This window comes from Vulpes lagopus, chromosome 18, assembly GCF_018345385.1.
Source record: "Vulpes lagopus strain Blue_001 chromosome 18, ASM1834538v1, whole genome shotgun sequence".
Taxonomy (NCBI): Eukaryota; Metazoa; Chordata; class Mammalia; order Carnivora; family Canidae; genus Vulpes; species Vulpes lagopus.
Window position 1 is genome coordinate 18476219 of NC_054841.1, and position 106790 is coordinate 18583008.

Consider the following 106790-nt stretch of genomic DNA (forward strand, 5'->3'; position numbering starts at 1 on the left):
CAGGCAGAGGGAGAAGCAGGCTCCATGGAGGGAGCCCGACGTGGGACTCGATCTCAGGTCTCCAGGATCACACCCGAGGCTGCAGGCAGCACTAAACCACTGCACCACCAGGGCTGCCCTTCAATTATTTTTTTAAAGGAAAATAATTTGTCTCCTTGAGTAAATATTAAGTGCATGCTGTTTGCTCTGCCTGGAGTCCTCTCCTCATCAACTCTTTAGACTCAACTCGTGTTGGCTCCTGTGGGAAGACTTTCTACACACTCCTTTATTGTATTAATTATGTCCTCCTTTCTATTTCCCAAAGCAGGTAGTGCATTCATGTAGTGTTACATACATATTTTCTTCCAGAAGTACTTCTTTGCATGTCTGTCTCATTTGAAATTCTGAGTTCCTTGGTGGTTGGGAGAATGCCTTGTTTACCTTCACATCCCACAGTACCTAGATTGGAGTAGGCGCTCAAAAAGCTTGCTGAGTAAATGAAGTTAAATTTGAGCAACATATTCCATATATACTGTTATTAATTCAAGAAATACATCCTGAGTCTCTAACAGTGTCAGGCCATGTTCCAGATACTGCAGATGAGCAACACAAGTCCTTGCCCTCAGAACATTACAGATGATATTCAGGTCATAAGGGCTATAAGGATAAGTAGAGCAGGATGAGGGGAGAGAGGATGATGGGAGTGGTGGGACTTGATATTTTAGTAGAGTGGTCTGGGTAAATCTGAGGAGGTGACTTCTGAAAAATTTGAAATTTGGAGTAAGGGCACATGCCTTTTAGTACCCTGGGGTTTGAAATATCAAATGCGCAGTCTTGTGGGAGTAGTGAGCCTGCATGTTCTAGAAGCAGAAAGGAGGCTAGTGTGGCTGGAATGGAGTGAAGGGATAGAGTACAAGGAGACACAGTTAAAGAAGGGGAGGAGTGTTGGGGAGGGGTCACAATAGGCTCTTCGAGATCCTTGACGAAAAGATTTTGATTTTTGCTCTGAGATGGGAAGGAATTGGAGTAAGCTTTACAGAAGGGGAGAGAGATGTTTTGCCTTGAATTTTAACAGAATTCCTCTGGCTTCTTGAGAACAAGCTCTCTGAGAGCAGGGTGGAATCAGAGAACAAGTAGGATCTGTTCACTGCCATATTCCAGGAAAAAGATGATGAGGGCTCAAATGAAGGTATTTTTAAAAATTTATGTATTTATTCATGAGAGACACAAACTGAGAGAGAGGGTCAGAGACACAAGCAGAGGGAGAAGCAGGCTGCCTGTAGGGAGCCAGAAGTGGGACCAGATCCTGGATCCTGCATCCTGGGATAACGACCTGAGCCAAAGGCAGGCACTCAACCATTGAGCCACCTAAGCATCCCTCAAATGAGGGTATTTTAAAGGTATTTGTTATTGAATTACATGTTGAGTATGAGGATAGGAAAAGAGAAGTTGAGGATGACTTCAAGGTTTGGCTGGAGCCTCCAGAAGGATGGAATTGACGTTGATTGAGGTGGGGAAGACTGAAAGGGACAAATCGAGGGGCAAGTTCCAGAGTTTGGCTTTGGACATGTCAAGTGTGACATATTGTGCCCACTCTCTTTTATTTATATAGACATATATAAAATGCTTTCACTATTTTTCAGAGTCTGAAGGTTAAAATTCAACCTGAAGTTAAAGTCAGCTTTATTTGTTGAACAGCAGGCACTATGCAGAAAGCTTCATGGGTGCTGTCATTCAAATCTTTCAATCGGTTCTACTGGCTTAATTACTAATATTTTCATTGCTCTTTTATGGATTAAAGATTAAATGGCATGTCCAAAGTCACTCAGCCAAGGATTAATCTGTCAATATAATGCAGATCCGGGATGCCAAGGGATGTCAGGCTGCAGAGCTCTTGCTGTTTATTAATCGCTGGATTCTAAAGGTGGGGATCACTTTCTGAGCATATATGCCATAGACATGGGCTGCATGACAACACAGGACCCTGGGATGTGTGACCCCCCCCCCAAAAAAAATCAGAAAAGGGCCCACCGCCATCCCAGGTGTTACACGTGACACAATGGAAGCTGTGAAGAAAGAACAGCATTAGTGTACCTTTGGAGGCTGATGCTTGCAAGTTCTCAAATACCTGAAGATTTTTTTTTTAATTTTTTATTTATTTATGATAGTCACAGAGAGAGAGAGAGAGGCAGAGACACAGGCGGAGGGAGAAGCAGGCTCCATGCACCGGGAGCCTGATGTGGGATTCGATCCCGGGTCTCCAGGATCGCGCCCTGGGCCAAAGGCAGGCGCCAAACCGCTGCGCCACCCAGGGATCCCCTGAAGATTTTTTTAAAAAGATTTTATTTATTCATGAGAAACACAGAGAGAGAGAGGGGGAGAGGGAGAAGCGCGCTCCCTGCGGGGAGCCCGATGCAGGACTCGATCCCAGGGCCCCGGGACCACGACCTGGGCCAAAGGAGGATGCTCAACCACCGAGCCACCAGGCATCCCTCAAGTACCTGAAGATTCCATCTTAAAAAGCCATCAGAAGCTGCTGATGTTTAGAAATAGCAGGGATTAAAAACTGCAGTGGATCAGGGAAGAGCCAACCCTCGGGCGATGCTTGTTGGGAAACACCACAGGGAGAGGGGCCAGGCAAGGGACCAGGATCCCTGCCAAAGGGTAGCCTTGTGTGACCTTCCCTAGGTGGGCCTCCAGAGGGGCCAGGATGCGGAGCACAAAGGCCGGGGGCCCCCGGGGCCGCGGCATCCGCCCCCTGCGCCCTCCTCCCCCGCCCCCTCCGCTTCCACGCGGGGAGACGCGGGACGGCGCCTGCGCATGCGCCGGGCAAGGTCCGCGCTCCGCGACGTCAGGGGGCTCGCGCCCGCGTGAGGCCCCGCCCCCCGGGCGGCAGCGGCGACCTGGGCGGGGGGCCCCGGGCCCCGCCCCCAGCCGAGCCGAGCGGGGCCGAGCCGCGCCGAGCGGCCCCGAGCGCGGCCGAGCCGAGCCGAGCCGAGCGGCCCGGAGTCGGTTGGTGCAGCTGCGTCCCCGCCGCCCAGCAGTCCGCGGCTCCGGCGCCGCCGCCGCCGCCGCCTCCGCCTCCGCGGGGCCCGCGCCGCCCGCCGGGAGGGAGGGAGGGAGGCCCGGCCGCGGGCGCCGCCGCCGCCGCCGCTGCCAGGTGAGCGCCCGCCGCGGCCCGCCGGCCCCGCGCGCCCCCGCCGTGTCAGTCCCCGTGTGCGTGCGTGTGTGCCCCCCGCCCGCCCGGCCCCGCCGCGCCAGCCCCCCGCTCCCCGCCCGGTCCCGGCCCCGGCCCGCCCGCCCCTCCCGCGCGCCGCCCGGTCTTTCTGTCAGCGGCCAGCGCCCCCCTGCGCGCAGGCCCCGCCCCTTCCCCCTGAAGCCCCGCCCCCGCCCCATCTGTCAGCGCCCCCCCCCCCCCCGGTGCCCCGGGGCTCGCCGCGGACCCTGCGGGCGGGGAGGGCGCGGGGAGCCCCGGCGGGGCGGGGCGGGGCGGGGGTGCGGGGCGGGGATGCCCGCGGCGCCCGTCCTGGGCCCCGCTCCCGGGCCGCGTGCGGAGCGCCCGCCAGCCCCGCGGGGAGGCAGCTGAGCCGGGACTGCAGCCTCGCTCGGGGGCGCGGCAGAGCGCTGGCCGCGGCCCCCGGAGGCCGACGGCGGCGAGGAGCGGAGCTTGGGGTTTCCGTCCCGAGGAGCCCGTCGGAAGTGCTCGTGCCGCGGGTGGGATGGGGAGCTCGAGTCCCCCCGAGGCGCGCGGTTTGCATTTCTGAGCAGTGATTGCCCTGGGCTGGTGCCCCGGGAGAGGCTGCTGCGGGGCGGGGAGGGGAGGGGGGGGGGGGGGAGGGGGGGGAGGGGAGGGGACGAGGACGGACCGCAGCCTCCGTTCTGTTTTTATCTGTGTCATGTGGGCACCTAGTATTTATGCACGAGACCCCCGCACCTGCGGCTTGCGGAGAGGCGTCGGTCGCCCGGAGGGAAGCTCTTGTAGGTTGTCTCGACGTTCTTTATTTGTAGCAAACTCAGCATCGCGGTATTTCAAAACTAAGAGGAAAAATGCGTCCCCAAACACTTGGTGTCCTGCCGGATAGTTCTCAACCGCGGGGAAAGAGCCAAAAGCGCACTTCATTAGCTGGAACAACTTATTCGGGCCTAATTCGTTTCTAAGAGACATAGAGTGGAAAAATCCAGAAGCGGCAAAGGAGTATCAAAAGAGCCTTAGGAAATTAATGAAAGGGCCCTTCTATTGCTGCCCTGGAAAGATGGTATCAAAGTTGCTGTAGAGGACACAGCTACTATGTAATGATAAACATATTAACCAAGTTGGTTTTGTGACCTTGATACGTTGAGCAGCGCTTGATTTGCACGGTGCTTAATAGGCAAACACGGCATGGGAGTGGGGTAACTTTGGGAGAAAATGTTCCCCGCGTTTTGTTTTGTTTTCATATTTAAGATTTTCAACTAGGGCAGTCTCCTGGTAGGAGTGTTCTGTTTAGTTTAGACATAACATTTCTTAAAAAAAAAAAAAAATCACAAAACTAATTCATGTTTAAAGCAGAAAGCTAGAAAAACAAAGAAAGGCTTGAGGGGAAAAAAAAAAACCACCCATAATTCCACAAATGATAGGGAACCACAATTAGGTATTTATCCTTTTAATCTCTTGTTCTTATGCATAAGTATTTTTTTTTTCTTACAGAAATGCTACCATACTAGGAGATTGTTTTGTTATATACTTTTTTTTCCAACTTATAAGTAGATTATGTAGAATCTTCTAGATTATGTATGCCTCGGACATAAAGGCATGAGAGGAGGATGATGGAAGTAGGGATTCAGTGGTGATTATACATAATTCTTTGCTTAATCTGATTTGCAACTTGAAATGGCTCTGTAGCCCGAGGTATTGTCTCCTCTTCTATAGATATATAGTTACCCTATTTATTAATCATAAAACTTGTGTATGAGTAAGAACTTATGTTATCTTTGTGATACTTTAAAAAAATAAATTGGATCCTCTGCTTAGAGCGATATAATAGCTTCTCGTCTTAAAGTAAAATCTGAATTCCTTGCCACGGCTGACTAGGCTGCCTCCCTGTCCTCACTTCCAGTTTTGCCAAACAGATCTCTTTGCTATTCTTTAAAAAACTTTTAAACATATGCTAGCCTCCATGCCTTTGCATTTGCTGTTCCCTCTGCCTAGAGCTCTGTTCCCTGGATATGGTGGTTCTTGCCTCAGATGTAACCTTATCAGGTTTTTCTTGACCCCTTTGTGTAAAATACACCCACTCCCTTCTCCTCCTTAACTTTTTCTTCATAGCACTTACTCCTACTGATGAGTACATATATTTGTTGATTTATGTCTCTTCTCCCTCATTAACACAGAAGTGTGGCTTTTTTCACTGATGTGTCCTCAGGGCTCAGAAAAATCACCTGACACATTATAGGTGCTTAGTATTTGTTGAATGAATGAGTGAATGAATGCTCATTATCCGTCCCTTCCTGTGACCTTCCTGTAGCCTCCTAGGCTTTTTAGATAGGGCTGTCATGAAGTGAGATAACAACCCTGTAAAAGTCAAGATAGTCCTCTCCTTTACCTATCTGAGAAGAATTTTACAAGTGAGGCTTATAATCTTAAAAAGAATTGTAGTCTCGGGCAGCCCCGATGGCTCAGCGGTTTAGGGCCGCCTTCAGCCCAGGGCCTGATCCTGGAGATCCAGGATCAAGTCCCACGTCGGGCTCCCTGCATGGAGCCTGTTTCTCCCTCTGCTTGTGTCTCTGCCTCTCTGTCTCTGTCTTTCTCTCTGTGTCTCTAATAAGTAAATAAAATCTTAAAAAAAAAAAGAATTGTAGTCTTGATTTAACTTGAACAATTGAGGGAAGAAACATTTTTGGCAAATGTTACTGGCTTTCTTTTTTATGCCTTATCCCTTGTGTCACATTGGAAATCTTTGAAAAGTATAAAGTATCCCAGTTATGTTTACAGCTGTGATTTCAATTTGGTAGTTCTTAGTGATAGTATAAGCCTCAAGAGCATAGTGAGTTTTTTGTGTCAACAGATACCCAGAGATATAATTACAGCCTTAATGTGTTTTCATTTGAGGAGTAGCTGTTATATTTACTTATTTTCCTGGCAATTCTATCCTTTTCAACTCTTTGCTTATCAGTTTTTGGATGGCCTCACAGGTATGCTTAAGTTTTTTTTTTTTTTTTTAACATTTTAAAATAAATCCTTGATCTCTTGAGCATTTTACATCTCTCATGTGACTCTTGAACCATTTGAAAGTACCAGTTTCATCTTTCAGGATGAAATGATATCTGTAGTGAAACGTATAATTGCATTTTCATTTTAAGGATGGGAAAAATTGTATCTTGGGGTAGAATTTTTACAGAAAGGCTATAATGTGAGTGTAAGCTTTTTTAAAAAGCTTGAATTTCGGGGATCCCTGGGTGGCGCAGCGGTTTGGCGCCTGCCTTTGGCCCAGGGCGCGATCCTGGAGACCCGGGATCGAATCCCACGTCGGGCTCCCGGTGCATGGAGCCTGCTTCTCCCTCTGCCTGTGTCTCTGCCTCTCTCTCTCTCTGTGACTATCATAAATAAATAAAAAATTAAAAAAAAAAAGCTTGAATTTCAAGTAGACTACTTTTTAATGAGTTTTTGAAAAAAAAAATCCTTGTTTTTTGCTCATAAGGAAAAGACTTCTTTGTACACAATCCAAATAGAGACCTTCAAAACCATTTTTTCTTATGTCTCAAATATACAAGAACTTGGGGGGGAAATTGTAAATGAAAATTTTCTTTTTTTTTTTTAAGATTTTTATTTTTTGACAGAACAGGCGTAAGCAGGGGGAGCCGCAGGCAGAGGGAGAGGGAGAGGGAGAAGCAGTGTCCTTGCAGAGCAGGGAATCCGATGCAGGGCTCAATCCCAGGACCCTGGGATCATGACCTGAGCTGAAGGCAGATGCTTAACTGACTGAGCCACCCAGGTGCCCTGAAAATTTTCTTTTAAAGGCCTAAAGGGAATGCATTAAGATTTTATTTTTATTTGTTCCATAGGCATTTATTGAGCATGTAATTGGGGCAGTTCTATGTGTTTTTGCATAGGCTACATGGCCATGATGACCATGTACACTTTCAGATTATCAGCCTGATTTCTTATTAATTCTTCTCTTTTGTCACTTGGCTACCTCCTTTCTGTCATCATATTCTCTCCCTACATGATTTCATCTATTTTCAGGACTTTAATACCCTTTGGATGCTAACTCCTTCCCTTGATTAGACCTCCTTCTCCACCACTCTCTGGTTCTAGTTTTGCATTTTTACCCACTGCCTTCCTGCTGTCTCTTCTTGCTGCCCCACCATGATCTCAAACTTCATACATCCTCTCAAACTTCCGGATTTATATTTCTCATTCCTGACTCCTATCTTCCCTCTCTCCCAGCTTTCTCTACCCTCTGCCTTCCCTGTGTCCTTATTGTCCTCTCACTGCTTAAGCCAAACACCTGAAAATTGTCTTTCAGTCCATCAGCAGCATGTTGGCCAAGGCTCCAGAATACCTCAAACCCTCCCTTCCCTCTGTCCTCCTAATCCAGCTGTGAGAACAGCCTGCCTATACCTGGCCTCCCAGCTTCCGCTGTTGCCTCCTTTTAACCACTGTCCCCATTGTGGCCAGAATGGATGCTACTAAAAAGCCAACCAGATCACGTCACCCCCTTGCAGTGGCTTCCTACTGCACTTGGGACCCACACCACACTTCTTAATCTGAGGTGCTCGGCCTCTGTCTCTCTGTCCAGCCTCTGCTCCTTGCTCAACTGTTCTTCTGTCAGGTAGGAACTGACAATGTGCCAGTTCTCCTCCTCTTCTGTACAGGCTCTTCCCTTTGCCTGGCACCCGCCCCTTCTCATAGAAAGATCCTTCTCAAGCATTTGCTCTCAGCTAAAATGTCCCTTTTCAGAGGGTCTTTTCCCAATCACCCCTCCCACAGTTGCCTCCTCCCTGTTGTCCCCTCCTAGTGCGTGTGCGTTTCCTGCCTAGTGTTTCACCACAATTCCAAGTATCTCGTTTATGCGTCGCCTTTATCATCTACTCTCCCAGGAGACTGCAAGACTGGTGAAGGCCGAGACCGCCTTGGCCTGTTTACGGTACGGTCCTGGCACCCAGTGCTCTGCCTTAAATCCAGTGGGTGCAGGTCCTTAAGACCTTTTGAATAATAGTTTTTGTAACAACTAACCTTTTTTGAGACTTACTCTGTGCCAGGTCCATTGCTAAGTGTGATCACACATGATCTTTAAATCTCTGGGAGAACTAACTAAGGTGGCAGTGATTATTACATTATCATTTCTGCTTTCTAGTTGAAAAACATGAGCTAAGAGGAATAAATTTTAAAGCTATACAGCTAAGAAAGTGATGGAGCTAGGATTTGAATCTATAATGATCTGACTGTAGAAACTTCCTCCTACTCATTATTGCCTTCTCATGTGAATGTAAGGGTATATGAATGTGAAATAGGCCATAATAGTAATGTGATGGTTCCAAGCATATACTGGGGTATAAGAATTGGATTAGGGTGCTGTATTTCTTGGGAAGTTTCTGTTAAAAACCGACTATGCCAAAGCATGTAGATAGATTAGTTTGAGTTCTGTTTTAATTTTACCTTTGTGGACTTCTAGCTGTAAGCCTTTGGGCAAATTACTTAACATGTCTAAGTCTGTTTTTTTCAGCTGTAAATGGAGAAAAATAATAGTTCTTATCTCACAGGGTCATTGTGAGTAGCATAATTATACACATAAAACAATGAATGTTAACTGTTAATATAAGGAGGGAAAAAATGCTCAGGAAAGGACTTGTAGCCCCATCAACAAATGAGAGTTTGAGTAAAAGTGAAAGACTATAACCAACAATATTGTTTCATTTACTCTGCTTTTGAATTCATAAAATGATCGGGGAATTAAGTATTTGGCTTATGATTTATAATTATTCTGTTGATATTTGGCAACTTTATGTTTGGATTCAAACTTGTTAAATGCTTGAGGTAAGATAGTTTTCTTGTTTTTAAACTCCTTTCCATCTTAAGAAAAAGTCTCAGGGTAGAGAGATCTTTTGAGAGGCTGGCCATTTTTGAGAGTCTGGCTAGTTTTTTGTCGTTCATCAGAAAGATACTCACTAGGGGTGCCCGGGTGTGGCTCAGTTGATTAAGCGTCTGACTCTTGGTTTCAGCTTGGGTCATGATCTCAGAGTTGTGAGGTTGAGCCCCACGTTGGGCTCTGCACTCAGTGGGGAGTCCGCTTAAGGTTCTCTCTTCTCCCTTTCCTTCTGTCCCTCCCTCCCCTTTCTAAAATAAATAAATAAAATCTTAAAAAGAAATATCAGGGCACAGCTGAATTTTCTGGTGGAATGGCTTTAGGATCAGGTGCTATTTTGGTGGCTTCCAACAACTCTATGAGGTAGAGGGTGAGGTTTGTCTGCTAAGACTAAGTGGGAAGAGGTCAGAGGGAAATCAAGGAGATTTGACATATAATCAAGGTCAGGAAGAGTGAACTTGGGGCAGTGTCTGTTATTTCCTGATGCTATACAGGGCTCTGTTGAGGTAGGAGACTATGGGTGGGCTAGGGTATCAGTAGCATTCAGCTGCCTGGTTTTAGGAGCACAGAAAGCATATGGTTGGATTGCCAGGGTTGTGGTTTGCTGGCAGGACAGTGGAGCAGAGGATCTGAGGGTATTGGTCAGGGAGTGATTAACATGACAGGTAAGAGTTTTCAGTCTGGATGAGGGGTAGAAAAGGACCAGAAGTGTTGGTGAAGTCACAGAGTGGGTGTATTGGAGTGATGGAGTAAGAAGAGGCTATGGTTAAACAGGGATATTGGAGTAGAAGATTTCAGAACTGGAGCAGTTAATTACTGGACATGATGGGCTCCTGGATTTTGCTACAGACGTGAATGGTTAAGATGAAGTGAACTCAGTGAAGATGAGTAAAGTCAAGGAGGACAACCAACTGAGAGGCTGGAGAGCTGTTTGGGTCATCCATGTGTCCGAAAACCCATCATGGAGATGGCAGGACATTTAGGGTGGAGAGAAAGAAGGTGTGCCAAGTCTGCCTTTACCAGCAAGAGAAGAGGTGTTGGTGGCCAGCCTGCAGGAGCCTCAGAAGATCAGGGGATTTTGCCCGAGGGCAGTAGAAGAACAATGACCTGGCAACTTCATTGGTTGCAAGGTCTCTCTGGAAGGAGTTGGCCTTGGCCCAGATTCATTATGCTTCGGAAGGAATCCCAATTCAAGTGGGCAGCACGCAGGGCATGTTGGATATGTTTCTAAACTTGGTCATGAAAATCATCTGAGAGTGTGTGTTTTTTAACAATACAGATTTCTGGGCCCCATTCTGGGCCCACTGGATTAGAATTTATAGGAGAGAGGACTGAGAATGTATATTTTAAACTCTCCCTCCACCACACACATACCTGCTAACTCTTTATGATAAGACAGGTTTGGGAAATACAGCTGTAGTGTTTAAGATTGTGCGATCTGGAAGCTGACTGCCTGAGTGTAAAGGAGGTGAGGCTGGTAGGAGTGAGCCTTAGCCCACGACTCCTAATAGCTTCGCTTTCCAGGTCCGTCTGATAGCAGAAACAGTGAATTAAGGGCCCCACCACTGGAGGCAAGCATACCGACCATAGCAAGAAGAGACAGCTGGAGATGACAGAGATGGAAAACTGTACAAAATAATTCAAAGTATAGCAGTTTGGGGGACATTCACTGTAGAAGAAGCAGTCCTGTTTGCCTCAGGGGTCCTCGAATACATTAATTAATCATAATTGTCCTGTTCAACAGGAATAGGTCAGGTTGTGGTGTGGTTAGTTCTGAAGGCTGAGAAGGAGGTAATGCAGCTCAGAAAGTTTTCTGCCTTAAGCTGTCATGATATAGTGCTTTAGTTAACCTTAAAATCAACTTATGTGACACATTTCTGTCTCTGAAGATATGAGACTAAAACATTTACTCAAGGACAAGCTCAAGACAAGTGGTGATTATCCCCTGTATACACGATTAGATACTTAATATCATGGTGGTGGCATTCATTCTGTTTTTTCCACCAAGAAAGTACTCTTCCTTCTTGTGACAAGGAAGAGGAATCCTGCAAAAGAATAGCTGCTGGGAGGGAACTTGGAGTTAGCCATTCTTGGCTGACCATTTAGAATCCCCTGTTGGTAGTAAAGGAGGTTTGAGTTTGAGTTGCAGTGTTTAGAATATTTAAACTTTACTTCCAGGCTGGTTTATCATAGCCAAACACTAAAGCTGCAGGGAAAGAATGTTGTCAGCCCTGCTAGGAGTGGTTGCTATGGACCTTGAGCCTAAAACTTGATTTGCTCTATCATGTGTTCCATTTCTTATTTCCTTTTAGAACGGCTGGTACTGAGAAGCCTGGCTTTCACACTGCTGAACTGGGCGCCAAACATGGCATAGCATCTTGGTTATATTCCTGTCACTTAGTACATCCTTCCACTTACTGCCTCATCTCCTTGGTGAACTACAGGGAGCTTCTTGAATGCCCATTTTGAGATCTAGAAAATGTGGCAATGGAAATTTTAGTAATGCCAATTTAACCAAAACTTTCCATTTGCAAGTTGAGATTTTTAAAAAGTAATTCCATTTAGAAAAAGAATAGAAATTGAAAATATTTTTCCCTTTAGAAACACATTTAAAGCTGAGAAACATTAAGCAGAGGCCAATGAGTTTTTTAACACCACACTTACCTGCCCTACAGAGCTTAGAAACCCCTGAATTCTGTTGTATTATACCGTATTATGAAGGTTCTGCTGTATTATGGTGTTCTTTTTGTTTTTTTTTAATAAGATTTTATTTATTTATTCATGAGACACACACACACACACACAGAGAGAGAGAGAGAGAGAGAGAGAGAAAGAGAGAGGCAGAGACACAGGCAGAGGGAGAAGCAGGTGCCCTGCAACGAGCCCAGTGTGGGACTCGATCCCGGGACTCCAGGATCAGGCCCTGGACTGAAGGCAGCGCTAAACTGCTGAGCCACCCAGGCTGCCCTGTGGTGTTCTTTATAATATTTCAATCACTAAATGTACTCCGTTTGTGAAGTGTTTATGTGCCTACTGTGAACTAGGCACCATGGGGTTAAAAAAGGTCTCTGTTCTCAAACGTTTTTTAAAAGACCAGATGCATTTAAATCTGTAACCTCAAGCAGACTATGCTGCCTGCTGCAAAGGAGGTATAAACAAAATGTAAGATCACAGACGAAAGAGAGGTTATTTCTGGTGGTAAGTGGAAGTGGTGAGAAGGGATGGGAGGGTGCTTTCAGGGAGTGTTGTCTTCAGACAGGATCTTGAAGGTTGGGTTGAATCTAGAACTGCTACATTTGATACTCTGTTTACTAAGGCATCGTTTATTTTAGCAAGACTATGAAGATACTTTGGTGACTTATGAATTAACTTTCAGTCATCCAGAATGCCTCACTCCTTCATTATTTTGGATTAACTTGTCTTTGTAATTAAGTACAAAGTATGAAGGGATGTATAGTGGAGAAGGGCTTTTATGGAAGCCCTTAAAAACAATCTTAGCGGCAGCCCAGGTGGCTCAGCAGTTTAGCGCCGCCTTCAGCCCAGGGCGTGATCCTGGAGACCCGGGATCGAGTCCCATGTCAGGCCCCCTGTATGGAGCCTGCTTCTCCATCTGCCTGTGTCTCTGCCTCTCTCTCTGTGTTTCTCATGAATTAATAAATAAAATCTTAAAAAAAAAAAAACAATCTTAGGATCATAGTGGATGTCTCAAATTCCAAAAGAATTGGAAATACAGCGCTGTAGTAGTGAATACAAAGCCAGGGTGATAATGGAAGGTATATGCTTAAGTATATGGTTTAGGATTTAGAGGAAGAAGGAACTCTAAGTGATGTTGGTGAGGACTTTATAGGAAAGGAATAGACTGCCACATTAGGAGACTTCTGAATACTCACAGTCTCATTTCTGAGTGTCTTTCTCAGGGATGGTTGGCAATGAGGGCAGGAGAGCCCCATGGGCTGGGGGTGTAATAAACAGAAGGAGGCCGGTGCCTCCTCATTCTCCCTTGTTCTAGCATAGCTAAGCACAGAGGGTTTTGCAGAATGGCTCTACCCAGTCCAGGCCTCTGTGTCTTTTTTTTCTGGGCTTGGCCTGCCTCAAAGTTACATATTTCTGCCACAGAGTGAATGCTTTTTGGCTGACGTGTGTCTGTCTGGGTGAATCCTCATTCCTTTGGCAAACCCATTTCTTGCCATGGTAGGTTAGCTACAACTGGACCATTGTGCCACCCTTGCAAATGGTCATTGTTGGGTCTGAGACCTTACAGTCAGTTTTTCCTTTCCCACATCAGACTGAATTTTCACTCTTCTTGCCTGGTCAGTTCAACAGTTAATTTTCCAGGAAGCTGAAAACATACCATTTGCTACCTTTTGTAAGGTTTCAGGAAGCTGAAAATATACCATTTGTGCTGAAATGGGGCCCTGGCTCAGAATTCTGATCTTTTTGGAAATCAGTATAAACAGTTTTGAAAAAATCAGTATACACTGATTTGAAAAAAAAAAAAAAAAGTATTTTCCTTGTTTATTCCTGATAATTCCAGCAGCTTTTTCTTTTTTTAAAATATTATTTATTTATTTATTCATGAGAGACAGAGAGAGAGAGAGAGGGAGGCAGAGACACAGGTAGAGGGAGAAGCAGGCTCCATGCAGGGAGCCTGACATGGGACTCGATCCCGGGTCTCCAGGATCATGCACTGGGCCGAAGGCAGTGCTAAACCACTGAGCCACCCAGGCTGCCCACCAGTAGCATTTTAAAAGCTATTTTTGGCAATGCTGTACACTCCATTTTACCATGCAGGTGACTAAAACAACTCTAAGAAAATAAATTCTGTCACTCACCAATAATGTACTTATTTTGTGCCTACTATGTATCAGGTTCTATGGTAGATAGCAGTGGGGAGCAGTCAGACATGGTCTTTCTCTGGCCTCCTGCTGCTTACAGTCTGGGAGAATCCATGGCTGGGAAGCCACAATAGAGATATAGGTACTAGAGGCTTGGAGGCAGAAAGGCTTGGTGTATAGTTCTGCTTTTGCCCTTTACCAATTACATGACTTTAGGCTTTTGACTCTATTTTCAGTCAACTGTAATAAAAAAAAATCTTTTAACAGGGTTTATAAGAGTTTTATCATAAATGACACTACATAGAAAAGAGCTTTGAGAAGGTCAAGTTACTATATATATAGCAAATATAGGTGGGGTAATCAGCTCCTGCTTTGTCTAGTAGGAATGGCTAACAGAGGGTTTCCACTGCTCTGTGGCTTCAGAGAATGCCATGTACTTCAGAGAATCTGCAAATACAACACTGGGACTTTTGCTAATATTTCATTAATTTTTATGATTTTATTTTTTTTAAAGATTTTTTTTATTTATTAATGAAAGACATACAGAGAGAGAGAGGCAGAGACACAGGCAGAGGGAGAAGCAGGCTCCATGCAGGGAGCCCGACTTGTGGGACTTGATCACGGGTCCCAGGATCACACCCTGGGCTGAAGGCGGCTCTAAACTGCTGAGCCACCTGGGCTGCCTTATGCTTTTAAATAATAAGAAAACAAGCTGGTTTTTTGGTGCCTGGTGTTAATATAGGCTACTTAGTCATCCCTAACAAGCTGTAGATTTAATACCTACTGGCATCATTTCAGGAAACAGTGCTTCTAGATGTTTACTATCTAACCAGAAATGTATTACTCCAGCAATGGATGTGTGATTATGCTAACCAGTCTAATACCATGGACTTACACAGTCGGAAGACAGAGGTTTCTCTGAACAATAATTATAATAAAATAAAAGTATCCTTTGTGAATTGTAAAAGATATCTCTAGTTTTTACAGATTTAGGTATCTCAAGAGTTTTGAACTGCACGCTTCCTTTTCGTCTGACCTCCTATTGTTTAGGGGCCGTCTTCCCGCATACCGCTGAAGAACTAAGACTTTTCATTGCAGGGATTTTCTGTAGTAACCAAGACAAGATCTTAGTCTTTTGGAACCTCAATTTAGTTGTAAAATGTGCCTTTTCTCTGCCATGTCGACTTCACAGGGTTGTTGGGACATTCAGGCAGAGGATTGGAATGGATGTGCCTGTGTCTGTGATGGTTCTCATTTAGTCATAAGTATGGTGGTCAGTTAATTCTGGCAAATGAATACCATGGAAGGGCCATGTTTTGATTTATAGTACAGCCTTATTCAAGTTTCCCGATTCTTTCTCATTAAAATTCAGTGCCGTCTACATCTTTCAGTTTCATTCTCACTTAATAGCATTTCACTTTATGCCTGGCTAGCCATTCACCAACATTTACTGAGCAGGCAATGTGTCAGGCATTGCATAGCATGCTGGGGATGTAGAGGCAAGAGGGCCAGACCCGCTTGCCTATTTGACAGGGGAATGAGCCCAAGACTACAGCATTAATTCTTGCCTGAATTTCCAGCCTGCTGGCCTTCCCTACAGATTTCAGACTTGCCAGTTCCTACAGTTGTATGAACCAGTTCTTTAAATCTCTAAATTTGTGTGTGTGTGTGTATGCTTAACATATATACACACATGAATCCTACTGGGTCTGTTTCTCTGGAGAACCCAGGCTGATACAGTACTTAACAAATGCTCTCATTATTGATGCAGAAAGAACAAGTGTGGTAAACAAAATGCTTTCTGTAGTTTTAGCTATGTTGAGTTTGAGGTGCCCATGGAATCCACGTGCAGATACCTGCAGGCCAATGTAGTGAAGTCTAGGAGAACTCACATGAGTGGTCTGGACTGCAGATATATAAGTTTGGAAATTACCAGTTTGTAGCTGGCAGTCGAAGCTATGTTTGTGGATGATTTCAAACATAAGTATGTTAAGGTAAGAGGAGGTATCAAGATGGAATCCCAGGAGACACTGACATGTAGAGGAGAGGAAGAGGAGCCAGTAAAGGAAGCCAAGAAAGAATAGACAGAGAGGAGGATAACCAGGAGAGAATGGGGTTGTTGAAATCAAGGCAGGGGAGAATTTTTCTTTTATTTCCTTCCTTCCTTCCTTCCTTCCTTCCTTCCTTCCATCCATCCATCCATCCATCCATCCATCCATCCATCCACCCATCCATCCGTGAGAGACACAGAGGCAGAGAGAGGCAGAGGGAGAAGGAGGCTCCCCACCGAGCAGGGAGCCCGAGGCAGGACTCAATCCCAGGATCCTGGGATCACGACCTGAGCCAAAGGCAGATGCTCAATCACCGAGCCACCCAGGTGCCCCAAGAAAGGGGAGAATTTCAAGGAGGGAGTGCAGCACTGTTAAGTGCCTCAAGATGAGGAGAAATGTTGCTATATGTCTGTTGAACTTAGCTCCTAGGAGGTATCGTCAGAAGTGATTGTTTCAGTGTCATGATATTATCACAGTGGGTGGAACAGAGGATTCATGGAGGTGAAGTGGAGATGCATGTCTGCTGCTCCTCTTTCTTCAGAGGTCACTTCTGAAGTGTGAGGCTAAGAAGGGATGGTGGGAAGGGATGATTTTAGGATGAGAGGGGCCCTCGCATGTTTAGAGGCTGAAGAGATGGAACTAGAAGAGATGAAGAAAGCAGAGGTTCAAGGGAGAGAAAGGACAAGTGGTTACTCAAATGCTCCTCCAAGGGTAGATGGTCAGTAAAGTTGCCAGAGGGGGAACGCCTCTTTCACTTTGTATGGAAAGAGGAAAAGCTACTTGGGGATATAGATATGTCTACAGCAGGTAGGAGACTAGAAGTTTTGCCCTCATCAAATCTTCCGTGTTTGCAGAGTGGACCTTTGGCAACAGCTGAGCCAGGATGAGCTGGTGCAGTAAGATCTCTGCAGATGGCAGTGAAGGTATAAAGTTGTTCTGTGGGGCTCAAAGTAGAGGCTGGAGATTGCTCCCATTGTCTGTTGAGTGAAAGCTTTGCCCCGGAGTCTGGTGTTTGTCCAGTCCTCCAGAGTCTGCTTTTAACTAGTTCTGCCAGCCTGCCTGTCTTGTCTGCATCATTCTGGCACCCTTGTACTTTAGCCAGGAGCATTTCTGCTCTAGCACCAGCATTTGGCTTGGGGAGACTGGGTGCTATAGGGAAGATGCCATTGGATTTGGAGTCAGGGGTCCTATGGTCCAGGCTCGACCCCTCCACTTACTAGTTATGGGGCCTCAGACACAGCTTAACTCTCCAGGTCTGTTTCTTCATTTGTAAACTATTCATTATAACAACAGTAAGTGATGATGGTGATGGTTGTGTCAGAGGAGAAAACATATTTTAAAGTACTGTGAAGAGGGTAAGTAGTATATAAATGGAGCTGGTGTCATGAGGCCATGAGTAACCCTAGCTCCAGGCTTTTGTATAAATGTTCTTTACCACTAGAGCCCTCCCCCTTCCATCCAACTATCTAAATTCAGCCTCTATTACATAGAGACACGCTAGCTCCTGTAACAGATAAACCCTGCTGGAATCTCAGTGGCTTAAAACAGTCGACATTTTCATGCCCATTTGAAGTCCAGTCAACTTGGGGGTGGCGGGGGCCCAGACTGATGGATGATCTGCTATCTTCAAACCAGAGTTTCCAAGGTTGCCTTGGATGTCCATGTCCAGCCAGCAGAGTGGGAGAAGAGAAAATGTGGATGACTGTCTGAGAGGCTTTTATGCACCAGACTTAGGATGGGAGCTGGTGATCAAGGCCAAAGGAGAGAGGGCTGAGAGAAGCATTTACTGGGTGGGAGGTGAATTTGGAGTGTGTATGTTTTCGTGTGTGCGGACTGGTGGCGGGGGCTCTGCAAAGCATGAGGCAGGCCCTGGGTAGTGCTAGGGCAGAACAGACAGGCAGCTCCTCCTGCCTTGATGGACAGAGTGTAGGAAGGGCTAGGACTGGTTCCTGGGAAAGGCCAGCACTGCAAAGGTGGAAGAGAAGTCCCCAGGTCAGGGGACATAGGCAGGACAACTGGGGTGTTTATATACCTTCGGAGACGAGCTTCCTAACAGTTGGGGAGGCAGATACTCTACCTTTTTCAAGATGAGAAGATTGATGAGGTGACGCCTTGACAGAAGTCACACAACTAATAGGCATCAGAGAAAGGAGCTGGGACTTGAGTCTCTGACATCAAAGGAGAGCCAGAAAGCACCCCAACCTCACCCCAGAGCTGGAAAAGCTGGACTCTGCGGTTGGTTGGAGGTGAAACCCTGGGCATGGGGTAGAGGAGGACCTCTGTGGTGGCTGCTTCTGTTATGAGTGACTCACCTTTTGGCTGCTTCAGTTGGAGGAGGGCAGACGAGGCAGGAGCATTCCAGGCAGAAGGAGCAGCCTGAGTGAAGATCCTGAGGTTGAACTGTGCTTACAGACGGGGTTTGGGGACTGGAAGGAGGCCGGGTTGGTCCATGGTGAGCAGCAGGGGAATGTGCATGCGAAGGTGCCAGAGAGGGAAATGGGCCCCACATCACACAAGAATGTCAGGCCACGGCAAGGAGTTAAGGCTTTATTCTAAGGGCAGTGGGAAGCCATTGTACATTTTGAGCAAGAGGGCAGAATGGTCCAATTTAGAGTTTAAAAAAGACTACTGTGGCTGTTGTGGAGAATGAGTGGCGGGGAGGCCATGGTACATATTGAATGTAGTGGATGAGGGAAGAGGAGGAATTTAGTGGAAGTGAGTCTGGAGCTCCAAGCAGAGGTTCACGCTGGTAAAGAAAATTGGATCCTGTATTTCCTGTTAGCTCACTCCCTGTTCTTAGCCAAGCTTCCTGCAAGTAGCCTTATCCAGTGTCTGCTTCCTTCCCTCATCCACTCAACCTCTGTGCTCTGGCTCTGTCACTGCCACTTCCCTGAAATGTCTTGGGCAAAGGGCACGGCCCTTTATGGTTAGCCAAGTCTTAGCCTTTAGGTCTTGTCTGACTTGATTTGCATCCAGTCACACCATGAGCTATTCCTGCCTTGGAATGTCCTTCTCCTTAGCCCCTTGTCTCTCTGGTTCCTCATCCTGTGGCCCCTTTGCTGTCGCCCGACTCCTCAGCCCAGCCCTGTTGTGCTAGCATTCCCCAGGCTCTGACCTTGGTCTTCCTGGGTTTCCTCTATGCTGCTCTGAATAGAGAGAGCTCTGCCCCTTTTCATTGCACCAATGCCTCCTTGCTTTTCCAGCTTCATCTCACGCGTCCCCTTCTCCAGGAAGCCTTCCCTGACCTCTCAGTCTGGGTTAGGTGCCACTTCTCCTTTTCTGTTTCTTCTGGAGCATAAAGTCGATGTGATAGCACTTAGCACCCTGCTTATTTGTATCCCCAGTCTAATTGTGCTTCAAAAGGGTAGGATTACAACTAAAGGCCCTGTGATCTAGGACAAAGATTGCTTTCTGCAGTTTAGGTGAAAGCCACACTTTATAATGAAGGCATCTACAACCTGATAGTATGTCCTTTAGTAGAGCAGTCATTTCTCACTAGGTCTGAGGGCTGTGAATTCTGGAATAATATATTCTGTGAACAGAAGGAATTAACTCAGAAGAATTAGTCATTGTCTCTATCTTCTGAAAGGGAAAGAAATCTGAGAATTTAAGAATATGAATTGCTTCAGAAGAGCTTCCAAAGACCTGCACTGTCTGGAAATTTGGTTTCCCACACCCTCGCTCCTGCTTCCAAAAACTTGTGATATGTGCCTCGTAGTTTGTGATTCCACAGTTCTGGGTTCAGAATGTGGTGATGAGCACTAAAGTTCCCCAGGCTGAATTGTGGTACCCTTCAAAGGTGGCAACCAGCATGAATGAAAGACCAGCTCCTGCCTTGATCCCCTCCCTCCTGCCAACCAGCTGACCATGTGAGTGAGAAAGAAGAGATGGATAGAGACAGCAGTGTATACTCAGGCATGCAAGGCCCAGCCCTGTGGTTTCAGCAAGGTGGTTAAGACCATGAAACTCTTGTCTCAAAAACAAAAACAAAAACAAAAACAAAAAACAAAAAAAACTCTTGTCTCCTCCAAAGGACCTCTTCTTCTCTCCTGAGTTCTTTCTTTTTGTCTTTTTCTCCGTTCCAAACCTACCTTATCCTTTTTTTTTTTCTTTTTGCAGGTGGAACAAAGAAGATAAATGTTGAATCACTTTTTTTCCAGTGGCTTGATTTTTAGAATCTTGCTTGATTTTTTTCAATGTTCAGTTTTCTGAGCCTGACTTGAGCAAAAAGCAGAGATGCCTTTGACTGTGACCCTTGGTTTGATTACTCAAAAATATGCTACAGGTTGTACTTGTGCCTTGTTGATGTAGTGTGGAGCAGATTTGTTTGTAAGAAAAAACACTGTGGGGTTGTTATTTGGTTTTAAACTGTAGACATCTCTCAAATGAGACTGCCAAAGTATATTGAATAGTGGACTGAATTTGAGCCCCCAGCTTACTCTCACAAGGGTTTCTCATTATTAGGATGAGCAATGCTTACGCATGAGCCACGCTATATTGATTCTGGGTGTGTTTACTTCTGGTGTCCAAACAAGACATTAGGATTGCATACTCAGAGAGGTTTTCCAGTATGCCCACTGGTGAGATGCCAACTCCCCTTCTCATGTGGGGGTCTTATCTTCTCTGTTAGCCTAAGAACATTCCTCCTCACAGGAAACTATAATCTGTTTTATGACCTTTGACTCATTGGATTTACTTAGTTTTTTCCACTGTATACAACATATACAATCCTTCAAGTACATGAAGACTGGTATCATCACTTTCATCCCCCAGGCCTTTCCCCTCTAGACTGTAGATCACTAGTTTCTTGGAATGGTCTTTATTCCACATGATGTGATTCTAGTAGATCATTTCAAGGTTTTATTAGCTCAGTCTCTTGTTGAATTTACTCTTAGCTGAAACCCACCTGAATAGAAGTTCTGAAATGTCTATTTAATGGATTCTTTTTATCTTAGTGATCTTAATGGGTAAAGCATTTTGCTACATTTAGTAATATTGTAATATGTTTTCCTCTAAAAGAAAACAGGCTTTTATGTCTGGGATGTAAGTACAATACCAGTAAGGCCACAGAGGTTGATTTCTAGCTACAGAAGAGGTAAGCAACTTCACTTGGGTTTAATAGAAGTGAGCATTGGCTGAGTCCTCATAGCATGCCAGCCACTGCACCAGGGACTGCTACATATATCATTCATTTAGTTTAACACAGCAACCCTGGTTGATAAAGATCACTAATACTAGATGCTGTTACAGACCTCATGTTAATGTTGAAGAAACTGAGGCTTAGAAAAGTTGAGACTCGTCCAATTTTCCCATGTTTCATTGTGACCCAGATCTTGAGCTTAAATACTCTATTTAATACACTACTAAACTGCTTCTCTAGCACCTTTTTGCTGGGTAAAGCTCTGTGTACAGCACCTTTCTCTTGTGTCTCATATTTAGCTCTCTGGTTTTCTTAAAGTGTAAATTTTGAAAATAAAGAATTGAATTGTTCTTTGCAGCTCACTAGGGCCTTCAGAAGAGTGTTCTACCTCAGTAGAATTGAGGTCCTTAGTTGTCTGTAGGTCTCCAGACCCAGTAAAAAGAGATTAAACCTCTAAGAGTTCTTTGGTCTTAGGTGGTCTCTGGTACCCCTCTAGACCCCATATGACCATCTTAAACCAATCAAACTCTAGTGCCATCATGGTGGGCTAGGACTAAACCTTTGATTTGCAACTGGCAAGCACAGACCAAATGGGAGAAAGTATGGCTGTTGTAGTTCAACTGGCAGGCAGATACCTGTATTCAGTCCTGGCTCTGCCTCATACACCCTCTCTGGGCCTGTGTCCTCATTTCCTGGGACTTGGGAGAGAGAAAGGCATGAGGATGGGGCGGGAGCTGGTTCCTTTGTGTTCTTTATCCACTCTTTCAGAGGTTAAAATAGCTCTTTTGGTATTGGAGATTCAGTTCTTTTCTGGTGCCCTATTTCCCAACTCCACACTTGAAACAGTGGCACAGTTGGAAGGATGGGACTTTGGGAGGCTACTCTTTCCCCCAGCCCTCAAGAGATTGGTGACTTGGACACCGTTATTAACTTGGGATCAGATTGGGATCATTAACTGTTTGGACTGAGGAATTGAAATATGAGTCTACCTAGAACTTCTTCCCCAATTCATAGGGCCCCAATGGTTCAGGGATTGATGGTTTGTGTCTGTGGTCTGTAGGTATGTGTAGCAGAAGGTGGAGAAAAAAGTATTAGGTAAGCATCTCTTGAACATCACCATGTGCTAGGGACTTTCTCATGTTACAAACACCTTTTGGGGTAAGTAGTATTATTTCTGTGTTATAGATGTGGAAAATTTGAACCCAAATCTCTTGACCCTAAGTCAGCTCAGGCCTGGTGATCCCTGTGGTGACAGATGGTAGCCAGATATCCTTCACATCTGACTGCCTGCTGCCCACTCCAGAAAGCCACAGTTCATAGCATTGCTGGGAGAACACGGGAGGACTGTAAAAGAAGTGCTGTATATATTTTTTTTCTTCACATCTGTGAACTTGAAGAGAAGGGGAAAAAGGAGGAAAAAAAACTCAACTTGGCATGAATCATGCTAAGTGAGATCAAATAAGGTGAAAAGCAAAATAGAATCCAGAAATTTAGTTTTGCTTTTACTCAAAGTTCACAGGCGGCTGCTGTACAAAGTCCTTTTTACTTGTCACAACTTTGAGTATTTTTCATAACATGAACCTCATTATCTTTTATTTGTTTATGAACTTAAATAGCTTTATAAAACACAAAGGATGTGTCACCTTTGTTATTTCATTTCTTGCTAATGCATAAATTATTACTACTATTTTTAAAGATTTATTTATTTCAGGGTACCTGGGTGGATCAGTTGGTTAAGTGTCTGCCTTTGGCTCAGGTCATGGTCCCAGAATCCTGGAATCAAGCCCCACATTGGGCTCTTTGCTCAGCGAGAAGCTGGCTTTTCCCTCTACTCCCCACGTGTTCTCTCTGTCCCTATCGCTCTCTCTCTCTCAAATCCTTTATTTCAGTGAGAGGTAGACAGACAGACAGCACGTGTGCAGTGAGGAGAGGCAGAAGGAGAGGGAGAGAAACTCAAGCAGACTCTCTCCTGAGCGCAGAGCCCAGATCAGACCTGAGCTGAAACCACCAAGAGTCACTTAACCGACTGTACCAGCCACCCAGGCACCCCTCATGTATAAATTATTACACTTAATAAGTTAAAATTCTTTCAATTCCTGATACATTCAGTGTGGTTTTTTTTTTTTTTTTTGAATAGTCAACAGTGAAGTGGAAATTTTAAGTAAAAGAGGAATCCTAACACCCTAGAAAATAAACTTTAAAATTTTCTTTTTTTCCCTAGTTTTTGTTGCATCCATGCAAAAGGTTTATATGGCTGAAATTATACAAGTTTACATTGTTTTCTTGTCATTATGAGTGTGTTTACAAGTTTACATTGTTTTCTTGTCATTATGAGTGTGTTTCTATGTTGTATAATTTTCATAATTATTTATAATAGTTTATCAGTTTACCTTAAACATTCTTCTACTTGTTGTATATTATTATGTACCCTGTTTCATGTCATGGAATAGATTGGCAATTTTGTTGAATATTGTTTTAATATTTTTCTTTAAAAACATTGTTCATTTGCATCTTCATGCACTAGTTTCCCACCCTTCCCTCTTTTGTTCTTTCTGGCAGTGGAAAAGGAATTGTTATTATTATTTTTTTTAGAAAATTTCTCAGAAGTGAGATGAGCAACTCCGAAGGTATATCAAAGAACATTAAACATGGTAGTTTTAGGGATTACTGAGAGAATCAAGATTACAATTAAAATGAGTCATTAAGCAGAGTTGTCACTTAAAATGTTAATGTGGGTTTTTATTAAAGCCGAGGTTTTAAAGATTATTACTAAAGGAGAAATTAAGTATCATTGATGTTTACATATAAAATTTAGCTGAAACCCTAAGATGTAATTAGGCTTTTTAAAAAAAATTGTTCTTGGCTAAACTGAATGCAGCATAATTCTGAACAGATCTTGTGTTTGATTAATGATGTTGGTCCCAGTTATCCTGCAGCTCTGGAATATTAGTGTTGGCCTGGCAGTCCCCTGGGCTCTTCCCTGGGAGTGGTCATCCCCTCCCTGGCCCGCTCTGCTCAGTTACTTTTGTGTGTGCACTCCTTCACAGAGCTGGAGCCCTTTGGCCAGAAGGGCGTCCTTGTATGGTGCCATTGCCCTTCCACTTGCCTTTCATGAGCCATAGTTCTGCCTTCTCAAGCAACAGTCACGTTTCTTCTATTGGTCTGAAAGCTTGAGAAAATCAGGGATTGGTTCTGGTTTTTGCTCTCTGTGTCCTTAGCTCTTGGCATAGTTCCTGGCACATAGCAGATGCTCAAAAACACATTTGCAGAATGAAATGTCTCAAGACAGTCTTTCAAATGTATGAATATAACAGTGATATCCCCACCTAATCACCTCTGCTTCAGGTTTAATATCCTCCAGTTCAGCCATTCCCCATGATAGAATTTCTAGAGCCTTTCCCCTTGTCCGTTGCTCACCATTGTCTGTGACCACAGTTTGCTGTCAGTTATTCTGTTAGAATATGTGGCCAGATTGGCAGGCAGTCCTCCAGAAGTAGTCTGATTTGCAGTAATACATTCAAGTGAGCATTACTCCCCCCCGCCCCCCCCCTCCAAAAATCCCTAGTTGTTTGTATCTTTTCATGTGATCTGCTGTCAAGCCTGGTTTCTTCTGAGAGGTGCTTGTGCAGTTGAGTGTTTCCTTTTAGATTAGTGTCAGTTGGGATTTGATGAGGGCTCTTCAATGTCCTCATGTGAGTCATCAGTAAAAATGAGGAACAGGGGTGGCCACGGAAGTGCTCTGTGGAAACCTCCCTTCAAATTGACAGTAATCCCCTAATCCAAGGCTTTTCAAACTGTGGTGTGCATACAGATTATATGGGAATTTGGTTAAAATGCAGATTCTGATTCAATAGGTCCTTGTGCAACCTGAGAGTCCATCATTCTAATAAGTTCCAAGGTGATGCTAATGCTGTGAGTCTATCAAGTCATACTTGAGTAGCAAGGCAAGGTTTTTGGAGTTGTTCATGAAAACAAATCCCTTACTGTGTAGATCACTGTGTTGTACCCATCAGAGCCTTAACTGATACTCTCTGATTGCAGTTACTTGAGCTCATACCCAGAGAGGTTCATCTCCTATCCTACCTCACTAGGTAAGGAAAATAAGAGTAGTGCTATTTTGCCAGCTTCCAGGTGGTTGTATGCCTCTCCCTGCATGTTTAATTGGACTCTTACTTCCAGCGTATCCAACATATTTAGTATCTTTTCAAGTTTCTTGTTATCTGGACATTTGATAAAGTGATCATGTATACTGAACACATTTTTAAAATTATTTATCTGGCATACTTTCGTATACCAGAAAGTTACCCAAAGAGAAACTAAATAGATACAGTTTTTAAAATGTTGGTGAGAAAGTATAGTGTTACTGATAAAATTCTTTTATAAGAAGTATTATGGAGCATCCAATTTTTGTTAACTCTATTGGAATTTGGAGAAAATGGATGCATTGTTGAAATTACATTCCTGAACTGAAAGATACTCATGCAGCTGGCAGCCCTTCAGTAATAGATTAGCAAGTGAGTTCTGTAGAACTCGGGTTGAGGAGGTCATGAGCATCTGATCCCCCTTTTCTCCAAGGTTTTAATCTCCAAGCTTAGGGGATGGGTGCTTTTCTTTCGCCTTTTACACAAAGCAGAAAACACTATGTCCAAGACTTTTTGGGGGGCATAAAGAGATGATTATTATGTCAAAATTTGGATGACAACGGCATTTACACTTATTTTGTAGAGCTCAATGTGATCTGCTCAGTAGGGTGTGTCTCTGTGTTAGAGATTCCCTATCTCTTTGTGAGATAGGCTCATATTTCCTCAAAGCTGTAGGATGAATGGAAAGAAGTATTCTGCTAATGTTCTTGAAAGAAAAGTTTTGCTTTGAATCATTCCACAGGTTAAGGTGGTGTGTAGAAACTGACTAGCGTTTCTAAGCAGTCCTAAGCAGACTTTTGGGATATCAGAGGATATGAGAGTACCTTTCAAAGTGCATTTGACCCAGTGCCCTAATCATGGCAATTTAGAGCTTGATTGTTGCAATTATCACAATGCACATACACACACTCTTACATTGTACCTGTATAGACCATCTTTTCTTTTTGTTTTGTACATAGTAGGTGTGGCCTCCACCCTGAAAAGTATTCTGTTCACTGAATATCCAAAAAATGCCCCTCTCCCTGCACTCTCAAAGCCCTTAAGCCCCAAGTTCATCATTTGAGCATACGGAGAACAGGTTAGGAGTGACATGTTGCTGTTGTAGTTTACCCATGAATTTCCTCCCTTTCCACAACGATGTGTTTTTTTCTTTAATGATTTTATTTATTCACGAGAGAGAGAAAGAGGCAGAGACACAGGCAGAGGGAGAAGCAGGCTCCCTGCAAGGAGCCCGATGTGGGACTCGATCCCAGGACCCTGGGATCATGACCTGAGCCAAAGGCAGACGCTCAACCACTGAGCCACCCAGGTGCCCCACAATGATAGTTTTCTATGATAAACCAGATTTCTTCCATCTGCTCATTTGCAGGCACATTGCAGCAGCAATCATGCCTTCTCTTTAACATTTTTTTTCATTACAGTATTTTTCAAGTATGTATTATAAACCTCTATGAACTCATTACATAATCTTGACAATATCAACATCTTTATAATCTAGTTTCATTTATTCCCCATCCTTCTTCATCCTCTTCCCTACCCACCACCGTACACCCACCTCTCTCTTCTGGTCTTTTAGAGCAAATTCCAGATATCTTATCATTTTACCTGTGATACTTCAGTATGTAAGTTAACAGAGAAATAATTTTTTACAACCTTTACATTGAAGTATAACATACATAGGGAAACACGAACGTAAGTATAGAGGCTGGCAAATTTTCACAAGCTGAATGGATCTGTATAACCAGCACCTGGACCAAGAAGCAGAACATTACCAGTACTAAGCAGTGGACTTTTCTGTGAATTTAATGTTAATCTCCAGTTTGTCCTTTGCTAAATATTCTGAACCTATTCTGGTGCATAATTGAAGCTTTTATGGTATGTCCATAATTTAATTAGGCAAATGTAATTAGGTTTTCATTTCAAATATATGAAACAGGTTCCTTTGCTTCTCTTTTTTTTCTTTCAAATGGGTCATCTTGAAACCCTCTTGTTCAAATGTTACCTTTGCCCGGAATGTGTTTGGACTTATTACTAGTTTTTAGTTTATATGTGTCTTTTTGCTAAAATTACAACTAGGATAGAGGTGAATATTTACATAAGAAATTTCCTTATTTGTTCAACAAACTTTTATTGACCACCTAGTATTTGTCAGACATACTGCTAAGCATCAGAAAAATAGCAGTGAACAAGTGAGACAGGGTTATTTCCCTGTGGCATTTGCAGCTTAGGGGACAGAAAGCTTTCCCTCGTATCCTGGATCGTGTCAACAGTGTGACAGTACTAAATAACACTGTTGAAACTGCTGAAAGGAAAATGCAGAATCTTCAGTGTTTTTGCAGATGTATCCAGTACTTTTATTGGTACAAATCAAGATCTTATCCTTGACATGTTACCCAAAGGAAGACAGATGTCTTCATGAATAAAACGATATGTACTGAGGGACACTCTGATCTGTAACAGTGCAGTGATGTAAGCAGCCCTTTAAATTCAAATTTGAAATAAAACAAGGAGCTCCTTTATTTCCTCTCTATTTGACTGTGACTTGGGAGCCACTCACTCATGAACTTGAAATCGGAAGCACAGTTACATTAAAGAACACAATTGAAACTAAGTTACTCACCAGTGGCCTGGTGATGATTGAAAATGGTTATATATTCAAGAATATTTGTTAGGTCCCATTATTTAGCATGTCCAAAAAATGAGTTGATTTCTTCTTACAGCTTTCCAAATATTTGTATCTATTCAACTTAATACCTTAATGTTAAAAAATTACTAAGTAAAAAAAATTACTAAGTATATTTAAATAAAACTAGAAAGTCTTGAAATTCAAAGGGGCTTTAAGGATAATTTGGGATAGTCACCTTTACAGTGCAAAAATGCCCTCAGCCTATGCCCAGCACCTGTGGTGATGGAGATAGATTAGGGGTCAAGGGCATATAATATAAAGGAAGGAATTTGTTATAAGATAGGAGTGGTAATTACCTATGGAAAGCTTTTGGGCCCTCTCTGTAAGTACAGATTGGTTGGCTGGTTTTGTTTTTATCCAGGTAACATTCTGGCCAGCTATAACTTGTCTTCTACAGTCCGGTTTCTGCCTGTGGACATCTAATGTATCACCTTTTTGATAAACTTTGGCATTGGCTAGGGAAACATCCCAAGAACTTCTTAGATTTCTAAGTTTGGGATTAACATTAAAGCATACAATTTTAACCATTTATTCATGTAATTTATTTATTTCCTATTGTATGCCAGTCACTGTTCTAGGCAAAAGGGATGATAGGATTGAGCAAAAAGTCCCTATTACCATGGAAATTTCAAGTTCGTGAATGAGTGGCTCTAAAGTTGCAGTCAGACATGAAATAAAGGAAATGGATAAGGTCTGAAGAAGATGATTATTTGGGGTTGGGACATGTTGAGCTTGGGAGGCAGTGGGCCATCCAAGAGCAGGTATCTCGTAGGCAGCCAGCTCTGTGCTTGAGAGAAAGCTGGCTTTGGGCATACAAGGTGGGATTTGAAGCATTTGGAGCAGAGGAGGTGGGGCAAGGTGGGTGAGTGGTTTGAGAGCAGGAGATAGTCTAGGATGGCATGGTGCTCGGTGGCTTTTAAGAACCAAATAAATATTTTAGAATTCATTTACTTGATCAACAACTGTAATCCTTTTAAAGTAATTATATAATAAGCATTACTTATTGAGTAATTGTATCATGAAGCAAGTACAGATTTCTCATTACTTTGGAGAAACTGTTTTCTGTTACAAAGTTTTGAGAAGTAGAGGTTTTATATAATGTTTCCTTTTTTTCTTTTTAGAATTATGTAAGTAATATGCTAAAATACACACATACACACACGTAACAGCCAAGATATATGCAAGTATAGAGGGTAAAGTTTGTCCCTTTATCTCTCTCCTTACCCTTTTACCACCCAAGATTTTTTTCTATGACTTTCTGTATACTGTTCTCGAAGCAGCTATGTTCTGAACAGTCCATCTTGGAGATTAGAGAATGCAATTGCTCATATTTGTCTTTGATTTAGAGACCATTGATCAGTTAGAGTAATACTCCTTTATGGCCTACTCAGGGAATGTACTTGCCTTTGCCCTTAGTGGTGGGCAGTCTTTTATAGGAAGTCTTTCAACTGCATAGTTAGTGGATAACTGAAGCTCCATATTATGGACTTTGGAAAGCACAGCTGGACAGATGCAGGTTGTGGGCAAGTCTCATTTCTGGGATATTAGAAAATCACCATCCACATAGAGATGGGACATCTAAAGAGTTGTGAAGTATCTTTGGTGATGCACTGAATTTTGAGTGTTATTACTTGTACTAGTCAAGGGTTGATCAAAATAATTATCTTGTGAAAAGTAGTCACAAGGCACTATACATTTTATTAGATTTCTTGTTTCCTCAGTTTTACTGAGGAAATGGACCTCGATTTCTAGAGTTGACGTTCAGCTATCAACTTAGGGGTGGACCTCATTAGAAGCTTGGGGGGCCTAATTGTGCCTACTGACCTCTAAGGCATTGACCCTACAGTGTTAAATATGCATAAAAATATGTGCTTGAGGAAGATTGTTACTTGTTAGGGAAGATGAGAGAGAACTTATGTGTTTGCCCTTGGTGTTTGCAGCATATCACTGGATCTAGAATTTAAATGAAAAAATAGTCCAGAGCAAAAGCACCAAAAGAGTATTTTGTATTTTTTGACAACTTGCTGATTTCTGGTCTTCCTCATCTTGGTAAAATGATACCTTTAAGAATTTAGTTGTTTAAAAAAAAAAAAAAAACAACTTAGTTGTTGGGATGCCTGGGTGGCTCGTCAGTTAAGCATCTGCTTTCGGCTCAGGTCATAATCTCAGGGTCCTGGGGTCTCAAGCCCTGAGCATCCTGTTCAATTGGGGAGCCTGCTTCTCCCTCTCTCCCTCAGCCTGCCCCGCATTCGTGCTCTCTCTTGCTCTCTCAAATAATAAATAAAATCTTTTAAAAAAATTAGTTTTTAAAGTCCTAAACCTGGTAGTTATCCTTACAGCTCCATCCTTCATGCCCACTCTACTAGAAGGTCTTCTGATCCTGCTTCCAACATAGAAAACCCATCTCTAGGGCCAGTGCTCTAATGCAGGCCACTGTCACCCAAGACTTCTGCAGTTACCTTGTGCCTTCTCTTTCAGCTTCCACTCTTGCTTCTCCTCCATTTCATTCTACACCCATTTCACCTGTCCTTTACTGCTCCGCCCCCTACCCCATGGCAACCACCAATCTATTCTCTATGAGCTGCTTTTTTTTTTTAATATTCCACATATAAATGGGATTCCTGTCACATCTAAGTGTCTTTGCCTGTCTGAGTTATTTCACTTAGCAGAATGCCTTTGCAGTCCATCCATGTTGTCTCAAATGGCAGGATTTCCTTCTTTTTTATGGTTGAAAAATATCCCACTGTGTGTATATACACGAGATTTTCTTTATCCACTCATCCATCAGTGAACACTTAGATTGTTTCCATATCTTGTCTATTGTGAATAATGCTGCAGTGAACATGGCAGGGTAGATATCTTTTGTGAGTTAGTGTTTTTGTTTTCTCCAGATAAATATACAGAAGTACAATTGTTGGATTATATGGCAGTTCTATTTTTAATTTTTTGAGGAACCCCCATACTATTTCCTTAGTGGCTGCACCAAATTACATTCCCACCCATAGTACATAGAGTTCCCTTTTCTCCACATCACTTACTTCTTGCTTTTTAAATAATAACCATTATAACAGATGTGAGGTGATATCTCATTTCCTCAATAATTATTGATATTGAGTATCTTTTCACAAGCCTATTGGCTATGTGTATATCATTTTTTTTTTTTTTTTATTCATGAGAGAGAGGGGCAGAGAGAAAGGCAGGCTCCATGCAGGGAGCCCGATGTGGGACTTGATCCTGGGTCTCCAGGATCACATCCTGGGCCAAAGGTGGCACTAAACTGCTGAGCCACCTGGGCTGCCCATCAATTGGTATTTTTAAAAAAAGGTTTTATTTATTTATTTGAAAGATTGAGAGAGAGAGAGAGAGAGAGAGAGAGAGAGAGAGAGAGAGCATGCACACACTCACACAAACGGGGGGCAGAGGGAGAGAGACCAGCAGATTCCATGCTGAGCGGGGAGCCCAATGTGGGGTTTGATCCTAGAGATCCTGACCTGAGCCACCCAGGCACCCTTTAATTGGTATATTTTAAAAGCACCCCAGATGATTCTGATGTGTGGCTTTGGTTGAGAACTCTGGTTGGGTGATTAGAGTAGCAACTGTAGCAGGTTCCCCCAGCATAGGTGGAAATTGTTCTAGGAGTAAATACAGAGTACAAAAACTCTAGTCCTGCTCGGTGGATATTGCTCAGGGTTCTAAGGGGGTGTATGTGATGTGTTTGTGGTGCTATTTCTTCAGTCTCCAGTCCTAGCCCTTAGGTGGGTGGTCCCCTACTGCCGATCCCCATCTTTATTCTAGAGAGCTCTTCTCATAACTTAGCCTTCCTGAGAACCCTGGGGGATACAGTTATTCTATGGATCTTTATTCTCCTACCAATCCCTGGCCCACTTCCACTTCCACATGCAGCTTCTACTGTCTCTGAATTGGGGTTTGCTTTCCCCCCCACAGTTCTCTTGGGCTTCCAAATCACATTTTTGGAAGTCTTTTGCTCAGTTTCAGTTGCAGGTTCCTCTAGTGGTTAGCACTGTTACCATTCAGTTCTGATGGCTTGAGGGGGGTGAGCAGAATTCCTTATGGTTCTCCTGATGGCATGTTTCCAGTTTATCCTGTGCTCTGTGGACTTATTCGTCTCTTATATTTTTATAACATATACTCTTACTGTTACAAATATATAGTCTTTTATATTGTGATTTTAAGGAAGGGGAGAAGTATGTTCTAATGCTTCATTATTTGTCACGAACCAGAAGTCCCCAAACACTTTTTGGTTACCTCTGAAAAGTGTCAGATATACAAAGGATTAAGCAGACTCTTCAGAGATGGGGAGCTATAGTGGTTTAACCAAATGAAAAATGACTTTATTCTGTTAGTGAAAAATGCATTTAAAGTCACAAGATGCCATTTTCACATATCAAATTAGTAAGGTGTGTTGAGGGAGTAGGTGTGGTGGGGGAGAGCTTATGAGGAATGGGAGGTATTTATTAAAGAGAATTTAATCCCAGCAAGGGTGTGGGAGTATGGACATTCTTATATACTGTTTGTGGAATGCAAATTGATATAATTCTTAATGTGGTTTGGCAATATGGGCCTTAAAAATGTTCATACTTTTTGGGGTGCCTTGGTGGCTTACTTAAGCATCTGACTATCTCAGCTCAAGTCTTGATCTCAAGATCATGAGTTCAAGCCCAGCATGGAGCCTACTTAAAAAGTCCATACTTTTGGGATCCCTGGGTGGCGCAGCGGTTTGGCGCCTGCCTTTGGCCCAGGGCGCGATCCTGGAGACCCGGGATCGAATCCCACGTCAGGCTCCCGGTGCATGGAGCCTGCTTCTCCCTCTGCCTGTATCTCTGCGCCTCTCTCTCTCTCTGTGTGTGTGACTATCATAAATAAATTAAAAAAAAAAAAAGTCCATACTTTTTTTTTTTTAAAGATTTTATTTATTTATTTATTCATGAAAGACAGAGAGAGAAAGGGGGGGGGGCAGAGACACAGGCAGAGGGAGAAGCAGGCTCCATGCAGGGAGCCTGACATGGGACTCGATTCCCAGACTCCAGGATCACACCCTAGACCGAAGGCAGACGCTAAACCGCTGAGCCACTTAGAGATTCCCAAAAGTTCATACTTTTTAACCCAGGGATTTAAATGCTATCTATCCTAAGGAAACCTATGGAGAGATGTTTATCCCCACGTTATAAAGTAAATAAAAACAAAACCACAATGAACATATTCAAGTGCCCGACACAGAGCAGTTGTTAAATTATGTACATCTGTGCAGCTAACAAAATTCTACAAACAAAATGAAGTTAACGAAAATAAGCATTTAGATTTTAATGACATAGGGAAGATGTTTATGTGGTTTTTAAGGATGCTAAATGAAAAAATAGATATACTTTAGAATAGATTTATCTAGAATATCAATTCTATAAGAAAATGTACAAAGAGAAGTAAACAGTAACAGTAATTGTTTTTAAAATTTGGATTATATGAAGTTCCCCCCTATATTCTTACATTCTTTTGTATTTTTCACATTTTTACAGTAAGTATAATAAGGAAAAATATTTTTTAAAAATATTTTATTTATTTATTCATGAGAGACACAGAGAGAGAGGCAGAGACACAGGCAGAGGGAAAAGCAGAGGCTCCATGCAGGTAGCCTGACGTGGGACTTGATCCCGGGTCTCCAGGATCATGCCCTGGGCTGAAGGCGACGCTAAACCGCTGAGCCCCCCGGGCTGCCCCAAAAAAATATTTTTTAAATTGTCAGGTTGTCTCACAGAGAAATAAGAATAGCCAATGATCACATGAAAATATTTAACCTTAGTACTAATAAAAAATGAGAAGAATGCTCAGTGACATGAAAATGCCTGTTGCATATATTTAAGTGGAAAAAAATAAGAATATGTACACTATGATCCCAATTTAGTTAAAATTGTATGTGTATCAAAATGTTGACAGTGCTTGTCTCAGGGTGGTTGGTGTCTTTCATATCAGATGACTTTTCCTTTTCTCCTTGATGCTTATGATTTTCATTATGTGAATTTTCTGCCCTTATCATCTTACCTGTTCTTCTATATTTTTTGGTTTTCCTATATTGAATGTGTGTTGCTCTTATAATCAGAATTTTTTTCACACATTAAGAAATATCAAAATGGTCACTCCATTCTTTACACCATGCTCTTCAAACATGCTTGAAATGTTTAACTTGGGTGTTAGAGTCAGAAATTTGAGGGAACTCTATGCAATTCAGTCTTACAAATTAAATGTATACAATGATATAAATTTCTGTAATACTTTTTATATGATTTTTAGTTTATTTATTCATGAGACACATAGAGAGGCAGAGACACAGGCAGAGGGAGAAGCAGGCCGCACGCAGGGAGCCCGATACGGGACTTGATTCCAGGACTTGATTTCCAGAACTCCAGGATCACGCCTTGGGCCAAAGGCAGGCGCTAAACCGCTGAGCCACCCAGGGATCCTCAATTTCTATAGTACTTTAAAGAGATTTATCTTTGTCTAAAGTATGTTTGAACCCTTCAAATATCTTCTTATATGGTCAGCCACATAAGTGCAACATGATGGAAAACTGTTTTTTGCCCTTTTTTATGAAGACTTTTGAGCTTTTTTATTTCTAAAAATTGAGATACCACTGACATACAGCAAAATGTACAGATTTTAAATGTATAGTCCAGTAAGTTTTGATGAATGTTTATACCTGCATAAATACCACCCCAATCAATGTGTAGATCCTTTTTGTCACTACTGCTGCCTTGTCAGTCTTCACCATCCAGAGGGAATCTGTATTCTGATCTTTACCACCATAGGTTAATTTCATTTTTTCTAGAACTGCATATAAATAGAATCATATAATATATTATTTATGTCTAGCTTCTTTTGCTTAACATGATGAGATTTCATCCATATAGTGCAATGGATTCTTCCTTTTTTGTTGCTGGGTGGTATTCTATTGTGTGAATACCACAATTTGTTTATCCACGCTCGTGTTTACAGATGTGTAGGATGTGTCCAGGTTTGGGCTATCTTAGAATCAGGGGTGGCTTTGTAGCTGTGTTATAAGCCCAAGCATGCCACCCTGCTTCTCTTTTCCTGTCTAGCATGCTTGCAGAAGAGGCATTTGCCCTGCAGTTAAGGGCTTGTTTCTAGGAGCTTGTAACTAAGACCACCACAGAGAGGGCACAGAGCAAAACTAAAGCGGCCAGACAAGTCCAACGCAGATGCCTCAGGAGTTCAGCTCCTGGGCACAGAATGGCAGGCCTGTAGATGAACTGAAAGCTCCTTTTACGGGGCGGGAGACAAAGCTAAGCAGTGAAAGAGCTCAGGGTATCCAATCAGGGACCGAGAAAGCCCCTACTACTTGGAGACCAAATCACAGCAGCTGTTTGAGGTTACTCAGAATGCTGAGCATTGATCACACCGAGAGAGTGGGGCGGAGTGCTTCCTCACCCCAGCTGGCCCGGCAACAAGTATTACCCGAGTGCCCATCTGGGCTCCCTTCTGCTGGGGCTTCTGGGGTAAGGAGCTCCAGCAGGACTTGAAGCACTTGCTCTGCAGCCTCCGACTGCTCTTCCAATATGAGCTGTGTAAAAAACCCACGACCTCTTGGAGGTACGTGATCTGATAACTAGAAGAAAAACCTCCTCCCTAGGCTCAAGTGACTGTCATACATGCAGGTATTCAGTCCATTGCCCAAGAACAGGAATTATGAGTTCTAGGTTTAAGAGGTCCAAGATATGTATTCCTGGGACAGAATAGGGCACAGCACCCCCTCCTCTAATCTCATTGCTTGTGGAGTTCATTTCCCTCTGTGCTATCACCAACCAAGGGGGAATATGGCCTTTATCTCATTTCCTTGGGCAAATGCCCCTTTATTACTACATCTGTCTCTTGAATCTTAACACACAGTTCAGGTTAACTGAGTGTAAATAGAGCTGAGGAAATGTGGAGGGAGAAGTACTGCTATTCAGTTAGCTTGTTGAAAACACTCTTAGAGGATGGGATATTGTGGGGGCCCTCATTAGGCAGTGGCAGGACCATGGGAGAGGTGCCCTCCACCTGCCATGCTGTAGAAGAATTTATGGCAAAACTCTTGCCATGAAAGGTGTGTAGATCACGGAAGTTATACTGACCAGCTTTGCTGGTAACTGTGCTAAAAGAGCCATCTGACGCTTGGTAGCAGGCCCAGCCAGCAAGGAGTCCACTCCCTGTACACCCTAGGCCAGCTCTCCCCCTCCCTGGACTGTTGTCTGTCTGTTCCCTCGTTGTGTCAGGTACTTACCTGATTATCTTCTGCCCCTCATTTCTTGTTAGGTCTGTTTTTTTTTTTTCCTTGTCTCCGTTTTCCTTGCTCTCTTCAACTTAAACTTTCTGGTTAAAAAACAAAACAGATATCAGACTTTCTAACTTTGCATTAACTGACATTCCCTGCCAAGGCACCGCCTCTGAGCACCTGCCAGAAGTTTTTTTTTTTTTTTTTTTTTTTTTTTTTTTTTGCCTTTGGTTTCATTATAGATGACAAAACATGGAGTTAGGTATCTTTTCCCCAGGATTTGGTTGCTAGTTGTCTATTTCAAAACCAGACAGTATTTTCTGATTGAAGTTATTTATGAGCAGTTTGATTCTTAAAACTCTTTTTGATGTTACTGGAATCACTATGGACCATGAGTCCCATGTGACCCATATGTTGAGAAGAGGTGTAAATTGAAGCTTTGAAAAGTTGGCACCAAACATGGAAACTGAAGCAACCACTGCCCATCAGACTAATAATCTACTGGTCTTAAGATGACTTTTACTTGTGGGGGATATATAATTTCCTTGAAATTAGTCTTAGAAAAAGCCAGAGTAATTTTTCCTGGGTTATTAGGTTATCTGCAATTATAATTTTGATACAAGAACAAAGAACAGGGATGCCTGGGTGGCTCAGTCAGTTAAGTGTCTGCCTTTGGCTCAGGTCATGATTTGGGGTCCTGGGATCAAGTCCCCACATTGGGCTCCTTGCTCAGCAAGGAGTCTGCTTCTCCCTCTACCTCTACCTCTCCCTACCCCTGGCTTGTGCTCTCTCTCTCTCTCTCAAATAAATAAAATCTTAAAAAGAAAAAGAGCAAAGAACAGATTGTGCCCAGACCAAGTTACATTTATAACTTCAAACAATTATATTCTCATGGACTTTAGCAAAAAAAATCTTAGAGAAAAGACTTTTGGAAAGTCTTTCTCCCCTCCCTACCAGTCTTTGGGCTCTAAATAACCAAGTATGTTTGAACACATTCTTGGGCAAAGTAGTTAATATTTCATAATCAATTTTTTTGGGATTTGAACTATGTGGAAGAAAGTTCATGATACCATTCTGTGAAGTATATTAATGTATTTTTTAAAACGATTTTATTTATTTGAAAGAAAGAGCAAGAGTAGGAGCAGAGGGGAGGAGCAGAGGGAGACGGAGATGCAAACACCCTTCTGAGCAGGGAGCCTGATGTGGGGCTCCATTCCAGGACCCTGGGATCATGACCCAAGCCAAAGGTAGATGCTCAACCAACTGAGCCACCCAGGCACCCCTAAACAACTTATTCTTATCAGCGAACATACAAGGTTCCTGTGTATAAATTTCTCTACTAGGAACTGAAGATGATGAAAATTAATTTTAAATGAGGGAAGTGAAAATCATTGAGTTCTGGCCTTTTCTGTAGGCAAAAGCAAACAGTAAGACCCTGAATAGTTGATACTGTGTCTCTGGAATATGAATATTTGGGCTCTCCATGGCAATTGTAAACTTCATATTTGTGACTTACCTCCAGAGTGTTAGTAGATTACCATAGAGATACAGACAACTAAAGGAACTTACTGCATTACCTTATCAAGCATATTTTAAGATAAGTTAAAATTACATCATAGAATGGAAAGATATCCCATGTTCATGGATTGGAAGACTTGATATTATAAAGATGGCAATACTACCCAAAGTGATCTATAGATTCAGTGCAATCTCTACCAAAATCCTGGCAGCCTTTTTTGCGGAGATGGAAAAGTTGATCCTAAAATTCATATGGAATTGCAAGGGGCTCTGACTAATCAAAAAATTCTTGTAAAAAAAGGATGACATTGGAAGAATCATACTTTTTAATTTTAAAAATCTACAATAATCAAAACAATGTGGTACTGGCATAAGGATAGACATAGAGATCAATGGAATGGAACTGAGAGTCCAGAAATAAACCCATCATCTATATTCAATTGAGTTTTGATGAGGGTACCAAGACTATTCAGTGGGGGAAAGGACAATGTCTTCAACAGATAGTGCTGGGACACCTGGATACTGACATGCTAAATAATAAAGTTGGATCTCAACCTTACACCATATACTAGAACTAATTCAAAATGGATCAAAGACCTAATTGTAACAGCCAAAACTCTTAGAAGAAAACATAAGGGTAAATCTTCATGACCTTGGATTTGGTAATGGATTCTTAGAAATGACACCAAAAGCACAAGCAGCAAAAGAAAAAAAAATAGCTAAATTGGATTGCATCAAAATTTAAAACTTTTGTGAATTAAAGGACACTATTAAGAAAGTGGCAAGAAAATCTAGAGAATTGGAGAGAACAGTTGCAAGTACTAGGGCCCTAGTATTTATAATATATTAAAAACTCATAACTCAACAACAGAAAGACAATCCAACTAAAGTATGGACAAAGACTTGATTGGATAGTTCTCCAAAGAAAATATAAAAATGGCCAACACACCTCTGAAAAGATGTTCAACATCATTGGTCATTAGGGAATTGCAAATAAAAAACGACAGTGAGGTACCACTTCATGCCTACAAGGATGGTTGTGATTAAAACAAAAGAAATGTTGGTAAGGATGTGTAAAAATTGGAACCCTTATGCTTTGTTGGTGAGAATGTAAAATGGTGTAGCCACTGTGAAAAACAGTTTGGCAATTCCTCAAAAAGTTAAATATAGAATTACCATATTACCCAGCAGTTCTGCTTCTAGATATATACCCTAGGTAATTGAAGATATATATTCAAACAAATACTTGTACACAAATACTCATAGTAGCACTATTCACAGTAAGTAAAGGGTGAAAACACCCCAAATGTCCATCAGTGGAGGAATGAACAAAATGTGAAATATTCATACAATGGGATATTTTTCAGTCTTAAAAGAAGAATGAAATACTGATAGATGTTATAATGTAGAAGAACCTCAAGACATCATGCTAAGTAAATGAGGCAGACATAAAAGATCACCCATTGTGTGATTTACATTTGTATCAAATACCCAGAATAGGCAAATCCATAGGGACATAAAGCATATTGGTGGTTGCCAGGGGCTGGAGCAGGGGGATGGCAGTGACTACTTAATGAGTACAAGGTTTCATTGTGGTCTGACTGAAATAGTTTGGAACTAGGTACAGGTGATGGTTGCAGAATACAGTAAATATACTAAATGCCAGTGAATTACACACTTTAAAATGGTTGAGTTTATGTTATGTGAATTTTTAAAAATTACATCATATAGTTTTTATGATCTCATAAATAACTCTGGCTTTGCTGTCATAGTTACCTTGTGACTGTTGGAACCCATGTATTTGCAGGATTTGTACACTGGGAAAGCTCTTTCCAGCTGTGGGCAGGAAAACTCGAAGACAGATGATCTCAAGTGGGTTTCCTTCTAAAATAACAATTAAGAAATACAGTTTTGCTTTTTTCATTTTTACCTGTAGAAACTGGTAAAACTCCTAGAATGGGCCCTGGGTTGTTTTAAAATGTGATATGGACTGATGTTGGCTAGTTTCCTCACTTAGCTTGAAAAACTATGTTTAACTTTATATTATTTGGATATGGAAAAGCTTTTGGTTTTATGAAAATTAAGAGTAATTTTAAAAGAGGAGCACCTGGGTGACTCAGTCAGTTAAGCGTCTGCCTTTGGCTTGGGTCATTATCCTGGGGTCTTGGGATGGAGCCTGCATCCATCCTCCATTGGCTCCCTGCTCAGCGGGGTGTCTGCTTCTCCCTCTCCCTGTAGTCCACCCCCTGCTCCTGCTCCCATGTACACTTTCTCTGTCTCTCTCAAATAAAAAAAATCTTAAAGAATCTAAGCTATATATGTGTAATTGCAATAAGATTTTTCTAATGGTTTGCTGTGCTGCACTGCTAGAGATTTTTGTGACAATTTCTAAAATCATCAACCATCATATATACTTTTTATTGTCAGTGAATTTGGTATCAGGTATAAGAAAGTTCTGTTTTCAGATCAATCAAACAGATTGTGCAAAAACTAAAAATCTTAGTTTCTTATTTTTATCTTTATAACTTTTTTGTTTTTTGAAGGAAAGACTTTAGGTTAGATTCTGGCAAAATACCTGTCATTGAGAAGAGCTTCTCAGAAAGGTAGAAGTGCTTTGCCAATGATCATTAAGCTTTTCTTTATGATGAATTGTTGCTTCTGTTCTATAATTCTACTTCTGCCCCTGTGTTATTTGTAGGCTTGTTTCTCCAGCAAATGTATTTATGCTAATTGTCTTGCACACCCCCACCTGACTCAAAATATGCCATCTAGGCTGAGAGGTTGTAGACATGAAGCAAACAAAGCTAACTGGTTTGAAGGATTGAACCTACAGTTTTTTGACATCATTAGCATCACGTTCCACTCAATTGAACTAGAGTGTGAAAGAACAAATGCCTTGCTTAAACAAAGGTTTTGCAATTTCAAAGTTAGAAGGGATCTGGTAAGCATAGCAAAGTATCTAGAATAAATATAATAAACTGAAGTTGTGGGTAAAATATTTGGCTTCTAATAATTATTGCTTCTGATTTCTACAAAATTAGGAAGATCTGCTTCTTGTTATGTTCACTGTATAATGTTTTAAGAGATCAGGTTTTAAATTGTGGAGAATTCAAAGTTAAATTTTTCAATAAGTTATTAGGAAAATTTTCCCACAAGAGCAAATTTAACTGGACATGGTGGTACTCTACCATGACAGCAATCAAGGTATACATAGGCCATTTACATGGGTTTCTGTTTGTCGAGGGACCCCGCCTTTGATTTTCCTTACTTAACCTTTCTGTGCCTTAGTTTCCTCACCTAAGCAATTAGAATGATAGAATCTATTGCATATGGGTGTTATCAAGATTGAATTAATGTAGTTAAAGCTCTTAGAACAGTGCCTGATACAGAGTAAAAGCTCGAGATATTAACATTAAAGACCTAGAATAGGGGATCCCTGGGTGGCTCAGCGGTTTGGCGCCTGCCTTTGGCCTAGGGCGCGATCCTGGTGTCCCGGGATCGAGTCCCACGTCGGGCTCCCGGCGTGGAGCCTGCTTCTCCCTCCTCCTATGTCTCTGCCTCTCTCTCTCTCTCTCTCTCATAATAAATAAATAAATCTTTAAAAGAAAAATAAAGACCTAAGAATATGGGATGCCTGGATGGCTCAGCGGTTAAGTTGTGATTTCGGCTCAGGGCATGATCCTGGAGTTCAGGGATCGAGTCCCACATTGGGCTTTTTGAGGGGAGCCTGCTTCTCCCTCTGCCTATGTATCTGCCTCTCTCTCTGTGTGTCTCTCACAAATAAAGCCTTTAAAAAAATAAAAAAAAAATACATAAAGGCTTAAGAATAATGGTGAAGGATGAGGAGGAACTACTTTGGTGAGGGTTTTTTTTAAGGGCAGCCTTGTTTACATTCACCGATACTTAGTTTTGACCCTCTCCTGTGTGCCAAAGCACTGTTCTACCCAAGGTTCTGAGAACCTCTACTATACTCACTGTAGGGCCACTTTACTGCTAATGGGCATCTTGACCAAAGAGAATGCTTTGGGAAAGAAAGGGAGGGAGGGAGGGAAGGAAGGAGGGGGGAGAGAGGGAGGGAGGAAGAAAAGAAAGAACTCAAAGCAGTGGTTTTTCAACTGTTTCCTGAGAAATTGTAAGATTGCATGAAGTGTCTCTAGTGGTTTGTTGCAAACACATAGTTAACTGTCTCATGCATTTGCCGAGAGTTACTATGTGCCCATCATTGGCACTGGGCAGAGTGGGACTACATCGGGGGAAGGGTCAGAGACAAAGATGATGATAATGTGGTTCCTTGGCCTGGATCTCACAGTCCAGACCATTTTTTGTACCAGTAGAATCCATGCCAGGAAGGCCCCAGGGCTTTGAATGGAAGAGCATCAGAAAACAGCACATTCTTAATGGTGTGCATTCTTGGAGTTGTAAGGCCACACGTCAGCTAATTTGCTCATCTCTGTTAAGCCATCTCAAACTTAGCTGGAAGATGGACAGGGAAACTCATTGGTGGAAAAAGTGTTAAAATTATTGATTTTATGAATCATCTAAAATTACAGATTTTATGAATCATCTTGTTCTGATCTGTTATCAGAGAGAATTGAGTTTGCCTTATTTCTATTTATATTTTTTCAGTTTCTACTAGCATTTTTATAGCTTCAAATTGCTAGTTTGTGTTTGTACAACCTCTTTATACTCTCCTTCCTCTCTGCCTCCGGCCTTGGTTTTTCTGTTTGTGTATAGTTGTGGTGGAAATAAATTAGGAAAGGAGATTGATGAGCTTGGATAAGTCTGCTTCCTAGAAGGTACTCTATCTCTTCTCACGGAGTGACTGTGCTGCTTCTTTTGCAGGGTGTGAACTGCAGCTGCAGAAACAACAGGTGGACCTTTCAAGATGCATACAGGGCTGCAAGAAATGAGGGGAGAGGCTGGAGAGACCAATGAAAGGTGGAAGAAGCTTGTTTCCTGGGTAAATAGTATGCTTCTGAATTCTAACAAGTTTCTTGCCATATCAGTTGCTTTGTAACACCTAAGTCTTCAGAGGTATATTTAGTCTTTGCATTGTTGTTAAATATTCTTTATTTTCTCATCCTTCCTGTTTTATTGCTTAGCTCTTTGATAAAATGATTCTCCTTTTTTTTTTTATTAATCTAAAAATCTGCATTGAATATACAGGTTAGGTGATTTCTTAGATCACTTGATAAGAATGTTGGCTGACTGTTGGGTATTACTAAAGTTGAGCTGTGTTTTGTGACTCTGTGATTTGCAGGTGTAGTTTGAGTGCAATACTTAAACTTCTGTTTTATGAAATGAATGACTTGAAAAACTAGAACACTAGTCTGAATTCCAGTTATTCGAGCTGTGTGCTCAGGCTGCCCTCTGGAATAGGAAACATTTTTCAAAGCTAAATATAATACTAAAGACAAAGCAGACTGGCAAATAATCAATGTAAATAGATCTAGCCTTCACTGCTGAAGTAGATGTGCCCTGCTTAAGGTTTTTTGGGGTCATTTATTTATTGAGTTGTGAACTCAGTTTAAGCCTCTTGGTTTGTGCTTAGATTTGGGGGGTTTGTTGTTGCTGTTAAAGCTTTTTAAATAAAGGAAATATATTGCATTATTTTTCATTATAAAGTTAAGAACTTTTCTTTAATGTGCCAAATAGAAAGTTTTGGAAAGAAAGGGAGAGGAAATGGAGTCAGAGTCATTGATGGTATATAATGCTGGAAGTTCTGTGCACATCATCCTGACTTAGACAACTCCATGGCAACATCACTCCTCCACAAGCCTGGAGCCACACAGTCCATGGGAATGTTTCTACTATTATAGCTTCTGGAACTTCCTGGCTTATAGTGGGTTGCTGCAGGGCTACTATTAGATACATGATACCTTCCAACATGCTCATTCTTTGAGTTGTAGGCTAAGTAAAAACTGCTTAGTAGCCATTTATGTGAATCCTCTAAATTGGAAATGGCATGAGACCAGCTTATTTATACACATTTTCTACTGCTCACCTTCACACCAGCTGTTCTAGTCACACTGATCTCCTCGCTCTCTCAGTCAATCCAAAAATGCTCTTGCCTCAAATCTTTTCTTTTCAGAGGGCCGCTTGGATGGCTCAGTCAGTTAAGTGTCTGACTATTGATCTTGCTCAGGTCATGAACTCAGGGTTGTGGGTTTGGGTCCCAAGTTGGGCTCTGTGTGGAGTCGGCTTGAGATTCTCTCCCTCTTCCACTGCCCTTCCCTGATGCTTGCACTTGCTCTCTCTCAAATAAGTAAAATTTTAAAAAAGAAACTTTCCTCTCAGATAGCCACATGGCTCCTGTCCTCTTTCTCCTTCAGGTTTCTGCTGGGGGGTGAGAGGGACGATGAAGTTAATAGGGCAAAGCCAAATTGGAATCACCAGGAACTCTGTTGTGTCAGCCTCTGCTCTTACTACCTGGCAACACTGAGACATCTTGCCTCACTCCAGCGGAGCTCATTTGTCCCACTCCATTCCTACCTATCAAGTACCATGTTTTATTTATTCTACATATCGTGTTCTTGTTAAACTTTAAGATCTTTATTTTTTTTTAAGATTTTATTTATTTATTCATGAGAATACACAGAGAGGAGAGAGAGAGACAGAGAGGCAGAGACAAAGGCAGAGGGAGAAGCAGGCTCCATGCAGGGAGCCTGACGTGGGACTCGATCCCAGGTCCCCAGGATCACGCCCTGGGCTGTAGGCAGCACTAAACTACTGAGCCACCGGGGCTACCCCTTTAAGATCTTTTAAAATTGATCTTTCACTTTTAAAGGCACATGCCATTTGATACAGCAATTGTATTTCTAGGAATGTATTCACATCTGACCTCATACACGTATGCAGGTGTTCCACCTCAGCCTCCGTTGAACCCTGCTGTGTGCTTCCTATCTTCCACAGCATTCGCAGAGACTACCTCCGTCTTGCTGCCATTATGTTATTGTGGCCACAGGTCACGTCTCCCTCCAATAACTTGGGTAGCTGCCTGCTTCTTTGCCTAAATTGCAGTGTACTGGAGACATTTGCACAATAGCTGATTTATCTCCCTTCAGGTTTCTGCTTTTGAACTCCCATTCCTTTACATCGGTCTTTCTCTTCCCATTTGCGAATGTCTCAAACAGTTACACTTTTTGCTTTGGGTGGTTTTTTTTTTTTCATATTTAGACAAGTAAACATATAAGGTGGTATCTCTTCTAGGCTGCACACTAGAATCACCTCAGAAGCTTTATGAAATACTAATGTCTGGTCACACCCCCAGGGATTGTGAAACAGTTTGTCTGGGTTGAGGCATAAGCATCAGCATTTTATTTATTTTTTATTTTTAATATATTTTTTTAAAATTCCAGTATAATTAACATAACAGTGTTATATTAGTTTCAGGTGTGTGATAAGTGATTCAACAATTCTATACGTTACTCAGTGCTCATCCCTATCACCTATTTCACCCATCCCCCTCACCCACCTCCCCTCTGGTAACCATCTGTGTGTTCTTTACAGTTAAGAGTCTCTTTTTGTTTGTCTCTCTTTTTCTTTGTCCATTTGTTTTGTTTCTTAAATTGCATATATGAGTGAAATCATATGGTGTTGGTCTTTCTCTAGCTTATTTCACTTAGCATTATACCCTCTACAACTAAATTGTTGCACATGGCACCCCTAGAATTTTACATTTTTGTAAATTTTTTTTAATTTTTTTAAATTTATTTATGATAGTCACAGAGAGAGAGAGAGAGGCAGAGGCACAGGCAGAGGGAGAAGCAGGCTCCATGCACCGGGAGCCCGACGTGGGACTCGATCCTGGGTCTCCAGGATCACGCCCTGGACCAAAGGCAGGCGCCAAACCACTGCACCACCCAGGGATCCCCTAGAATTTTACATTTTTAATAGAAAATCCATTTATTGGGTTGCCTGGGTGGCTCAATGGTTGAACATTTGCCTTCAGCTCAGGTCGTGATCCTGGGTCCAGGGATTGAGTCCCACTTCAGGCTCCTTGTGGGGAGCCTGCTTCTTCCTCTGCCTGTGTCTCTGCCTCTCTCTGTCTCTCTCATGAATAAATAAATAAAATCTTTATTAAAAAAAAGAAAATCCATTTTTTTTTAAGATTTTATGTATTTGAAAGAGAAACAATGAGCAGTGGGGAGGGGCAGGGAGAGAGGGAGAAGCAGACTCCTCACTGAACAGGGAGCTTGGGGATGCCCGGGTGGCTCAGCGGTTGAGTGCCTGCTTTTAGCCCAGGGCATGATCCTGGAGTTCCCAGATCGAGTCCCACATCAGGCTCCCTGCATGGAGCCTGCTTCTCTCTCTGCCAATGTTTCTGCCTCTCTCTCTGTGTCTCTCATGAATAAATAAATAAAATCTTAAAAAAAAAATGAACCGGGAGCCTGATGTGGGGCTTGATCCAGGACACCTGGGATCATGACCTAAGCCAAAGGCAGACGTTTAATCAACTGAGCCACCCAGGCGCTCCTCTAAATTTAATAAACATAAGCCACTCCCCTACAATTTTATTGCCTTTCTTTATGTCCAGTTGTTGTAACTTCATGCATTTTTCTTTAATTAAATTTACCATAGTATCACTTTTAGTCTCTTTACAGAAAGTTTTAGTAGAAATATAAAACTTTTAAAGTAAAAAAGGCAGTGAAAAATCAGTTTCCTATTCCTATTCCACAGGCAGGCAGTTCCCTCTCCCAAGTCAGCAACTCCTGTCCATTTCTTAAGGTTCCTTCTAAAGTATTTTGATTTTTGCTTTCAAAATAACTACTTCCTTCCTTAAAAAAAAAAGTTTCTCCGGGTTTTTTGTTGTTTGCTTCTCAGTGTTATTAGTTGTGTACTTAGTTTTTATTTTTGTTTCTTGACAATACTCAAAGCAATGTTTGTCTTCTGTTCATTGTCCATAGATACCTTACATGATGATTTTGTTATATTTTCTAACTCATTATTGTCATTTCAGAACTTACCTCTTTCAAGCAGAATATTGTTGGATTTTGTCTTCTGTTCAACCAATCTTGAAGATGCTATGACTTAACGTCTAAATTTATCCTCTTCGATTCATGGCTGCTATTGCATTTGTTATGTTTTCTATATATAATTTATTTCTTGATTTTTATATTTCTTTGTTGTCTCTGTTCTATCTTCTGTTTTGGGGAAATTTTTTCTTCTTTCCTTTTAACTTTTAAATGAATTTTAAAGGTGAATAGTCTTTTGAGCTTTCTTATTGCCAGAAATAACATTTGTTTCTATATTTATTTACTATCATCAAAGCAAAAGCAGGAACTTTCCTTTTCTTCCATATAAGGAAACTCAGTTTCTCTCTGTCTTGGCATCCCCCTCTCCCTATTCCTTATCTCCCCCTCCTTATTTTTTCCTTTCACATTTTACATTTGTTCTGTGAGGTAGACTCCTTTTTCTGGGCTTCAGCCTGGTACTCATAAGTATTTTGCTATTCCTGATGCAGTGAGTTAATGACCACTGCAGTGTCACTCTGAGCTGGATAGACACTGAGGTAGGTGCAGGAGTTACAAAGATAAAGGCAGTTCTGACCTTGCCTTCAAGGTTCCCTTTCTGGTTGAGGAGGTGGCACACATGCAGACTAACTTGATGGCAGAAGACATAATATGTCCGGTATCTTGGAGACACAGAGGGAGGGAGGGCGGGATGGACATTTGGAGAGTCCGCAAAGGCATTCTGGGAGCGGCTGCTGCTATACCAGGAGAGCTTTCTGAGATGGAGGATAAAACACAAGGACCACGACCTGAGGGTGCTCAGGTTTGCCACCCGAGTTCATCAGAGCCTGGCTGGAGAGGACACCAAGCAAGGGGATTTGGTTCCACACTGTGAAGCTCCTTGAGTGCCTGGCCATCAAGCTTCCATTTGGATGCTGTGGGCCACCTTGTAGAGGCTTTAAAGCAAAGGAATACTGTGCTCAAGTTTGTTTTTAGGAAGATAAGTCTGGCTACGGTGTGAAGCACAGCCTGCAGGAAGTCAGTCCAGCAGCTCTGGCAGTGATTTGGGTGAGAGGTGGTGGGAACTTGAACAAGGCAGCAGCAGTGGCAATGGAGAAGAGAACATGAGGTGTTTGGTAGCAGTACCTAAAAACGCTAGTATCTGACTCAGGTGAGATTGGGAATGAGAGGATGACTGGGAGAGGTTTGTTGATCTGTTTTAGGGAGGGTGATAGCAGACAGTGGAAATATCAGCCAACTTATGGAGTGGGGTATATGGTGCAGAGACTCATTGGAGAGAGATAAAGATTTTATTTTAGGATTTGTTGATTTTAAGAACCCTGGAAGAGATCTAGGGAAACATATCTAGGGGCAGCTGGAAACATGGGTCAGAAAGTCAGGGGTGTGGTGTGAGGGCTGGAGATAAAGGGTAGGACACGCTTGCTCCAAGGTTGTCAGAGTCATGAGAATAGATATAAACTCACAGGTAGAAAGAACATGTAGGCAGAAAATGAAAGGGCTTAGGATGGTCTCTGGGCAAAGACTGGTTCTTTATGTGCAGGAAATTGAGATGTACTAAGTACATATGTCCATGAGACATACTGTAGTATTTGTCTCACACAGGGTGGTGAGAACTTTTTCAGACAGCGTATTTTATCTTCTCCATAGCCTGTGTTTGGAAATTATTACCACTACTTTGTGGGCCAGAAAACTAAGACTCCAAGGCATCGCTAAGCCAGTAAGTGGGATTGTTGTAATGAGGAGTAAATGAACTACTGCACCTGAAGTGCTCAGAATGAACAGTGTCCACTGCATGTTGTGTCCTCTACTCTTGTTAGCAGCTCTTGTTATTTTTGCTGCTGCTGTTGTCCTGGGGGAAGGTAGAAGCCATGAGGGCAGCCCGGGTGGCTCAGCGGTTTAGCACCACCTTCAGCCCAAGGTGTGATCCTGGGATCCCAGGATCGAGTCCCACGTCGGGCTCCCTGCACGGAGCCTGCTTCTCCCTCTGCCTGTGTCTCTGCCTCTGTCTCTCTCTTCTTCTCTCTCTCTCTCATAAATTAATAAATAAAATCTTAAAAAAGAGAGAGAGAGATGATGTTTTCCTGATTGCCATTTGGACCACACAAATAAGTGATAAATTTATAGACTATTGAAACCTTAACTGAAAAACTAAAAACAGGTAAGTCCTGGGGGCCAGATAGCATTCCCCCAAGTTCCTAAGGAATTCAGCAATGAACAACTTTAACCTTGGTCCAGATGTGGCATCTGGAGTTGCAGATGTCCACTGTGTGGCCTCACCCTCCCCATGGCAGTGTTGGATTGCTTTCTCTCAAATACAGGCTTATAAAATTTTTATTTCTACCTTACTGAATAGTTCTTCCAAAAAAATTGTTATTCAATTTTGCTTACCCATCTGCAAATAAAAGATGCTGGCCAGCCAGCACACAAAAGTGACTTGCCTGAAGTCCATTGTAGGGTTAGGATTTCAGCCCATGGTATGTGACTTCAGTGGTATTAAAAGAGGAGAAAAGGTTTACTGGAATGTATATATATCAAACTATAATGATATCTTAGTTCAGAGTGCTGTTAACAAAATACCACAGACTCGGTGGCTTATAAACAACAGGAATTTATTCCTCAGTTCTTGTGGGCAGAAGTTGAGATAAGGTACCAGCATGGTCAGGTTCTGGTGGGAGACCTCTTTTGGGTTGCAGGTGGCCTTTTTCTTAAAAAGTATCCTCATGTGGGGGGGGGGAGTGAGAGAGGTCAGAGGTCCCATCTGTGAGGGTCCTAATCCCACTTAGGAGAGCTCCACTATCATAACCTAATCACCTCCTAATGCCCTGCTTTCTAAGACTGTTACATTGGGAGTTAGAATTTCAGCATGAATTTTGGGGTGGACCCAAACATTTAGTCATAATAACTACCAATCTCTAAAAGTATGGTTATGAGCTCTCCATAATGATTTTTTTACAATAATATTTTTGTGAGCAGAAAATATAACACCTTGAACAGGAGTAATTAAGTGTTTGCAGGACGGAAATAATATGAAATCATATCAACTAATCTCTTAGAGTTTTTAAGGAAAATGAGCAGACTTGTGAATGAGGGAGATAGTCCCTTAAGAAAGAATTTGCAGGGCATCTGGGTGGCTCAGTCCATTAAGTGTCTGCCTTCAGCTCAAGTCATGATCCCAGGGTCCTGGGACCAAACCCGCATCAGGCTCTCTGCTCAATGGGAAGCCTGCTTTCCCTCTTCCTCTGCAGCTCCTGCTGCTTGTGCTCTCTTGCTCCCTTGCTCTCTGTCAAATAAATAAATACAATTATTTTTAAAAAAGACAATTTGATTCATCTAAAATAAACTCTCACATGTTTATTAACTATAAAGGAAAGAAAAGATAGTAACTTTGTAGCAGAGAAACCAGGTTAACCAAATGATGACGGTCAACAATCACTGGTAATAAGAGCTATTGACATCATGAACTCTATGATATGCACTGAGGAGAACACAACATCATTTCTGTTGTATTTTTTTCAAAAATGCATAACCTCAGGGGGAGGTGGTGAAATAGGTGAGAAGAATTAAGCAGTGCACTTGTCATGACGAACACAGGGTGATGTATGGAAGTATTGAATTATTGTGTTGTACACCTGAAACTAATATAATACTGTGTTAACTAACTGGAATTAAAAACTTAAGAAAATGTGTAACCTCAGTGTAATCATGAGAAAACATGAGGCAAATGCAAATTAAGGGACATTCAACAAAATAACTGATATTCTTTTTCTTTTTTCTTTTTTTTTTTTTTAAGATTTTATTTGGGATCCCTGGGTGGCTCAGCAGTTTAGTGCCTGCCTTTGGCCCAGGGTGTGATACTGGAGTCCTGGGATCAAGTCCCGCATCAGGCTCCCTACGTGGAGCCTGCTTCTCCCTCTGCCTGTTTCTGCCTCTCTCGCTCTCTCACTCACTCTCTTTCTCTCTCTGTCTCTCATGAATAAATAAAATCTTTTTAAAAAATATTTTATTTAATTGGGGGGGAAAGCATGTGCCTCAGTGCTCACATGCTCACAAGTAGGGGGAGGAGCAGAGGGAGAGGGAGAAGCAGGCTCCCCACTGGGCTCAGAGCCAGACACAGGAGGGCTCAATCCCAGGACCCTGGGATCATGACCTGAGCCAAAGTCAGGTGCCCAACAGAGTCATTCAGGCGCCCCTTAAATAACTGACAAATATTATTAAGTATCAAAGACTCAAATGACAAGGAAAGATCAAGATTCTGTCACAGGCTGCAGTAGACTAAGAAATGACTACATACACTAGGGATTCTGGATAGGATCCTAGAGCAGGAAAAGGACATTGATAGGAAAAATACTTGTGCAATTTGAAAAAGATGTTTATAGTATTGTACCAGTGTTAATGTCCTGGTTCTGTTCAATGCACTAGGCTGATGTGAGTTCATGTCAGGGGAAGCTGAGTCAGGGATATATGGAAACTCTACTATTCTTGCAACTTTTCTATAAGTCTAAAATTAGCTGAAACTAAAAAAAGAAAACTTTGACAAGATTCGTTACCAAAGTTTTCTGTATTCTCCCTCTCTCATTTTCTTTTCAGTAAAAAGCCATCATAGGTTAGAGAAACAATTTGGTCCTGGGTTAGAAACTGGCTTAAGAATAAGAAGCAAGCTTGGAGTTCAGTCCCTCTGAGTGGGAAAATGAGAATGAGCTTGCCACAGTGTTGCATATGGGCTTATTTTATGATGTGTTGAATTTCCCACATCCTTCTAAAGCTCTTCTGATGGGAGATTTTTCTGAAGTTTTTATGAAGCCAAGTGGGCAGAAAATTAGTGCAAGATACTGCACTTCTGGGACACCTGAGTGGCTCAGTGGTTGAGCGTCTGCTCAGGTCGTGATCCTGGGGTCCTGGGACCGAGTGCTGCATCGGGCTCCCTGCAGGGAGCCTGCTTCTCCCTCTGCCTGTGTCTCTGCCTCTCTCTCTCTGTCTCATAAATAAATGAATTTAAAAACCTTAAAAAAAAAAAAAAGATACTGCACTTGGAAAAACAAAAATCCAAACCAGACTTAAGAGTCATGAGTCCAGGGCAGCCCAGGTGGCTCAGCAGTTTAGTGCTGCCTTCAGCCCAGTGCCTGGTCCTGGAGACCCTGGGGTCGAGTCCCATGTCTGGCTCCCTGCATGGACCCTGCTTCTCCCTCTGCCTGTGTCTCTGCATCTCCCCCCCCCCTCTCTCTGTCTCTCATGAATAAATAAATAAAATCTTAAAAAAAAAAAGTCATGAGTCCAAGGATATCAATTAGTACTCTAGTGTTCTCTGAGGATGTCGCTTCACTGTTTGTTGCTGAGGCCAAAATGGGCTTGAAAATCAGTGCCCACCCAGGTAGAGATGACCAAACCTAAGCAGCCCTCTGGAAGCATATGTAGATGAAAGTCTCTCCTTGGTCATTAAGAAGCAGGCAAACTTTAAAGCCTGGTAAGTAGAAAAATCATAACAGATAGAGGTTTTTAATGTGTTCAAATGAAGACTGTTGCAAAGAGACAGCAGACTGGGAGTCTGCATGGAGTCTAGGAGGATTTGGACTCTGCCAGGGTACAGATTGCTCTGTCCACAGTATGGAAGATGCTCCACTGGCCCAGAACAGACATTTCGGTTGCTGCAAAACTAGACTTGCTACATATGCAGGTTGAAAGCCTTCTTTTGGAGCTCTACATTTTTACCTGATTAGGGATGGCCTGATTAGGGATTCTGTTTCTCAGATGCTTCAATGTAAGGAAAGGACAGCTCTGTGTAAATGATAGGAGCAGAGGCTCCTGGAAAGCTGTGCCCCCTCTAAGAATGAGGAGGAAGATCTAGTGTATCTCCATTGAGTTTGGTTTGTATTAAACCAGTTCTGGGCCCACCCACTTAAGAATTTCATAATCTCAGTGAACTAAAAAAATACTGTATTTTTTTTTTTTTTTAGTTAGGAATATTGTATTTCTGAACTTAGAAAGCTGGGGACTAGGCCATTTTCAGTTAACAAGTATTTTATGAGCACCCATTGTGTGCCAGGCATTGTGTTAGCCCCTGAGAATATAGCAATGATCAAGAGAGTCATGGTCGCTGCCTGCATGGAGCTCACAGACCAGGAGACTGCACCTCTGAGTCTGAACCAGCCCACCTACCTCCCTCACATGGCTTGGTTTACACCAGATAAAAGTTTGCCCATATATAATTCTGGAATTTAAAAACCTCCTAATGCATATTTGTTATTTTAATTTCATTCCAACAGTGCTTAAAAGATGTTTTCATGTATACTTCATACATTTCATTTATGTAACTTTGAAGTAATATTTCATGCCTTTAATCATAAAGCACCATTTCCCCTCTCCGGACCACTCCCATCAGATTCTGATGTTGAAGATGCTTTGGGAAGGGCTCTGATTACTTATGGCAATCAGAATATGTTTACCAAGGCATAGTGAGCATGTAGAGGTGTAGTGTGGCCAGCTGGCAGTGTCCAGAGGGAGCCAAGTCTTCTCTGCTGCATAGACATTTCTCCCTTCCTGAATTTAATCTCTCAGGTCAGATTCCAAGTTGAATCTCAAAGCAATGAACCAGTTAGAGTGATGCTAACTAACTTGATTCCACAGCACTGTTATTCTCTTCCCTGGCCCTCCTTCGAGAGGCTGTGGGCTTTATTGAATAGAGATTTGTCCTCATGCCTTGAGTTGGTAAAATACTAATGATTAGGAATTTTTAGTTATCCTATTTAAAAAGTACAGTGAATAAGCGATGAACAGCATTTCTTATTAGAGAAATCAAGGATAAGCTATTGGTTGACAATTAATTTGGAAGGCTCACCTCTACTAACCCGGTGGAGCATATAAATGGTCATTTTTTCAAAGTACTTTTGCAGAACAAAGTCTACATTCATTAGCAGAGCTTTCCACCATCTGATCCTGATCCCTTTCCAGCCACAAATTTTCCAACCCCCTGCATAGCTTCTATTACGCCCTAATAGGCTCTGTGTACCTCATATTACCGCATCATCAAGCTTTCTCTGGTTTTTTTTTTTCTGCCATCAAGTCTTAGATCATCCAGTTCCCACCACCACCCCTTCCCCTTGAAGATGCCTTTGGTCTTCCCCTGGCATTTTTTTGAAAGAGAGATACTAGATGCCCCACCCCCTTTTCTTTTTACAAATGAGGAAACTGAGGAACAAAAATGTTAAGAATTTTGCCCAACGGAACAAAGTGGTGGAGGTGGGATTTGAACCCAGGTAGTCAGTTAGGAGTCAAGGCTTCTAACCACTACTTGATAATGCTAGAAGCCCGTGCTCTTTGCTGTGTGCTGTACTGGGATGATAATAGCTAGCATTTATCAAACACTGGCTATGTAGCAGGAATTGGGCTATGTGTTATATGTTTATTATCTTACTTAATCCACATAGGGCTTGGGGCTGAGCACCTTGTAGTAGGCAGTACTACACTGTAAGCCTAGTAAGTGTTAACAAGTATATGAACAAGTGGATGAATAACAATAGGGAGAGGGTTTAGGAAGAGAACTAATGTGTGTTGAGTGCCTTCCGTTTTTTTTCCCTAGAGAATGTTTTCCCAGTATTTTATTATAAAAAATTTCAAGTGTTCCACAAAGTTGAAGAATTTTACAATGAACAGCTATACACCCACCACAAGGTTTCTACCATTGACATTTTACTCTATCCTATCCCTTTAGCCATCTGTTCATCATATTTTTAAATGTATTCCCCCTCAGTGCTTCAGCATACCTATCACTATGTAGAGGTCATTATTTGCTTCTATTAATTTTTTCTTTTAAGGTAATATTTTCACATTTCATTTTAGTTAAATTTTAACTGTACATTGGCTGAGTTTTGACAAAGGCATACACCTGTGCAACCCAAACTCCTTTTTTTTTTTTTTTTTTAAGATTTTTGTTATTCATTCATGAGAGACCCAGAGAGAGAGAGGCAGAGACAGGCAGAGGGAGAAGTAGGCTCCTCACTGGGAGCCTGATGCGGGACTCCATCCCTGGACCCAGGATGACGCCCTGAGCCAAAGGCAGACACTCAACCACTGAGCCACGCAGGTGTCCCTTTTTTTTTTTTTTTTTAAAGATTTTATTATTTTTTTTTAAAGATTTTATTTGCAACCCAAACTCCTACCAAGATACTATCATTACCCAGAAAGTCATGTCATGTCCCTTCCTAGTCAATGCCCACCCCTACTTCCTAGAGGAGTATCTACTATTTTTATATTGTATATTGATATGCTTTTTTTGTTGTTGTTCCAGAAGAGTTTAAGGTGGCTCATTCAAATCCATAAATACAGCAAGAAAACATAAATGAGAACTAGGTGGAAAAAAGAAACTAAGGTAGGAATGCTAATTAGAGCTAGGAGAGCACCATGATATACCAGGCACATTTATAAGTAATGTATTGCTTAATCCTCATAAGAGGTATACATAATTATTTCCATTTTATAGATGGGGAGACACTATTTGTGTCGCTAGTAAGAGGGACACTCGGGAGGAGGTAGGGGGTGAGGTAGCTAGGTGATGAGCATTTAAGGAGGGCACATAATGTAATGAGCACTGAGTGTTATATACAAATAATGAATCACTGAACTCTGCCTTTGAAACTAATAATATACTATATGTTAAATAATTGAATTAAAAAAAAGTAATAGAGATGCTCTTTTTTTTTTTTTTTTTTTTTTTAGAGATGCTCTTTGACACTGAAGTCCATGCTTTTTCCACTGTAGCCTCCCGAAAGTAAGACAATAGGTAAAATAAAGCTTCTTTTAAAAGTAAATATTATCCCCAATAATATGTGCTGAAGTATTAATAAAATATAGCAACGATCAAGAGAGTCATTGTATTACTTCAACGCGTTGGTAGATGGTGAAGATGGGGTCATTACAATAGTCCTGCAGTATTTGCAAAGAGCTTTAAGGTTAAGGTCGGCTTTGAATTATCCTGTATGGCCCTAGAGATGGGCTTCAGTGTCCTCAGTAAGAGAAAAAGGCAGCTTTTCCAGAATTGGAGATAAAAATGGGAATTCTTAAAATGGTCTCGTTAGTTGTCAAATAGGGCAATAAAACACTAGCAAGGAAGCAAGCAAACATCTTATATATGAACAAGTCTTGGTCAGAGCTTTCAACTTTGACTTTAATAGGGTTCATTTGTTAGTTATATTACAAAAGAGTACAGGTAATATTTGGCAAAAGTATTGTAAATATCTAATGGAGGGCCTGAAAATCATTGTATCTGCTACCGTCTACATTCTGTGTTGAATCTCCTTTATAATAATAGATAGGATGTAGAAGTAAAGGGTAAGAAAGAATTGAAGATTACTTAGAGGGTTTCTTACTTGAAATACCAGAAAAGGCATTAGGCTCAGTGGTTTAGCGCCTGCCTTTGGCCCAGGGTGCGATCCTGGAGTCCGGGATCGAGTTCCGCATCAGGCTTCCTGCATGGAGCCTGCTTCTCCCTCTGCCTGTGTCTCTGCCTCTCTCTCTCTCTCTCTCTGTCTTTCATGAATAAATAAATAAAATCTTTTTTAAAAAACAAACAGGGAAATGGGGGTGTTTTATTGATACCAACTTGGCAGTTTAAAATTGAAGAATTTCCTCCTCCTGGGCTGTGCTGTCATTTTCATTTGATTTTTTATAACTCCTGTATCTTTGATGAGATTTTTAAAAATTTGTTTCAGGAGAGTTTGTGATTGCTTGTTGAAGCATTTTTATGATTGCTTCTTTAAAGTCATTTGTAAGCTAATTTCTATATCAGATTCATCTTGGTATTGGTGTCAGCTGATTATCTTATCTCATTCAAGTTGTGATTTTCCTGATTCTTGGTGTAGTGGGTGATTTTCAGTTCTCTTCTGAACATTTTGTCTATTATGTTAGGAGATTCTGGGTCCTATTTAATCTTTCCTTTACTGGGAAGTCACCCTATTTAGGTTTAGCACACAGGTTGGGATCTACTTTTGTGGGTTATGAGTTCCACTGACAGTTTCTTTTCAGAGCCTTTGTTTGTGCTATTTTGATCAGCTGGGTTTATCTGGTGCAGCCAAGGCTCTCATTGGTCTCTGCTGGTGCTGATAGAGGGATGGAGCTTCCCCAGACCATGCTGTCTGGTGCCTGTAGGTGGGAGTAGGGAGTCTCTATCCTGCTGGGATGAAGAGTGCTTCCCCAGACTGTTTTGTTAGTGGTCTCCAGTCTATCTCTGTTGGTGCTGCCAGCAGAACTCCTGTTCTCTAATGGGAAAGGATGAGCCTACCTGGATTGTCTTCTGTTGCTAGGTTGGGGCTTGGAAACATTGGATCTTGGCACCTTCTGTTGGACTGGGGGGTGGACAGCAGTCATAAGATGCTCTGCTGCTGTGTTGGTCCTTCAGTACTGGGGTCACTAACCTGTTGGCCTTCCTTTTTCAACCTTTCAGACTTCTCCTTTGGTTGCCTCTCAGGTTATTTACAGGGTTTTAAGTTGTACTTAGCCAAGGAGGTTGGGGGAGAAACCATTTACACCATCTTAACTGTGATGGTGTTCTATTTAACCATTTGTTTTTTGGATTATTCAGTAGTTTTAAATAGTTCTGTAGACATTGTTAGGGGGCGGGGGTGGCTTCCAACAGCCTGGACATCTGAAAGGCTTCCTTACTGCACAGATCCACAGGCCTGGGCCTGGTTGGCTGCCCAGCACAGGCTGTTACTCATCTGTCTTCCGCTTGCTTGGCTAGTGATGTCAGTTCTTTTTGTCTGCTTTAAAAGCAGGCATTTCTTATTGTTGTTGTTCTTATGCTCACTGAATAATGCAATAGTTTGTCACACTTCTAGCATGATTAAAACAGATAAACTATTGCCTTTGTAGAGCCTTTCCTTAGCCTATCATTTTGGTCGATTTTGTTTCTCTTTTGGCAAAGATTTTGTATTAAATTCAGCCGCGCAATTGTATCTAATTGTAACCTAACTATGAGATATTTAATTTTTATGTGAACATTTCTGTTTCAGAGCTGCAAAAACAATGGCCAAGTTTTTTCACAAATTAGTGTGAAAAATGTTTTGACCTTTTCTACTTGTGAATGTGGAATTTGAGGTCATCTCAGTTCTTCCACAGTAAAATGTACCTTAAAAAAATCAGAGTGGGAAATCCTTTATATTAGAAGCAACGGGTCCCTTTGTATAGTTTACCATAATAGTTTTGCACAAATAATTTCAGGTTAAAATTGCATACTATTTATTCCCACCCATTTCCTTTATTGGCTGTGACACACAGGAATTACGCCCATTGCTTGACTAACCTTTCTGACCTTTTGTTACTTGGCTATAAATTGACTTGGGTCTTTTGCAAAAACACTGTCAGGGGGGAAAAATCTTTTTGTTAGAACCCAGCCAACTCCTGCTTCAGTGCAGAACAGTTTGTTCTCCTGAAGAAACGAGCCAGTTCAGTGAACAGAAAAACATAGCCATAAACTGGCATCGCCAAAAACTGCAAAAGCGATTGCCCATGATCATTCCATAGAGCAGGGAACTTTGAGGCTCGGGGGAGAAAAATACAGTTTTGAGTTACAGGGGGTCTAGGCAAATGTAATAGACATGTTGTTAGAGTTGTAACTTCTCGAGGGCCTCTTTTTCTGAGCTCTGGCAGTCACAAACATTTGAACATTTTAAATGGGAATATGGGGTTCTCCCTTTGCCTGCTGTCTGGTTTGCAGACTGCCTGTGGAGCATATAAGCCCTGTACTTGAGTTGATCTTCCCACTAGGTCTAGGTTGAAAGCTGCTTCTGTCCAACAATACAGACATTTCCTGAGTGACTGCTCCGTGTGACCCATGGAGTCCTAGGTCCATTGCCCAGGGAAGACCTTTATAGTGGGCTAGTGAATCATACAAAAACGTGGAAAACTGTGACAGCATGGCAGCTGCAGTAACAAAACTGTACAAGACACAGACTCATTACTTGGCAGACTTTGCTTCATTTGAGTGACGTCTGCAGGTTGTCTAAGGAGTTTGCCGCATAGATGAGAGGAGAAGGGTGTAGTGGGCAACAAGGGGAGTGTGTGTGAAGTTGAATGGTGACAAGACAGTGTGGGTGTCCACGTACTGTGAGCAGAATTGCTTGGTATAAAGTATGAGGAGGGAAAGGAGTGGTGGATTGTGGAACTGGAGAGGGACGGGGACCAGTTAGTGTGTGTCTAACGTGCCATGCGAAGCACTTTGGAGTTTATACTGTAGGCCATGGGAGCCGTGTCAGGGCTAGAAGCAGGGGGTTACCCTGGTGGAGTTGGAGTGGGAAGATGTGGGCTTGCAAAGAAGCGTGAGCTCAGGAAGGGATGGTTGGACCAGACTGGGAAAGGACCTGGACACCAGGCTGAGTGGGTACACTCTGGTGTGTGGGGCCTCACTAAAAGTGATGGGCAGTGTGCTTTGGAAAGGCACATGTGGTTGTGATGTGGTGATGCAGCAGTACATATGAGGAAAGGTGTGTATGCACAGGCAGTATCTGACACCGCCGTAGTCTGCACGTGGGAGGAGAGAAACCACACGTAGGGGCCTCATTGATGTCTGGGAAGCATGAGGGGTGAGGAGGAAGGCAGGAGCCCCGACACTTCTGCTGAATTCTCAACATGCCTGGCAAGGATACCTTCACATTTACTACCTTGTGTCATTTCCCTGTATGTGCTGATAGCATCCCATTTTATAAAAGAGAAAACTGAGGTTCAGGAGATTAGATACTTCACCCAAGACCCAAGTGACCTGTACTAGGAAGTTGCTGAGTCAGGGTTAGAACTCCAGTTTATCTGGCTCCAACCATAATGACCTACCAGTTTTGCTCTAGCTGAGCGCCCCCCACCGCCCGGTGTTAGCCCAGTCTCAAAATGCCTGCATGCTCTCTGTAAGAGCTATACCTAGAAATAATAACTCTACTAGTATTTAGACTTGAATATTAATGAAAGTACAAACCTATTTTGAAAGCCTATTTTTCTTTTCTTCTTACCTGTCCTCCCATGAAAATATCAGATATGTGATTTTACTCCTTAAAACCCCACCATTTTGGAAGAATTGGTATGGGGGAAGGCCCAACCAAATTGGCAAAAAGTATAAATGGCTGAATATCCTAAAAGAAATGTAATTTTATAATGTTCATGTGAGTGTGTATATACAATTCATATTAGAATGATAAACTGTGGCTTTCAGTAATTAGAGAAACTTTTAGGACTAGTATGATATGAAGTTGATTTAATTTTTAGTAAATGTTTGCTTTTAAAGATTTCAGAAAACATTTTTCAGGTAACTGTACTGTAGCTGAAGGAGAGGTTTACTAAGTAAAAACCATCTTTAGTCAAGTCCCAGGGCAAATGAAGGATTCTGTCTGTGAAAAATGGATTCTACAGTCATGAGTCCTGGATCCTAGGATTGAGACCTCGGAGGCAGTTGGGAGAGAACCAAACACAAACCTAGCCTAGGCTGTATCAGAACTCTATTCTTGGTTAATGGATCAGCCCCTGGTTAGTTACCAGAGAGAAATACTGTCCCATTTGGGACTGGAGCCTTGAGGTTCCAGCATCAAAGGCTATAATTACAGAGTGTTGCAAGCTGTCTCTTCAGCATCTCATTTCACCCTTTTTTTGCTTCTCAAAGTAGAGCCAGAAATAAAGAATGTTTTTGAGGTAGAAAAATGCTCGAAATGTGGGCAAGGTATCTAAATGTGAAGCTAGGTCTGTATTATGCGTTTGTGGCATCACGAGCGTAAGAAAATTGCTGGATTTTTAAGAAAAAATTAATCTCTAATGTGACCGAGCTGCAGCACTGTAGCATGCTCCCCTGCCAAAACAGAGATTATATATAGCGCAGGAAAAGCCAGCCCTGCTTTCCTCAAGTGGCTGCCGAGCAGAGCATAGCAGGAGAAACACTTATGTAAGCGGGTGCGCTCATTAGTTGGGCTGTAAATTCACACTGCTGGGCCGAGGCGGGTTCTTTGTCTGCCTTGCATTAGCTCTTGCTTGCTTCCTCACAGCTCTAGGGCCTGTGCCTGGCACAGAAGGAAATGCTGGAGACGCAGAACCCGAAACACAGCCCTTGACAGTGTAGTCTAGTGGAACAGACAGCAGCTCCAGCTCACGCTGTGGGCCCTGGAGCCCAGAGGAGGAGCCACAGCGCGGAGGAGACTTCCAGCCATGCCCGGGGCCTCTGGGCAGCTGGGGAGGCCCTCCATCGGTTGCCTCCGTACAGCTCACTTTCCTCCACTGTAAAGAGATGATGATAACACCCATACTGTTCACAGGTATCATGTGATGCCATGAAAATCGCACGCGGTAGCCCACGTGACATGCCTTACCCAGAATTGGCACTTTGTGAACGTTCCTTTCTCTGCCTCTTTCCTTTCCTCAGACCCCCAGACCAGTTCCACCTGGTTTTCTCCTCACTGAGGAACACGGACACCTTTGTGAACTCTATCAGGCTCTCACCCTCTCACCTCGGGGTGCTCCAGTCCACACTGCTCCCTTCTCCTGTTTCCTCCCTGGCTCCCAGGAGCGGGTATCCCAGGTGCTTTGGCCTAGCCTGGGCAGCCGCAGCCCAAGGGGAGAGTGCGGGCAGGGGAGGTGGCCACTGAAGGCTCAGGCACAGCTGACATTGTGGTCATAGCCACCTCATACATGGGCATCTCACACACTAGTGGTTCTCCTCATCCGGGTCCTCTCAGATCCTCCTCCCTGGGTCTTTCTGTCTTGTTTCAGGTTACTGAAAGGAGAGAAGACTGAAGATTTGCCCTTGCCAAATTGCCTAGATCTAGAATCCTTTCTCTCGTCCTGCAGACGTTTTGCTCCCAGCCCAGGTCCAGCTGGGCATTCTTCAAAGGGACTCCATGGTGGGATCACTTTTGGCTCCATTTGTCTGAGTGTTGTCAGAGTCCATACCTGGGGGAGTTGATGAAAGGACACTGGGGCTCTCTGCTCCCTTTCCTATGTGGTTCATAGTTCCCCCTTCCTATTGTCCAGGCCCCAGTGGCTGCCACACCTTCATCTAAGGTAGTGGTGCTTGGCAGGACACAATTGGCAGTGTCCATAGACCTTTTTGATTGTTACAACAAGGGGGTGGGGCAGGAGGTGCTGTAGGCACCTGGTGGGTAAAGGTCAGGGACATTGCTAAATATCCTACAATACACAGGACAGCCCTCTAGAACAAAGAATTGCCTGGTCTAAAGCGTCAGTACCAAGGTTGAGAAACCCTGATCTAAGGGATTTCCCACACAAGGTAGGTTTGTTCTCTCTCTCTCTCTCTCTCTCTTTCTTTCTTTTTTAAAGATTTATTTACTTATTTGAGAGACAGTAGGAGGATGGAGGGGAGGGGCAGAGGGGAGCAGCAGACTCCCCACTGAGCAGGGAGTCTGCCGCCCGCCCCCCGATCCCAGGACCCCAGGATCATGACCTGAGCTGAAGGCAGACGCTCAACAGACTGAGCCACCCCAGCCCCTTATGAACTTCTTTTTGCTTGTCTACCTCTGTGTCTGTGCTGGGGGGTCTATTGTTAACCTCAAAAGCTCCTCCTCCCTGGTAGGTGGCCTTACTGCTCTGAAGTTTTTCTTCACCCTGCTCAGTCAGAGTAGGTCCTCACCTTCAGGTTTCCAGACTGCTTGTCTGTTTGTTGCAACACCTAATCACCCTTTGCCTTCTGAAAGTCCCCTTCAACTTGGCTTGTTCTTTTTTTCTTTTTTTTTTTTTTTTTTTTTTTAAATTTTATTTATTTATGATAGGCACACAGTGAGAGAGAGAGAAGCAGAGACATAGGCAGAGGGAGAAGCAGGCTCCATGCACCGGGAGCCCGACGTGGGATTCGATCCCGGGTCTCCAGGATCGCGCCCCGGGCCAAAGGCAGGCGCCAAACCGCTGCACCACCCAGGGATCCCTTGTTCTTTTTTTCTTGAAGCAAAAGTAAGAGCTTGGTCCAAACTCCAGTTTATAGAATAATAATATTCCAAGGCCCCACATCTTTTGCACTAGGAGAGTCCGTGATACAACATGGAATGAACACTGGACTTGGCATTAGGGGGTTCAGTCTAATAGCTAACTATAATACTCCAGCTCTGTGACAATAGACCGAACCTCCCTGAGTTTCAGCTTCTAAACAGGTAAGATCAAGATAATGTCTGTTTCCTAGGATTATTTGAGGCTGTGAGATGTTAGCACAGAGCCTGTCACACAGTAGTCCATCAAATGTAGGTTGAGGCTGAAAAATAAATCTAAGGTCCCTGATGTGACCCTGAAAACCGAATTGTTTCCCTTTGCCTTGATAGCAGCAATCTTAATTCCGGGTAGCACCTCACCATTACACCTGTGAGAATACATAGAGGCCCTACTGGCGTTGGGCCAGTAGCACATCTTTTTCGTTGTGAAAGTACCAGAGTGCTGAAATTTTCACCTGTTTCTCCTGAGTCACTGGCTTCTGACTTCCCACTGTTTGATAAGGAGCTGTTTCTCTCTCTTGGAACACTGGGGCCCTAGAACCGTATCCTGAAGGTTGGGAGGTCTCCCTGACCTGGGTAGGCAGGTCAGCTGCCTTGTAAGGAGGCTGCTGAGGCATGAGAGGGACACTTCATCCATCCATTCGCTCCCACGGCTTCTTGGTACATGGAGACCAACACAGAGGAAGTAGTAGTACGTTTTGTTCACACATTATATTACATTTACCTTTTTTCCACAGTGCTGAGAGGTTAGTGAAAATTGATCCCGTGTGCAAAGGCATTTGTCATATATTCCTAGGGCCAGGGTTATAAAAACCATCTAAATATCCAAACAGTGGAAATCCCTTCTAGTATTTGCCCAGAGAATTTAAAACTTACTTCTTCTATATATGGCCTTATCTCTAGAACAGAGAAGTAGTCTGTGCATATCAGAGAAAGAACTGATTCCATCCTTGACAATAGCTATAAAACATCCTAAGGCCTGCAGAAATGTCATCGGCCATCCATGTTTATCAGTGGTTAATAATCAAGAAATGTTACATGAGTAGGTCATGAGTCAGAGGCCGGGGGATGGATGGTGTATGATCAACTGGACATCAGTATCTATAGGGCTCACATAATAGCGGCTTATGATGGCTCCTCCTAACACGACATGCCTTCTTTGGTTTCCTCTGAATCCAGGGGCACTTAACCCTACATCCCAAGACTTAGCTCTTCACTCTAGTATACTTTCTTATGCTGTTCACTCTTACAGGATGTTTGTGTCTGTTTTCTTACCAAACAGATGTGCCATAGGTTATGAGTGTAGCTTTGGAGTCAGGAAGACCTGGATTTGAATCCCAGCTGTTGCCTATTGCTTGTGTGACCTGAGTGAAGTTATTTAGCTGTTCAACTTTGGTTTCTGAGTAAATTGATTGATGATACTCAGCTCATAGTATTGTTTCAAGGATTAAATTAAATGAGGAAATAAACGGGAAGCAGTTGGCACAGTGCCTAACAGTAATTTTTTTTGGCCAGTGGTGGTGGTGATGTGGTTCTTCTCCTTGAGGGCAGAGACATTGTGGATTTGCACTCTCCCATTTCTACTGTATTTCTTAGCATGGAGCTGAGCATTTCATAGCACTCAGATATTTTTTATTTGAAATAAGTGAGAGGAATACACATCTGTATACAAACATATGCTCAAGTAGATAATCTGATAATAACAGTAACTTAAAAACCTCTAGCAGTCATGTTCTATAAAATTGTTCTGGCTCATTCTTAAAAATTTGGTACACAAGGAGGGGTCTAAGATAAATCAGTGCCTACTCTTTATAGTAAGTTAGATCATTTCATCTCAGGCCTTTTGCTTGGTTAGGATTTACTGAGATGTCCTCTGCCTTCTGGAGGATCTGTGTATAGAACAGCTGTTTGAGTGTGTTGTACAGTATCTTTCCAAATTTAGCCTACTTCCTCACCTTTGCCCATTTCCCCTTAAAAAGAGTTCTGAGACATGTTTCTCCTTGAGTTTACCTCCAGGAGACTTTGTCTCCATGTAAGAGTGAATGTCCATCTTTGTTAAATAATAGAGTGCACTCAAAATGCATTTTCAAGTTTGCCCTTGATACTAGGGATCTCCGAGTCAAATACAGTACCAGGTGAGATGTGGAGAACATTGTAATTTTCCCTGTCTCTCTAGCACTCCCTTCCATAGTAAACAGACAATATTTGTTTTTGTCTTCCAGTAAAGAGGGCTCAGTCCCACCCTGAGCTCCAGGGATGGGTCTTGATTGTGTAAACGCAGTCAGGTAACCCCTCGAATGTGCTGCAGTGATTAACCCAGCGGCAGTCAGTGCCAAGGTTTAGTGCCAGGCATATGACTCAGCTCAGGACATCAGAATGTTTGCTAAGGATTTGGTGAGAAAGCTCCTCAGTGTTTTGAGAGGCCTTCCCAAAGCCAGTCCTTTCCGTGTCCTTGTAGATGGTGTGGGACATGGAGCCTGGGACTGCCGCATCCATCTTACTTTTTTTTTTTTTAAGATTTTATTTATTTATTCATAGAGATGCAGAGAGAGAGAAAGAGGCAGAGAACACAGGCAGAGGGAGAAGCAGGCTCCATGCAGAGAGCCCGACGTGGGACTCGATCCCGGGACTCCAGGATCATGCCCTGAGCTGCAGGTGGCGCTGAACTGCTGCACCACCGGGGCTGCCCCCATCTTACTTTAATTAGGGAAATACTCTTAGGATGCAGCTAACAAAGTAGAGAGAAAAGAAAGGCCCTTGTTTCCATTGTAGAGCAGTGGTATCAAACCCAACCTCTGGACTTCCCATTACCTGTGCCACTAGACTTCCTTCATGATGTAAGCCATTTGAGTTAGTGGATTTCATTACTTGTACCTTAGAATACAAATGGCACTTGGTAGCTTTAATTCTGTATATGTTAGTGATTCTAATCTGTGGACCACGACAGTACCTTGGAGGAGGTGGGGGAACAGGGGTTAGAGTGCCTCATCTTGGCAAAGCATGAATTGCTTATAGATTTCTGCAAATTAAGGAAATGTCTTGTGTATATATTAGTATTTTTCAAGTTTATCTGAAGATTTTGATTAATGAAATACGAAGTTAGGAAAACTGAATGTATAAATTCCTGTCGTGTTTTCATATTGAATAGATGTTAAAATGGTAATGTAAATTTCTGCAAAAATGTTTTTTGATAGAGAAGGCATTGCTTGGGTGTTTCCTTTTTCTTCCCTCCCTCTTTCTAGTTCCTTCTCTGAATCCTTTATTACCCTTTTTTCCCTCCTATTTAGTCTTGTTATCTCAACTTTTGTTAGAAATAGTTGAAATATAAATTCTAATTAATTTAGATGTCTACATTAAGATTCAGCTCAGCTTTTCAGACCCTGCACCTGTCAGCTCTACACACAGGCAAACAAATACAGGGTATTGAGTGCTTTAGTATCAAGGGAACTGAACTGAAGTTCAGTCTCATGCAATAAATTGGGTCTTGGATGGGAACACATCATTATGGCCCCCTTGTTTCTGCTAGTAAAGAAGGACACTGCAGGTGAACTCCTGTAACCAGTGTGTTTAATAGATACCCACTGTGTACATATCATCATTGCTGAGGCTGAGTGGTCCTCCACAGAGCCCTTACCTCAGATCTTGCAGTTTGAAAAGACATGTGCGCTAGATACTATATGAGCTAGGGCTATTTTTATAGAAAAATATATCAATGGACTATTCTGGAATGTTTTAGAATTACTCTACCAGAAGAGCACCCTCGAACCTTGTGTTTGATAAATGTCAATCGCTGCTCTTATGAAATATGCTCTTTGCTATTGCTCAGATGCTCTTTTCTTCACCTTCTCTATGTTGCCACAGATTCTTGACCAGTAGTTACTAGCTTTTTTTTTTTAACCATATACAATGATTTTTTGACATAGAACCAAAATTTTGACATCCCTCCCAGCCATGCACACACAGGTACACACACAGAATTTGTTGCAAGTAGAACATAGCAATAATTCATAACTATAACTCTCTCATGGCAAAGAAGCTTCTGTTGGCCTGGCATTGGTATAAGCAAGCTAGCTGAACCCTATTCATTTCTTCTTATTAAATAAAGTATAGCTGAATGCAAGGGAGAGAGAATACTGAATGCAAGGGAGAGCGACTTAACATAAGGACAACCTTAAATTGTCTCCTAATTTGTTCAAAACAAAACAGAACTTACCAACTCTGGTATTTCATGTCAGCAGTGACGTAGGCTTACTGAGATCCCCAGTATTTGCCTGGCCCGATGTGCTGCTTCTAGAAGGCCAGGCTGAGACCGCCAGCTGGCTGTGGAGCCCTTATTCTAAGACTGTGCTGCCACTTTCTTGTGACACTAGAGTCAGAACCAAAAGGGGCTTGCTGCCAGTAACCCGAAGGGCTGTATTCAAGCACTGACCTATTTTTACACTGTAATCGGGTTGGGTTTCTCTTTTTCCTCGCGACGCAGGACTGGCTCATTCTTTGGAGTGCTTGAGAAGCCAATTCTCTGGTACTACTTTGGCTTGGTTGTTTATCAGTTTGACATAGGCCACTCTTGACTGGGGACAGGAATATCTACCCCCTTCTCCCAGTGGGAGGATGGGGATTGGTTTATGAGGGTAAAATGAAAAGATAGGAAAACACGAACCAGGTGAGGATGGGTAGTTTATGAGGAGAGGCAGAACAAAGTGAACTTGACACTGGAAAGTGTTTGGGATTACAGGTCCAGAGCTCTGCTCTTTACATCCTAATCATGCATATGGACGCATTTACTCATCACATTTTGCTTCAGCTCCGTCTGTGCTGAGTGATAGAGGTACAGTGATAAGAAGATACAGCCCTTGCCTCAGCCCACAGTTTCCTGGGGGAGGGAGCTGGTTCCACAGTTACAGCACATCATCTCCGGTGCTACAAGGGAGCTGAGCTCAAGCAAGGCTCCTGGCTTGTTGGGCAGGAGCTTCCCAGCCAGGCAGGCCCCCTGTCTTTCCACTCTGGCCTGCTCATACCTCCATCAGGCCAGGGCCCAATCTGCATCATTTTTGTTTGTTTGTCGGTACTTAGATATGTGCTTTGTATAATGTGTAGAGGTCAGCTTATTCTGGTGCATTTCTCATGTCTCCTCAAGGAAGCCTTCAAGACAGACGGGGAAGTGTGTTATATGGCCCTGTTCTCTCAGTGGTGACCTGCTTGGGGGATGCCTTCTCACCCTGTAAGACCTGCTCCCACAGGGCGTAAGTTCTTCTCTGGTGTTTCCACTGCCTTTCCCCCGACCTCTGACCTCCGTTGGCACTCACAGCTTTGAGCTTCAGCTTTCAACCTGTATCTGTTTACACCTGTATCTCCCTGTCTCCCCCACTGGGTTGTGAATCTTGGACACAGGCCTGTGTTTTCTTTGTCTAGGATATACTAGTTGCTTTGCAGAAATGAGTCACATGTGTCACGTAAATGAAGTTTCCACTCAGCACCAAGATGACTGAAGCTGCGGAGAGGACCTTGAAACACTCTTGATTGATTTACAGACTTTCTGCATTGGTAGACTATCTTGTACTTCATTTAAAATAAAGGAAGGGGGATCCCTGGGTGGCGCAGCGGTTTGGCGCCTGCCTTTGGCCCACGGCGCGATCCTGGAGACCCGGGATTGAATCCCACGTCAGGCTCCCGGTGCATGGAGCCTGCTTCTCCCTCTGCCTGTGTTTCTGCCTCTCTCTCTCTCTCTCTCTCTCTCTCTGTGACTATCATAAATAAATAAAAATTAAAAAAAAATAATAAAATAAAGGAAGGAATTCAGAGAACGTTTCAGAGCACATAGCCTAGGAGGATCTAAAAGTGGCCTGTTGGCATTCTTGAGACAGATGCTGGTAAGGAAGGGCCATGTACGCCATGACAGCTCAGGAGCACGCACTGGGGAGTGTCCCCTAACTGCTGTATGTAACGTCCTCTTGAGTGCAGGGCAAATGCACATGATCTGGTAGGAAGCATTGCCATGCCTTATAATGAAATGTTCACGTGCCGGCTGATGTATCAGAGTCTGGATTCATTCAGAAGTTGATTGGGAGATAGCCATGATCAGAGGTTGAGGTTGCCTGTGTCGAGGCTTCTTGCTTTCCAAGAGGAAAGTGCCACAGTAGGAGCTGGAAAAAGATGGAGGTAGCAATTAAATGAATACCAGGACTAGCCTGGTGTAGGTTTCCCTTGACTCTTTTTTGGTTTGAACCTTGTATTTTGAGAAATACTTTTCTATGTCAAGAATCTTCCCTTGATTGAAAGACAGTTACGTACACCAGAGGGTGCTGTGTTTCAATTTCATATCTTTCTTTTCCATTCCTAAGGTTGTATGTTAATGGGATTCCTTTGAAGATTAACCAGCTGAGGATTTGCCCTCAACAAAAGATTGTTGAAGGCCCAAACATACTCCACCCATTAGCATAATTAAAGGCATTTGGAAGCGGCCACACCATAGACATTCTGAGTCAGCTTTGCTATATACTGCTAGTTGTTAGCTGTTAAGTTCTTTCTTTAAAACTAGACCACTTTTCTTAGGCTGCAGCTTAAGTCCATTTTCAGTGTTCTTTTTTTGGTGGAAATGGAAACCATCTGGCCACCATCATCTGTGTAATAACAATGATTGAAGATGGCCATTAAGTCATCCTTCGGCTTTTTCTCTTGTCTAAGCAGCATTGTCTCTGTTCCTGTGGCCATTCCCCATAAATCTCATTTTCCAACCCTTTAATCATTTTGGTGGCTTTCTGTGGAAACGACATCAAAGACTCAGTTCCAGTGCCTCTATTCTGGTGGGATCTGGGCTGTCAGCTAATGGATACAGAATGTGGTGGTTTTAACCATCCAGTTTCTGTAGCCAGTCCCCATATTTCCAAGCCATTCAGGATCTGCTAACCATTAGGGGGCTGGTTTACTACTTCTTAATTGTGACACACTTTATAAATGTTACTAAGGTGCTGATTTGACTTAAAACACAAATTTTAGCTTGTGAATAATTTGAGCTCTTTTTTTTTTAACCTCAGTCTGGTTTATTGCATTTAAGATACTTTTCTGAGCTGTTTGATTATTAAGTGGATATGTCGTCTCTCATTGGAGGATAATCTGAATTTTGTTGTGTTTCTTTCATTCATTTATCCACTCAATATGTTTGAGTGCCTATAGAATGTCAGGCCCTGTGCTAGATGAACAAAACCTCTTCTCTAAGTTCAAGGAGAACTCATAATCTAGAGGAAAAATCAGACACAATACTAAAAAAAAAAGAAAAAGTAACAATATAAAGTGTGTAAAGGTGACTGAAGTGCAGTAGAAATTTAGAAAAGCTTCAGTGAAGATGTCCTATTTGAACTGGGTCTGAACATGAATTAGTCTTCAGGGATAAGGGAGTTAAGGCTCTAGTGAGGGGACTCTAGTATATGTGAAGGCAAGGAGGCTGGAGTATCAGGGTGCAGTGAACCTAGGGGTAGCTAGGCCAGGCATGACCTTGAGTGGCTGAAGAGACAGGCATATGCCAGACTGAAAAACGGCCCATACAAGCCAACAAGTATCCAACAGAAACATAACATGAGCTGCCATATGTTATTTTAAAATTCTAGGAGCAACATTTAAAAAAAAAAAAAAAAAGAAATGAGCTATCAAGCCTTGAAAAGGACATTGAGGAACCTTAAATGCGTATTACTAAGTGAAAGAAGGCATTCCAAAAAGACTAGTACTATATGATTCCAACTATATGACATTCTGAAGAAGGCAAGACTAGAGACAGTAAAAAGATTAGTGGTTGCCAGGGGACAGGGGGAGGGAGAGATAAATAAGCAGAGCACAGAGGGTTTTTAGGACAATAAAACTATTCTGTATGATGCTATAATGGTAGATACAAGTCATTGTAAACTTGTCCAAACCCATAGAGTATAGAGCATCAAGGATGAATTTGTAATGTAGACTATGGACTCTGGGTGATGATGTGTCCATGCAGGTTCATCAGTTGTAAGAAACGTACCACTCTGGTAGGGGCTATGCATGTGTGATGTGAGAGTAGGAGTGATTTGGGAAACCTACTCAATCTCCCTGTGCAACTAAAGCTTATTTTTTAAAAAATCTATTAAAAATAAAAGATATGGGCCTAGATGGTTCAGTTGGTTAAGAGTCCAACTCTTAATTTCGGCTCAGGTCATGATCTCAGGATTGTGACCTGGAATCCTGTGTGGGGCTCTGCGTTGAGCAAGTTTTTGGCTTCTCTCCCTCTGTCGCCCTCCCTTGCCTATGTGCATGCACATGAACTTGAACTTTCTCTCAAATAAATAAATCTTTAAAATCTTGAACTTTCTCTCAAATCTTTAAAAAAATAAGTTAAAAAAGGAATTAAATTTTAATGTATTTTTATTTAACTCAGTCTATAAAAAGTGTTGGTAGTTTGGGGTACCTGGGTAGCTCAGTGAGTTAAGCATCTGCCTTCAGCTGGAATCATGATCCTCAGGGTCCTGGGATCGAGTCTCATGTCAGGCTCCTAGCTTCTCCCCCTCTCTACCACTCATGCTCGCTCACCCTCTCTCAAGTAAAATCTTTAAAAAATGTTAATACTTCAACATGTAATTAACGTAAAGGTTACTAATGAGATATTTCACATCACTTTTTTTGGTACTAAGTCTTTGAAGTCTAGTCTGAATTCAACAGTTATCAGTGCATCTTAATTCACACTAGCCACATTTCGTGTACCTACTAGGCATATGTAGCTAGTGGCTGCTGTACTGGACAGAGCAGGTCATGAAAATTGAAACCTGAGCTTACCTGATTAAAAAAAAAAACCTCAGTTCTCAACCACACTACTCTCCTGATCCCTGAGTACTCTAGGGGTAAACACAAAAGGAAAGGAGCTTGCAAACTATCATTTAATCTCATGGTGTCACCTGTTGCCCTCTACTTTGCTGGTGGCCCAAGTTCAGACCACTGAGAGCAGCACTGTCCAATAGAAATATAATGAAAGCCACATGTGTGATTTAAAATGTTTTAGGAACCACACTGAAAAAGTAAAAAGAAAAAAAAGATGAAATTAATTTTAAGAATGTATGGAACCCAGTATATCCAAAATACTGTTTCAACATGTGTTTAATATTGAAAATTATTTATGATGACATATATAGACCAATGTAATAGAATAGAAAGCCCAGAAATAAGCCCTTACACATATAGTCAAATGATTTTTGATGAGAATGCCAAGATCATTTAATAGGAAAAGGGACACTTTTTAATGGTGCTGGGAAGATTACATATCCACATATAAAAGAATGATGGTGGACCCTTACCTTATACCATATACAAAAATTAACTTAAAATGGATCAGAGACCTAAGTGTAAGAACTGAAACTATAAAAGTCTTAGAAGAAAACGTAGAGGAAGAGCTTCATGACTGATTTGGCAATGATTTCTTGGATATATTACCAAAAGCATAGGCAACAAAAGAAAAAATAGGTAAGTTGTGCTACATCAAAATGAAAAACTTCTGTGCTTCAAAGGACATATTCAACAAAGTGGGAAGCCAAACCATGGAGTAGAAGAAAATATTTGTGAATTATATATCTGATAAGGGGTTAATATCTAGAATAAAGAAAGAACTCCTACAACTCAACAAGAACAAAGCCTGTTTTAAAATGGGTAAAGGACTTGAATAGACATTACTCCACAGGAGTTAAGTACATGGCCAAAAGGCATATGAAAAGGTGCCCAACATCATTAATCATTGGAGAAATGCAAATCAAAACCACAAGATACCACTTTATATCCATTAGGGTGGCTACTATAAAAAGAAGAAAAGCAGCTGCTGTGGAAAACAATATGGTAGTTACTCAGAAAGTTGAACATAGAATTACCATATGATCCAGCAATTCCACTTCTGGATACATGCCCAAAAGAATCGAAAGCAAGGACTCAAAGAGCTATTTGTATACCCATGTTCATAGCATTAGTCACAATAATCAAAAGATGGAAGCAACTCAAATGTCCATGGATGAATGAATGGATAAATAAAATGGATAAATATATATACAAGGGAATATTATTCAGCCTTACAAAGGCTGAATTCCAATCCATTCCATCCATTCCAACAGATGGATGAACTTCAAAGACATTATGTTAAGTAAAATAAGCCAATAACAAAAGTACAAATACAATGTGATTCCACTTATATGAGGTACCTACAGTAGTCAAATTTATAGAGATAGCAGAACAGTGGCTTCCAGGGGTTGAGGGGGAGGGAATGAGGAGTTACTGTTCTGCAAGATAAGAGAGTTCTAGAGGTAGGTAGGTGGTGGTGATGGTTACATCACGATGGGAATGTACTTAAAGCCACTGTACACTTAAAAATCAGTAAGATGGTAAATTTACACTATGTGTATTTTACCACGATATATTTTTTTAAATCCATGGTGAAGATTTAGGCAGTAAAACATTATGGTTGAATTTTTTTGCTTATTTTTTTTATTTGTTTTGAGGGTGAATGCCAAGGTAAGGAGACGCAGAAACTTAAGTGTATAGTTTTTAAAGACCTACAGAGACTGGGGCACCTGGGTGGCTCAATTGGTTGAGCATCCAATCCAACTCTTGATTTCAGCTCAGGTCTTAATATCAGGATGGTGACTTTAAGCCCTGTGTTGGGCTCTATGCCTACTTTAAAAGTAGGGCATGAAGCCTACTTTAAAAAAATAAATACATAAAATTAAAAAATAAAAACTTACAGGGACAAATGGCACTTGGAAGTGATGGATTTGGAGCTTGGCAGATAGTTTAGAGCTGGCAAGGGTTATTTGGATGTCATTTGAGTATAGGAGATTGCAAGTTCCAGGGCAAGGGCTTTGTTGCCTTGTGAAGGGCTTTTAGAGGTGTGGGTCTTAACCTCCTTTGGGTCCTGAATGACTTTGAGACTGGCTGAGAATTTGGAAAGAGCCACTTGACCGATGACCTTGGTGCAAGTAGGTTGGGCATAATGGGAGGAGGGAATGGGCCTTCAGCATGCCAAAGACTGGCTGAGGGAGGAAGTTGAAGAAGCAGGGTGGTGGAGGCTGGCTCTGTGGGGGCGGAGGGAGGACGAGAGAGGGCCAATTAAAGGGATGATTTCTATTCTTATGAGAGCTAAGTGGTATTTTAAGGAAAGTCAGATGAAATTTTATTGTCTAAGATTGTCATAGAAACATTACCACCAAACCAACATGTAGTATTAAAGTAGCCTTTAAAAATTGGATAAGCAAATACAACTTATACCAAATCTGTGATGGTAGGCGTATTGCATCAGTTCTCATGTGTGCCCTTGAGAATTTCTAAGAAACTTTTGATTTAAGCTCTGGAAATCTCATGAAAAGAACATAGATTTGCTTACTAGTTCACACCAAAAGTTACATATCCCCAAATATTCTCCTGAGTGTTGGTGGTGAGCATGCATGTGTGTGCACGTGTACCATAGGAAGAGGATTGAGATGGAAATAGGGAGATGTGTGTACGTTATGCCTGGTGTGATGAGGCCTGGGAATAAATAATTGTTTTATATTTGCGCAGTCACAGCCACTCTTACTTTCATGATTTCTCATTGACTTTACTGCTTTATAGACTAGTGAAGGCTCAGGTGCTGAGACCTATTACTCCTCATTACCTCTGCGTGATCTTGGGACTCTAAGGTACCTCAAGACAGATCCGAGAGTCCCCAGAAGGCCCCAAAGTGTCTTCTATCTGGCTTCCAACACCTGTGTTCTGCTGTCCTTCAGGACAATAACTTGAAAGTGACTATGACCCTGAGGAGTTCCAGGAAAATATGGAAGCTGTTAATCAAATCCAGTTGGTTCTTCTGACTGGGCATCATAAGCTCGGAGGTGGATTTATGTAGAACTGCTCTGGTTTTAAGTCACAAGACTGATAAACCCAGTGAATGTAATTTCATCTTACCTGTCAAGGGAAACAGAGAACTTCCTGATGAAATGCCACATTCAAAACATTACTCCTGGGATGCCTGGGTGGCTCAGCAGTTAAGCGTCTGCCTTCGGCTCAGCGTGTGATCCTAGAGTCCCCGGATCGAGTCCCACATGGGGTGCTCTGCATGGATCCTGCTTCTCCCTCTGTCTGTGTGTCTGCCTCTCTCTGTCTCTCTCTCCCTCTCTCTCTCTGTGTCTCTCATGAATAAATAAATAAAAATCTTAAAAAAAAAATTACTCCTGAAGTAAATGTGTTAAAACTGCCCTTGGCAAACTGAGGCATCAGCACAGTCCCACCTCATTCCAGGGGCTGGGCTTCAGGCTCCTGCAGCTCTCTCCTTTTTTTTTTTTTTTTTCCCCTGCAACTCTCTTCTGCTCAGGCCCTAGAGGACTGTCCTACTCTGCAGGGGCCCTGGAGATTTTCCAACAGACAGGGTGAAGGAAACACTTATTTTGCTTCCCTCTCTTTTTGACAAGGAAATAGATTTGAAGTTTGACCTGTCAAATTCACTTAAAAACAGAGGACTCTGGAGGGCATCAGGAAAGGTTGGGAACGACCTTGAGCGAGGGGTAATTTGATGACGAAAGCTAATGGGCGAAAGCAGATGTGACTGCTACAGTGGGGCCGTGCTGCTTGCATCATCGCCTTGCGGAGTGCCTTAAGAAGAGTGATCTGTACGTTGTCTGAGAGCATTGAAGGCAGGGTCTCGAAAAGATTCGTGTACGACAGTGGTCCTAGCAGCATTGTTCACGACAGCCAAAAGGTAGAAGCTACCTGAATATCCATCGACAGAGGATACAGCAAATGTGGTCTCTGCACACAGTGGAATATTATTCAGCCTTAAAAAGGAAGGAGATCCTGTCACATGGTACAACATAGATGATAAACCTTGAGGATATTATTGTAAGTAAAATAAGCCAGTCACAGAAACACAAATACTGCATAGCTCCACTTAGATGAGGTATTAAAGCAGTCAGACTCTTAGAAACAGAAAGTAGAATGGTGGTTTCCAGGGGCTAGGGGGGAGGGGGAAAGGAAGTTGTTCAGTGGGTACAGAGTTTCAGTTTTGCAAGATGAAAAGAGTTCTGGAGATCTGTCACATGGCAGTGTCCATATAGTTGACACTACTGTACAGTAAAGAAATGGTTAAGGTGATAAGTTTTATGCTATATGTTTTTTACTGTAATCAAACAGGAAGCTGGATAAAACAAGTGATGTACCTTTTGCTGTTACACTTAATTGTCACCCTTCCATGGCTGGCCTCTCTGTGGGAGGTAGTAGAGTTAGAGCAGCAGCAGTCGCTGCAGGAACTGTGACTTACCGAGTGCTTGCCATGTACCAGGAGGCAAGCCACAGCCTTTCATACCCTCCATATCGTTTCACTGAGCAGCACGTCAGCCCTGTGAGGTAGGCATCACTGACTCCGTTTACCAGTGTGGGGTCGGATCGTGAGGAGTGAAGTTGTTTGCCCAGGAATACATGGGTCATGATGGTGGTGCTTTGGAACAAACCCAGCTCTGTCTGATACCAGATGCTTAACCCCATTCTCAGCTCGCATTTATTCATCTGTTCATTCACTGAAAATCATTACTGTGTGCCAGGCCCCATGCTGGATGCTGAGGATACTGTTGGGTATATAAACCCTGACCTCACAGAGCTTAGTGCCTAGCTGGGGTGAGGGACAGCAAAGCAGGGAAAGATGGAAGGACAGATGCAAATGCAGTGACAAATATTGGTAAATGTTACGAAGGAAACAGGGTGCTATAATGGTGAACTCTTCAGCATGGAGGCTGGGGCCTGACTGAGACATTTAAAAGGGTGTTCAGAGAAGGTCTTAGAAGGGCTGTGATTGGGACGCCTGGGTGGCTCAGTGGTGGAGCATTTGCTTTTGGTTCAGGGCGTGATCCCGGGGTCCTGGGATCGAGTCCCACATCGGTTCTCCACAGGGAGCCTGCTTCTCTCTCTGCCTACATCTCTGCCTCTCTCTCTCTCTCTCTCATGAGTAAATAAATAAAATCTTAAAGAAAAGAAGAAGGGCTGTGATTCTCAGAGAAGGGAGAGCATGCCATCACCACCAAGGCCCTCTGCGGTCTACAAGAGCCACATAGCTATGACCCCTGATAACCTGGCTAAAATAAAGGATAAGAAGGTAGAATTCAAAGAGGCAAAGGGAAGAGAGCCCAGAACTCCTCTCTCAGGATTGTAGAATGGCCTATGATGAAAGAATCCCAGTCCTGCCAAATTCTAGCGGGTTCCCTTGTCCCACGGGGCCACTTCACCTCTCTGGGCCTCAAGTTCCTCTTCTGTATGGGGAGAAAAAGAATATCTACCTACATAGATTTCCGGTGGTACTAGTTAGTAATGGTGAGAGAATAATTACAACACTGCTTCTGTTTATTTCTCTTCTGATTGGGCTACATCTTGAATGCTTGTTCAGCTCTGACTGCCACATTTTGAGAGCTCTATGGACAAATTAGAATGTATCTGAAGAGCTAATCACTAGAGAAAGTGTGGAATGAGTTTGGGGTGCTTACACCACAGAAGTGAGGGCCGAGGAAGGAAATGATCACCTCCACTGTGTGAAGGCTGATAGGTGGACAAAGAGGTTGAGGGGTCATCACAGTTCACTTGTTCTGTGTCCATTCAAAAGGCAGATCTAGGGGCAGCCCTCGTGGCTCAGTGGTTTAGCGCTGCCTTCAGCCCAGGGTGTGATCCTGGAGACCTGGGCTCGAGTCCTACATCAGACTCCCTGCATGGAGCCTGCTTCTCCCTCTGCCTGTGTCTCTGCCCCCCCCCCCACCTCTCTCTCTCTCTCTCTCTCTCTCTCTCTCTCTCATGAATAAATAAATAAAATCTTTAAAAAATAAAAAAAAATTTAAAAAGGCAGATCTAGGGACACGTGGGTGGCTCAGCGGCTCAGGGCATGATCCCAGGGTCCTGGGATCGAGTACCGTATCGGGCTCCTTGCATGGAGCCTGCTTCTCCCTCTGCCTGTTTGTCTCATGAATAAATAAAATAAAATAAAATCTTTTAAAAAAAGGCAGATCTAGAACCTGGGAATCAGGCTCAACTAAGAAAAGCTTTGTGATAAATAGTTACAAGTGTTACAAGTGATAACAGGCTCCCAGACCATGGATGTACTCAAATGGAGACTGGGTAGCAGGTTGCTATAGGAGTTTTTATATATTGCATATATTGTCCATGTATATATTGTCCCATTCCTTTGCCTCAGATGTTTCTAAGTTACTTTAGGACTGTGGTTTTAAGCTGGAGGTAGATGAAATATATTTATTTATTTATTTATTTATTTATTTATTTATTTATTTATTTATTTTTTAAATTTTTATTTATTTATGATAGTCACAGAGAGAGAGAGAGAGGCAGAGACACAGGCAGAGGGAGAAGCAGGCTCCACGCACCGGGAGCCCGATGTGGGATTCGATCCTGGGTCTCCAGGATCGCGCCCTGGGCCAAAGGCAGGCGCCAAACCGCTGCGCCACCCAGGGATCCCCTAGATGAAATATATTTAAATGTAAGTATTATACTTAGGGTTGTAGATGAAGTGGCCGTGTACACCAGTACAGAAGTACAACCAAAAGCCCTTCTGCATTTATTAGAAGTTTGACATGTAAAGGAGCTCCACGTGGCATTGACCTTCATCACAGATTCTTGTTCTCTCCCCAACCCCATTAGCCACTTTTCACTTTTCACCCATTGCCATTTGTAACAACCCACACGTTTCAAGAAATGTGCTAACGTTTCTTCCATTTATATATAAATTCAAATTTTAATTTTTTGTTTTGAATACATAGCACATTCACATCGTCGAACATTTAAAAGGATTCACAGGGAACAGCTTCCCTGACTCCCTGCTCCCACTTTCCAGAGGCAGTCAGGGTTACTAGGTTCTCATGTAGTTGTCTAGAGATGTTTTAAGTGTATACAGACACACACACACACACACACACACACCGAAGCACACATCTATTTTTTTCTTCCTCACTTTGGTTTTTTAAAAAAGATGTATTAATTTAAAAAAAAAAGATGTATCAAGATACCTTGAAGATTAATCCACAGTAGTATAAAAGCGTTACCTCATTCTTGTTCGCGGGTGGATATTACTCTGTTCCCAACTCTGTGGATAGTGAGGTTATTCCCATTCTTATGCTGTTATAGTGTTGACAGTGGATTACCTTAGACATACATTACTGCAGACTTGCTGAAACAAAGGAAAAGAGCATTTCTAGTTTCATTAGCTGTTGTTACATAGTTCTCAGTAGAGGTTTTACTGGTTTTGACTCATGCAAGCGGTGTGTGTACTTTATTTCCTCAAACCCTTGCCAACACAGTATATTGTTAAACGTTCTGAGCTTTTCTAAAGTAAATGAAAGAAAGAGATGCTAAGTGATTTTAATTAGTATTTCTCTTACTGTGAGTGAACTCGGCATCCTTTCTCCAGTGTAAGATCTTGCTGGACTTTGTAGTGAGGCCACTGGCAAATGTCATCAGTGCAGTCTGAGCCTAGAAGGAGGAGGGGGAGGAGCGTCATATCCACAGGGGAGAGCCAGAGAGTTCTTTTTTGAATGAATGTTCTTGAGAGGTTCAAGCCAGCTCACTCTCCTGTAAGCTATTTAGCCTGTAAACTCTCTGGCCCATGCTGGAAAAATTCAATTAAAACAAAACAAATGTAATTCAGAAGTAAGACCACATCGAGAACAAACCATTTATGTTGCTTTTTTAAAAATCTTTCGTTCTAAATTTAATAAAGTAATCTACTCTTGAAGCACAGTTTAGGATGCAGGTAGCATACCATCTAACTTTGGGAGGAGCTGTCCCACACTTCCGGGTGCAGGTTCTGACTGGTTGCCTCTCAGGGTATCCTGGGTTTGCTCCCAGCACCCTCCTGTCCCCAGCCCCTGACCCCTGCCTGTCATCTTTCCGCCTTTCCCCTCCTCTCTGCAGTTTCTCTGTAGGTTTGAGCAGCTTTTGGCACAGAGCAGAATCTTTTCACTGGGAACGTTGGCTTTGCCCAGCCTCCCTGCTCATTAGCAGCCTGACCCATTACTTCTCTAAAACACTTCTGACCAAACCAGCTCCATCCAGTTTTATACCTAGAAAGGGACCTTCTAGTCCTAGCACAGATTTGCTTTTGATTTTTGCAGGTTCAAATCTATCTTGGTTGCTGGCAATGCCATGCTTCTAGTCTCTCAGGTCAGAGACCTCAGAGTGTCCACACGCTCCATCTAGTCCTTTAGGAAATCTTGTCAGCTCTAATTTCCAAATGTATTTAGAATCCAGCCACTTCTCTTCACCTCCATCTGTGCTATCCCGGTCCACACTGCTGCCTTCTCTTGCCTGGATTGCTGGCATAACCTCCTGACAGGTTTCCTGCTCGACCACTTCTTCCTGCCGTCTGTTCTCCACACAGCCAGCAGAGGCGTCCCGTAGCACGTTGGAGCCTGTCAGCCCTCTCTGTTCCAAGCTCTCCCCATGGCTCTGCCCATCTTAGAGAAACTCGGTCGTCACAGGGTTCTGCGCAGTGGGCCTCCTCACCTCTTGGAGTTATCTCCTCCTGCTTTCTTGACTACTCCCACCCAACTGTACTGGCTGCCTTGCTGTCCTTTGAACCAGCCAGGCACATTCCCACTTTAAGGTCCGTGAGCCAGCATGTGCCTCTGCCTAGAATGCTCTCCCCACACATCCAGATGGCTCACTTCCTCACCTTCAAGTCTGCTGCAATGTCCCATTTTCGGTGAGAAGACCAATCCAAATACCATGTTTTACATTGCGACCTCATCCACGTCCCACCTTCCCTGCTTAATTTTTCTACATTGCACTTAATACAACTCTTTTAACACACAATTTCATTTATTTATTTGGTTTATTGTCTCCCCACTGCCCAAACTAGAATGTGAACTCCAGGAAGGCAGAGATTTTTTATGTTTATTTTATTTTTTTTTTTTTTTTTAATGTTTATGGTATATTGTAGCATCTAGAACAGTGCCTGGCATGGGGCAAATGCTTGGTAAACAGTTGTTAAATGAATTAACTATTTTTCTTTTCCTTACCAAACTTCTTCCTCAGAGCCTGTCAAATCTAAACTAAATCAAACAAGTGGGGATCCCTGGGTGGCGCAGTGGTTTGGTGCCTGTCTTTGGCCCAGGGCGCGATCCTGGAGACCTGGGATCGAGTCCCACATTGGGCTCCCGGTGCATGGAGCCTGCTTCTCCCTCTGCCTGTGTCTCTGCCTCTCTCTCTCTCTCTCTCTCTCTCTGTGACTATCATAAATGAATAAATTGAAAAAAAATTTTTAAAAAAGTGTGTTTTGGTAGTAATGATGTGAATTAAATCCAAGAGCACTGATCCATATTTTTTCTGAAGAAGCTCACAGTATAAATACTCTAGCATCATTTGGGTAACAATTTTTATGGAAGGACTAAGTATGACAAGAAATGCCATTAAGGAAAATGACAAATATATTCAGACTACATCTGGCGGATTCAGTTTAGATTCAGGTGTCACTCCTAAGAAGGTTATAGAAAAACAAGAGTGTATTCGGAGAAAAGCAGTGGGGTGATGCAGACATTCCAACCTATGACACAAAATACAGGAACAAGGATGACTGATTTGGGGGGAAAGACTGCTAGGGAATATGATTCATTTTTTCAAATGTTGAAAAGGTGTCATTGGAAGATTAGTAGGTCTACAGATCTTCTCTATAGACCTGTAATCATTTCCTTATTTTCCTCTCCCCTATCCAAACCACAGCTAGCTTTTGTGGAACTTGAACTAGAATATAAGTATAAAGAATATAAGTATAGGGATTCCTGGATTGCTCAGCAGTTGAGCGACTGCCTTTGGCTCAGGGCATGATCCCAAAGTCCCGAGATCGAATCCCACATCAGGCTCCTTGCATGGAGCCTGCTTTGCTTCTCTCTCTGCCTGTGTCTCTGCCTCTTTCTCCCTCTCTGTTTCTCATGAATAAATAAAATCTTTTTTTTTTAAATGTAAGTATAAATTTATTTTAAAAAATATAGATGTAGGCCACTGAAGGTGCCCATGCCAGTGACAGTCCCCAGAGCATCAGCTTCCTCGGTTTCATGGTAAATCATCCCACTCAGACTGCGTACACCAGCAAGACTGAGCTCCTTGTGGCCCTCTGAATGTACCATGTTTTTTCACTTCCCTTTATGGCTCCACAGAGTGTTCCCTGTCTGGAACACTCATTTCTCAATGATATCTACTCATCCTTTAACTTCTAATTCAAAGGCTGCCTCTTCTCTGAGGCCTCAGCAAGTCCTCCAGATAACTAGGATTGGTGGTATGGCTTTTCCTACACCCTCATTGAATCTTGTACATGCCTCCACTATGGCGCTTGGCTTACTGTTTGATTTTGCTTGATTGTTTGTCAAGCTTCCCTTATACTGTGTATCAGTCAGGATGGGATGGTTTATGCTGTAGTCACAAGCAAGTCCAAAAACCGTATAGTGGCTTAAAACAGCAAAGGTTATTTATTGGGATCCCTGGGTGGCACAGCGGTTTAGCGCCTGCCTTTGGCCCACGGCGCGATCCTGGAGACCCGGGATCGAATCCCACGTCGGGCTCCCGGTGCATGGAGCCTGCTTCTCCCTCTGCCTATGTCTCTGCCTCTCTCTCTCTCTCTGTGTGACTATCATAAATAAATAAAAAATAAAATAAAACGTTATTTCTTGCTCACACTATGTGTACATTGTGGGTCAACTTTTGTTCTCACTTTATGCTAACAGAGTAGCCACAGTCTGGAACACTGCTAGTTGCGGGCCAGATACAGATAGCGAGGCAAAGCATGAAACTTTCTCTTAAAGCTTTCTCCTAGAAATGGCACAGTTGCCTGCATTTCATTGGTTATATCTGACTTTAGGTGAGCAGGGAAATCCAGTGTGTCCAGAAGGAGAGCAGGCTTCGGGATACTGGCAGATAGCCTCATAGCCTAGAGCCACAGCAAAAAGCTTCTTGTGAGCAGGGGTGGCATCTTTCTAAAAAATTTTTGTATATCCAGTATCTAGCACATGGTACTTAACACATAAAACCTTTTGATTTTATTTATAGTAAGCCCTAAACTATTTTTGAGTGAAAAATTTAGAGAGAGAAGCCTACCAGAAGTCTCTCTTTGCTTACTGCAAGGAACCCTTCCCAACGTCTTTTCAACCTCAGTAATAAATGCTTACCTTTGTGTCTCTGGAAGTATTCAAGCATAGGCTTTCCTAACCAGTTAGTGATATTTTCAAGATGATTCATGCAAAGATGAGTGGTTGAAATATGCTGTCTCTAAAATCCCTTTAATTCTGAGTACTCTGTATTTATATCATAATCACCTTTCTGAGCTTGAGAAAAAATAAATTAGAGTTCACCAAAGAGGTGATAACATCTGACGGGAACAGGCTATTTCTGTTGGTGACTTGACAGAAACAAGAATTGTTTGAGGGGGGGAAACAAGGATAGAGCTCTGGCCCCGAGCCTTCAACTGAAGGGTGATTACTAAATGCAAAAAGTATTGTGACCATCGTTTAGAGTAAAACTAGGCCAGCTCTGGGCTTGGCGTTGCTTCGATAACTTGAGGGTTCCGGCTTAGAAACAGACTTGAATTCTTTGTAACTCCTTTCTTTGTTTCAGCAAAACCTGACAATTGTAGACAGCAGATCTGCTGGCCTGCCAAGGTCCTGCCCACACACATTCCTGAGAATGGACAGTTTCCTTGTGTTCTTTTTGTTATAGATTCCTGAAGACTAACTTGGTCTAATCACTTGGCCCCTCTCCAGTTATACATAAGAGTAAATAATGCATCCTCTCTTCTGACAGTGTAGAATGTTATACATCTTAAGGATCATGGTAGCCCTGTCATTGTAATTTAAACAAAATAATAATGACCCTGGAATAAATCAACTCGGAAAACCCTTTGAGCCCTCTGTAAGAAGGCTCAAAATAATATAATTAATAATATAAAACTAATTAAATGTAGTGGGTTTATTATTCAGTTGGTATTCAGAGTGAATGGGGCTTAAAAAACAACATAGGATTTATAGTCGAGATAGGCTTATCCACAAATCTGCTGTGTGTTGTTGGTCTTGTCACCTCCCCTTTCTTGTTCACAGATCCTCAATGCTAAGATGGAGGAAAGGCAATAATAACCAACTGAGGAGGCTATGGGGATGGATCAAAAGAAATGAAAGCACTTTGCAGGCTATGAGATAAAATTGTAGTAAATCCAGTTTCTTAGTTGATCATGGAAATTTCTCAGCCTTTCTTTCCAGTGTAGCGGTGGCGCCATTGGTGCAAAGTGATCCTCATCTGTGTGGTGTTATCTTACACTGCAGAAGTCTCTGGAGATGGAATCCATTGATTTAATTGGGAGTTTATGGCAGTGGTTCACAATACCAGCCACTGATCCCTACAGTTGGAATCACTTGACTCATGCTGAACAGTGATTCTGAAAGGTATTCACACATTCTATCATTTTTAGCCCAGACTGCGTTCATATGAGAATCTGCTGGGTGTTTTGTTTTTGACACTTCTGGTGTGTGATGGGGGGAGGGTTCATTGATCTTTTTTCAGCTACTGTGTGCAACTTCACACAAATGTGTGATGTTTAGGATACTTGTAAGTAGGGTATTTTTAAGTGTCAAAAGTCTGCATTTCCAAGATTCTGCCTCCATTTGCGCCTTTATGGAATTCAGGGTATCAAGAGTTCTACGAAGTGGTCATCCCCATGAATCGATTGAAACTAATATTTGAAAACAGTCCGTCCCGTCCGTCCTGTGCACTACAAGATGGTTCATGTCACACTGAACTTCCCAGCTCTAAATGAGAGCAACTCAGCCACCCTGTATGCTGGCCACTTCATTTGCAGGGTGTACTGCTCATTGGCACTATTAATTTTTTTTATTTTAATTCTTATTGATAATTTTTAATTAAAGCAACACATGAGGGGCACCTGGGTAGCTCTGTCAGTTAAGCATCTGCCTTTGGCTCTGGTCATAATCCCATTGAGCTCCATGTCAGGCTCCTTGCTCAGTGGGGAGTCTGCTCCTCTCTCTCCCTTTGCCCCTCCTTCTGCTTGCCCTCAGGCTCTCTCTCTCTTAAATAAATTAAAAAAAAGAAAAATCCTTGGAAATGTATTTGCACCAGTACCCATAGGTCTTAATCTTTTTAAATGGCTTCATTTCATTTCTTAGTGCTAGTTCTGTTGTTTGTTTTATCACCACCCAACTAATGGGCATTGTTTGTGTTATGAAATAATGCAGCAAATGACTGGATATCTTTGCAGTCATGTGTGTGTATTTTTGTACATTTTACAATACTTGCTTTACCTGGTAACATTTTGATTGTGGTTGTAATTGCACTGAATTTAGAGAGTAATCTAGACAGGACTAACATGTACAATATTCTGAATCTGTGCCCTCAGGAATATGCTCTGACTCCATTTATTTAGGTCTTTTTTTTGTTCTTACTAAAGTTTTGTAGTTATTGTTTTCTAGATTTTGCACATGTCTTACAAAGATTTATTCTGAGATCTTTTCCAGATTTGGTTGTTAATGCGAATGGGCTCTTCTCCCTACCCAACCCCCCATTTCCTTCTCTAATTGATTATTTTTAGCATATGGGAAACTTAATGATTTGTGTGTGTGTGTGTGTATCTGCTGCAAATGTGTCTCATTATTTTTACCCTATCCTCTTATTACAATAGTTTTTCAGAAAATTTTCTCACTAGGCAGTCTCCTCATGTGCAAATAACATGTTTTTCTCATCTCTCTCTTTCTCTTTTTAATTGTCTGTTCCTTACATTAAAAAGAAATCATACTTTACTGTCTAGGATTCCATTACAATGTTATGGTGATGGGAATTCTTACCTTGTTCCTGACTTGAATGTTTCACTATTAGTTGTAACATTTGTTGTGGTTTCTGGTAAATATCCCTTATCTAAGGACATTTCCTTCATTTTTGCTTCATTTGCTAAATCTTTTCAAGAAGGAGAGTTTAGACTTGAACAATACTGTAGACCAGTTGGACCTAAGAGACATACACAAAACACTCAACAACAGAATATACACCTTCTTCTCAAGCATACCTAGAATATTCTTTGGGATAGATCACATATTAGGATAGAGTCTTACCAAACTTAAGAAGATTGAGATTTTACCAAGTGCCATTTCTAAACACAATGAAATGAAACAAATCAATAACAAAAAGATAATTGGAAAATCCGTAAATATGTGGGAACTAAACAACATACTCTTGAACACTTGAACAAGCAGTAAAATCAGAAGGGAAATTAGAAAATATCTTGAAATAAATAAAAAAAAATGTAACATACCAAAACTTATGAATGCAACAAAAGCAGTACTAAGAGGGTTATAGTTGCAAATGCCTACATTAAAAGAAAGGAAGATCTTAAATTGACAGCTTAACTATACACCTCAAGGAACTAGAAAAAGAACAAACTAAACACAAAGTTAGCAGGAAGAAGGGAATAATAAAGATTAAAGCAAAACTACAGAATAGAAAACAGAAAAAAATTCAGTGAAACAGTTGGTTTTTTGAAAAGATCAACAAAATCACACATCCCTAAAAAAAAAAAAAAAAAATTGGCACACCCTTAGCCAGACTAAGAAAAGAGAGAGGAGATCCAATAACAAAAATCAGAAATGAGAAAGAAGACATTACAGCTGATGCCACAAAAATAAAAAAGATCATAGGAGACTATTATGAACAATAACATGCCAACACATTGGATAACCTAGAAAAAGTGGATACATTCTTAGAAACGTAAAACCAACCAGGACTAAATCATGAAGAAATCAAAAATCTGGTCAGACTAATAACTAGTAAGGAGATTGAATCGGTAATCAAAAAGCTCCGAACAAAGAAAAGTTCAAGACCAGAAAGCTTCACTAGAGATTTCTGCCAAACATTGAAAAATTGACTAAGACCAAACTTTCTCAAACTCTTCTGAAAATTGAAGAGAAGGGAACACTTCCAAACTCATTTTATGAGGTCACTGTTACCCTGATACTAAAACCAAAGATACTACATGAAAGCTACTGACTGTACCCCTGATGACTATTGATATAAATGTGCTCAACAAAATGCAAGTAAATAAAATTCTATAGCACATGAAAAGGATTACGTACCATAACCAGGTGGCATTATTCCTGAAATGGAAGAATGGTTCTACATTGAAAATCAGTGTAGGGGCACCTGGGTGGCTCAGTGGTTTACTGTCTGCCTTTGGCTCAGGTTGTCATCCCTGGGTCTTGGGATCAAGTCCCTTATCAGGCTCCCTGGAAGGAGCCTGCTCCCTCTGCCTGTGTCTCTGCCTCTCTCTCTCTGTGTCTCTCATGAATAAATAAATAAAATCTTAAAAGAAAAAAAGACTTCTTCACTAAAAACGACAAAACAGGCATAGAGAGGTTAAAGAAGACACAAAAAGGAAGACCTCTCATGTTCATGGATTAGAATTAATATTGTTAAAATGCCCATACTACTCAAAGCCATATACAGATTCAGTGCAACTTCTATTAAAAATCCTAATGGCATCTTTTTTTTTGCAGAAATAGGGGGAAAAAATCCTAAAATTCATGTGGAATTTCAAAGGACCTTGAATAGCCAAAATGTTCTTGAGAAAGGAAAGCAAAGTGGGAGGTCTAACACATCCTGATTTCAAAATATATTACAAAGCTACAGTGAGCAAAACAGTATGGTACTGGCATGAAGATGAACATAGACCTCTGGCACAGGATAGAGAGCCCAGAAGTAAATTCTTGCATATATGGTTCAGTGATTTCCAATGGGTGTGCCAAGGCTACACAATGGAGAAACGATAGTCTCGTCAGCAAATGATGCAGGAGAAACTGGATCTCTATATGTAAAAGAATGAAGCTGGACTGTTACCTCAATCATATGCAAAAAATAATTCAAAATAGATTAAAGACCTAAACATAAAAGCTGAAACTATAAAACTTCAAGAAGAAAACATAAGGGATAAAGCTTCATGACGTTGGTTTCGTAATGATTTCTTGGATATGACATGAAAAGCACAGGCAACAAAAGCAAAAGTAGACAAATGGGACTACATCAAACTTAAAAACTTCTGCACCTCAAAGGGAACAGTCAACAGAATGAAAAGGTCCCTGACGGAATCGGAGGAAATATTTGCAGACTATGTAACACTATGTATCTGAGAAGGATTAACATCTATAAAGAAACCCTACAACACAGCAACAAATAGCCTGATTGAAAAACGAATAAAGAACTTGAATAGACATTTCACCAGAGAAGCTATGCAAATAGCCAAGTATATGAAAAGATGTCAGCATCACTAATCATTAGGGAAATGCAAATCAAACCAAATGAGATAACACCTCATACCTGGTAGAGTGGCCGCCATAAAAAAAAAAAAAAAAAGAAAATAACCAGTGTTGGTGAAGGTGTGGAAAAATTCACATTGGAATGTAAAATGGTGTAACTGCTATGGAGAATATTAATAAAGTTTCTCAGAAAATAGAAACTAGAATTACTGCATGTCTAGCAAACATACCTCAGGGTAAATATCCCAAAGTAACAAAAGCATGACTTGAAGAGATATTTGTATCCAAGTTCATGGCAGCATTATTCAAAATAGGCAAAACATGGAAGCAACCTAAATATTCTTCAACAGATGAATAAAGAAAATATTGTATTTTCGTATAGTGGAATGTTATTCAGCCTTAAAAAGGAAGGAAATCCTGTCACATACAAAAATATGGAGGAACTTTGAGGACATATGGCAAGTGAAATAAGCCAGTCACAAAAAGACAAATACTGCATGCTTCTACTTTTATGAGGTATCTAAAGTTGTTGGACTCATCGAAGCACAAAGTAGAATGGCGGTTGCCAGGAGTTAGAGATGGGGGTAAAGGGGCCATTGCTGTTCAGTGGGTATAAAATTTCAGTTTTGCAAGATGAGAGGTCTGGAGATTGGTTGCACAAGAAAGTGCATATAATTTACTATACACTTAAAAGTAGTTAAGGTGGTAAATTTTATATTACATGGTTTTCACAACAAAAAATTTAGAGTATAATCTTACTAAATGCTATTTTGGTTTTTCTCCATTATTAATGAAATTAATTTTTTAAAGAAATTTCCTAATATTTTAGACACCCTTACAATCTTGATATAAACCACAGCTCCATCTGTGACAGATAAACCAATTTCCTTAATAAATGGAGGACTCTCTATGATGCTAAGCAAAATAAGTCAGAGAAAGACAAATACCATATGATTTCACTCATAGGTGGAATTTAAGAACAAAGGAAAAATAAAAAGACAAAAAAATGGATACTTACCTCTAGAGAACAAAGTGATGGTTGCCAGAGGGGAGGGGTGGTATGTAGGAGCAGTAGGGAAAACTGGTGAAGGGAATTGGGAGTGCTTATGATGAGCATGAGGAGTTTTAGTATCAGGACAAAAAGTAATCACAAAATGTCAGTGGTATGTGAAGAGATTCTCAGCCATGCCCTAAAAGAAATGTAAGTTAAAACAATAGTGACCAGTTTTCTGTGTCACTGTTAGCAAAATAGTGACAAATTAAATTAGCAAAAACTGGAAACAGTAATAATATGCAGTGATAAGGAGGGCACTCTCATTCTGTGCTGGTAAGAGTGACAATTCAGTATCTATTTGGAGGGCAACTTTGTATTTTACTAACACTAGTTTAGTCCTTAGAAATTCTTGTTTTGTTTTTGTTTAAGTGGGCTCTGTGCTGGGCATGGGGCCTGAACTCACAGCCCTGACATCAAGACCTGAACTGTGAGCAAGAGTTGGACACTTTACCAGCGGAGCCACCCAGGTGCCCCCTAGTCAGAAATTCTTGAAAGAAATTCAGAATTGCAGAAATTGTCAAATGCACAAAAACATACAGGGATAGTTATTGAGCCATTGCTTGTAATAGTTGAAAAACTGGAGAAAGGGAAATGTTTATTAACAGCTAGATTGGTGAAGTAAATTCTGATGCATCCATACATTAGAGCATTGTTTAAGAGAGAGAAACTGTAGCATGTCCATCCAGCAAACCTATTTCATTTTGACACTCTTCCCACTGTCGCGGGAAGAAAATGAGGGGCAGAAGGGAAGTGTAAAAATAAAACTCCATTTTTTGTTTTTTAAATTGGTTATAGTAATCTGTGCCTAGAAAAAATATTTGAAATAGTGGACCCTAGATTGTTAACACTAGCTATCTTTGGGGTGAGTAGGGAGGATTTTCACTTTTGTTCATTGTTCTTAAGAGAGAGAAATTTCTACATAAAGACCATAATTTGAAAGAGGGAGTAAAAAAGATGCATTTCAATGTAAATCTATATTGCTAGCAAGTTTTTTACAAAAGGGAATGCTACCTGCATGGTTTTGTTTTGGAATGAGTCGAGATTTATGTGTGGTCTAGTGTATCACATGACCAACTTCTAAATATATTTCATGACTTTTTAAAAGACTATGAAGCTGGAGGAGCGGGTGTCCCTGCTAGTTGGAGGAGGCAGCTGGGTCCTCAGTGTAAGCCAGGAAACCGTGGGCCCCCCCACTGAGACCACCAACCTCTGCAGGTGCCTGAAGAAGGGGAGGGCCTTGGGAGCCCTGCCTCACCAGCACTATCAATGTAGCATACTGTACCCCCAAATATGAAGTTGGTTACTGTCGAACACTCGACTGTTCCCATATGGATCAAACCAGCCTGGCGGCATAGTCCCGTTCTCTTCCCCCGGTGTTGTTGCCGCCTTGATCTTTCAAAACCATAAGCAGCATGTTACAATCCCTCACTGTGGTTATGTTTTTGTAACTCTGTCAGCTGCTCCCATGATTCTTGTTTTTACTGATAAATCATGGGCTGTTCAGGAGGGCTGCAGCCAGACTTGGAGAGAACCTGCTGAAAGTCGCATTTCTAAACATTTGAGTCCTCCTGTGGAGCTTACTATCCTTCCAGTTCCTTCCTCAGAATTGAAAAAAAAAAAAAAATTCTTTAAGAATTTGATCAATAAACTCATTTTTTTCAAGCTCCACGTGTATATTTTTGGTGTTGAAATATAGTGATTATTAGCTGCAGCTTTTAAAAATATTTTATTTATTCATGAGACAGAGAGAGGCAGAGACACAGGCAGAAGGAGAAGCAGGCTCCCTGCAGGGAACCCGATACGGCACTCGATCCCAGGACCCCTGGGTGATGATCAGAGCCAAAGGCAGACACTCAACCACTGAGCCACCCAGGCGTCCCTATTAGCTGCAACTTTGAATTGAGTAACTCTGAATTCCCAAAGACGGGTTTTTTTTTTTTTTTAAGTTACAGGCTTTTGTTCTTATTTCTTCATTAAAAAAATTATGACATTTTCAAGACAGACTATAGAAAAGATTATATAAAGAATGACGAACATGCGGTTGTCATCTGAACCTTCTCTGTGAATCTTTGGCAGCATAAAACCTTGCATTTATATCAGCCTATGTCACTCAGGGCTTGATTTAGGAAACACTGTGTTTCCACATGGTAATTAAGACCTCTTTTGTCAGAGCTGGTTCATGAATGTCTTCTGGCTGAATGGTTTTCTAGATAATTTAGGCTTTACCCTGTAAGTACCCCTTTTATTGGATACGCTTTTAAAAGTATCTGGCAGATAAACCCAAACTTACCTAAATGAAGTTGGTAACATTGCTAAGTATAGCCTCATGGTAAGCATCCAGGGTGTTCACTGAAGAATTCTTTCAACTTTTTCATGTGTTTGAAAATTTTTCTAATAAATATTGAGGGGAAAAGATCACTTTGGAAAGTCCTACAGTCCTTATTCCAACAGTGTTGTGGTTCCTCGGAGAGCTCAGTGTGTGGAGTACTTAAGGCTGCAGGCCCTGGAGCCAGACTGCCGGGGTCCCTGTGCAGTACACTTCAGGCAGGTACTCTCCTTCTCTGAGCCTTGCCTTTCTTGCCTGTAAAATGGGAATGATTAGTTCCTGCTTCGAGTTTGCTGTGAGAGTGAACTGAGAAGATGTGTATGCAGAGCCTCCTCTAGTAGCGAACACAACACTTGGGCAGTGTGGCCACTACCGCCAGTACTGTTCTCTTGCTACTGCCTTCCGCGTTGACCACTGACTGACCCACTCAGAGAATCATCAGGAGTGCTATGATCATTGACTTGAAGGACAGTTTGGGGTACTTTGAGACCTAATTTTGAATGACAGGGAATTCTTCCCCAAATCAAGTCCCATCTTTGTAAGTGAAATACCAGGAACGTGATTTACATCTTCCCCGGTAAAGCCCAGTCAAGGTGAAGCCCAGCCCCACCACACGCCTCAGTGATGGCACCGTGTCTTGGGTGTCTGTGTGCTGTCAGGGACCCCACACTCCTGCTCCTGAGTTCCGCCAGCCGCCTACCTCCAGGCGAGCACGTGGCCTCTTCTCTGTGTTGGTGCTGCTTTTAGCGGACAGGTCTGCGCCCTCTTTGCTCTCTTCTCTCCAACCTGACATTCACAACCACTGCCGTTCACCTCTTCCCAGGGCAGGAATAAACCATACCAGAGTAGGTTGGGCAGTATCACAGAGAAATGACGTCCCCTGTGCAGGGACCTCCGAAGTGGGAATGATACCCCTCTTGTACAGAAGTGAGTGCTTTAGCACTCTGTCCTCTGCCACTCTTGGGTTTGACCTTGGAGTGGTTTTTAGCATATTCATAGTTGTTTTGTTTTTTTTTTGCAGTCATCACGACTAAGAACATTTAATCACCCCAAAAGAAACCTCAACCCATTAACAGTCACTCCCCATTCTCCCCTCAGCCTTTGGCAACCACTAGTCTACTTTCCATCACTGTGGATTTATCTTCTCTGGGCATCTCATGTGAACGCAGTCATGTTATCTGTGGCATTTGTGACTTCCTACTTGGAGTGCGCGTGTTCCCATCTATGTTGTGGCATGTAATGGGTACTTCATTCCTTTTTATGGCTGAATAATCCATTATATAGACATACTAGCTTGTGTCTATTTATCCACCTGTTGATGCACATTGAGGTTGTTTCTACCTTTTGGCTATTCTGATGATGTCATAAGTACCTGTGTACAGGTGTTTGTATGAATATATTTTTACTACTTTTGTGTATACCTACCACTAGAATTACTGGGTCTTATATAGCATATTTAACTTTTTGAAGAACTGCCAAACTGATTTACAAAGTGGCTGTTACCACTTTACGTCTCCCTGGCAACATATGAAGGGTCTAATTTCACCACATCTTTGCCTATACGTGTCATTGTTATATGTCATTGTGACGAATGCCATCCTGGTGGGTGTGAAGTGCTATCTCATTGTGGTTTGGGTTTGCATTTCCCTAAGGACTAATCATGTTGAGCACTTTTGTACATGCTTATCAGCCATTTGTAGATCATCTTTGGAGAAATGTCTTTTTAAATCCTTTACCTATTTTTTAATTGGATCATTTGTCTTTTTATTGTTGAGTTTTAAGCTTTCTTTACATATTCTGGATATAAGCCCCTTATCAGATACATGATTTGCAAATAAACTCTCCCATTCTTTGAGTGGTCTTTTTTACTTTCTCAGTGGTGGCTTCTTTTTTTCTTTTAAAGATCTTATTTATTTATGAAAGACACACACACACACAGAGGGAGAGAGAGACAGGCAAAGACACAGGCAGAGAGAAGCAGGCTCCATGTAGGGAGCCCGACGAGGGACTCGATCCCGGGACTCCAGGATCACGCCCTGGGCTGAAGGCAGGCACTAAACCACTGAGCCACCCAGAGATCCCCCATAGTGGTGGCTTTTTGAAGCACAACCATGTTTAATTTGATGGCATCCAGCTCACCTGTTTTTTCTCACATCACTTAGAGCTTCAGGTATTCTATTTGATGTCCTCAGTGAAAATCCGATTTGCTCACTAAATACGTAACTGCATTACTCTTAGTTTTCCTGACTTGGAATTGTGAAGCACTTGGTTTAAAATGTGTGCCAACAGTATATAGAGGATCATATAAATATTGATACTTATTGAGCTGGTAAATCCATTTCGGTGCATTTAGCCTCAGGAAATAATTTGATAGAGGAAATACATGCTATTGTATACAATACATGTATTGTAATGCCCAGAGGTCATTTCACTGTGAGAGTGGGACCCTGGAAGCCTGTTCAGGAGCAGAGGGTGATGGATTATATTCCTAGTGCGACATTATGAAGCAGCTATCGAATGTTATCATTAAAATCTTATTTAATGAACATGTTTGTGGTGGAATCTTCAATAAAAAAACAAAACACAAGCATGTGTCCAGTATGACAAAAATTTGTATAAGATACCTGGACTAGGAGGAAGGGTATACAAAATTATAGGTGGTTTTATTTTCTTCCATTTCATACTGATATTTTATCTTTGCAATTAAAAATATTTTTAAAATGTGTGTCTAACATTTCAGATCAGTGAGGCAAAAGGTGACAAGCAGTGAGGTCTGGTGTGTTTATTCTTGTCCCACCCCAACTGGTTTTGGGGTAGGAATGATCTATCAAAGCTGTGATCGGGATCCCTGGGTGGCGCAGCGGTTTAGCACCTGCCTTTGGCCCAGGGCACGATCCTGGAGACCCCAGATCTAATCCCACATTGGGCTCCCGGTGCATGGAGCCTGCTTCTCCCTCTGCCTATGTCTCCGCCTCTCTCTCTCTCTCTCTCTCTTTCTCTCAATGTGTGACTATCATAAATAAATAAAAATTAAAAAAAAAAAAAAGCTGTGATCATCAGGGTGAGGCTTGCAAACAGAAAAATAGTTGGCTGTGTGTATTTAAGAACTTGAATAGAAATATTTTCATTCTCTTCACATTTTCATATCTAAACACTGATGATGACGTGATTTTGGAATTAGAATTACTACTATTTTAGTCGTTATTAGCATTACAATTTGCTAAAAGAAAGGTAATGGTGATTATGGTGATATTAGGTTAATAATAGGGGCCGCAGACACACTTTCCTCATGGCAGCTCATGAAAGAATTGTAATTATTCGAAATTTTCAGCATTTGAAATACATTTCAAATGGATCAAATATTTTAAAGTTATTTTTTTTAAAGGCACTAAAGGAAATGAAAAGGTCACCACAACCCAAGGTCACATGTAGAGTGCCTACCCAGGGGGAGGCCACAGGTTGGGGTGGCTGCGCACAGAGAAAGCACGTACAGCTTGCTGTACGCCAGACTGGTCTGTGGATCCCCTGACCCTTTAACCTTGGGCTCTGCCTGCGAGATGTGGTCCGGGATGTAGCCAGTACCTGAGGCGATTCTCCTTCAGTGGCCTGGGCAGCAGGCAGGGAAGGGCCACAGCGGGGACCCGGCTCCTGTGGGGGCCAGCCTCCCCACTCCCCACTTCACACACCGCAGCTGACTAGGCCTCTGGGCCTGACTTGGGAGAGGCAGAGGCGGCGTCTTGTTCTCATATGTGGGAAGGCTATGAAAAGAAAAACCCTCGTTGGCCCAAACATTTAAACAAGGATTACACTAGGATGTTTTGTTCTCACTCTGACATGGTCAGAATTAATTTGGAGGTCCAAAAGAGGATTATTTTGTTGTTATTGTTGTTGCTTGGTTTTTGAATCTGAGTTACTTAATACAAGAATACAGAGGGAAATACAAAACAAAACACATGGCTTAAGTCTGTCAAATGGTATTGGAACATCCCCAGGTCATTCTTCAGGGTACTGTTTTGTTGGTGTTTGGGGGGCTCCACATTCAAGTTGCTGGTGAACTTTCTCAAGAAAAGGCCCCGATGGGAGAAGGCAAGCAGTGGGGTGCATCTGGGTATCAGAATACACAGACCTTAGAGATCATGATCATTTGTTTTTCCCCTTCCTCTTTAGGCTTAATAGGAAAAGCTTGCTTTCTGCAGACAACTGAAAAAACTGCCTTTGGAAACTGTTTCTTTGGCCTGCATGGAGCAGCTGGGACTTACACTGTGAGGCCCTTGACGGGACAGGCTCTCACCCACTGATTATTCAGAGTGATTGTCACCATGGCCAGCAAGAGGAAGTCCACCACCCCGTGCATGATCCCTGTGAAGGCCGTGGTGCTGCAGGAACCCGGTGCGGAGGCCCAGCCCGCCGCAGCTCTGCCCGAAGGACCCCCGCAGGAGCTGCCCCCTGAAGTGCCGCCTACCAGCAGCGAGGTCGCCCAGACAGCCAGCAGTACCGACGGCGCCGCCCTGGCCAATGGGCACCGGAGCACTTTGGATGGCTACTCGTATTCCTGCAGATACTGTGATTTCAGATCCCAGGACATAACCCAGTTTGTGGGACACATGAACTCAGAGCACATGGACTTTACTAAGGACCCAACTTTTGTCTGCACTGAATGCAGTTTTCTGGCAAAAACTCCCGAGGGGCTTTCTCTACACAATGCCAAGTGTCACTCGGGGGAAGCCAGCTTTGTGTGGAATGTGGCCAAGCCAGACAATCATGTCATCGTGGAGCAGAGTGTCCCTGAGAGCACCTGCACTCCTGACCTATCGAGTGAGCCCAACACTGAAGGGACCGATGGACAGGCTGAAATCATCATTACCAAAACCCCAATCATGAAGATAATGAAAGGCAAAGCTGAAGCCAAAAAAATTCATACACTCAAGGAGAACCTCCCCAGTCAGCCTGTGGGTGACACGGCCTTACCAAACCCCTCAGCTGGGGAGAGTGAGGCGAAGGAGGGGGATCACTCCTTTGTCAACGGGGCGGTCCCGGTTGCTCAGCCAGCCAGCAGCTCGGCAAAAGGGCCGCATGTGGCCAATGGTCCCCTGCTGGGAGCGGTGCCGGTTCTGCCGGCTGGTCTGGCACAGTTCCTCCCCCTGCAGCAGCCGCCCCCCGTGCACACCCAGCACCACAGCCACCAGCCGCTGCCCACTTCCAAGTCCCTGCCCAAGGTGATGATCCCACTGAGCAGCATCCCCACCTACAATGCGGCCATGGATTCCAACAGCTTTCTCAAGAACTCCTTCCACAAGTTCCCCTACCCCACCAAAGCTGAGCTCTGCTATTTGACTGTTGTCACCAAGTACCCGGAAGAGCAGCTCAAGATCTGGTTCACAGCCCAGAGGCTGAAGCAGGGCATCAGCTGGTCCCCCGAGGAGATCGAGGACGCCCGGAAAAAGATGTTCAATACGGTCATTCAGTCCGTACCCCAGCCCACAATCACTGTCCTCAACACGCCCCTGGTGGCCAGTGCCGGCGGCGTGCAGCACCTCATCCAGGCCGCCCTCCCGGGCCACGTGGTGGGGCAGCCCGAGGGCGCAGCGGGTGGCCTGCTGGTCACGCAGCCACTGATGGCCAATGGACTGCAGGCGCCCAGCTCGGCCCTGCCGCCGGCGGTCACGTCGGTCCCCAAGCAGCCCACCGTGGCGCCCATTAACACTGTGTGCTCCAACACCACGTCGGCCGTGAAGGTGGTCAACGCGGCCCAGTCGCTGCTCACGGCGTGCCCCAGCATCACCTCCCAAGCCTTCCTGGACGCCAGCATCTACAAGAACAAGAAGTCTCACGAACAGCTGTCCGCCCTGAAAGGAAGCTTCTGTCGGAACCAGTTCCCGGGGCAGAGCGAGGTGGAGCATCTGACCAGAGTGACGGGCCTCAGCACCCGGGAGGTGCGCAAGTGGTTCAGCGACCGCCGCTACCACTGCCGGAACCTCAAGGGCTCCAGGACCATGCTGCCCGGTGACCCCGGCGCCATCATCATCGACCCCGGGCCCGAGGCGCCCTTCTCCCCAGCGGCAGCCAAGGCCCCCGAGGTGCCCTGCGGCCCGCCCGCGGCCACCCTGGCTGCCCCCCCTTCTGCCAGACGCCAGGCCTGGCACCAGACCCCCGACTTCACGCCAACCAAGTACAAGGAGCGAGCCCCCGAGCAGCTCAGAGCCCTGGAGAGCAGTTTTGCGCAGAACCCTCTTCCTCCCGACGACGAGCTGGACCGCCTGAGGACGGAAACCAAGATGACCCGGCGAGAGATCGACAGCTGGTTCTCAGAGAGGCGGAAGAGAGTGGGTGCCGAGGACACCAGGAGGGCTGGTGGGGGCGCGGCTCTGGAGGAGGAGGAGGTGGTGGCTGTGGCTGCGGAGGACGAGGCGGGGGACGAGGAGCTGGTGGGGGACCTCAGGGTCCCCGGCGAAGATGGCTCCCCGGAAGCGCTCGGCGGCCACATGCTGGCGGAGCGCAAGGTCAGCCCCATCAAGATCAACCTCAAGAACCTGCGGGTCACCGAGGCCAACGGCAGGAGCGAGCTCCCGGGGCCGGGCGCCTGCGAGCCCGAGGAGGAAGGGCCCGGCAAGCCGGCCGAGCAGCCCCCTGGCAAGGCGAGCTGCAAAAAGACCGCCCAGCAGCGGCACCTGCTGCGCCAGCTGTTCGTGCAGACGCGGTGGCCCAGCACCCAGGACTACGACGCCATCATGGCCCAGACTGGCCTGCCGCGGCCTGAGGTGGTGCGCTGGTTTGGGGACAGTAGGTACGCCCTGAAGAACGGCCAGCTCAAGTGGTACGAAGACTATAAGCGGGGCAACTTCCCCCCAGGCCTGCTGGTCGTCACCCCGGGCAACCGGGAGCTGCTGCAGGGCTATTACCTGTCGCACAAGACGCTGTGCGAGGAGGACCTGCAGAGCCTCTGCGACAAGACCCAGATGAGCTCCCAGCAGGTGAAGCAGTGGTTTGCGGAGAAAATGGGCGAGGAGACCCGGGCTGTGGCAGACACAGGCGGTGAGGACCAGGGCGCCGGCGAGCCCGCGGCTGGGCACAAAGGGACGGGGGACGCGTATTCGGAGGTGTCGGAGAACAGTGAGTCGTGGGAGCCCGGCGCCCCTGAGGTCGGCTTGGAGCCCTTTGATGCCCCGAGTCCCCAGGCTGGACTTCAGCTGGGTAAGGAGCCCACAGGGGCCAGGGTCATCCTCTGAGGGGAGGGTGGGCGGCCTCCCTGACAGGCCGCTGGGACGTCTGCCCTCCTGAAGCTCCCTGGCAGTGGGACCCAAGGGCTGGGCTGCTTCAGCAGGCACCCTGGGAGCAGAATAGGAATGTGACCTATGATCCGATATATTTCTTGGGTCTTTAAACCTGTGCAGGGGAAGGTACACAGTGACCCTACAAGAGTGTGAGCTTTTCTAGTCATTTCTCAGCGGTGGGAGAATAGGTCAAAGCGCCATCGGAGTCAGACAGGACCACAACCCCTGGGTAGGAGAGAGCAATGGGACTGTTGGAGAAATTCAACTCAGGACTGTGAGCAAAAGGAAAGCGGTGCTTGGATTGCCCTTAGGTAAGGGAAGTGCTTTCATTTAAATGATGAAAGTTCCATAATTTACATTTCTGTTGCTCTTTCTGATTTGGAGTAATGGAAAATCATCTCTCTTACACATACAGGGTTTCGTTCTTCAGTTTCTCCAGATCATATCCCTGGTATTAACCCTCAAAAGAAAACTTTATTCATTAGAGACACACACAGAGAGAGGCAGGGACATAGGCAGAGGGAGAAGCAGGCTCCCTGCAGGGAGCCCAATGTGGGACTCGATCCCAGGACCTGGGATCACACTCTGGGCCAAAGGCAGATGCTCAGCCACTGAGCCACCCACGTGTCCCTGAAAGAAAACTTCAGAAGATGATTTTATTGAAGATAGTTTTGAAGCCACGGACAAGTCCCATTGTGGGTATCGGGTCCCGACCCTGGAGTTCCCAGCCTCCCCCTTGCCTCCCCATCCTTGGGTGTTTGCCTCCCCAGAGGCCTCATCACAGGATGGCCAGGAGCCACGAGACTTAGCTCTTCACAGGGGGCTGTGGAAACCAAACAAGTGTCTGGATTCTCAGATTCTCCGATTTGGGGACCTTTAGAAGTTGGTTTTAGGGCCTGCTATTTCCAGACTTGATCTTGTTTTCCTGAAGGGCCCCATGAGTCAGTGAAGCCCTCATGGGGAGTGGTGGGCTCCAGGGAACAGGACTGGCTTCTCAGGGCTGGTGTCTTGGGCACCTTCTCCAGCACGGGCCTGCCCTTGGGGAATGCCCACCTCCGGCTTGCTGGCAGTAAAACAAACTGATTCCTTTTTCTGTTTGTTTAAATTAAAATTTCGCCGAAGTATATTCTTGGGTAGCTGGAGAGAGAGGGTGGTGGTTGGTTATACAACTTTGTGAATATATTTAAAGCCATTTAATTGTATATTCAAAGATGGTTAGAATGGCAGCTTTTATGTTATGTATTTTATCACAATTTAAAAAGAAAAAGCTAACCTGGAGGTGGGATGAGTAGGGTTGAGTCACAAGCGCTGGTCCCCCTCAGCTCCTAGGTCCACCACTGGGTGAAGTGTTCTGTCCCCGGCGGGACGGCAGACGGGGCACTGTGGCCTCATCCTCTTCTGTCTGAAGCAGACAACCCCTGGGTTCAGGAAGGGCTTGTCTATTTGTACCTGATTTCTCTGTGGCCAGCCTCGGAGCAAGGGCCACGTCGACAAGTGTCACAGACAATGGGCCTCTGAACCACCCCGCAGACTTTGACCTCAGGGGTAGAGGACATCTGCAAAAGGTACAGACACTAGCCCCAGCTGCTGTCGTGTGAGAACATGGATTCTGGAGAGCTGGCGGGGAAGGGCAGGAGAAGGCAGATGGGGAGACGGGGTCCCGGGTGGCAGCCGCCTGGGGTTTGGCGGTGGGTCCCTGGGGAGCCTATAGGTCCTTACCCTGCACACTCTCCTTCACCGGCCCTCGGGCTGCAGGATTGGGGGGTAGCTGGCAGGAGAGCCTTGCTCCCAGCATTGAGAGGTCCCCAAAGTGTGGCGAGGACCAGGCTGCCTCAGGGGCTGTGCAGGTGGCAGTTGATGTGGAGGTGACAGGCCTGTGTTTTCTCCTCAGAAACAGACTGAATTTGAACTGATTACTCTGAAGGACTGGCCAGTCCGGGACGCCGCCTGCCATGTGGAAGGGTTCAACCTGACTCTCCGCTGCCACGTGCTGGCCCCATGCCCATCACTGGGCATGCGTGAGAGCTTCTGGAGGCCTCGCCACCAGCCCAGAGCGCGCCGCCACCTCCGGCCTGCCGCCACCGAGCAAGCCAGCGGGGAGAGTAGAGTTCTTGTCAGTTCTTCCTCCCACGATGTAGGGCCTTTCCTTTGCCTTCCAGTGGATAAAATAGTTCAGATTTCATATTCATAGACACGGAATCAAGTTTTTAACATATAAATCCGCCTATACACATTTAATAAAACATCAGATTATAAACACTTTCATTACATAGAAACTTTGGTTAGCAAGCAGTACATTGTCTTTTACATCATCTCTGAAAACGCCCTGTGTCTGTTCTCTGGAGATCCCTGGGCCGCGTGTCCCCTGCACAGTGGGCAGGGCGCACCAGTCTGAAGCCCCAGGCACCCCTGTGCGCCCCTCAAGGGAAGGCAGTACCTTTGCAGAGGCCTCCAGCCCGGCGGCCAGCACCAGGCCACCTGCTCGCCTTGCCCCGTGGGCGGATCAGCGGGCACCGCCCTCACCTGTGAGCTGAAAACCCACTGCTCACCAGGTAGCCTTTGCTCACTGCCCTCGTACGTGGTTCCAGCTGTTCTGCTTGTTTGTGGGAGTTTGAATCATGGACCAGAACTTTTCAGTTATCAGATCAACTTAAAGAAGCATTTGTTAAACCTGATGTACTGACCTATGTGCCCATGTTCTTGTTGTTTCTTTTTCAATCTAGATGTGTTGAGAGTGAGAGGAAAATTGGAAAAAGAAACAGGCAGGGCTGAAAGTAGAGGTGTGCGGACCCAGCACGTGGCTCTGGCCGCTGTGGTTTTTTGGAGCCCTTGACCCGCACTCACTTCAAGGCTGCCTGTGTCTGGGAAGGAAGACCCGCACTCGGCTGGGAGTAGGAGTGAGCACTGCTGGGATCTGGGGACTTGGGGCGGTGCTGCGTACGGAGACCGACACGTTGGGGTTCCTGGCAGCACACCCGGAGGACTCGGGGCCCCCTGCTAGGGCCTGCCTGGGTGCTGGACATCACTAGACAGGCCCTGCTGAGGATGTTAAGTTCTGCACTATGTCCCCAGATTTGGAAACAAGATCGTCTACTTAAGCCTAATCCTCATATTCATTTTTTTTTTAATTGAGAAAAATCACAGGAAAAGGTGCTTTTGAAACACTGGGAAACTGGCTTACAAAGCTGTACTACATGGTAAATCCCCATTTCCCCCAAACTGGCTGCTCTGAGAGTGGCGAGTGGAGATGGGGCAGCAGAAGTCATGTCCCCCGCAGCTCCGCTCGCCTCCCGGAGACCACCTGCCTCCCAAAGCACTGAGGCCTTGTAAGCCTGCTCCTCCCGGCCAGGGCGGGATGGGCGGCACCAGGGGCCCCCCAGAGAGGGCAGGGGCTTGGGCACAACAGCCCGTGGGGGGTGGCGCTGTCCTCCTTGCCCGCCCGGGAGCTGGACCAGGGGACGCATCTTGCTGGCTTGGCTCCAAGGCGAAGATGGAGGTGGCCCTTCTGCCTTCCAGGAGAGGGCTTTCGCTGGAAACCAAAAGCCCTTGAGCCCCCGTTCTTCTAAAGTGTCTTCTGTTCTCCTGGGCTCAGCAGGGACCACCTCGTAGTTGTTTCAAATGTGACATGTGAGCACTTGGCAAGTCTGTGCCCCTTGTTTGTGTCCTTTCCATCGGAGCATGAAGCTCTTTAGCCCCAAAGACGTCTCGGCAGAATTGGCGAGCGATTGCCTTCCTTCAGAGAACAGACACCTGGAGCTTTTCCTTTAGTGTTTATGTACGTGCAGATTAATTTATATATACACATAGATACAGGACAGATACTCATCTGATATTTTCTGATAAAGTGCACATCTGAGGTGGCTGTTGGGGAAGGTAGTCTGTGTTGGAGGGAAGGCCGGTCCCCTGGATGCAGCTGAGGCCACCCGGCCGGAAACCGTCTGAGTGCCTGAGACCCCATCCTGCCGCCTCACTCCCAGAGCCCCGCATGCACTGCACAAGGGGCTTTACAGAGGATTTTCTTGGTTATTTAAGTTATACTCATATATCATTTACAACCCAAACAGCAAAAGAAAAACTAAATTACATGGTGGACAAGTTCATGCAGGACGTAGTGACCCGGCTTCGGCACCAGCCCGGCTTTAGAAGGTGGAGAGGCTACAGGCCTGCCCACCTGGGCGTGTTTTCCTCAGAGGTTAGCCCTGCCCAGTGGCCAGGGCCATCCCACAATGGCAGGACTGCCCAGGTAAGGAGCCCCGCAGACGAAACCGTCCTTCCTCCTCACTGCGCTCTGGACCAGAGCAGACAGTGGGGTTGGAGCCCTATACTCGCAAGAATCAGAAGAATCAGACGATCAGAGGTGATGGCAAGAGGGCCGGCAGGGTCGGTGAGCAGGTGCCCAGGGCTCTGGGTGCTTGGGGAGCACAGCCAACCTGGTACACGGACCCACACAGGTCCGGAGTTTGGGGGTGTGGGACCGCAGCAGCAGGCCCTGTGTCCTGTCGCAGGACAGATCACTGTGGTTTTGCATGCTGTCGAAGGGTGTCTGTGATTTCGCCTCAGGCAGACGGCGGTCTGTGGGCTGAAGAGTTGAGAGGTGGGGTTAGTCTCTCCTGAAGAAAAGCCTGTTGTATGAGGTGACTCATCTTTCCCCTCTTTGTATGCACGTGGACTCGTCAGAGATAGTAAAATATTTCAGTGTTTCTTGTCGCCTATGTCTGGCACATGTTTGGTTTATTATATTTTTTACATGGGGTTGTAGATTCTGTTGTAATAGGTGAAACCCGATCACCATTCTGATAAAGGAAGTCTGGGTTTATGATACACATACTTTACATATTTTGATTACTTATTTTAATTCTTGACTATTAAAGGAGGGTTTTGATTTGAGAGGAGGGTTCTCATTTTCAGGAGCCTCTGGTTCCTGAAATAGAGGGCCTGGTTGGATGGCCTGTTGGCATTTGGGGTTTGGTAGCGCTGTGTGACTTGGAGCTCCTGGCTTGGCTGAGTGACTGGCGGCTGTCCCGGGGGACCAAAGCGCCTTGACCCGAGGCCCTGCTCCCTGTTCCCCAGAAGCACGGCTGTGGGAGCCAGGCAGAGTTGGCGGAGCTCGTGGGCTCCCAGTGCACGGATGGTGGCATCCCAGCTGGCCGTGGGAGGCTGTCCCACCAGGAAGTCTCCGCATGGTTTCCAGGCTGAGATGTGGCTCTTCAACCTCAGTGGCCCAGTGATAGGTCTCGTGTCACCTCCCTTTCCCGTCTGGCTCTGGGACATCTGTGCCAGGCTGATTCCAGGGAGGGTGGGTGCTGGCCTTTCCCTGTACATCCTTGTGCAGCTCCCGCCTGTGCTGCCTGGTCTCCGGCCCTGTCGCCTCTGTCTTCCTCTTCTCAGAGCAGCTTTGTCACTTTAACCGTCACAGCCCAGGTGATCCAGGCATTTTGTGAGGGCAGAGAACCGGCCAAGAAGAAAGCCTGAAACCAAATCAAACCTGGAATTTGGGCTTTTTCTAATCTCCCGTCTTTTTTCCTTGCTCAGAGTTGATCTGGGGCAGGTTATTGGTTTGGCCCACCTTTTGTATTAAGTTTAAATTCTCCTTTAGTCCCTCGATGTGCAGGAGAAGAAATGCTGGAGAAGAAAGATCCCATAGGTGCGCGAGGATCCACACGACTGCGTTCCGGGCCAGAGCCAGCAGCTGCCTGGGCCAGGAGGCTAACCGGCCGGGCTCTGCGCCCTCCCATCTGGAGCCCCGTCTCCTGACCCTGCTTCCTCTGTGCCCTTTCCTGAAGAGCACAGGCTCGCCCGGCCTTCCTGCCCGGACCTTGGGGGCCAAGTGGGCGTGGCTGGGGAAGCACCTGCCCTGGAGAAAGCAGGGCGTGGGGAGCCCGAGCCGCCCCCTCATCGTCCTCTCCCCCAGCCGGACTGTGGTCTGAGGCCATCATGATGTTTCTCTGGCCATTTGTCACAGCCAAGCTGTGCGACACCAGGGCTGAGGAGGCTGGAGGCAGCTTCTCGTCAAAGTGGGGTTTGTGCTCGGGCCAAGTGACCATGGAAGTGACAACTGTGGGTGCTTCTCGCTGCCTACCCAGCCCCGCTCCACCTCCAGATGGAATGGAGAGGCCTCGGTTAGTTTGTTTCTGCCCGAGTCTGCGGTGCTCCTGGCACAGGGTCGTCCTGGAAAGGTGTTTCTGGAACTGACCCAGCAGGTGTGCGCGGGAGTGAGGTCAGGGGTCAGGGTATTTTGGTCCTCGGGGCGATCCAGAGCCTGCTTTTCTGTCGTCAGTCCTGAGCGAACGTCAAGACGGGCCGCTAACCTCCTCTCCTCTGCACGGGGTCCTGGTCCTTCCCCACACTGGAGAGCTGACAGCCGGCCCCAGCGGGCAGCAAGCCTTCTCCGCCAGAGTCCAGAGCAGGGGTGGAAACCCGCGTCTGGCCTGGGCCAGCAGGCCCGGGTCACCACATGGTCGAGGGTAGCTGCAAGCACCCGCTGCCTTGATTTTTAAAAATCCTATCTTTTGGTTCGCAGGCCTGCCAGGATCCACAAAGAACCTCCTGCTTGGCTGTCACCGGCCCAAGGCTTCCGTGGCCCCCACAACCTGGCCCCGGTGGCTGCTCAGTTCGGAGCCAGAGGGAGGGTGAGCACAGCCGGCAGGACTGTTCCAGGGGCACGAGCTGGCCTCGTCTGTCGGGGGTCTTCCTGCTGCCCACCGGGGGCAGGCGGCGAGTGTCTGAGTGTTGACCTGCTGTAGGTGCCTCTCCCCCGGAGCCCGGCTCTGCCACATGCTCACACGTACACCCGAGCACTCAAGTGTTAGGGGCTTTTCTTGGCTGATGCTCTAGGCCTGCCCTTCCTCTCCAAGACAAGTGGGTGACTTAGAAGGGTTTGAGGTGTTCGGCTGGAGCCGAAGGTGGATTGTCCAGGGTAGAGGCTGTTCAGAGTCTGCACACGCAGGGTCTCTCCCAAGGCCCAAACCCCAGATGAAATGCGCTGGCAGAGGGTGAGACTCTGCCCCCTGGGTGGCTGGTCTGTGATTTGCCTTTAAAGAGAGAGGTTAAAAAAATAAAAATAAAAAAATAGAGAGGTTGTCACCCATCCCTGGTCCCTGCCCGTCCAGCAGTCTCCTGGCAGTTTGCTTGAAATGCTGGTGGGGCGGGAGCGCCAGGCTGCCTTCAGCAGGACCCTGCATGGTCAGCGGGCTCTCCGTGTGACCAGTGAGAAGGGGTGCCGCCCCACCCCCCATGTATGGGGGTTCCTGTGGTGCCTCTGGGCAGCCTCGTCGTTCAGCTGTGTCGGGGGGACCCGACTGGGCCAGGGTGGTTACTACAGAGGAAACACGCCAAGCGTCCTCTCCCCCCTGCCGGCTGTTGCTCACTGAGCAGTCCTGGCGAAGTCAGGGAGGCTTCCCTGGCTGCGGGGTCCTTCCTGGCGGCCCCGACTCCTGGTTCTACACCCCTCACCCCCGCACCTTCTGGTCTTCGATGCCACAGGAGGGCTGGGAATGGCTGTGCGTGGTTTGCCTTGGTGCGCCTCCTGTCTCCCAGAGGCAGCACAAAGACGTGATCATCATGGTGCTACGGAAGAGGCCACTGGCCCTGCTTGTCCAGAGGCAAATGGGAACCTGACCGAACTATCCAAGAAGCCCCCGGCCCCGGCTGCCAGGTGTGAGACCAAACTGAGGGGCATACTCGGGGTCCAGCCTGGGTGGCGTGGGAGATTTTTACCCCCGGGGTGGGGGGTGGGGGGACGTGTCTCTTTTAGAACGATGTAACTTGCCTTTGGACCGCGGCTGTGCCGAGGCGGAGCAGTGGGCTGCCCTCTCCGGGCTGCGTCTCCAGGCCTCATGAGGTCCCCTGTGGGGATGCTGCTATTTCTAAGATGCAAATTGCACATTTCCTAGATTTTGTATCTGTGGATTTGGATGAGGGAGCAGAGCCAAACTGCTTATACAATTTGGTATGGCCTGAAATGGTACTTCAAATCTTTTGATTGTTCCTAAATAAAAACCTAAATTTCACGTTTCACATCTGCTGAGTTTCTTTTGTGGGGGAGCCTGAGAAACAAAAAACACCTGACATCTGATTTATTCAGTGGGCAAGCCCGACCTTAAACTCAGCCCATTTCAGGAAAGCTGCACTCACCGCCTCCCACGCTGCTGTGTCCGTGGCACTGGCTTCCACGTGCTGAACTGTGACGTTCTTAGAAATTATGCTACCTAGAC

General features: G+C 43.8%; 1 protein-coding gene across 4 annotated transcripts; it reads left to right on the top strand.

The window, feature by feature from the left end:
* Positions 1–3426: 3426 nt before the first annotated feature.
* On the top strand, positions 3427–106586 carry ZHX3 (zinc fingers and homeoboxes 3). 4 transcript variants are annotated; one of them, XM_041732416.1, is made up of 5 exons: positions 3427–3693; positions 42540–42657; positions 55379–55442; positions 95474–98497; positions 100469–106586. In XM_041732416.1, the coding sequence occupies exons 4-5, from the start codon at positions 95626–95628 to the stop codon at positions 100477–100479; spliced, it is 2883 nt and encodes a 960-aa protein (XP_041588350.1). In that variant the 5' UTR covers positions 3427–3693; positions 42540–42657; positions 55379–55442; positions 95474–95625; the 3' UTR covers positions 100480–106586. The 4 variants fall into 4 exon arrangements, with proteins under 4 accessions (XP_041588350.1, XP_041588347.1, XP_041588349.1 ...); XM_041732413.1 differs by lacking the exon at positions 55379–55442; XM_041732415.1 differs by lacking the exons at positions 3427–3693; positions 42540–42657; positions 55379–55442 and adding an exon at positions 67760–67865.
* Positions 106587–106790: the final 204 nt, after the last annotated feature.

Coding starts and splice junctions, on each gene's coding strand:
- ZHX3 (XM_041732416.1), top strand. CDS start 95,626: ATGGCCAGCAAGAGGAAGTCCACCACCCCGTGCATGATCCCTGTGAAG.